The sequence below is a fragment of the Aquarana catesbeiana genome, linkage group LG01 (assembly GCF_042186555.1).
Source record: "Aquarana catesbeiana isolate 2022-GZ linkage group LG01, ASM4218655v1, whole genome shotgun sequence".
NCBI lineage: Eukaryota > Metazoa > Chordata > Amphibia > Anura > Ranidae > Aquarana > Aquarana catesbeiana.
In genome coordinates, this window is record NC_133324.1 from 911,975,024 (window position 1) to 912,119,202 (window position 144,179).

Here is a 144,179-nt window from a genome sequence, read left to right on the forward strand (position 1 = left end):
ATATAGAAAGAAAGATGGAAGGAAAGAAAGAAAGAGAAAGAAAGAAGATGGAAAGAAAGAGAAAGAAAGATGGAAGAAAGAAAGAAAGAGAAAGAAGAAAAGATGGAAAGAATGAGAAAGAAAGATGGAAGGAAAGAAAGAGAAAGAAAGATGGAGAAACGAAAGAAAGAAAGAAAGAAAGAAAGAAGAAAGAAAGAAAGAAAGAAAGAAAGAAAAGAAAGAAAGAAAGAAAGAAAGAAGAAAGATGGAAGAAAGAAGAAAGAAAGAAGATGGAAGAAAGAAATAAAGGAAGAGGAAAGAAATAAAGAGAAAGAAAGAAGATGGAAAGAAAGAGAAAAGAAAGAAGGAAAGAAAGAGAGAAACAAGATGGAAAGAAAGAAAGGAAATAGAAAGAAAGATGGATGGAAGGAAGAAAGAAAGAAGAAAGAAGGAAAGAAAGAGAAAACAAGATGGAAAGAAAGAAAGAAATAGAAAGAAAGATGGATGGAAGGAAAGAAAGAAAGAAAGAAAGAAAGAAAGAAGAAAGAAAGAAAGAAGAAAGAAAGAAGAAAGAAAGAAAGAAAGAAAGAAAGAAAGAAAGAAAGAAAGAGAGAGAAAGATGGAAGGAAAGAAGAAAGAAAGAGAAGAAAGATGGATGGAGAAAAGAAAGAAAGAGAAAGAAAGAAGGAAAGAAAGAGAAAACAGATGGAAAGAAAGAAAGAAATAGAAAGAAAGATGGATGGAAGGAAAGAAGAAAGAAAGAAAGAAGAAAGAAAGAAAGAAAGAAAGAAAGAAAGAAAGAAAGAAAGAAAGAAAGAAAGAAAGAAAGAAAGAAAGAAAGAAAGAAAGAGAGAGAAGATGGAAGGAAAGAAGAAAGAAAGAGAAAGAAAGATGGAAGGAAAGAAAGAAAGAGAAAGAAGATGGACAGAAAGAAAGAAAGATGGAAAGAAAGAGAAAGAAAGATGGAAGGAAAGAAAGAAAGAGAAAGAAAGATGGACGGAAAGAAAGAAAGAGAAAGAAAGATGGACGGAAAGAAAGAAAGAAAGAGAAAGATGGATGGAAGGAAAGAAAGAAAGAGAATAAAGATGGACGGAAGGAAAGAAAGAAGATGGAAGGAAAGAAAGAGAAAGAAAGAAGGAAAGAAAGAGAAAACAAGATGGAAAGAAAGAAAGAAAAAGAAAGAAGAAAGAAAGAAAGAAAGAAAGAAAGAAAGAGAAAGATGGAAGGAAAGAAAGAAAGAAAGAAAGAAAGAGAAAGAAAGATGGATGGAAGAAAAGAAAGAAAGAGAAAGAAAGATGGACGGAAACAAAGAAAGAGAAAGAAAGATGGACGGAAAGAAAGAAAGAGAAAGATGGATGGAAGGAAAGAAAGAAAGAGAAATAAAGATGGACGGAAGGAAAGAAGAAAGATGGAAGGAAAGAAAGAGAAAGAAAGAAGGAAAGAAAGAGAAAACAAGATGGAAAGAAGAAAGAAATAGAAAGAAAGATGGATGGAAGGAAAGAAAGAAAGAAAGAAAGAAAGAAAGAAAGAAAGAAAGAAAGAAGAAAGAAAGAAAGAAAGAAAGAAAGAAAGAAAGAAAGAGAGAGAAAGATGGAAGGAAAGAAAGAAAGAAAGAGAAAGAAAGATGGATGGATGAAAAGAAAGAAAGAGAAAGAAAGATGGATGGAAGAAAAGAAAGAAAGAGAAAGAAAGATGGATGGAAGGAAAGAAAGAAAGAGAAAGAAAGATGGATGGAAGGAAAGAAAGAAAGAAAGAAAGAAAGAAAGAAAGAAAGAAAGAAAGAAAGAAAGAAAGAAAGAAAGAAAGAAAGAAAGAAAGAAAGAAAGAAAGAAAGAAAGAAGAAAGAAAGAAAGAAAGAAAGAAAGAAAGAAAGAAAGAGAGAGACAGATGGAAGGAAGGAAAGAAAGAAAGAGAAAGAAAGAAAGAAAGATGGAAAGAAAGAAAAAGAAAGATGGAAGGAAAGAAAGAAAGAGAAAGAAAGATGGACGGAAAGAAAGAAAGAGAAAGAAAGATGGACGGAAAGAAAGAAAGAGAAATAAAGATGGATGGAAGGAAAGAAAGAAAGATGGATGGAAGAAAGAAAGAAAGAGAAGGAAAGATGGATGGAAGGAAAGAAAGAAAGAAAGAAAGAAAGAAAGAAAGAAAGAAAGAAAGAAAGAGAGATGGAAAAGAAAGAAAGAAGAAGAAAGAAAGAAAGAAGAAAGAAAGAAAGAAAGAAGAAGAAAGAAAGAAAGAGAAAGAAAGAAAGAAAGAAAGAAAGAAAGAAAGAAAGAAAGAAAGAAAGAAAGAGAAAGATGGAAGAAAGAAAGAAGAAAGAAAGAAAGAGGAAAGAAAGATGGATGGAAGAAAAGAAGAAAGAGAAAGAAAGATGGATGGAAGGAAAGAAAGATGGAAGGAAAGAAGAAAGAGAAAGAAAGATGGAAGGAAGAAAGAAGAAGAAAGACGGAAGAAAGAGAAAGATGGACGGAAAGAAAGAAGAGAGAAAGATGAGGAAGAAGAGAAGATGATGGAAGGAAAGAAAGAAAGAGAAATAAAGATGGACGGAAGGAAAGAAAGAAAGATGGAAGGAAAGAAAGAGAAAGAAAGAAGGAAAGAAAGAGAAAACAAGATGGAAAGAAAGAAAGAAATAGAAAGAAAGATGGATGGAAGGAAGAAGAAGAAAGAAAGAAAGAAAGAAAGAAGAAAGAAAGAAAGAAAGAAAGAAGAAAGAAAGAAAGAAGAAAGAGAGAGAAAGATGGAAGGAAAGAAAGAAAGAAAGAGAAAGAAAGATGGATGGATGAAAGAAAGAAAGAGAAAGAAAGATGGATGGAAGAAAAGAAAGAAGAGAAAGAAAGATGGATGGAAGGAAAGAAAGAAAGAGAAAGAAAGATGGATGGAAGGAAGAAAGAAAGAAAGAAAGAAAGAAAGAAAGAAAGAAAGAAAGAAAGAAAAGAAAGAAAGAAAGAAGAAAGAAAGAAAGAAAGAAAGAGAAAGAAAGATGGTGGAAGGAAAGAAAGAAAGAAAGAAAGAAGAAAGAAAGAAAGAAAGAAAGAAAGAAGAAAGAAAGAAAGAAAGAAAGAAAGAAAGAAAGAAAGAAAGAAAGAAGAAAGAAAGAAAGAAAGAAAGAAAGAGACAGATGGAAGGAAGGAAAGAAAGAAAGAGAAAGAAAGAAAGAAAGATGGAAAGAAAGAAAAAGAAAAGATGGAAGGAAAGAAAGAAAGAGAAAGAAAGATGGACGGAAAGAAAGAAAGAGAAAGAAAGATGGATGGAAGGAAAGAAAGAAAGATGGATGGAAGAAAGAAAGAAAGAGAAGGAAAGATGGATGGAAGGAAGAAGAAAGAAAGAAAGAAAGAAAGAAAGAAAAGAAAGAAAGAAAGAAAGAAAGAAAGAGAAGAAAGAAAGAAAGAAAGAAAGAAAGAAAGAAAGAAAGAGAAAGATGGATGGATGGATGGAAAGAATGAGAGATGGAAAGAAAGAAAGAAAGAAAGAAAGAAAGAAAGAAAGAAAGAAAGAAAGAAAGAAAGAAAGAAAGAAAGATGGATGGAAGGAAAGAAAGAGAAAGAAGAAGAGAAAGAAAGAGAAAACAAGATGGAAAGAAGGAAAGAAAGAGAAAACAAGATGGAAAGAAAGAAAGAAATAGAAAGAAAGATGGATGGAAGGAAAGAAAGAAAGAGATAGAAAGATGGATGGAAGGAAAGAAAGAAAGAGAAAGAAAGATGGAAAGAAAGATGGAAAGAAAGAAAGAAAGAAAGAAAGAAAGAAAGAAAGAAAGAAAGAAAGATGGAAGGAAAGAAAAAAAGAGAAAGAAAGATGGATGGAAGGAAAGAAAGAAAGAAAGAAAGAAAGAAAAGAAAGAAAGAAAAGAGAGAGACAGATGGAAGGAAGGAAAGAAGAAAGAGAAAGAAAGATGGAAGGAAAGAAAGAGAAAGAGAGAAAGATGGAAGGAAAGAAAGAGAAAGAAAGAAAGATGGAAGGAAAGAAAGAGAAAGAAAGAAAGATGGAAAGAAAGAAAAAGAAAGATGGAAGGAAAGAAAGAAAGAGAAAGAAAGATGGATGAAGAAAGAAAGAAAGAGAAAGAAAGATGGATGGAAGAAAGAAAGAAAGAGAAAGAAAGATGGATGGAAGGAAGAAGAAAGAAAGAAGAAAGAAAGAAAGAAAGAAAGAAAGAAAGAAAGAAGAAAGAAAGAAAGAAAGAAGAAGAAAGAAAGAAAGAAAGAAAGAAAGAAGAGAAAGAAAGAAAGAAAGAAAGAAAGAAAGAAAAGAAGAGAAAGAAAGAAAGAAAGATGGAAAGAAAGAAAGATATAGAAAGAAAGAGGAAGGAAAGAAAGAAAGAGAAAGAAAGAAAGATGGAAAGAAGAGAAAGAAAGATGAAGGAAAGAAAGAAAGAGAAAGAAAGAAAGATGGAAAGAATGAGAAAGAAAGATGGAAGGAAAGAAACAGAAAGAAAGATGGAAGAAACGAAGAAGAAAGAAAGAAAGAAAGAAAGAAAGAAAGAAAGAAAGAAAGAAAGAAAGAAAGATGAAGGAAAGAAATAAATAGAAAGAAAGATGGAAGGAAAGAAATAAAAGAGAAAGAAAGAAAGATGGAAAGAAAGAGAAAGAAAGATGGAAGGAAAGAAAGAAAGAGAAAGAAAGATGGACGGAAGAAAGAAAGAGAAAGAAAGATGGACGAAAGAAAGAAAGAGAAAGATGGATGGAAGGAAAGAAAGAAAGATGGAAGGAAAGAAAGAGAAAGAAAGAAGGAAAGAAAGAGGAAAACAAGATGGAAAGAAAGAAAGAAATAGAAAGAAAGATGGATGGAAGGAAAGAAAGAAAGAAAGAAAGAAAGAAAGAAAGAAAGAAGAAAGAAAGAAAGAAAGAAAGAAAGAAAGAAAGAAAGAAAGAGAAAGATGGAAGGAAAGAAAGAAAGAAAGAGAAAGAAAGATGGATGGAAGAAAAGAAAGAAAGAGAAAGAAAGATGGATGGAAGGAAAGAAAGAAAGAGAAAGAAAGAAAGAAAGAAAGAAAGAAAGAAAGAAAGAAAGAAAGAAAGAAAGAAAGAAAGAAAGAAAGAAAGAGAGAAAGATGGAAGGAAAGAAAGAAAGAAAGAAAGAGAAAGAAAGATGGATGGAAGAAAAGAAAGAAAGAAAGAAAGAAAGAAAGAAAGAAAGAAAGAAAGAAAGAAAGAAAGAAAGAAAGAAAGAAAGAAAGAGAAAGATGGATGGATGGAAAGAATGAGAGATGGAAAGAAAGAAAGAAAGAAAGAAAGAAAGAAAGAAAGAAAGAAAGAAAGAAAGAAAGAAAGAAAGAAAGAAAGAAAGAAAGAAAGAAAGAAAGAAAGAAAGAAAGAAAGAAAGAAAGAAAGAGAAAGATGGATGGAAGGAAAGAAAGAAAAATGGAAGGAAAGAAAGAGAAGGGGGTGGAGGAAGAAGGGAAGGAAGAGCATCCCCTACATTAGTGTACTCACTAGGAGGCAGGAGGGATGGATGGATGGATGGAGGGACTGGAGGGATGGATGGATGGATGGATGGATCAGACTCCCCTTTTCCTTTTCTGTTTTCTTCTTCAGCTTGAATCTTCCCGCCCACACATCCCCTTCTCTGAGGCAGAGCAGAGAACACTGCCGAGGAGAGTGGGCGGGGCAGACACAGGAGGAGAGGGCGGGAGGAGGAGGAGGAGCAGAAGCTCTCTCTCCTCTTCTGTTTGGCTGTGCGGGCAGCAGGGGGAGGGGGGAGATCTGTCAGAACAGGCTATGCTGAGCGGCTCTCCCTATCTGTGATCCGGAGATGTATGTGAGCTCCGATCACACATCTCACTCGCAGCCTTGTTATCTCTCCCTGTAACAAAACGAGGGGACTCAGGACTGTGTGATGGCAGATACCTCTGCTGCTGGAAGAGGCGGCTCTCTAATTAGGTAAACAATCCAGCTGTGCGAGGCCCCTATGACTGCGAGGCCTGAGGCCACCGCCTATTTCGCCTAATTAGAGAGCCGCCTCTGGTTGTCTCCATAACAGTCCCAAATCGTTGTCCCTTTAGGTGTTTTTTGAGATTGAGGAACAGATGATAGTCAGAAAGAGCCAGGTCGGGTGAATGGGGATGGGGCATGACTTGCAAGCCTAAGGAGGTCAGCTTTGCCATTGTTTCACCTGCAGTGTGTGACGAGGCATTGTCATGCAATAGGATGACACCTTTGGAGAGCTTTCCTCAACGTTTTTCCTTGATATTTTGCCTCAACTTCATCAATAAAGTACGGTAGTATGTTGCATTGCTGGTTCAACCCTTTTGGAGGTAGTCCACCAGCAGAACATCCTGCTTATCCCAAAAAACTGTTGCCATTTTCTTCTGCACTGACCTCTGCACACGGAACTTCTTTGGCTTGGGGGAACCACTGTGCCTCCATTCCTTAGACTGTTCCTTTGTCTCAAGATCATAACAGTAGAGCCATGTCTCATCACCAGTTACCAGTTTGTCCAGGAAATCTGACTAATTTCTTGCAAAATGTTTCAAAACAGCCACCGATGTCTTCACACGTTTCCTCTTTTGTTTGGTTCTCAAAAGTTTTGGGATCCACTTTGCTGCAAGTTTTCTCATTTCCAAGTCATTGTGGATAATGGCACCAACTCTCTCACGTAATATTCCCAGATATGTAGCAATACTTTTGGCTGATATTCCGCAGTCCTCCATGATCATGCTCCTACACTCATTGGGTGGCTTCCGCGGTTTCGCTGTCACCCAGTGGCAGTGCAGTTTGTCATCTTGGATGGACGGGAGTCCACTGCGCATGCGTACTCCCATTGGTAGCTGACTCCCCGGGCGTCGGCGCACCAATCCATCCTCGCATGGTGTTGGGGGCGGACCGGACCGGACCCCTTCGGGTATATAAGTCAGGGGTGAGACATGGCTGAGATCACTTCCTTCACTCACCAATACTATGCACACCACAGAGATTTCCATTGCTGTTCTGCTGTCTGAATATCAAGGTAAATACACTCTCCCCACCCTAGCACTCACCTGGTGATTCATCTGCATTCCCTGCATGTTTTTGTTTCTATTATAACACTGCTTTTCACACATTTCCTTTTTTCTTTCCCAGACAAACAAATTTTTTCAGGATTTACTTTCTTACCCATGGTCTCTATGTCTGCTCCATTATTGGATCAGGTTAGACCACATATGTTTATATACAAATAATTGTACAACTTTTGTCCACCCTGCTTTTTTAGTAAAGCTTGACACATATACTTATGCTAGAGTATACATGCTCTCATACAAAAATATTATTACATTATATAACTTGATGTTCATCTTACTAAATCTGGCAAATCATTGAGAAATATACATCTATGTTTACAGCTGATATCTATCAAGCTACATACTAAGACAATTAGGACCATTCACCTTCACCTATGCCATGTCTGCCGCCTGGCATCCACCCTGTGGGTACCTGTGTCCGTCTTCTCCCCCTCAGCTCCCGTGCCATACTCTGGCTGCTCATGTCCATTTGGGAGTTCAGCCATGGAAATTCTGGTTTTGTTCATTGGTAAGTATTGGGTCATTTTGCTCTGACACATTCTGCCATTGTTCCTACATTTACCACTGTGACACATCTTTTTGTCTATATAGATACATCTCATCCGCATCCACCCCTGATGAGAGAGCAATGATCTCGCGAAACGCACGTCGTGTTTTCTGATGCATGCATTTGTATATACTCGAGTATAAGTCGATTTTTTCAGCACATTTTTTTGTGCTGAAAGTGCCCCCCTCGACTTATACTCGAGTCAAGCACTTTTCTGCAGCAAAAAATTTCATTTTCCAAACCAAATTTGGGGCCCCGTATCTCAGGGCCACTTGGTGCTAGAAACCCCAAATTTGGTGTGCAAACCCAGTGGAACTGGTACCACAACATATCCAAAGCTGAAGTTCCTAGCCCTAAGTGGCCCCGAGATATGGGGCCCCAAATTCGGTTCGGAAAATGTCATTCTCTGCTGCAGAAAAGTGCTTGACATTTTCTGAACCGACTTTGCGGCCCCATATCTCAGGGCTACTTAGTGCTAGGAACCCCAGTGGAATTGGTACCATAATTGATCCAAAGCTGGGGTTCCTAGCACCAAGTGGCCCTGAGATACGGGGCCCCAAACCCGGTTCGGAAAATGTCATTCTCTGCTGCAGAAAAGTGCTTGACATTTTCTGAACTGATTTTTGGGGCCCTGTATCTGGGGCCACTTGGAGCTAGAAACCCCAGCTTTGGAAATTTTATGGTTCCACTGGGTTTGCACACCAAATTTGGGGTTCCTAGCACTAAGTGGCCCCGAGATACGGGGCCCCAAATTCGGTCAACTGTGTCCATCTGCAGCAATGTCATTTCGGGACCCTTTGGGTTCAGAGACCCCAAATTTTGGCTGCAGCTAGGGGGCATCGAGGAACCCTTAACTACCGAGTTTGAAGTTCAGGGGACCTATGGCTGCAAATAGGCACAGTGAGGCATGCAAATGGGCACAGTGATGCTGCAAATGGGCATTGTTGACCCTCTTTTCCACTTACAGTAGCTGTGCATTTCTCACCCTCGTCTTATACTCGGGTCAATACGTTTTCCCATTTTTTTTTTGGTAAATTAGGGCCTCGACTTATACTCGGAACGACTTATACTCGAGTATATACGGTACTGCATTGTATAACATTTGTATCAACTTTATTTATTCTTTTTATTGTGTGCAAATCCATTGGCTGAGCTAATATGCTATATTATCCATGCATGTACTTTAATTTTAATAAACATTTATACTGCTATTACTCTTGTTACTTAGTGGCTAACTGTGACCACCTCATTTAAAGTCCCAGGGCGACTCTCGTTTTTTGCATATGTGTATAGGGATGGAGGTGTATTACTGGTGACTGCAGACCTTTTATTTTATTTTGTTTCCACTGTGCCTTCATTCCTTAGACGTTTCCTTTGTCTCAAGATCATAACAGTAGAGCCATGTCTCATCACCAGTTACCAGTTTGTCCAGAAAATCTGACTAATTTCTTGCAAAATGTTCCAAAACAGCCACCAATGTCTCCACACATTTCCTCTTTTGTTGGTTGTCAAAAGTTTTGGGATCCACTTTGCTGCAAGCTTTCTCATTTCCAAGTCATTGTGGATAATGGCACCAACTCTCTCACGTGATATTCATAGATATGTAGCAATACTTTTGGCTGATATTCCATGGTCCTCCATGATCATGTCATGGATGGCTTTCACATTTGCTGGCACAGAGACAGAAACAGGCCTCCCACTGGGTTTATCACTTTCAACACCGAAATGGTCAGTTTTAAAATTGACAACCCGACGTTTAACTGTTGCATATGAAGAGCTACTATCACCAAAAGTTTATGACATTTCATCTCCATCTTTCCCTTGGAGAAACAGGAACTTAATTATGGTCCTATACTCTTCCACATTGAATTTTTCTGGAGGTGCTGCCATGTTCACTTTGGACCTGAAGAAGAAAGATAAGTTAAAATCATAGGTAGTTGATTTTTGCACCATTCAAAACAGACAAATTGGCCAGTACACCCTGCAATTCACAGCTTCCTATCTCAATTTTTTCTGGGTAAGGCTCAATACTTATCAGCACCCCCTTGTATACACTAAAATGCGTGCAAATATATACAAAAAAAACACCTAAAATCACATCTGAAAAAGTAGATGCTCAAACAGGAGTATCATGTGCAGGAGGCCTATTTTGGAAAAGTGTTTCTTGCTTTTGTACTTTATGCTTGATGTTAAATCATTATTAACCAGTTGAAAACTGGGCACTTAAACCACCTTCCTAACCAGACCAATTTTCAGCTTTCGGTGCTCTCACATTTTGAATGACAATAACTCAGTCATGCAACACTGTACCCATATGAAATTTTTGTCCTTTTTTTCACACAAATAGAGCTTTCTTTTGCTAGTATTTGATCACCTCCGGTTTTTTTTTTTCTGCGCTATAAATGAAAAAAGACCGAAAATTTTGTAAAAAAATGCATTTTTCTTCGTTTCTGTTATAAAATTTTGCAAATTAGTAATTTTTCTTCATACATTTTGGCCAAAATTTATACTGCTACATAGCTTTGGTAAAAATAACCCAAATCAGTGTAAATTATTTTGTCTTTGTGAAAGTTATAGAGTCTCCAAGCTATGGTACAAATCATTGAAAATTGATCACACCTGATCACACCTGATGTACTGAGGCCTATCTCATTTCTTGAGACACTAACAAGCTAGGAAAGTACAAATACCCCCCAAATAACCCCTTTTTGGAAAGTAGACATTCCAAGGTATTTAGTAAGAGGCACGGTTAGTTTTTTGAGGTTGTATTTTTTTCCCACAATTCTTTGCAAAATGAAGATTTAAAAAAATATATATATTTTCACAAAACTGTCACATTACCAGTTTTTTCTCTCACATGGCATGTGCATACCACAAATGACACACCGAAATACATTCTGCTACTCCTCCTGAGTATGGCAAAACCACATGTGTGAGACTTTTACACAGCCTGACCACATACAGAGGCCCAACATTGAAGTAGCACATTCAGGCATTCTAGGAGCATTAATTACACATCTTATTTCTCAACCACCTATTACACTTTTAAAGGCCCTGGAGCACCAGGACAATGGAAACGCCCACAAAAGACCCTGTTTTGGAAAAACAGTTCTGGAGCCCCTCACATATGTGAGACCCCTGTGTTATGAAGTCCACTACTCCAGTAGCAGAGTAAAAGATCAGTCCAAGAGGCAGGCAAAAAACATGGTCAAACAGTCCAGGGTTGGTTCCAGAGCAGGCAGAGGTAGGTACAGTTTAGCAATAGGCAGAAGCGTGGTCGTATAACAGGCCAGGGTCAGTTCCAGAGTAGGCAGAGGTAGGTACAGTTTAGCGTTAGGCAGAAGCATGGTTGTTTAGCAAGCCAGGGTCAGTTCTAGAGAAGGCAGAGGTAGGTACAGTTTAGTATTAGGCAGAAGCGTGGTCGTTTAGCAGGCCAGGGTCTGTTCCGGAGAAGGCACCGGTATGTACAGTGGCATAAGGGATGTGGCGGTAAATGACAATTATGTTTACCATACTTTCCTAATAATGTAGAGAAGTATGGTAAAGGCGGAAACATTCACCAATACAAAGGTCTGGTTGAGAAGGACATTGGGGACAATAATACACGGTGTCTCTTCTAGTTCCTCCTCTGGTGCACACCCAACATATCTTCTGACGTTTCCCGCCTGTTTCATGGTGATGGAGTCTCTCAGGAAAGTGGCGTTCGTGGAGTCTGCTCACTGAATCCGAGTGAATGCTTTCTGGTGGGCCTTCAGGGTACAAAAGGGTGGAGATAATTTCTTCTTGATATTGAAGATAAGATATGGGGCTCTCTGTGGATTTATGGTAAAAAACATAACTATTGTAAATGGCCAAACTGAAAAGATATATGGAGACTTTTTTATACCAATAGCGTCTTTTTCTTGTGGGAAGGTAGATTTCGATCATCTGGTCAATGAAGTCGACTCCCCCCGTGAACAAATTATAGTCATGGACACATTTTGGTATCTGGATTGGGCCATCTCTTCTGGGGATTTCCACGTAGGTGTCGTTGTGGATCGTTGTGAGCATGTGGACGTTTCGTCTGTCCCTCCACCTGAGAGCCAATATCTCTTCATTCCGCAAAGACGCTGTCTCCTTTTGCTGTAGTCTTTCAGTAACGAGCCTTTGCAGGAAGCCCTTCCTATTGGCTCGCACTGTACCACATGCTGGAGTGTCCTTGCGGTAAAGATTGCGGAAGAGAGGCAAGTATGTTATTAAAGTAATTATCCACATAAAGATGGTATCCCTTTCCAAGGAGTGGATATACAAGCTCCCAAACCACTTTTCTGATGGCTCCGATGTACTCTGGACATTCAGGGGGCTGCAGTTGGGTGTCCTTCCCTTCGTACACCCGGAAGGCATAGCTGTACCCCGTAGAGCTTAACCCCATATCGGGCCCTTTTGCTGGGGATAAATTGCTTGAAGCCAAGCCTACCTGTGAAGTGGACCAATGACTCATCCACTGAGATATTTTGGTCAGGGATAAATAACTGGGGGAATTTCTCAGAGAAAAAATTTAGAAGTGGCCAAATTTTAAATAATTTGTCACGTGATGGGTCATTTCGGGGAGGGCACTGTGTATTGTCATTGTAATGGAGGAAACGCATTATCATAAGGTATCTTGATCTTGGCATAATGGCTGAATAGATTGGCATGTGGTGGATGGGGTTGGTGGACCAATAGGAGTATAATTCATTTTTTTTTTAAATCCCATATTAATTCTTAGGCCTAAAATTCCTCCACTGTCAATGCTCTCCACTCATAGGGACGGGCATAACTTGAACCAGGGTTGCTTGTTATGAATTGTTGTGCATAGAGGTTCACTGGGCCAGGATGGAGGATAATAGGTCTTGGGTAAAATTTTAATTAAAAAAATCAATAGGGGCAAAAATCTCTGTGTTCACCTGAACACCTGGCTGGGCGGTGAAAGGGGGGATGTTTGCTGCTCTTGAATTAGGGGGAAGCCACAGAGGGTTTTCAAGGGCATAGGGAAGGCCGGCATGGGTCCTAACGCTTTGGGGCCGAGATGACACCCCGCTAGTTCTTGGCCTTTACTGCAGTAGTACTTCATTTCTTATGGACGGCACTGTGCTACTGGTGGATGGCACTGAGCTGCTAGTTGATGCCACTGCATTTCTGGTGGATGGCACTGAGCTGCTGGTTGATGCCACAGCACTACTTGTGGTAGCCTGCTGCTCCATGCCAGAATGCCTTCGCTTCATGGGCACACTTTGCTCTTCCTCCGATTCTGTAGCAGACCCACTGCTTACAACAGGTTCATATTCTGAACCAGAATCAGACGCAGACTCCGAGAGCTCCCCGCTGCTCTCGTCGGTCAAGGTAAGCAGTTGGTATGCCTCCTCAGTGGACAAAAATCTTTTTGCCATACTGGTGACTGTGGTCTGTGGTGACAAACTGCTGTGGTAGGGACACTTGGACAGATATGGCTGCACTGATGGGTGCTGATGAGGCTGGTCTAATGAGGCTGCACTGCTGGGTGCTGAAAAGGCTGCACTGCTGGGTACGGATGAGGGTGCACTGCTGGGTACGGATGAGGGTGCACTGCTGGGTACGGATGAGGGTGCACTGCTGGGTACTGATGAAGGTGCACTGCTGGGTACTGATGAGGGTGCACTGATGGGAACTGATGAGGGTGAACTGATGGGTACTGATAAGGTTGCACTGATGTACACTAATCCATCACACTAAGGATGCACTGATTATCTGGCACTGATGTGCACTGATAAGGTAGCACTGATGGGCGCTGATGAGGATCCACTGTCATGGTGGCACTGATGAACACTCACTTATGGGCACTGATATGCACTATTGGGTACTTTAGTGGCACTGATGAGCGCTGTAGTGGTGCACATGAACGCTGAAGTGGTGCAGATGAGAACTCTAGTGGCACTGATGTGGTACTGATGGTACTAATGAGCACTGTATTGGCACTAATGTGGCACTGATGAGCACTGTAGTGGCACTGGGCACTGTAGTGGCACTGGTGTGGCACTGATGGAGCACTTACGTGGCACTGATGGAGCACTGATGTGGCACTGGTGGCACTGATGGGCACTGTAGTGGCACCTATGTGGCACTGGTGGCACAGATGAGCACTGTAGAAGCACTGGGCTCTGGTGGAGCACTGACGTGGCACTGGCGACACAGATGGGCATTGAAGTGGCAGAGGTGGCATTGATGGGCATTGGTGGCACCGATGAGCACTGTAGTGGCAATGATGGACACTTTAGTGGCACAGATGAGTACTGTAGTGGCACTGATGGGTACTGTAGTGGCACTGGTGGCACATGCTACACTGTAACCATGTGAAATTTTTATCATTTTCTTTACACAAATAGTGCTTTCTTTTGGTGGTATTTAATCACTGCTGGGATTTTTATTTTTTACAAAAAAAAAAGACCGAAAATTTTGAAAAAAAAGTTTTTCTTAGTTTCTGTCAGTAAATTTTTAAATAAGTAATTTTTCTCCTTCACTGATGTGCGCTGATGAGGCAGCACTTATGGGCACAGATGAGGCGGCACTTATGGGCACTGATTAGGTGGCATTGATGGGGAGGCACTAATATTCTGCACTTATGGGCACTGATAGGTGGCACTTTTGAGCACTGATAGGCAGCACTGATGGGTGGTACTGGTGGGCACTGATAGGTGGCACTGATATGTGGCACTGATGGGCACTGATAGCTGGCACTGGTGGGCACTGATAGGCAGCATGGATAGGCGGCACTGATGGGCGGCTCTAATGGGCATTGATGGGTGGCACTGATGGGCTGCACTGATGGGCATTGATGGGCTGCACTGATGGGCATTGATGGGCAGCACAGATAGGCGGTACTGATGAATACTGACTGGCATCACTAATGGGCACTGATTGCTGGCATTGGTGGGCACTGGTGGGCACCGATTACTGGTATTGGTGGGCACTGATTATTGGTACTTCTGGCGCTCTATTGTAATCAGGGCACTGATGATCAGTGCCCTGATTACATCTCTTACTGTCCCCTGCGAGGAGATGCCGCTGATCGGCTCTCCTCGTCACTCACTCTATCAGTGTAAGGCGAGGAGTGACGATTACCGGCACTTCCTTGTTAACATGTGACCGGCTGTTATTGGACGCAGCCGATCACATGGTTAAAGAGCCGCAATTACGGGAGCGCCCATTTGGGTGCGTCGTCATATGATGTCCACCCAGAACGAGAGCTGCACCGCCCCTCCATGATTTGACGGTGGGCAGGCGGCAAGTGGTTAATCAGAGTTACAGTATGCGCCACTGTTTTGCTATGATCAATGGAGCATTCCATCTAAAAAAATAAAACATTGTTTCCTTTTCTGTACTTTACCAAAATCCTGTGCTATCTATGACTGCTTTATTCATTAGAAACTGTTTTCAACCAGCTTTGCTTTACCCTTTGAAGGAATTGTTTTTAAGATTCTTATAAACATATAAAATATATTTTGGTAAAATTTTACAAATTTTATTGCAAAACTCGAACAGATAAAGAAAATGTCACAGCTGTGACTCATTTATTTGAATATTGTTATAAATATAGAAAAACAAATTATTATAAAATGTCAGATAAGATATGACATTTTTTTTGAAACTCAAACTAATGACATTCTATGAAAATGTTATCCAGAATCGATGGAACTTTCATTAGCTTTTAACATGCCAGTATGTGTCATTTATTACTCACTGCTGTCAAGGTCTCTGCAGCTGACCAGGGCCAAATACCATCTCAGTAGACCACTTTCAGTTTTATAAAATGATTAAAAGTTTACCTAAAAACAAAACTTTTTATGCATAGTGTAAGTGTAGCTTAAGTGCTGTACTACAGCAATATTGAGATGGACACATAGGGGCCAACAGGCTGTGCACTTGCACTGTGCAAGAGCAGTTGCTCCAGAGCTTAGTGAATGAGCAGGAGCTCATCTGACTTCCATCATCCAATCACGTGCAAGCAAAAATGCTGTTTTTTTTTTTTTATTTACCTTGCATGTGATTGGGTATTATTTTACTAAGCTCTGGAGCAACTGCACTTTGAAAAGTTCACAGTCAATTTGCCTTTAGTAAATCAACCCTGTTGCCTTTTATTCTTGTCTCCCTCTACTGATGTTATGCTGCACCATCCTACTCTGTCCAGCGGGGGGGGGGGGCTAAAGCTCTCTGCTCACAGAGCCCTAAGAACTGAGCGATCACCGTTGTTTGATCGCTCTATTCTCAGAATTAGAGCAGACAGGGGGACAGGTGCAGCTTTTGGACCGATGTTGCATCCACCTAGGTAAGTATGATTCTTAAAAAAAAAAAAAAAAAAAGAACGTTACTTTTATTTTTATTATAACACAACTTTAAGGCCTCATGCACACTGGACGTTTTTGGACGTTTTTACAGCTGCTGTTTTTGGTTTCAGATGTTTTTTTTTTCTACAGTCAATAAACTTTCCAGCATGTTATCCTATGTGTCCATGCACACATAGGCTGTTATCAACTGTTTTTGGCTGGGGTGTTTTTTGGCTGTAAAAAAACCCCAAAACTAGTGGGTTCTGAGAGGAGTTTTTCTGCTGTAAAGATGCTTTAACTTCAAAAAACACCTAAAAGCGCAGATAAACGCTCAAAAACGTTTTTGATCCCATTGAAAAAAAAAAAAACGCTTAAAAACGCTAGCGCTGTAAAACGCTGTAAAACGCTAAAACACGCTGAAAAATATTGACGAACTCACTGCAAAGCTACTGGCATTTTAATAACATTATAAGTCCAGTGTGCATGAGGCCTAAGGCTTCATTTATGCTGCTGCTGGTAAACAGACGTTTAGGAGCAGTTGGGCGTTTTTTTTAGCTGCCCCTGAAGAGTTCCCCTCTATGTTATCTTATCTATTCATGTACGCAGGGTCGTTTATAGTCCAGGCAGTTGAGTTTAGAAGCATTTGTTGGAAAGCAAAAAAAAATGCGTTCAGGACGGATGTTCAGAGGCATTTGAAATGCCAAATGCCTGTAACAGCTTGTAAATGCTGCTAAACGCGGTAATTCGTGTTTAGCCACGTTTCGTTTATAGGCGTTTTTAACTGCTTGGCGACCAGCTGCCGCAGTTTTACTGCGGCAGAATAGCACGGCTGGGCGAAACAACATTACATTACGTCGCTTTGCCCTTTGGCCACTAGGGGCCCGCAGCGTGTGCCGAGAGCCGATACGAGTGCCCGGCGGGAGCGATGACCGCCGGGCACCCGTGATCGCTTATGACAGAGTGAGAATCGGGATCTGTGTGTGTAAACACACAAATCCCGGTTCTTTCAGGGGAGAGGAGACAGATTGTGTGTTCATTCTAAGTATGAACACTGATCTCTCTGTTCCCCTAGCCAGTCCCATCCCTCTACAGTTAGAACACACCTAGGGAACACAGTTAATCCCTTGATTGCCCCCTAGTGTTAACCCCTTCCCTGCTAGTGACATTTATACAGTAATCAGTGCATTTTTATAGCACTGAACGCTGTATAATTGTCAGTGGTCCCAAAAATGTGTCAAAAGTGTCCAATTTGTCCGCCGCAATATTGCGATATCCAGATAAAAATCGCAGGGCGCCGCCATTACTGGTAAAAAAAAAATAATAATAAAAATGTCATAAATCTACCCCCTATTTTGTAGATGCTATATTTTTACGGTTATTGCAATTTTCTTTACCAAAAATATGTAGAAGAATACATATCAGCCTAAACTGAGGAAAAATTTGTCTTTTTTAAAAGAAATGTGCGATATTTATTATGGCAAAAAGTAGAAGATATTGTGTTTTTTCTTTTTTTTTCAAAACTGTCGCTTTTTTTTGTTTATAGCACAAAAAATTAAAACCGCAGAGGTGATCAAATACCACCAAAAGAAAGCTCTATTTGTGGGAAAAAAAGGACGTCAACTTTGTTTGGGTACAGCGTCGCACGACCGCACAATTGTCAGTTAAAGCGGCACAGTGCCGCATCGCAAAAAATGGCCTGGACATTGTGAAGCCAAATCTTCCGGGACTAAAGTGGTTAATGGAGATACATTTTTGACTGTTTGAAAAAAAAAAAAACGCGGCTAAACGCGGCATGTAAACATGGTAAAACGGACATTTTTAAACCTCAATTACTACAGTATCTGTCAAGTTAAATCGTTCAGGAGAGGTTTCAAAACGTCTGGTGTACGTTAAGCCTAAAGACTGTTCAGACATGGTATTATCTGAATTTGGGAGTTTCATTTTAGCTTGTAATGTATATTTAAAGAATTTTGTCATCAAAGTGATATGGGTGTCCATTGCTGACCTCTCCTTTTGAAATTACTAGCTGCCTAGCTGTTATGCTAATCTACTGGTTTAAGTAATTTCTGAGTTACAGACTGAGAACACAGATCGGGAAAGTAAGAAAGAAGAGGGAACTCTTTATATGCATAATTATTCTGATCCACTGGATCAAAGTAAGAGGGTTAACATAAAAGCCCAGCAACTAACATTTTTTAGAAGAAGATCTCAGCAATGACATGTATCTATGGCATATGTATGTTTTAAAGATTTTAACAAACTTTGTAGCATATTTCTACCTTTCTCTGTTCTGAAGAAAAATCTTCTTTCCACTATGTCGTTTCACATTGATTCTTGAATGGACAGATCTGGTTCATTATAATCACCTGGTGTACAGAACGCCAACACTTTCAGTGTCCTAATCAGGAAAGTTGCAGTGTCTGCATCCCTTCAGAAGTAATTAAAGGGAGGTTCTGGCCGGGGAAAAAAAATGTAAAAGTCAGCAGCTACAAACACTGTAGCTGCTGACTTTTAATAAGCACACTTACCTGTCCTGGGTGCCCGCGATGTCGGCCACTCGAGGCACTACCATTCAAACTAAGGGAAACAGGCAGTGGAGCCTTGCGGCTTCACTGCCGTTTCCTACTCCGCATGCGCGAGTCGCGCAGCGCTTTGTGAATGGGACGCGATGTGTTGTGGGACACACACAGTTCCCATAACACACCACACCCCATTCCCCAGAAGACAACGCGGGGAGGAGAAGACTGAACATCACCGCGGAGTAGGAAGAGGCAGATTAGGAAGACTGCCTAGCAACAGCCAATTCAGGTGAGTTAAACATTTTTTTTTCCTACAATCTTTTAGGAATTTTTTTATGCAATTTTTTTTTTTAGGGTGGACCTCCCCTTTAACCCTGATGGAGTATCATACAAACAATTACATTCCTATTGCAGAGGATGCCTAAAATTGTATCTTAGTGAAGAGGCCTGAGCCAATCATACACACTGGAAATGGCATTTCTGGGGGAATTCTGTGCACCAATGATATACAGAGTACCTCCACGTTGGCATATTGTATGAATTATTTGAACAATTTCATTGAAATGTAAAGGTAATTTTTAATAACAAGAATTTACCAAATAGTTTGAGTGGCAACACAAAAGACATGTGTATTCTTTTGAATTTTAGTGTCCTTTGTGAATTTCTTCCAGATCTAAGGAATAATCCAGTTTGAAACCACACCTGCTTTTTGCATCTGTGAAAGATTTTCCTATATAAAAGACCGATCACTGCTGCTCTCTCTCCTTGTGCAGGGTGACTAGTCATGGTCCCGCCCCTTCCTGTGGTTTTCTGCAGTCAGCCTGTAGTGGATGGAACCTGCTGGGCCACTCCCACAGCTCTGCTTTCTGATCAGATTGTGCACAGTCACTATTACAAAGTAATGTCATACTTTACATACATACAGGTGCATCTCAAAAAATGTGAATATCATCAAAAAGTTAATTTAGTTCAGTAATTCAATTCAAAAAGTGAAACTCATATATTATATTGATTCATTACACGCAGAGTGATACATTTCAAGTCTTTCTTTCTTTTAATTTTGATGATTATGGCTTACAGCTAGTGAAAACCCAAAATTCAATATCTCATAAAATTAGAATATTACATAAGACCAATAAAAAAAAAGGATTTTTAATACAGAAATGTGGGCTTACTGAAAAGTATGTCCATGTACAGTATAGTAAGCACTCAATACTTGGTCAGGGCTCCTTTTGCATGAATTACTGCATCAATGCGACGTGGCATGGAGGTGGATCAGCCTGTGGCACTGCTGAGGTGTTATGGAAGTCCAGGTTGCTTTGATAGTCGCCTTTAGCTCATCTGCATTTTTGAGTCTGGTGTCTCTCATCTTCCTCTTGACAATACCCCACAGATTCTCTATGGGGTTTAGGTCAAACGAGCTTGCTGGCCAATCAAGCAAAGTAATACCATGATCATTAAACCAGGTATTGGTACTCTTGGTATTGTGGGCAGGTGCCAGGTCCTGCTGGAAAATTAAATCAGCATCTCCATAAAGCTGGTCAGCAGAGGGAAACATGAAATTCTCTAGAATTTCCTGGTAGAGGGCTATGTTGACTTTGGACTTGATAAAACACAGTTGACCAACACCAGCAGATGACATGGCTCCCTAAATCATGCAACTTGGATTCTGTGCCTTTCCACTCTTCCTCCAGACTCTGGTATCTTGATTTACAAATGAAATGCAAAATTGACTTTCATCTGTAAAGAGGACTTTGGACGACTAAGTAACAGTCCAGTCCTTTTTCTCCTTAGCCCAAGTGGTGCATCTGACATTGTCTCTAGTTAGGAAGTGGCTTGACACAAGAAATGCGACAGGTACAGCCCGTGTCCTGGATATGTCTATGCGTGGTGGCTCTTGAAGCACTGACATCATCCGTAGTCCACTCTTTATGAATCTCCCCCAAATTCTTGAATGGCCTTTGCTTCACAATCCTCTCAAGGCTGTGGTTATCCCTGTTGCTTGTGCACCTTTTTCTTCCACTCAACTTTTCATTAAGATGCTTGGATACAGCACTTTGTGAACATCCAGCTTCTTTAGCAATGACCTTTTGTGAATTACCCTCCTTGTGGAGGGTGTCAATGACTATTTTCTGGACAACTGTCAAGTCAGCAGTCTTCCCCATAATTGTGTAACCTAGTGAACCAGACTGAGAGACCATTTAAAGGCTCAGGAAACCTTTACAGGTGTCTTGAGGTAATCAGCTAATTAGAGTGTGACACCATGAGTCTACAATATTGAACTTTTTCACAATATCTAATTTTCTGAGATACTGAATTTTGGGTTTTCACTAGCTGTAAGCCATAATCATCAAAATTAAAAGAAAGTAATGCTTGAAATATTTCACTCCCTGTGTAATTAATCTATATAATCTATGAGTTTCACTTTTTGAATTTAATTACTGAAATAAATTAACTTTTTGATTATATTCAATTTTTTTTTAGATTGGTGAACAAAAAAAGTGGATTTATATCCCTTTAAAAAAAGTGCTCAATTTATATTCTGGAATATTAACTAAACATCTGTTTATGCCACTTGCTAAATATGTAACACAGTCAAAACAAAAATCATCAGTGTGGTTTCATAATGTCAAGTTGCAATATGTGCACTCTGTATTTCTTTGTTTTAAATGTGAGCTGTAGGAGTCCTTATAGTGAAATGTAAAAACTCACCACCAGACTATCTATTCAGCCAGCCTTTTTCAACCAGGGTGCCTTCTGGGTTGCCTTCTGGGTTCTCCATGGGTGCCTTGGCAAATTACATAAAAATAGCACAAAAAATGTCAAAAAGCCAGCAGGTGGATCAAGCCTCCCTTTTTTACTACACAGACAGAGATTTTATAGTGCATCATTAGAAAACCAGGAACGTCATGGGCCATCTGCCAGCTTCACAACAACCAATGACATCAGTCAGAAGTCACAAGCAAAGGTCAGTGCAGGAGAAGAGTTTTGTAGTTGAGAGTCACAAGCCAAGGTCGCTGCAGGAGAAGAGTTTCATAGTCGGGAATCACAAGTCAACGTCGGCACAGGAGAAGAGTTTCGTAGTCGAGAGTCACAAGCAAAGGTCGGTGTAGGAGAAGAGTTTTGTAGTCAGGGGTCACAAGCCAAGGTCGATTCCAAGTAGCAATAGAGGTAGCTCTTTAATGTTGGATAATATGTAGAGCACAATAATCTGGCAAACAGGAAGTGCAGAGACATGGCTTAAATCAGGAAGTTTGTGAGAGGAGCAAAGAGTTCAAGACTCAAGCCAGGGTTGTCCAATGGATCAGGCAGGGTGCTGTCTAGCATCTCAGGTAACTCAGCAAGAAGAGTAATTGCCAGAAAGCGGAGGTCACAGGTTCAAGTCCAGGCCCTGACACTGAGAGAGAGAACCCTGGAATACTATTCAGTACCAGTGTGCAAAAGGGAAATTTAAATCACCTTTATTGTTGGATGGACGCTGATGCGATAAGTTTCTTTTATAGCATTTTAGAATTGGGTGCCTCAATATTGTGCATCATTTTATAGGGTGCCACGACTGAAAAAAGGTCAGGAAACAATGACTAAGCTCATGATCACCTGGAGGTAACTGGGTATTTATAACTGGTTATGTGTTACAGCAACCCCTATGGGAAATCGGTACTAGGTTGTATTACAATTGCAAAATTATGATCTGGCTGCTTGGGAAAACAGTAAGTGAACAAGCCAGTGGTTTATGAAATGGATAAAGAAGATTGGTTCATCTTAACCCCACCTTTGCAGGCTGAAGACTTTCACTGACCAGAGGTACTGGGCAACAGCTCTTCCAAAATCTTTGCTTGGTTAAGACATCCATCACGCATCTCTTCTGAAAAAGAGACTTTGATGACTGATTCTCATGCGTAAACAATTGAATTTATCAAGATGACGTATATAAGACCATAACCTGGTCCTTAAGAAGACTATCGTGATGGGAATGATGGAGAAGGATGGAAAATCTCTGAAGGAAAAAAGGTCAACCACGTAGAGGTGCATATACCTGCAGCAGCCACCTATTCCCAGCCTTACTCTTATGGTCGAATTTCTGTCCGTTTGGCAGTCAAATGGGACAGGAAGGTGTAGGCCAGCTTCAGAACTATCCAGAAATACCAAAGATGAAATGTCCATTCATGCATGATATGCATTCCTTTTGGCCAGTGAGGTTACCCATCATATTGATGGGCAAATAGGAATGTGTGTGGGCCTTAGCAGAACTCTGGTACTACGCAGAAGCATTGAAGCTTGGCCTGTCAGGGTGGCCTGATATTTAGCCATGACAGGTATACTGCAGGTGTGTGCACTTCTAGGTACCTACACCTACATCAGTTTGCTAATAAGCAAGAGAATTTTTTCAGGCATATTTATAAGCGTTTTAAAAATCTTTTGCATGTGTATCAAGTAGGGATGAGCCGAACACCCCCGGTTCGGTTCGCACCAGAACTTGCGAACAGACCAAAACTTCGCACGAACATTAGAACCCCTTTGAAGTCTATGGGAGTCGAACGTTTGAAATCAAAAGTGCTCATTTTACAGGCTAATTTGCATGGTATTGTCCTAAAAAGGGTTTGGGGACCCGGGTCCTGCCCCAGGGCACATGTATCAATGCAAAAAAAAGTTTTAAAAACTGCCGTTTTTTCGGGAGCAGTGATTTTAATAATGCTTAAAGTCAAACAATAAAAGTGTAATATTCCTTTAAATTTCGTACCTGTGGGGTGTCTATAGTATGCCTGTAAAGGGGTGCATGTTTCCCGTGTTTAGAACAGTCTGACAGCAAAATGACATTTCAAAGGAAAAAAAGTCATTTAAAACTACTCGCGGCTATTAATGAATTGCCGGCCCGACAATACACATAAAAGTTCCCACAGGGGAACCCCGATCCAAATTTTAAAAAAAACTGGCGTGGGGTCCCCCTAATTTCCATACCAGGCCCTTCAGGTCTGGTATGGATATTAAGGGGAACCCCGTGCCAAAATTTAAAAAAAAAATGACGTAGGGGTCCCCCTCAAAATTCATACCAGACCCTTCAGGTCTGTTATGGATTTTAAGGGGAACCCCGCGCCAAGATTGAAAAAAGAATGGCGTGGGGTCCCCCCAAAAATCCATACCAGACCCTTATCCGAGCACGCAACCTGGCAGGCCACAGGAAAAGAGGGGGGACGAGAGAGCGCCCCCCTCCTGAACTGTACCAGGCCACATGCCCTCAATATTGGGAGGGTGCTTTGGGGTAGCCCACCAAAGCACCTTGTCCCCATGTTGATGAGGACAAGGGCCTCATCCCCACAACCCTTGACCGGTGGTTGTGGGGGTCTGCTGGCGGGGGGCTTATCGGAATCCGGAAGCCCCCTTTTACAAGGGGACCCCCAGATCCCGGCCCCCCCTGTGTGAAATGGTAAGGGGGTACAAAAGTACCCCTACCATTTCACAAAAAAACTGTCAAAAATGTTAAAAATGACAAGAGACAGTTTTTGACAATTCCTTTATTTAAAGTCTTCTTTTTTCCATCTTCTATCTTCTTTATTCTTTCTTCTATCTTCCTTCGGTTTCTTCCTCCATATTCTTCTTCCTCCGATCCTCTGCTTCTTTCTCCGGTGTTCTCGTCCAGCATCTCCCTCCGCGGCATCTTCTTCTCTTCATCTTCTTATCTTCATCTTCTTTTCGGGCCGCTCCGCATCCTTGATTGGATGGAAGGCTCCCGCTACGTGATGCTTCTCTCTTCATCTTTTTCTCTTCATCTTCTTCTCTTCATCTTCTTGTCTTCTTCTTCTTTTCAGGCCGCTCCGCATCCATGATGGCATGGAGGGAGGCTCCCGCTGTGTGACGCTTCTCCTCTTCTGACGGTTCTTAAATAATGGGAGGGCGGAGCCACCCAGTGACCCAACCCCCTCTGACGCACGGGGACTTGACGGGGACTTCCCTGTGGCATTCCCCGTGACGTCAGAGGGGGGGTGGGGTCACACACTTTTATTGTTTGACTTTAAGCATTATTAAAATCACTGCTCCCGAAAAAACGGCCGTTTTTAAAACTTTTTTTTGTATTGATACATTTTCCCTGGGGCAGGACCCAGGTCCCCAAACACTTTTTATGACAATACCATGCATATAAGCCTTTAAAATTAGTACTTTTGATTTCTCCCATAGACTTTTAAAGGGTGTTCCGCGGCTTTCGAATTTGCCGCGAACACCCCAAATTGTTCGCTGTTCGGCGAACTGGCGAACAGCCGATGTTCGAGTCGAACAAGAGTTCGACTCGAACTCGAAGCTCATCCCTAGTATCAAGCTTCAAGCATTTGTTTTCTGGGCTGGGCAAGGGGAGAACAGCAGTTCTACAGGAGGAGACGAGTTCTTCAGCAATTAAAATGCATGCATGCCGCATTGACGGGTGATCCCATTAAAGTCTATAGTTTCAAAAATGCCTGAATGTGCTAAAAAAAAAATCATGTACTTTTTTTGAGAGTAGGGAAAAAGGCAACTGAACGTGCAAGCATGAGCAAAAATGGGGTTTGTATAAACTAGGTGCTGTAGGACTGTGTTGGGTGGCTATTTCAGCACAGTCCCATCACAGTCCTACTGGAAGACAAAGCAAAATGCCTTGTCTATTATCTGGCCAGTTCAAACAATTGTGTTGCAGTGGTGTGGCTGAAAAAGTAGCCTGTACTTTTCTACAGCACGCCACAATGCGTGGCAATCCATCGCCTCCCACCGCACAATGGCCAAAAGAAATTAATGAAATGCCATTGTAAATAATGTAATGCGCCATGATCGGTACATGATCGGTACATCAGCTCTGAAGTGCTTTCACTGTATCCCAATGCACACCAATGACTGCATTGTAACACAGCAGCTGCTGTGAATAGACCCTTATGCCGCGTACACACGAGTGGACTTTATGACCTGACTGGTCCGACGGTCTATCCGACGGACTTTCCGCGGACTTCTGATGGACTTTCCAAACAAACGGACTTGCCAAGACATGATCACACCAAAGTCAGACAGATTCGTACGTGATGATGTACGACAGGACTAAAATAAGGAAGTTGATAGCCAGTAGCCAATAGCTGCCCTAGCATCGGTTTTCGTCCGTCGGACCAGAATACAGACGAGCGGACTTTTCGAGCTGACTCGAGTCCGTCAGAAAGATTTGAAACATGTTCCAAATCTAAAGTCCGTCCGATTTTCGACCAAAAAAGTCCGCTGCAGGTCCGATGAAGCCCACACACGGCCGAATTGTCCACCGCACTCGGTCCGTCTGACCAGTCCGGTCGAAAAGTCCGCTCATGTGTACGCGGCATTAGGTTTCATTCACACAGAGTATTTCACGGAGTATTTTTTAAGGGCATGTAAAATTTGAGGAAAAACGTGAAAAACCTGTGTCTCGCTTGTGGTGCCATTTTTTGGTAATGGCACACCAAACACAGTAAGTAGATGCACATTTTTCCATATGGAAGAAAACTGGTAAAATGTGCAAATCTCAACATGCAAGAAGCTACATGAGCTAGTTTGATGTGTTTGTTGCACTAGGGCAGCCCACTGAATTCAATGGGCTTCCCTATGTGCATAGCGCAAAAACGTTTATTCTATTCTATTCTTTTCCAGTCTATTATTTTATTTTCTATCCTATTCTATTCTTTTATATTCAAATTCAAATTTATCCTATTCAAAAATTTGAATTTCAGAAAATTGTTACATTCTTTCTATTCTATTCTGTTGTTTTTTTCTATACTATTCTGTTATTTTATATTCTATTCTAATTTATTCTTTTCTATTCTATGCAAATTCAAATTGATTTGATTTGAATTTTGGAAAATGGTTATATTCTTTGTATTCTATTCTATTGTTTTTTTAATTCTATTATTTTTTATTCTATTAATCTATTCTATTCTATTCTTTTTTTCTATTCTTTTATTTTTTATTTTGTTCTGTTTTACTCTATTATATTCTATTCTTTTTTTTCTGTTATATTCTTTTCTATCCTATTCTATTTTTTTCTATTCTATTCCTTTATTTTCTATTCTATTTTATTCTTTTTGGAAATTGGTCAACTATTCAAAATCGAAAACTATTCGAATTCAAAAACTTAAAATAAATTCAAAAGCATTTCGAATTCAAAAACAATTCGAAACGATTCAAATTTGAATTACGTCTGAATTTTTTTTCCGTTATTTCGGATTCATTTAAGTTCAGTATTAAATCGGAAATTCTAATACATCCGAATTTATGAAAAAACAAAAATTAGTCCGAGTTTCAATTCAGAATGAAATGAACTGCACATGTCAAATTGCAGCATACCTGATTGGCCCCTGGTGCTGTCCCTCTTTCTCCTATGCTTTTGCGGCTTTTGAGGGGTTCATCAGAAGCTGTAATTAAGCTAAGGTATTTACATTAACTGAATAGAAAAAAAAATTGTAATGAGCATATAACTGCATTAATTTGTCTATTTTTTTAACATCTGCCGAAAGTTGAATGAAAAGTGAAAGTGATTATATATAATCGCTTTAACTCACTGTATCAATAATCCTTTTTTTTCAGTAAGGCTAAAAATCAGAATTTAAAATAAAAATGCTGACTGGCTGCTCACCTTAACCAGAAGCGTAAAACAGATTTATTCATCATAGACAAATCCCTTTTAGAGGTTTTTCTCTGCTGTCACAGTGTCCAAAAAAACAGAAAATCAAAACATGAATTTTCAAATTCTAAAGGGGAAATACAAATATATATTGTATGTATTGTGTGTGTGATGGGCTTTTATTATTGTAAATTGTTATCTTTTTGTTAAAACAAGCTTGATTCCTAAAATGTTCTAAGCGGTTCCAAGTAAAATGACTGATAGTAAATGCATCAAAGTCTCCTTAGAATAGCCCACATCATGCTGAGAGGTTAAAAATATTCCAACGGGGGGCGTGGCCTGGACGGGACCCGAGATGGCTGCTTGAAAAGACAGCTCCCGCACAGTGAGGACGAAAGAAGCTGAATCGGGGGTATCTACGACTTGTCCCACGATGGGAAAGTCAAACAGGAGCACCTCCACACCCCGCACACAGAAAGAGCCCACACCGCAACTCAGCGGCAGTATCCCAGACATCTTCCGGACCCGCCAGTCCGCACTGCTAGAGGCGTCACAGGCCTCATCGCAGGCCGCGCACGCCGTACAGGCCGCATCCCCGGACTCGATTAGGAGCGCCACAGACCCGCTGATGGACAGCGGCGACCACACCGATCCGCACCCAAGCCTGCTGGACCTCCAAAGAGACCTCCAGAAGGTCGCTCTGGACATCAAACACACCATGATGTCCGCAATCTCTGATCTCAAAGAAGATATTCATGCTATAACCCACCGGATCAATGATGTGGAGGAAAACGCTAGATTGCAAGCCTCAGCTATCAGGCAAGTACAAAAAACGTACGATCTCCACCTGCCCCACATGTTTGAGCTACACAGACAGGTGGAAGATTTAGACAACAGGGGACGCAGGCATAACATTCGGGTGAGGGGGTCCCGGAGGGAATTGACCAGGCTGCACTTCACCACACAGTCAGTACCATCTTTAATGACTTACTTGAACGCCCGGCAGACTCCCCCATAGAAATGGAGCGTCTACACCGAGCCCTGCGTCCTCCCCCCCGGGACAACGAACCACCCAGAGACATTATCTGCTGTATTGTCAATTTCCCCCTCAAAGAGGAAATTCTTAGGAAGGCGAGAGAAAAGGGACGTATAACCTTTAATGGAACTGAGGTGAAACTATTTCAGGACTTATCACAAATCACACTGCAGAATAGACGCACCCTACGCCCCCTACTGGATGTGCTTCGCTCCCGCAACATCCAATATAGATGGAAATTCCCTTTCTGTCTCTCTGCATCAACCAGAGGCCGCACAGCTTTATTAAGAACCCCGGAAGACCTTCCCAATTTCTGCGAGCAGCTGGACATTCCACTGGTGGATATCCCTGATTGGCACTCATTCTATTTCCCCACGGAACCGTGGAAGCCAGTATCTACCAATTCCTCCCCCAAAGCCCAAAGGCACCACTCGAGACGCCGCAGGCTGGATCCTACCTCTCCTGGAGACCGCCTATCACGCCGAGACATGCCTGTACCCAGCCCCGGGCGACATGACACCCCGCGACGAAACCTCCCGCTGGCATGATAGCCGCCTGAACTTTCTATCCACGCTTGCACGGGCAACACTAACTTTTTCCTTTTTTTCCAGCACCAACCTAGCCCTACTCTATGGAAGTTGTCTTTCAGATACCGTACCCCAAAAGCTCCAATGAAGAACGTCGGAGATCAATGGGACTTTACACCTCTTACCTTCTACAGGAAGAAGAAGAAACTTTTCACGGACTTCTGTTTATATAACCTACTTTCCCTATTCCCAGGTATTGTTTACCAGCAAACACACACATGCTGACAGAGATAACCTCTCTACCTCACTTTGGTCACCCTCTTGGAACGTGGGTATCCACTCCCGTGGGGGGCCCACAGGGTCCTGGAGGGTCACCAAATCAGTCCCATCCACCTTATATTTTACCAAACCAGACTAGGTGCATTCTAAGACACTTGTTCACAGATAACCTTAGCCTACTGGGACACTGTACTTACGAGCCCGAAAGGCCTGCTTCCACAACACATTGTCTATTACTCTAGGATTCAATTAATACCCTGTTGCGACAACATGACCTATAACGTGATGTTGTAAAGCTAATGCCCTAGCCAAACCGGAATGCTCTCCTTCACTAAAAATAACAATGATTGATTCCTGGGTTACACTTACAAAATGTCTCATAGAATGTTTCAGTGCGGTATCGACATACGCGATCCCCACTTACACAAAGTAATTTAGCCTTGCTGGAGAAAGAGTCTACACCATGCTGTCCGGAATGTTACTGTTACTGTTACAACTGCTGTTACTAATAGGCTAAAGTCTATGTTTTTGTCTAGGTTTATGTTTTTGTTTCCTCTCAGTTCAATCTGGTATAGATAGCCCTGTTGCTCTTAGTCAACATTGACCCAGATCCTTATTCACTACTATAGTGCCTAAGACCCGTCCACCCTAGATACAGTAACCTACTTATATCCAAAAACCCCCTTCTTAATCGCCATATGGTTCTTCGTATCCCGAAACTTAGTCTACTATAGTCTTTCACTATGTACACCCCACCCAGCCTAGACATTTCTCTACACTCGTCCTCACCAGTGTAACGGATCTCATACCCGCTCAATCCTACGTACCCCACATAGCTGTCCGTACGGACTTGAGCTACCCATCCGGAAATTCTTATTAGGTGGATAGGCACGCCTACGACCACCTCCGGTAACTGACTCGCCCAGTTCATTAACTGGTGTTTACCCCCCCCCCCCTTTTTTTTTTTTTTAAGTGTTTTCTACCTTCTCTCCCCCTCTTCTTGTTTCATACTACCCCCACCCACACACCTCACCCTGCCCCTTTCTTTCTTTTCCTTCTCTCTCCTCTCTCCTCTCTCTCTTCTCTCCTCTCATACTTATCCTCCTTCCATTCTATTTCCTCGAGGGGGCCGCCCCTCCGTCCGGCTCCTGGTCGTCGATCCCTGAGCCCCCTCGTCCAGGCAGACAATACTGGAGGGCAGGCTAACACCTATTTAAACTTCTTTCATTATTCACAACATTAACACAATGCAGAAGACTGCCACCAGCAACCATCAACTCTCACTTAAATGCCTGTCGCTTAATGTAAGAGGCCTAAACCTCCCTGAAAAGAGATCTCAGGTTCTCTCAGAACTCACGAAACACAAAGCTCACTTCCTGTTACTGCAAGAGACACACTTCCGAACCAATGCCATACCTAAACTGACGAACCATGTATACAAACAGGCCTTACACTCCTCAAATCCATCTTCTTCATCTACTTATCTCTAAACATGCAGACTTTCACTTATCAGACACATTGATCGACCAGGAAGGCAGATACATTTTCGTCAAAGGCACGTATGCGTCCAAACCCATCACTATAGCGAATATATACTGCCCAAACGACCATCAAGTCCCTTTCCTCCGGAAAATCTGTGACTTACTCTCATCCTTCCAAACAGGCATTTTGATACTGGGAGGAGACTTTAATGTTCCACTGAACCCTTGCCTAGATTCCTCTACTGGCACTTCCACACTCCCATTCCGGGCCTTAAAACAAATCAAACTCCAACTACAAAACCTCACCCTACACGACGCATGGCGCACTTTATATCCAACAGACAGAGATTACACGTACTTCTCTCCCCCACACCAGAAATATTCTAGAATTGATTATTTATTTTTATCCCAACCAGACCTCTCATACCTCACACAAGCCACAATAGAAAACATGTTTTTATCCGACCACCACCCCATTACGATTACCCTCTCATTCCCGGAATCGCGTAAGACTACCAAAACTTGGAGATTGAACCCATCTCTCCTAAAAGATCCTGAAACAATCCGGCAACTGAACACCCAAACGTAACTGTACTTCCAGGAAAATTCAACCCCTGATATCACTCCGGTGACGCTGTGGGAAGCACATAAGTGCGTTTTAAGAGGTAAACTCATAGCCTTAGCCACGGCGGAAAAAAAGAGACACCAAGAGCAGATCAAAGCCCTTACCGAAACGATCCACAGACTTGAAACATCTCACAAAAAGTCCATCTCCCAATCCACACTACAAGCTCTCTCACAAGCAAGAGCATCTCTGTTGGACGAACTAGGGAAACGCACTAGGCGAAGATATATCCTAGGCCAAAAAGTGTTTTATGAACATGGCAACAAGAGCGGGAGACTTCTCGCTCGCACAATCCAGGCAGCTAAAACATCTACCACTATACACCACCTCCGCACTGCAAAAGGCAAACTTCTCTCCAAAAATGAGGAAATAGCCAAACACTTTGAGGAGTTTTATTCCAAGCTGTACAACCTACCTCAAAACCCACCAGACTCCTCTTCCGCACATGACAGGTCTTTACAAATTCAGGAGTTTCTGTCCCAATATTGCCCCAAGCCAATACCAACACAAAAAGCTAAGGAATTAGAACTCCCCATGAGCATAGAAGAACTCAATCTTGCCATTAAACAAACGAAGGCGGGTAAAAGCCCAGGCCCTGATGGCCTACCTCTCATATACTACAAAACTTTCCTAGAAGCACTAACACCCAAAATGTTGTCGGCCTTTAACTTCCTTTCAAATCCACTCGCCACATCTGGACACATGTTAGAAGCCCAGATAGCAGTGATCCCCAAAACAGACAAAGACCCAATGATAGTTTCTAATTACAGACCCATATCGCTGCTCAATGTAGACATTAAATTGTATGCCAAAATTATAGCAAATAGGTTACTACCCCTGATTCCAGACCTAGTTTTGCCCGATCAAGTAGGGTTTATCCCAGGCAGAGAGGCAAAAGACAATACCATCCGCACCCTGAACCTACACCACTGGCTTAACACATCCAACACCAAGGGATTTCTCTTATCCCTGGATGCTGAGAAGGCGTTCGACAGGGTGGCCTGGGATTACATGCAGGAAGTACTCAAAGGAATTGGCCTTCTTCCACGCATGTTTGCTCACATCTGTGCCCTATATACTACTCCAACAGCAAGAGTTAAAGCAAATGGCCTCCTGTCGAACGCCTTCCACATCAGCAATGGTACCCGTCAAGGATGCCCTCTGTCCCCCCTAATTTTCGTCCTGTCTCTTGAACCCCTTCTTAACAGAATAAGAGCCAACCCAGATATCCAGGGTATACCCATGAACCGCAGGGAATTTAAGGTTGCCGCCTTTGCAGACGACATCCTATTATCATTGCAAACACCGCACACATCTCTTCCTAACCTACTGAAAGATATTACCCACTTTGGAATATTGTCCAACTTTAAAATTAACTATTCTAAATCCCAGGCCCTCAATGTCTCTCTACCACCATTAGAAGTTACTCGCTGCCAAGCTTCGTTCCCTTTTCAGTGGAAAAATGACTATATCACCTACCTAGGCATTAGAATCCCCCGGCATCTATCAGAGCTTTATGATCGCAACTTTCTCAATGCCTTGACGAAGATCCAAACAGACCTTCAAAGCTGGAATACCCTGAATGTCTCCTGGTTTGGTCACTCGGCATTGATAAAGATGATAATCCTTCCCCGTCTTTTATATTTTATGCAAACAATCCCAATCCACTTACCCCCATCTTTCTTCTTGGCCTATAAAAAAGCCTGCTCAAAATTTATCTGGAAAGGTGGTCCCCCCCGCATCAAATATACGAAACTGACATGCTCCAAAACGAAAGGGGGGATTGCCTTGCCAGATCTACATAAATACTACCTGGCTTGCCACCTCACTAGAGTGGTAAACTGGAAAACTCATAAACTAAGCAAACTTTGGACCATTTTGGAAAATGCCTTTAGTACTATACCCTTGCACACCTTAACATGGGTCCCAACGAAACACTACCCTCAGGCTGTAAAATCACATCCGTTTATATACCCGTCACTGCGAGCTTTCTCTACAGCAAAGAACTTATACCACATAGCCTCAACGCCAGGACCGTTGACCCCTCTTCGGGCCAACCCTGAGTTTACTCCTGGAGAATCAAACTCTTTCCTAACACAAGAGTGGCCACATGACGATATCTATGCTCGTCATTTTTTTGTTGACGGGAGGACACGCACATATAACGAATTAAAATCCGTCTCACGCACAAAAGAGTTCCCCTTTTGGTCATACAGACAGCTAAGACACTTCCTTGCATCGACCAACACAAACGACATTTGGACAAGACCACTTACTTCATTCGAAACAATGTATTCTCAGTCCACCCCACAAAGTCACCTAATATCCATGATTTATTCCTTCCTCCAAGATGACACGCTTCGCCCACAGACGGAAACCTCAAGATTATCTTGGGGGAAAGACCTACAAATCAATTTTTCAGACGATGACTGGGAATCTATCCTTACATACGCTCACAAGGGGTCTATGAATGTTGCAATCCAAGAAAATGGGTACAAAATTGCCACGAAATGGTATAGAACTCCCGCTCGATTACACCAATTCTCGCCCTCTATACCCAATATTTGCTGGAGATGCAATAAGGCAATAGGCAACATGCTACATATCTGGTGGGAATGCCCACTACTTCAGCCATTCTGGAAAGAGGTACACTCCATTATTACACATGTAACAACTTATTCCTTAAATTTTAATCCGGCCCAATATCTCCTCCATCATTCGACCCTGCCCAAAAAAGTTTACCATAAATCACTTGCAATGCACATGGTAAATGCCGCCAGAGTGTGCATCCCCGCACACTGGCGCTCAATTACTCCCCCGACCATTACAGAATGGTTAATCAGGGTTGCAAAGTTCGAGGAGATGGAAGAACTGATTCATACTTCCCAAGACCGTATCCAAAAATTTACTGCCATATGGGCCTGCTGGTCCCATTTTAAAACCACTGATTACTATAAATCCTTTTTCCCGTCCTAAACACACTCCCTTCTAAAGTTTCACATTGTATGTCTTGTAACAAGTGATGGAACATGTGGTTCTATTATGTTTCCAGACAGAGAAACTGGCAAATAAACCTAACTTTATACTGTATGTTACAATTCAGGACTCGCGGGGGCGCTCGGGGGGCTTGGGTCGAGGGGCGGTCCCTCCCTCTCTTTCTCTGCTTTTTTCTTCCTCTCTGCCATCTCTTTCTTCCCCCCTCCTTCCCCTATATCTTCCCCCTAACCCCTATCCCTTTGTTTTAACAATCCCTCCCCACCTATCCCCCTATTCTTATTTATTTTGTTTTCTAATATTTGGGGTTATGCTCTACGTAAGACCGTCATAATGTGTCTAATCCCCCACTAACAGACACTCGAACCTATCTCCTTATATGTAATTTACTCAAGGGACAGGACGGGCATTGGACCTCCCTGTACCAGAGACACTGGAATACCTTCACTACTGTATTAATATCACTGATGCATTTCTTGCTATCAAAATTGCCCCCTTTTGGGTGTATATTTTAAATGTTACATATACATTCTGTAAATACAAACGTGTCACAACAATAATCTTTATGACGTACCATTGTCATATGAGTGTACTGTATGATTCTTTTTGATACTCTTTCGATGTATTGTACTTGCTATCTTGTTATTTTTTCAATAAAATCTTTTCTTGTGGAAAAAAAAAAAAAAAAAATATTCCAACGTCTGAGCCAAAATATCTGCCTTTATTATGTTTGATAGCCAGGCTTAAAATACATTCCAGAACACAAAGAGGATACCACAAAAAATAACAAAGTATTGGCTAGTGGTTATCAATTTAGAGCATAATTACACGTATATTTATTATTATTATTATTTTAAAAAAAAAGTTTTTTTAAGCGGCAACAGTTTGCGCAGTGCTTGACAACATGAGGGCAGACAGTACAGTTACAATACAATTCAATACAGGAGACATCAGAGGGTCCTGCTTTACAATCTAAGAAAAAGTGTCAAGTGACACAAAAGGTAATAACTGTGGGGGATAATCTGTTGGAGAAAATAATTGTACACTTGTTAGGTGGGGGCAGAATAGGCTTCTCTGAAGAAGAGGGTTTTCAGGGATCATCTAAACGCAAACATAGTAGGAGATAGTCAGATAGATTGGGATAGGGAGTTCCATAGGTTGGGAGAGGCTCGGGAAAAGTCCTGGAGATGAGCATGGGAGGAGGTGACGAGGGAGCTAGAGAGCAGGAGGTCTTCGGAGGAATGAAAGGAACGAGTAGGTTGGTATTTTGAGACTAAATTAGTGATGTAGCTGGGGGCCGAGTTGTGGTTGGCTTTGTAAGTTGTTAGTATTTGGGTTTTATTCCTTGGGTGAGGGATTGACAGAGAGAAGTAGTAGATACTGAGCGGTTGCTAAGGTGGACGAGTCTGGCAGCAGCATTCATGATGGGCTGAAGGGGAGCCTATGTAGAGGTAAGCCAATGAGAAGGGAGTTTCAGTAGTGGAGGTGAGAGATAACCAGGGAGTGAATTAGGAGCTTTGTGGTGTCGTTGGTTAGGAAGGGGCGTATTTTGGAGATGTTGCGGAGGTGGACCAGGACCATTCAACACCCTAATGCATGTAATGCATGCACTTTTTTTTTTTTTTTTGATCAGTGTATATTTTTTTTTAGAAACATGTAGCTGTTAATAAAACAACTAACCGTAAAACAATTAACCGTAAATTTTATTCTATCATTTGTTCCTTTTAAAATGACACTAAAACTATGTTTTTCAAGGCATTGAAAAGTTTTTTTTTTTTTTTTTTTTACACATTTACAAACAAAGTCTGTTTTTCCCATTTAGCACATTTTTATGGCATGATGCCAAAAAACTTAAATACAAATGTAAATATTAATTATTAGAAAAATATAAATGAAAAAAAAAAAAGCAGGAAAATAAAAGCTAAGAAAGGGGTTTTAGGAGTCAATTTGGGCTGGTTTGGAAAAACTAAGCATTAGTTGTGAGGTTGCTTTAAAGTGGTTGTAAAGCCTTACCTATACCCAGTGAAGTGACCAGCATTATGTGATACAGATGAAACAAATCCCCCTACATAAGTTGTAGCTGTGTATCTGCAGTCATTTCTTCTGTAGATTGTTATAAAAACACAAAGAGGAAAGGGTTTCTTCTTTGATCCAGGAGCAGGAAGGAGGGGCATCTGAAGTCTTCACATAGCCAACAGCTCCGAGTCCTGATTGGAGGGAAGGAACACACCCCCTTCACACATTACAGAGAACAAACACAACTGTGAATATGTGTCACAGGCTGTGTGTTGCAGCTCCTTTCTCTGTCACCTTTTTAACTCTTGATGTTTGGAAAAGCTGCCAGAAGTGATTCATATTGATAACAGAAGAACACAGCAGCAGTGAGAAATGACATTCAGAGCTTTGAAGAGACAAGTACACAGTAAAGAAGGATATGCTTTTTTTTCATATTTCATTGCTGAGGTTTACAAGCACTTTGACATCATATGCAGATCAAAACACGTTCCTTTGATCTACAGATGAATGAAACAGAGTAAGTACAAAAGTAACAGTGTTAATTTGTATCTCTCTTGTTCCTACATGAACAGTGTTTATAAACAATGTTCCGTTTTGTGCAGCAGATATCAGTACTACTATACTTACACAGCAACATCTGGCAATCATTTTGACAGTCTGGAATTATCAGCAAGTGTGGTGTTGGAGTGGAATGGCAGTGGTGCAGAAGGACAGGGTATACTACATACACCCTGTGTACTTTTGAGGGCATTTGTAGTGTGACCATAGTAAAAAAAATTAGGCATACACTAGGCCTATTTTCTCTGATTAAAATATGCCTGCTGATGGCCAGTGATATAATTTTGTATGCTCTGCATCTCAATACTTAACCCTTTATCTATAGTCAATTTTAATCTAGCCAACCTTAATAAAGTAGTCCTGCTACTGGACAATTTTACACCACTGTGTCATCTGGGGCCTCTTAATTCCTGTAGTAAAAGTCCTACATTTAATCTTTGGGATTGATTTACTAAAACTGGAGAGTACAAAATCTGGCACAGCCGTGCATGGTAGCCAATCAACTTCTAACTTCAGCTTGTTTAATTAAGCTTTGAAAAAAAAAAACTGGAAGCTGATTGGTCTCTTTCCAGAGCCGCACCCGACTTTGCACTCAACCCCTTTGTTTCTAATACATTTAGGTAAATTATTCGTAATTAAAACTGGCCAATTTTACACTACTGTATTATTTGTGGTCTCCTATTTCTGTGGGAGAAAACTGCCTTTTCTCTTTGTCTCTAGTACATTTAGGCCTATTATCCCTAATTGAAACTGTCCTGCTACATGCCAGTTTTAGGCTGCTGTATCATTCCTTAGCAGAATCTTATTTCTGGTAGTAAAACCCCAGCCTGTGCTTTTTGGACAAGGGGCCGCAAGGGAAGCTAAGCTTCTGTGAGAATGACTTGGACAACTTCAGCACCTGTGCTGTGATCTTTGAGGATGAATTGCTCCACAGTGCTTGTACTCAAATGTCCTAAGGCTAGCTAGGGACATTCAAGTACAAAGTTCACATTGCCGAAAACCTTTATTCAGACAAAAATGTAGGCTGGCATTGCAGAACTCATTCTGAGGATCTACTGGCTTTCTGATATACTGACCTAATCCAAAAACAGAGATCAGGACTTTTAATGTCTCTCCCACTCACCCTGCAGCAACTTTGTTCTAGGTTAGTGACTCAAAGTACTAAAGCCAAGCAACTTGCATTTTGAGAAGAAGGTCAGCAATGGCAGCTTACATAATGACCTCGGTATGGGTTTTCTTCTGTGATTGCCCTGTTGATAAAACATAATTTACATTTTCATTTCTTTTATATGGCATCATTGCTTGGTAATTGCTTAAAAAAGCATTCTTTAACAATTTAATGAAGGTCCTTTAATTCCATGATTGCAAAGTACAGCCTGTTTGTCCTGCTCATTTTAGCTAACTGAACATCTAAAAATTGATCATGAGTGGATGCAAATTACTGCAACATGTTACTAATCCTGATATTAACGGATCAGTACATGTATTTTTGTGTTTAATCAAAATAAAGCAAATAATAATGACCAACTGCTACATCAGTTTTTGCAAATTAACAATAATTGTCCATAAATTGGTTGGTGCCTTTGGTATTCAAAAATGCCTTTGTTGTCAATGTTCTACAGTCACGCAAAAGCCTTTTTGGATGGTAGTTTAAAAGAAGGTCAGTCTAGGTTCACTCTTTTAATGTCCCACAATGGAAAGATAAGTGCACAGGCCACCTTGGAGGATAAAAGAGAAGTGCCTCTCTAGTCTCTACTTGATCAAAGGGACACTGTAAACCACATTTACATTTATTTTTTTTATTTAAAGGGTAAGGAAATCTTCAAACAAAGTTTTGTTACCCTTTTGCTCCTGGGCTAAACTATAACCTCCCTCAAAGCACCGTGATTACAAGGATCCTGCCATTGTGGCCTGCCATTATGTTAAAGCCAAAGTCCATATTTCCTTTCACTTGAAAAAATTAATTTGGGGACTATTTCAAAAGATCCAATCCCGATGGTACATAACTCCATACTGCATAGCAAAGTTATCTCCTAACAACTCACCGCTATGCTGAAGAGGATATGGACAACCTGTTACCCTTCAGCACATATTCTGGACATGCAAGGGACTAATCAGCTATTGGAACAGAGTCTTCCAGTTAATATCCCAAATCACTGGAATACTTACCAAGCACTAGCTTTACTATACTTAGCTTTTGCAGTGTCACTGTACTTATGCTCATAGCCGCTAAGACACTTTTCATCAGACTCTGGAGGTCCGAAGCACCCAATGTATCTGAGCTTGTTGCTCTTGTAAACCTCACCTATAATTATGAAAAAAGATATAGCCCCTAGAATAGGTTCCCTCTATAAATTCAATCAGATGTGGAGCCCATGGATCCAAATGCCATCTCATACTATTGTTTGAAATATTATATATTGTATGGTATAAGATGTCGTTACCTTGCTTTACCATCATTTTGCCTGATTGTCATTGCCTGTTTGTTGTATACAATGTTTTATATGGCTGGTCTGTTGTAGACCCTTTTGTTCTCTTGTCCCTTGTCTTCTGTGTATTACTTGTACTACTTTTAAAAAATCAATTAAAATTCAATGTTGGAAAAAAAAGCTAATTTGGGCCAAGCTGGCTCAAACATACTACTTCCATAAAGTTAGACCAGTGCTGTAACGTACTGTAGTAGCATCAGGTGGCTTCCTGCCTGCTTCCAGAAGTTGAGCTGAGTGCTTTATAGCTATTCAGCCATTGTATTTTATCAATGCAAAAAAAGGGGGGTAATTTGGTGTGCTATAAGAAAAAGTCCCAAATGTTCATATGGACTTTCAATGTCCAAAGATGTCCAATAGGCAAGGCTCAGTGGCAGCCGCTTCTGGAAAGTTAGAAGGGACTCTGAAATAGGCAAGAGCAAGAAAAAGAGCAGCATCTTCTGAGTGTAGCATTAAAAGCACTTCACTGGGAAAACAACAAATTGGCAACTTACAAGATATAGATGAAAAGAGCGCTCATCGGGGGCGGAGCTTGCTGTGGACAGTGATGGACGCCTGAGAGCGGAGCTCTCTCACTGACGGGGACACAACGGCACAAAGTGAAGCCAGGAAACACAGCCATCCAGACACACCGCTACTGGAGCCTCAGCCCGGAGCACCCACTGATTGCGATGGGGAAGAGAAAGGAGAACCGCAGGCCACACAAACTGACGGTCTATTTCACACAAGGGCATAAGCAAAATGGCGCCGGCTCCTCTGCATCAATGGCAGCTAGTATTCTCACCAGATGCTCCACGATAACCATCCACATAAAATAACCTCACCTCCTAACTACCAACAATCTCCCCTTCATACCCCTACCTCAGGGAGTCCGGAGAAGGTGAGATTCAGGATGGATGGATTGGATCCTGGATGAGAGGTGAGCCCGGACCTAGACTCAGGGGATGACACCAGGGAGCTCCCTCAGCCTATTGATCACTTCCTCACAAGTAATCAGCCAGTATTGGATATAACCCTGAAATACATGCTTATCTCCTTGCAGAGTTCACTACATGCAGATATTCTGTCATGTGTTCATAAATTTAGAATTGAAATACAGGCAGTGACTTCCAGGGTGGATCACATTGAGACAAAGATGGGGGAGTTCGCTACTACTATCAACAATATGATAGATGGCCAGGATGATAAAGAGGATGAGATGAAAGCAGTTAAAGCAAAAATTGCAGATATTGAGGACCGCTCCAGGAGGAACAATTTAAAAATCAGGGGCGTCCCTGAGTCAGTCCAACAACCAAATTTGCGCAATTATACTGATAAATTGTTTACCTCCATACTACCTGACCTCACAGAGTTAGATATCACGGTAGACAGGATCCACCGCTTGCCTAAGCCCTCATACCTTCCTGATAAGGTACCCAGGGACATCATCCTACGCCTACACTTATTTCATGTGAAAGAACGCCTCATGTCCACATCACGCAACAAAGATCTCTTCCCTTCTCAATATAAAGATCTAGAATTCTTTGCTGATCTGTCCCAATTTACCTTGCAAAAACGCAGAAACCTTAACACCATCTCCAAAACCCTGAGGAATCACAAGATCACTTACAAGTGGGGGTTCCCAACCAAACTGATCATTATCAAAGAAGGGAAAGACCACGTGGTGGACTCTCTAGCTAAAGGTCTAACACTACTCAAATCGTGTCATATAGTATCGGACAGCCCTCTAAGACTACCAGATCTCGTAGTCCTGAACAAGTTGAAGACAACTGGAACCTGGTTACATCCAGGAATGCTAGTAGGCACAAATGAGCAGGCTTGAAGTCATGCTATGCACCTCGACATAGGCCCCTGATGTGGGAATTGTCCATTAAGCTGAAGCTTTTCTCCCCTACAATTTCTTGAGTGGCATTGCGCTACACCCAGGTCACAATGACCTACATCTGTTTCCTTTGGAATTTTCTATTTCTTTTTTTTCTCCTGTTTTACTCTTGTTTTGCAGTTTAACCATTGTTCTCACAGTCGAATCCACGTATGCCTTTTCGCCCTAAGAGATCTATCTCTGATGAACTCCACATACACAAGCCATACACACTCCAAAGACATGCTGGTAGGTTAATTGGATCCTGTCTAAATTGTCCCTAGTATGTATGAATGTGAGTTAGGGACCTTAGATTGTAAGCCCCTTGAGGGTAGGGACTGATGTGAATGTACAATGTATATGTAAAGCGCTGCGTAAATTGACAGCGCTATATAAGTACCTGAAATAAATAAATAAATAAATAAATATCCTGAGGATCCTCCTCTTCCGGATCTACATAACCAAATCCACCAACATATGTAAGTGCTATCCACACATGCTACACACAACAACCCTCTCTTACCCTCCTTAATGACAATAACTTTTCTGACTATTAGTGCCAAGGGCCTCAACCAGCCTGTGCAGAACTCTATGGAAAGAGGCAACACAGAACAAGTGTGACATCCTCTGCTTTCAAGAAACGCATTTCCACAACCAAGACATGCCCAAATGCTCAAATCCTGCATTTCTGCACATATTTGTAGCCAACGCTGATACAAAAAAGAGAAGTGTGCTGACGGCTATAAGGGACTCAGTTGCCTTGACAATGCACCAAGAATTGGTCAACCTGTTCAGTCGGTACCACATTCTGATCTGTTATATAAATTCCACCACCTATACAGTGGCCAATGTCTATGCACCTAACAAGCACCAATTTAGTTTCCTACGCCACATCTTTAAAAAAATAAAACAGATCCAACGAGGTTATCTGCTAATTTGTGGTGTCCTCAACCTTTCTCCAGATACCAAGATGGTCTCTAACAAACCTCAACCCTCACTACAACCCCTACTATTTACCCATGATCTCTATGATGTATGGAGATGTCTCCATGTGATGGAAAGAGACTACTCATTCTTTTCTACAAGCCACAAAATATATACAAGACTGGATCTTTTCCTCATGGACAAATGGCTACTACTCAGAATAACAACTTCAAAAATTAATACCATCACTTGGTCGGATCATGCCTCAATGTCGCTGTCAGTTGATGACATACCCAATGCAAATCCCACATATGTCTGGAGATCCAACCTGCGGCTATTCCAGGCAGATACTTCCAAGTTTATACTAAAGAAAGAAATGCTTGAATTCTATAAATATAATGCAAATTCTGTTGCCAATTCGTTTGTAACATGGAATGCTCATAAGGCGTTTATACAAGGGATTCTTATTAAAATGGGTGCGAGGGCAGAGGGGGAGGCAAATCCAGGAATTATCCTCCATGATACAGATCTTGGAGGCCCAAAACAAAACCAACGTATATCCTTCCCTCTTCGACCAATTGACGCAGCTTAGATATGACTTTGCCTACTCTTACTAGATGACTTTGAAAAAGCCTCTAGAAGGCTAAAAATCTCCTTCTATACTAATGGCAATAAAGCAGGGAATTTTTTAGCTAACCGCCGTAGAGAACATAGACACAAGACCAAAATACCTTATATTTTGCACCCAGTGAATCAGACCAAACTGCATCATCCTCGGGCTATCGCCGATGTATTTAGCCAATATTATGGCTCCCTTTATAACTTAGGACTTGAACACCATCCAACCCACGACCACTATGATAGCAAACTTCCTTGATAAAATCAATCTTCCCTAATGGGAGGGCAACTGAGTAATCTAAATTCATCCTTCACAGAAACCGAAGTCATACAAACTATTGAATCCTTACCCAACAAGGGACTGGACGGATACACAGGGGAATACTTCAAATCCCTTAAGGATATTCTTGCTCCACACCTAGTAGAGGTCTATAATCATGCAACCTCTTCCTCTTCTTTCCCCTCGGAAATGCTTAAAGCGCTGACAGTGGCCCTACCAAAGCCGGGGAAGGACCTTAATTCACCACAAAATTTTCCTATATCTTTACTCAATAAGGATTCAAAAATCTATGCCAAAATGCTAGTGAACAGGTTGGTCGATTTACTGCCATCCCTTGTTCATCCAGATCAATCTGGTTTTACAAAAGGATGCCAAACATCAGATGCCACCAGTAAGTCTAATTAATATCATACATATACTGTAGCCAACAAAACAAGAAGGCCTTCTCTGCTCCTAGCTTTGAATGCAGAGAAGGCATTTGACAGAATCCACTGGGAATATTTGGCACAGGTCTTAGCCAGGTTTGGTTTTATAGGCCAAATTTACCAGGCAATTATGGCACTATTCACCACCCCTTCTGCCCAAGTCTATATATACGGTATGCTCTCAACCCCTTTCAATATTAGTAATGGGCTGCCCATTGTCCCCACTCATCTTTAATCTCCTAATGGAACCCATGGCTATGTATATACGCCATCACCCTGATGTTAAAGGTTTTCATATTAGAGGCACTACGCACACCATCATTCTCTTTGCAGACGATATAATCCTGATGCTCAGAGACGTAAAAACTTCCCTGGCTTCGATAAATCAAACCCTACAGCTTTTTAGTACAATATCCTACTATAAGGTCAATGAGTCTAAATTGTACCTTCTAGGGCTGGGAATATCCAATGAAGCTAGACAAGACATCAGCCACACATTTCCATATACATGGAAAGACAAAGGCATCTCATATCTGGGCATTACCCTCACTCCTAAAACATCAGACTTAGTTAGAGAAAACTATATCCCCTTTTTGCAATCATTCCTCTCCCAGTTGCATAGACTAGGAAACTATAAACTATCTTGGTCAGGCAGATTGGCAGCCTTTAAGATGCAAATACTTCCACATGTGCTATATCTGTTTAGGACATTACCCATTCCAGTACCTAAATCTTTCTTCTCGCAGGCGCAATCCATTCTGAATAAATACCTATGGCAGGGAAAGAAAGCGTAATGTGCCTTTTAGTAGACTTGTTAAACTCAAAAAAGCAGGGGGGGTGGGACATACCCATCTACAAGACTACCATACCACCACTATTCTAATACAACTTAAGGAGTGGTTTGCCCCTGAGCCCACAACACTATGGGCTCAACTCGAACACCAGGACATAGGGGGCAACCTTTATAATTATCTCATTACTAGCCCCTTCATCCCACATCCACAAACTGACACTACCCCTACTATACAAGCCTCTATAGAAGCTTGGCACAACCTACATAAAGATTCCCCCTCTAAAGGCACCACAACCCTGTTAAAGTTCCCAATCTCAGCTTTTTCACTTATAATCCCTGAAATATCCCTCACCAACTGAAGTCCAAACAGAGCTCTCATGTTGGAAGATCTATATGTGGGTCCAGCCTTAAAAATGTTCAGGGCACTCCAGCTGGAATATTCTATTCTGCAGGTGGAGTACTATAGATACATATACTGTAGATATCTCATCCGCTAACTCACTACAAAAACTTAAGCACTTATTTACCCTGGAAAATTGCACAGTACTACTTAACAAAACATACAAAGACCAAAGGCACTTCGCTAATTTACAAGCATCTACAGAATAAACAGGAATTTTTTTAATTCCCCCACATAAAGGCTTGGCAGAGGGACTTTGGGAAAGAATACTCAGAGGAACAATGGAAGAAAGCTATGGGCATAACATATGGATCCACTAAATACACTAATCTATGGGAGCTATTCCTAAAGATTATGCTATGCTGGTATCTTACTCCTTACCATATATCAAAATTTGCCCCTGGAATAACCCATGAATGTTGGAGACAATGTGGTTTGGGGACACTAATGCACCTTCTGTGATCATGCCCACATATCACTAGTTACTGGTCCCATATATTTAGATTTACTGGTCCCTAGAGCAGATTCTGGGGATATACATCTCGCCATCCCCTGGTATGGCGTTGCTGTCATTATAAATTGACACTATTCCTCCTGCTGCAAGAACAATGACATCTCACATTTTTCTAGTGGCCAAACTCTGTTTAGTCTGCCACTGGAAAAAAATATTACCCCCTGATATGAAAGAAACCATACAAACAATAAACCTACACTGCACATACAAGATTATTTTCGCATACAGCACAGGCAATCACCCGACTGTAGTCAAGAAATGGCAATTATGGCAGAAGTGGTACTCAAGGTTCTCTGGTGTATCTAACCAAGATATTCGACTGTGATTATAGGTATAAATTAAGATGTCAATGTTTGTTCACTGTTTTCTTGTTTCTCCTTGTTTTAAATATGAGGCTCATGCTGTATATCACCATCTTACAATTGAAACAATGGCATAGTAAATATAAAGATGGGGAGTGGCCACCTGGTCCGAGACACAGCTTGTACCCAAATGGGGTGTCAGGGCAGAGAATATGAATGATAACACAAAAACTTTTCTTTCACTCATGGTTAGTGTTTGGCTGAAACCATTTATTATCAATCAACTGTGTTTACTCTTTTAAAATCATAATGGCAACAAAAACTAGCCAAATGGGGTTTGATTTAAATTTAATTTAAATTTAAATTTAACAAGGGGGACCCAGATCCCACCCCCCCATTTGAATGGGTAGGGGTACATTGTACCCGCCAATTTTTTTAAAAATTTTGATGTGGAGTTCACCTTAAAATCCATATCAGACCCGAAGGGCCTGGTATGGATTTTAGGGGGGACCCCACACTGTTTTTTGAAAAAATTTTGACATGAAGCTACCCCTAATATCCATATCAGACCTAAAGGGCCTGGTATGGACTGGGGGGAACCCACAAAAGTTTTTTTACTTGATTTTTATCTATATTACCGGGAGTCGGCAATACATTACAGCTGCAAGCAAGTTTAATCACTTAAGGACCAAGCCTCTTTCTGAGATTTATTGTTTACAAGTTAAAAACATTATTTTTTGCTAGAAAATTACTTAGAACCCCCAAACATTATACATTTTTTTTCTAATACCCTAGAGAATAAAATGGCGGTCGTTGCAATACTTTCTGTCACACCGTATTTGCGCAGCGGTTTTACAAGCGCACTTTTTTTGGAAAAAATACACTTTTTTGAATTAAAAAATTAAACAACAGTAAATTTAGCCCAATTTTTTTTATATTGTGAAAAGATAATGTTACACCGAGTAAATTGATACCCAACATGTCACGCTTCAAAATTGCGCCCGCTTGTGGAATGGCGACAAACTTTTACCTTTAAAAATCTCCATAGGCGACGTTTAAAAAATGCTACAGGTTGCATATTTTAAGTTACAGAGGAGGTCTAGGGCTAGAATTATTATCGCTCTACCGATCGCGGTGATACCTCACATGTGTGGTTTGAACTATGTTTTTATATGCAGGCGCTACTCACGTATGCGTTCGGTTCTGCATGCAAGCTCATCGGGATGGGGCGCGTTTAACTGTTTTTTTTTTAAATTAATTTTACCTTTTATTTTCTATTTTTACACTGTTTTTTTTTTTTAAAAATGTCACTTTTATTCCTATTACAAGGAATGTAAACATCCCTTGTAATAGACAAAAGCATGACAGGAACTCTTATATATGAGATCTGGGGTCAAAAATACCTCAGATCTCGTATTTAGACTAAAATGTAATAAAAAAAAAAATTGTCATTTAAAAAAATATTTTTAAAAAATGGCCCTTTAAGAGCTGTGGGCGGAAGTGGTTAAATGACATTTTTTCCTTTAGAAATGTCATTTTGTTGCGGAACAGTAAAACAAATCAGACAGATGTGCTACTTTACAGGCAGACAAGGAGCCCACCCCAGTCAGTATTTTTAAAAGAATATTTAATTTTTATTGTTTCACTTTAAGCATTCTTAAAATCACTGCTCCTGAAAAAACTGTTGTTTTTAAAACTTTTTTTTTGCAGTACTCAGGTCCCCAAACACTTTTTATGGCAATAACTTGCATATAAGCCTTTCAAATTAGCACTTTTGATTATTCATGTTCGTGTCCCATAGATTTTAATGGTGTTCGCATGTTCGCACACATTTTTTGCCTCTTCACATGTTCTGGTGCGAACCGAACCGGGGGTGTTCGGCTCATCCCTAACCTGCACCGGCGGTGAAGCGTTCCAGTGTGAGGTGACCATTCGGGTCACCAGGAGAGCCTGCTGTTCCAGGATGTTCGTTTGGGCCTTGACCGCAGGGCTGGGTAAGAGGGCTTTTGCCCATTTGCAGGAAACAGGCACACTGCAACACAGAAGTTAAATGGACACTATATACAGACATCATTGCTGTTAGTCATCTTGCTGACACTTGTAGTGCCACAGAGCTAAGGATAAGGCCATCCATTTCCAGGGACACTGTATACAGACACCATTGTCCTTTCACCTTGCTAAGAGAGATCCTGCCTTCTTCACTTGATAATCAGGGCAAGTTGTGTTGTTTGGCCCTGCTATTCAGGAGTTTTAGTGCAACAATAAAAGTGGCTACCTGAAGACACAACGTTTTATCTTTTCTTCAAAAGGACTGAAGCTACTAGTGCCATACGGACCCGCACACACATATTCAGGGCTCTGTATATGCAATGGGTGTGTGGGACAGTTTATCCAGGAAGTTAAGCTATTATATGTTGATTTGAATAAAGTGTTTAAAGGGACTAGGGATGAGCTCGATGTTCAGGTCGAAAAACGAACATTATGGGGCGTTTGCGGCAAATTCGAGCGCTGTGGAAAGCCCCATAATGCACTGCGAGATTGCAGTGCATTGCTGTATGATGATTGGCCAAAGCATGCACCTGACCTGCATGCTTTGGCCAATCCCAGTGTCCTCTGCTAAGAGAGCCATAATTGGGCAAAGGCAGGGTGCCTAAGTCCATGCCCCACAATATATAAGGCTGCCTACACGGCGACCCTGTGTAGTGTTGTTGGTGTGGATGGAGAGATACTGTAGCTTGATACAGTATATTTGATATATATATATATCAAATATATATATGTAGCAATAACTCACGGTGGAGTTGCAGATTTAAAGGGGGCTGTTTCCGTTACCTTTTTACCTGTAGTTTCATCAATACCGGGTCTAGGGTCCCCGATGAGCTTGTTATCAGACAATATAGGCAACAGTCACTTTAGTACTTTTCCAATGCTTTAATGGGAGATAACTGGAAGAAGTAGCAGGAAAGAGGTAGAAGAAGAGTTGCAGGGAAGTTCAAATACCTTTTCTTGGTGTAGCACTAAGGAATTGAAATCTCAAGGATGAATGTATCTTCGGTTCAGGATTAAATCTTTGCCCGCCCGGATAGGTCTCTCTCACTAACCAACGCAGTACAAACAAAAAGTCTCTGCCACAGCCTTGGGTGAAACAAAACTGTACGATCCTCTGCCACAGGATGTAGTAGTTTTCGGTGAACAGCAAACACAGTACCAGAACCTTTAAGTCGACCCGGCAGTACTTGTGTGGTAAATTAGTTTAAAATGCGTCCTCCAATCGAGTTACCAGGCCCTTCTTAAGACCAGCCTTGCATGGTCCCTTCCAAGATGGGTCCTCCTCTGGATCTTCCCGATTGTCCAGCTTCTTCCCGCAGGACAGATAGCACAGGACCATCCCAGCGATAGCAGGCCCCAGACAGGCTTCTGGGTTACCCGCACGGCTGCAGCAACGCAACCCTCCAGCCTGTAGGGCCGCGAGGTAGAACTCACTAACACATACCTCTAGGCCAGGAGGGCCACGAGGCAAAAAGCTTCTAGAAACATGGCGTCTGTCCCATAAATACTTTCCCCCAGAATGCAACTCGGAGGACCACCTCCGCCGAGTTATCTCCGGGACAGAAGAGCACTCATACGCTTCAGCTTGTTGCCTTCCAACACAGACCTATGGTGACAACGACACCCACAGGCACAATGTGGAACTGCACCCAACACAGCCAAACTGGAACAGAGGCTAATCTAACATTAGATTGAATCTGAACTATGTACAGAACAGATGACCCACTAAATTTACATATAAGCGGTAGATTGGAAAATCTACCAGCGCTACATATACATATATATATATATATATATATATATATATATATATATATACATATATATATATCTTTGATCTAATATTTAACAGCGGGGCCCGTTCCTGTGCCCACCAAGAGTAACTGTGAGGGCTTATTACAGCTTATTACAGTGTTGTGGCACCACCACCACCATCACCAAAGGCCCAATTTTCTGCCCCTGTTTAACAGGGGCATGTAATTACAACTTTGGATATAGTATTTCACAGCAGGGCCCGTTTCTGCGCTCACCAAGAGTAACTGTGAGGGCTTACAGTGTTCTGGTACCACCAACACCTAAAACCCAATTTTCTGCAGAATATATAGGGCAGGCCGTATAGTATATATACTTTACAGGCATACTATAGACACCCTCCAGGCACAATATTTAAAGGAATATTTCATTTTTATTGTTTCACTTTAAGCATTCTTAAAATCACTGCTCCCGAAAAAACGTCAGTTTTTTAAAACTTTTGTTTGCATTGATCCATGTCCCCTTGGGCAGAACTCAGGTCCCCAAACACTTTTTATGGCAATAGCTTGCATATAAGCCTTTAAAATTAGCACTTTTGATTTTTCACGTTCGTGTCACATAGACTTTAATGGTGTTCATGTGTTCGAACAAACTTTTTTCATGTTCGCCTGTTCTGCTTCGAACCGGTGGGTGTTCGGCTCATCCCTACAGGGGACAGAGAGAGGCCTGACACAAAGAGGGTCATTCCTCTGCTCTCCTCCTGCCTGTACTCATAGAGCCAACCTGAGTAAATGTAACCAATCTGACACGGATTGCCATATTGTGATTTATTTGCCATGTAAGTGTGCCTCTGCTCTTGAGGTTATTCTTAGGTTTTGAATCCCCTGAAAGCAGCCTGAATATAGTATTGAGCTATATTGCTCATAACCTCAGTTATTGCTCTCCCATTGCATTCCTTGAACATATATATTGTTACTTTTCCACAGAAGCATTGCAGTAAAGACAATTTATGTGTTTTATCATAACGTGTGTGTTTCTCATTGGTCATTGCACTTACACTATTGCCAGGTGTGCCAGAGGGGGCTAAGACTGTTACTGGAGTCGAGGGGCAGAGTAACAGACTGAACAAACTTAAGCAGCTCTTCCGGGGGGTAGTGCTATACATAATTCAGAGTGTCTTTCCAAAGAATACATAAGCTATATATATATTTATATATACATAAAATACAATCACGGGACCTGGCGTTCCCAACTACACCCCTATGGTATGGTATTTATGGGAACAGGTGCCGCGGATGGGACTACAAAGGTCAGCAGTAACAAACCATAACAAAAGCAGTCCAAGAATACTGATGATAACAGAATGGCCTCCCACACATACATCTTCATTACAGATCATTAAAAAAAAACCAATTAATAACAACACTTATGTAAACTGATCAATGGCTTCATGCCTGTGTGTTCGCGCACAAATGCTCAATTAGCACACGACATCAAGAGACTTCATACAAGCTTTTGACAAATTGGTACAATATGCCATCTATATTGCATAAATGGTCCCCCATGGTATCAAAACTATGTTGGAGATGCAATGGGGCAGAAGGGTCAGCACACCATATATGGCGGGGCTGCGATTAGATACGTCCATTTTGGCAAAAGGTTTGTGACATAATCAAACATATCACTGAGACCTCAATCTCACTAACGGCAGCTTGCTGCCTATTAAACATTTCAAAAGGTACAATGAAAAAATATAAACGATCCTTAACAAGATTCCTCCTTACTGCTACGAGAGCCCTGATTCCCAGATATTGGAAAACCACAAAAACACCTACTATCAAAGAATGGCTCCTTAACATACATGAAATATATGGCATGGAAGAAATGAGAGCCATAGCACAAGAAAATATAGAGAAATTTAACTCTCTATGGAGAGTATGGGTGGTTTATAAATATTCGGAAGATTATAAGACCCTTACCAACACATAATGATGGGTTGCAGCATACTTTTTCGTTCTTTATTGTTTGCTTTCTAAGCAAAGTGCGGAATATGGGAACTCGAATATGATTGAATGTCACAACCAGGTTTTTGTATTACATATGAGATATGTATAATGAATAAACTAAAGTGATGAATGGTAGACTTACAATATGTTATATGACTATGTTCTATTACTATGTATAAAGCTTACTTGGCATTGTATTGCATAGTTGCCAACATTGCAAAAAAATATGTGGGACACTTTTTTGGCTGTAGGCGGAGCTGTACAATAATTAGGGGGCGGGGCATTTGTTTGTAGGCGTGGCTTAGCAAAAAATACAAGTGCGGCGCGCGAAGCAGAGTCTGTCCTTGCATCAGGTGCCCCTGGCAGAGTCTGTCCTTGCATCAGGTGCCTCCGGTAGAGTCTGTCCTCACATCAGGTGCCCCCAGCAGAGTCAGTATAGACCCCCTCAGTGCAGACCCCCCTCCATCAGTGCAGACCCCCTCAGTGCAGACCCCCTCAGTGCAGACCCCCCTCCATCGGTGCAGACCCCCTCAGTGCAGACACCTCCATCAGTGCAGATCCCCTCCATCAGTGCAGACCCCCTACATCAGTGCAGACCCCCTCCATCAGTGCAGACCCCCCTCTATTAGTGCAGACCCCCCTCTATTAGTGCAGACCCCCTTCAATGCAGCCCCTCCTCTATTAGTGCAGACCCCCCTCAGTGCAGCCCCCCCCCTCTATTAGTGCAGCCCCCCTCAGTGCAGCCCCCCTCTATTAGTGCAGACCCCCCTCAGTGCAGCCCCCCCCTCTATTAGTGCAGACCCCCCTCTATTAGTGCAGACCCCCCTCAGTGCAGCCCCCCTATTAGTGCAGCCCCCCCTCAATTAGTGCAGCCCCCCTCTATTAGTGCAGACCCCCCTCAGTGCAGCCCCCCTCTATTAGTGCAGCCCCCCTCAGTGCAGCCCCCCCTCTGTTAGTGCAGCCCCCCTCAGTGCAGCCCCTCTCTATTAGTGCAGCCCCCCCTCAGTGCAGCCCCCCCTCTATTAGTGCAGACCCCCCTCAGTGCAGCCCCCCCTCTATTAGTGCAGACCCCCCTCAATTAGTGCAGCCCCCCTTCAGTGCAGCCCCCTCTATTAGTGCAGACCCCCCTCTATTAGTGCAGGCCCCCCCTCAATTAGTGCAGCCCCCCTCAATGCAGCCCCCCCCTCAGTGCAGACCCTCCCCTCATCCAGGAGCGGCCGGTGTTCTGCCGAGAAAGTTCCCCTCGGCAAGTAAGGATCCCCTGTACTGCACAGGCGCAGCGCTTGCGCAGTATGAGCCGTCGGAAATAGCCGAGCTGGGGAACTTTTCGGCAAGACACGGCGCCGCCGTGTCTTCAGTGGAGAGGGGAGGGGCCGTGCAGCTAAAGAAGCCGATAAATTGGCTGCACGGATCGAGCCCCCTTCCTCTCTCCACTGACTGAACACTAGGGGGAAGATCGAGTGGCGGCGCCGGCTGCCATTTTGCTGGAGCCAGCTGCTCCAAAAATTAAAAAAAACAACATTCCCGATTTTCCTTCTGGAAAATCCCGATTCGGGACGAGGGTCCCAAAATGGGGATTGTCCCGGGAAAATCGGGACTGTTGGCAACTATGGTATTGTTGTAATGTGGTCACTGTTTTTCAATAAAACTTTATTGAGGTAAAAAACACTTATGTAAACTAAAACACATACAGATAGAAAACTTTCATCTGTCTGTAAGTATTTTAGTTCAAGTAAGTGTTGTTATAAATTGGTAGAGTCCTCCTCACTTTTTATTCCATATGACAACTGTAAAATTTAGGATTCTCCATCAGCAGGGCAAGAAGAGAGGGTGAATCTCTCCAGACCAGATGGAAACAGATGGAAACAGCATTAAAAAACATGTTATTTGTTTCAAAAAGTAAGGAAATAAGGGCAAAATTCACAAAGAAAAAAAAAAAGTAACAAGAGGAAAGACATGAGAGCCCTTATGGTGTATTATAAATTTATAACAGAAGACTTAAATCATAAAAGAAATAAAGAAGGAATATGATGGGGTCACTTACCATTGGTGAGGTTGTAAGTGACTAATTGATATATACAATCTTTGATGAGCGCTTCTGGAAAATCTTTTTAAAAAAAAGCCGATCACCGGCTTCTGTGCAAGGGACATTGGTCCCAAAGAGGAAGATGCACAGCCATCTCATCTGTGCCCACTAGTTGCGCCTGCCAGTGCCACCTGCCAGTGCACACAGTGCCATGAATCAGTGCCCACCAGCGCATAACAGTGCCAGCAATCAGTGCCACCTATCAATGCCCACGAGTGCCACCTATCAATGCCCACCAGTGGTGCCAATCAGTGCCTCATCAGTGCCACCTAGCAGAGCTGCCTATCAGTGTCACCTACTAGTGCCAATCAGTGCCCGTCACTGCCACCCATCAGTGCCCATCACTGCCACCCATTAGAGCCCATCACTGCCACCCATCAGTGCCAGCTATCAATGCCACCTATTAGTGCCACCTATTAGTGCCCTTCAGTGCCACCTATCAATGCCCTCCAGTGCCGCCCATCAGTGCCACCCATCAGTGCCCACCAATGCCACCTATCAGTGCCCACCAGTGCCACCTCATCAGTGCCCACCAGTTCAGCCTATCAGTGCCCACCAGTATGGCCTTATCAGCGCCCATCAATGCAGCCTATCGGTGCCCATCAGTACAACCTATCAGTGCCCATCCGTGCAGCCTCATCAGCGTACATCAATGAAGGAGAAAAATTACCAGTTTGCAAAATTCAATAACAAAATATAAAACGGTTTTGTATTTTTTTTTTAATCTGTCTTTTTTATTTTTTTTTTAACAATAAATAAAACCCCCGCCTGTGATCAAATACCACCAAAAGAAAGCTTTATTTGTGGGGAAAAAAATGAAAAAAAAATTCATTTAGGTACAGTGTTGTATGTCCACCCAATTGTTGTTCAAAGAGTGAGAGTGCTAAAAGCTGAAAATTGGTCTGCGCAGGAGGGGCTTTAAGTGCCCAGTAAGCAAGTGGTTAATAAAGGAAAAAAAAATAACAACATAAAACTAATGCAGCCACCACATATAAGGATTTGTAAGCTGCAGTACATTACATGTGTGTGTTTAAAACTACTTTAATCTTTGTCATCACTGTGACACCCAGCAACTGACACTTATGCCGTGTACACACGGTCGGAATTTCCGACAACATTTGCAAGACAAGTTTGAGCCAATATCCGTCGGAAAAAAATCCACGGTTTTGTTGTCAGAATGTCTGATCGTCTGTACGCGGCATTAGAGTGGCTGTTAGCTGTCACTGACAGCCCACTAATGCCCATTGACCAATTAGAATGGTTCCTGGTCATTTGATCAGCATGCTAACTATGACATAGTGATCACATGCAAGTTGAAAGCCTAATGATGGCTCTGCTAATAAAAAGAGTTTAGAATATCTGCTTATGGAAATCATAAAGCACTCTCCCATATGAAACAAAGTTTGTTAATTTAATTTGTTTTACAGTGTCATTAAATCCAGATATATTATATCCAGATATTATAAAAAGTTCTCATTACATGTTATATAACAGAGTGTGCATACTCATAAAGCCACTAAAGCATCCATTTTGTGTAGATTGAAATATGCCGCGGGCGTATACTCAGTGGTAAATGACACTCCCCCTCTCCCTCCTCCATGTGTTCATATTACGAAACACTATGGGGGGAGTGATATAGTATGCTGATTGATTAGATTCACTAAGAAACTCACAAAAAAAATACCGTATATACTGGAGTATAAGCTGAGTTTTTCAGCACATTTTTTGTGCTGAAAATGCCCCCCCCTGGCTTATAATCGAGTCTGTGTCCATCTGCAGCCTCGTGGGCCAGATCTCCCGGCGCTGTGACGTCAGTCTAGTTGACGGCCGTGCAGTGTAACAAAGCCCCGCCTTCTCCTCGTCCTCGTCCGTGATAGGTGGAACACTGACTCACTGCTGGGAAACCGATTCAGTGTTCTGTCACGGACGAGGACGAGGAGGAGGTGGCTCTTTGGTACACTGCATGGCCACCGACTAGACTGACTGCATGCCACAGCGCCGGGAGATCGTAAGGCTGCAGATGGACACAGCGCCGGAGATCAGGCACAGTGAGGCATGGGCACAGTGACAGTGAGGCATGGGCACAGTGAGGCATGGGCACAGTGAGGCATGGGCACAGTTAGGCATGGGCTTAGTGAGGCATGGGCACAGTGAGGCATGGGCACAGTGAGGCATGGGCACAGTTAGGCATGGGCTTAGTGAGGCATGGGCACAGTGAGGCATGGGCACAGTGAGGCATGGGCACAGTTAGGCATGGGCTTAGTGAGGCATGGGCACAGTGAGGCATGGGCACAGTGAGGCATGGGCACAGTTAGGCATTGGCTTAGTGAGGCATGGGCACAGTGAGGCATGGGCACAGTGAGGCATGGGCACAGTGAGGCACAGTGAGGCATGCACATGGACACAGTGAGGTGTTCAGATGGACACCCTAGGCTTATACTTGAGTCAATAAGTTTTCCCAGTTTTTTGTGGTTTTGTGGTATACGGTAGTTTTAATCTAACTCAGTATTAAATATATTACATGTAATTGCTAATATCTGTAAAGTAAAAAAAAAAAAGCCTTGGATGCAAATGCCGTCTAAACAAAGTGAAAGCTAGTGTCAGTCATCTTTGACTCTGCCTACATCATATTCATGTACAAAAAAATACACATTTGATGTTTAATAAAGATTTATAGGGAGCTATAAAACAGTTTTTTGATATTTTTAATTTACTTTGAATTGCTCTTCAAAAACTGATTTTTTTTTTAAGTCATGTGACTTGCACAGCACCAATCCGGGCTGACCAGACACAGACACTGTAGAGAGCATAGAAGTCCCTCCCATATATCTTTCCCTGCAGATGCCAAAGTAATCGTTGTGATGTATAAACGCTGAAGCTTATGCAGATGCGTTTTGCGTTTTTATCATCTGGTTTTTAGCCCTAATGAATGGGGAGTGCTAAATAGATATGTGCAATTTGTTTTGTTACAAATTCGTTTTCGGGTGAAATTTGACATATTCATGCATTCGGAAGAATTGCGGATGAAGGAAAGACTCTTTTGACAAATGCATACAAAATTGATTTATCAGAAAGAATGAAAATCCAAAAGACCAAAAATCCGAAAAAACTAAAATCCGAAAAAACGAAAACCCGAAAGAAGGAAAATCCGAAAGAAGAAAAATATAAAAATCCGCAAGAGCGAAAACTATTCAACCTACGAGTTTAATAAATCGATTACATTCGGATAATTTTGTTTTTCATATTTTCTATTATAATTACATTTATATTTATAATTTATAATTTATTTATAATATAATTAAATTAATAACTATTAACTATTATTATTATTATTATTATTATTATTTATTATGATAAATTATTAAATTATAAATTATCAAATATAAATAGCTGAAGTAAGTAATTCTTCTATTCAGGTCTCTGTGCCATAGCAGCTAATTTGGGATAGATTAGATTTACATTTTTATTGGACCTTCCTTTCAAATTTGGCTAAAGTAACTGTTAGTAAACGTAACGGATACGAATGCATCCGAAGTTACCAATTATCCGAAGTAACGAATGCCGCATCCAAATGAATGGAACAGAGCGAATATGAATGCATGCGAAGTTACAATTGATCCGAAGTAACAAATGCTGATCATAACGAAGGACCTGATAAACGAAAAAAAAAAAATAAAAAACTAATGAAACAAAACTAAACACATTTTTCAGTAGTGCACATGTCTAGTGCTGAGCCCACAAAAATGTATTAGATGTTACAAAATAAAAATCTTTTAAAAAGTCTGTACAAACTGGTGTGGCACTCCCAACCTTTAAAAACTTCTGCAGATACCAAAGGAAAGATTATATGACCACCAGTGGCAGCCCATCCATGCGGGGCGCAGGGGCACCGGCCCCCCTAATCCATGCGCCCGGCCCCTAATCTACATGCAGGGTGCCGGACGCATGGATTCCAGTGTTTTTTTTTTTTTTTTTTTTTTAGAAGCTCATGATTAGAGCCTGAGGCTCTAATCGGCTTCAAAAAAGAGTGGGCTCGGGGAGCAGAGCACTGCAGCCTGAGCCCACCCAGTTGTATGTCTATAGCAAATTATTATTTGCTATTATAATCCTGATTATCCACCCAGTCAATCGGGAAGCGGGTCCTGAGACAGGAGGAGAAGCAATCCTATTGGCCGCCGAGGAGGAGGTGACTCAGGGGAAGCCGTCATGAAGCCAAGGAGGAGGAGACGCAGGGTGATGGGGGGGGTGGTGGTTGTTTTTGCCACCCCCCAAAAAAATAGACCACTAGCCACAACTGGTGACCACACAACAGCGCTGCAGGAATAAGGTACTTATTTAAAATGTTAACATTTTAGAAAATTTTAAGAAACAAAGACAAAATACAGTGACATGATATCTATGATTTATGTCACTGAATTATGGCTGTTTAGTATCACTTTAAATTCTTTTTTGTAACATCTGTTATGGGAGGCAGTTTTTCAAGCCCCTTAGTATATTATTATAGTTCTTTTCCCCTGGGTCTGGTGCATTGTATGACCTTGTGTCCCACACTAACTTCCCGATATCATCATTGCCGGTGTTCCCTGTATTTTACAGTAACATTTTTATTTTACTTGCTCTTCTTCCAACATAAACATATTAGAACATGATGGTCTACTGTGTTTTAAATGGAAGACTTCACACGTACAGTGCAGTAGGAGTTGGCGATAAGTGCTGAATTTTAAGTATCGCACTTGTAAAACTTTTTATGCCGAGGAAAACAGAATACATCTGCTGTGCTTCTTGATGCCGTGAAACTAAATTTGTGCTAGGGGTGGAATTGCTCGGACATGACTTCTGCTCATAGCAAGATCTTTTTTTAAAGGACTCCATACAAAAGTAATACTTGAGCTTTGAGTGGGGTACCAGTCTTTTGTATTATCTAAAAGTGTATTTGTCTCCTAGAAACACCCATTGGCATGATAATCCTACAGTGGACTGTGCAATTGCCGTTCTCATGAGGCCTTAAAGTTAGATATGTGCAATTCCTTTTGCAAATTCTGACAAATTTTGAGTTAATTCGGATGTATCTGAAACTCTGAATGAAATAGTAACAAATTTACCGTATATACTCGAGTATAAGTCATTCCGAGTATAAGTCGAGGCCCCTAATTTACCACACAAAACTGGGAAAAACTTATTGACCCGAGTATAAGACGAGGGGGAGAAATGCAGAGGGTCAACAATGCCCATCTGCAGCTGCATGCCTCCCTGTGTCCTGTGCAGCCTACCTGTATCCTGTGCATGTGTCTTGTGTCCTGTACATGTGCATGTGCATGTGTCCTGTACATGTGCATGTGTCCCTGTGTCCTGTACATGTGTTTGTGTCCCTGTGTCCTGTACATGTGTATGTGTCCCTGTGTCCTGTACATGTGTATGTGTCCTGTACATGTGTTCAGTACATGTGTCCTGTGTCCCTGTGTCCCTGTGTGCATGTGCAGTCTACCTATGTCCTGTGCAGCCTCCCCGTGGCGATCTCCAGCCTCCCTGTGGCGATCTCCATCCTCAGACGGCGGCCGGCGTGTGATGATACTGTTCGGCGGCCATTCCACTGTTCAAAAGCCGCGCCTCCTCCTCGTCTGTGATAGGCAGTTAGCGGTCAGCCTATCACGGACATTCTCTCATTCTCATACCACGGACAAGGATGAGAGAATGTCCATGATAGGTTGTACACTGACAGCTATTCAGCCTATCACAGACGAGCAGGAGGTGCAGCTTTTGAAAGCTGGAATAGCCTCCGAAGAGTATCATCACACGCCGGCCGCCGTCTGCCTGCATGACACGCTGATCATGCAGATAGACGGCGGGGACTCGAGTATAAGTCGAAGGGGGCACTTTCAGCCCAAAAAAAAGGGCTGAAAAATTCAACTTATACTCGAGTATATACAGTAGTTGAAATTAGTTTAATTTTGTTTTGTTTATTCATTTTCTAATAAATTCCAAATTTTCAAATTTGGATCTGTCAAAAAATGATCGGCCAATTGAAATTCTGTGTGAAGATGAAGAATAGCTGGTTGTTAAGGAGCAAGCTGGGAAGCCAGCCGCCGCATCCTTAACAGCCGATGACTTATCTGCTGTCAGCGGGCTTTCCCGCTGAGAGCTAAAATGTAAACAAAAGAATGCTGGCAATAGAAAATTCTGAAGAAAAAAAAACTGCATGGGGTCCCCCCAATCCAAAAGGCCTGGCATGGATTTTAAGGACAACCCCATGCCATAAAAAAATTAAAAAATGGCGTGCCCCCCCCCAATCCATACCAGACTCTTATCCAAGCATGTAGCCCGGCAGGCCAGGAAAGAGTCGGATGAGAGCCCCCCACTCCTGAACCATACCAGGTCACATGCCCTCAACATGGGGGGTGCTTTGGGGCCACCCCACTCTAAAGCACCTTGATGGGGACAAGGGCCTCTTCCCCACAACCCTGGGCACTGGTACCTCTACCTCTACCTATTCTCCCAAAAAGTGTAAAAAGTGAATAAACACAGCACAAACTTTTGACAATTCCTTTATTAAAAAATAGAAAACAATGTACCCCGGTGTAGATCCATCATCAATCACGGCACCTGTTGCACTGCCGGACCCGAAAAATAAACACCTCTGGTTTCATCAAACAGCGGTTGGCGGGAACCTTCAACAAGACCAGAGGGTTTTTTTTTTTCTTTTTTTTCGGGTCTGGCAGTGCAGCAGGCGTCGTGATTGACGATGGATCTACAGCGGGGGACATTTTTTTCATTTTTTAATAAAGGAATTGTCAAAAACTTGTGTTATGTCTTTATTCACTTTTTACACTTTTTTGGTGAATGAGTAGGACTACTATGTACCCCATACTCATTCACATGGGGGGGCAGGGATCTGGTTTAGCAAGGGGGCTTCTAGATTCGGATAAGCCCCCCACCCGCAGACCGCAGAGGAAGAGGCCCTTGTCCCCATCAGCATGGGGACAAGGTGCTTTAGGATGGGGGGCAGAGCCCCCCTGCCCCAAAGCGCTCCCCATGTTGAGGGCAAGTAATCTGGTATGGTTCAGGATGGGCGGAGGCACTCGCTTTTCCCCCCCTTTCCGGGGCTGCCTGCTCGGATAAGGGTCTGAAATTGATTTTGGGGGGACCCCATGCCATTTTGGCGTGGGGTTCCCCTTAAAATCCATACCAGACCCGAAGGACCTATGGATTGGAATTCTGAAACAAATCAAGGAAATGAGTAACACAACAAATCTATCCTAAACGAAAAAAAAATCTGGTTCTAAACAAGTCTATTTAAAGTGATTGTAAATGATCTCCTTGTAAAACAACCCATTCAGTTTAAAATAGAAATGAGAGGCAAAACATTTGTGTATAGATATAAAAAATCATAAATACCTTTTTCCCCTTTTTTTATAAGTGGTCACATTCTCTCTGCCCCCTCTGCATAAGAGCTGGGGGGAGGAGAAGCAACAGTACACTGATCTTCCTAGTGAATGTGCGTGGGCGTGGGGCTTTCAGGACAAGTCTAATCATTGGAGGAGAGCAGGCTGAGTTGAGTTCTCAGCACAGCTAGAGAACTGACCATGGCGTGTTCTCTTGATTAGTGTGGTCAGTTTCTAATAGGAAAGCAGAGGGAGTGGCAGGAACACCAGGGATTTCACACAAAGGAAGCGATACAAAGAGAACAGGATACTTTTTCATGCAGGTACACTTAATTTACTATGAATGGAAACCATCACAGCATAAAACAAGATTGCTATTCCCTACAAAAATACCCCACCCACACACATCCCAACCCATGTACCTACACCCTCCCCCTAAAGGTTATCCATCCCCAGTAATAAATGCCCTAAGTAAAAAAGCTCAAAGCAGCCCTCCCCAAGAGCTAGGACAATGTGACAAATCCCCCCCTACAAGATGGATCCCCTATATGCGGCACCTGCATGCTGTGTGGACCGCAGTGTCACACATATACTGACAACTCAGGGTCCTGGATGAGGTGATACTGCACCTTATAGCCACAATTGGCGAATGCAGTAGAACCAAAATACAGGAATTCCTGAGAGCCAGTAAGTCAGGGCACTGCTGAAAAGCTGAGTCCATGTAGACAAGCTGACGATTGATGTTTGACAGAATGAATTCCAGATAAGGCTCTCTGCAAAGCAGGAACAGCGATGGGAGCTCGTGAGGCTGCTGTTCCACTGCTAAGTAAAAGTTGGTAGACTGCACCATAGGCTGTTTGTATAAACACTCCACACCCAAATATACAGCAAAGATGAGGTGGAGACTGTCTGGCAGGGTTCATGCAAGCTGATAGAGATAATAACAGAGAGTTTTTAACTCTCATGCTGCTTCTGGTCCGGCCAGTGCTGTCACTGGGTCCCGACTATCTGGGTACCCACGTGGTAATGCCGATATGACCAGTGTTCAGACTGTCATTTACACACTGTCCCATAGCTGCCATCTAACGATTCCTCTGTGTACGCTGTAGTGGTCTGACATGGCATGTCCTGTTGAATTCTCAGATGGTGCAGACAGAATGGTAGCAGTGATTCACACAACGTGCTGATGCAAGCAGGTGTATTATATCCACATCAACCTGCAGATGATGTAATCATACTGGAGTCCCATAGTCGGTGTCAGCAAGGTCAGCTCAAAAGTGTCCTAGACGCCAACCGGTCCCCCAATAGGGAAGTGAAAGCAGATGCCATATAAGACAGCATGCGATGCATCAGGGGGTCTGTCCCTTGTCTAAATGTTTCGTTCCTCCCCGGAACTTCGTCAGAACACCAAATCAGATTTCAGGCATCCCCCGCAACAAAAATTGCATTTTTGGTGAGATACTCCCAATAGGAACATGTCTAAAGTGATGCAGGCCCAGCAGATTTCTTCAATAGTGCCCAACAGCTGCTGCAGCTAATTGATAATTATGAAACCGCTCCCATTAGACTCACTTTCCCACATGGACACAGACAAACACACAGGGATTACTTCAGAATAACAAAAGGTAGGAATCTTCAAAAAAGTTTGTCAAATCCTTGCACTATACTGTGCCTTGAAAAAGTATTCATACCCCTTAACATTTTCCACATTTTGTCACGTTACAACCAAAAACGTAAATGTATTTTATTGGAATTTTTTGCTACAGACCAACAAAAAGTGGCACATAATTGTGAAGTGGAAGGAAAATGATAAATGGTTTTCAATTTGTTTTACTTTGTAGAACCACCTTTGACTGCAATTACAGCTACAAGTCTTTTTGGGGATGTCTCTACCTCCTTTGCACATCTAGAAAGTGAGATTTTTGCTTATTCTTCTTTGCAAAATAGCTCAAGCTCTGTCAGATTGGATGGAGAGCGTCTGTGAACAGCAATTTTCAAGTCTTGCCACAGATTCTCAATTGGATTTAGGTCTGGACTTTGATTGGGGCATTCTAACACATGACTATGCTTTGATCTAAACCATTCCATTGTAGCTCCATTTATAGTTGTTGTCCTGCTGAAAGGTGAACCTCTGCCCCAGTCTCAAGTCTTTTGCAGACTAACAGGTTCTTCTATGATTGCCCTGTATTTGGCTCCATCCATTTTTCCATCAACTCTGACCAGCTTCCCTGTCCCTGCTGAAGAAAAGCATCCTCACAACATGATGCTGCCACCTATCAGTGAAATTAGGCTGTACGCAGAGCACACAGCCAAATCTCCTGTCTCTAATAATAACATTTCGTCTAATGATATAATGCATCTTACCTAAAAATCCACTCATCTAAGTAAACAGACATCAGCACCATTCCTTACGTTCCCAGCTCGGTCAGCATCTCTGAATCACACTAGCCAGCATGCCCTTTTATTAACACAAAAGCTTTCACAAACAGGAAGTGATGGTTCCAGCAGACAATCACTTCTTACATGGGAAGTGACATCACAGGATATGACCATATAAGGATTTAACAACACAGCATGTAGACAACACAGGACATTACCAAATAAGAACATGACCATATAAGGATCTAACACAGGATATGACAATACAGAAACCCTTCCAACAGGGTTGAATACAGAACTAATCAAAGACATGTACACATTCAAATAGATTAGCAGTGACGTGTGCAAACGATCAGGCGCAGAGCCATGCTTTCTGTGAGGCAAAGGAAAACTAGAAAGATGGCTCTGCACAAGACCGTATGTAAACCAACTAAATGCTTTCAATGGCGCGAACCATATAAAACCATGGCTCAGTGAGCCATAATTTTCATATAGTTATGCTATAGTTCCCATGTACGCAGACATGTTTGCTCGGAGTCATTAATGCAGTCGCCAAGAAGTGGCCGGTCTCTTGGTGAGGCATAAACAAACATCCCTAAAAGAGCAACAGATCTGCCATGTCCACAGGAAGGTTTTCGCGGACAATGGTTTTCCGCCAACGTCTGTATGTGCGGATACGCTCACATGAGCGCATTACAGCAAAACAGACACTGGGGGACATTTGACTACATACATTTATAAAAATTTCCACAACACACCACCATATTTCACTGTGGCGATGGTGTGTTCAGGGTGATGTGCGGTGTTAGTTCAATTTTGATCTCATCTGACCAGAGCACATTCTAATTACAAGCAAACAGATCACAGGTGAGGATGGTTACTTTTAATAGCCATTTAACCACTAGGCGTCCGCGCTATAGCTGAAAGACGGCTACAGCGCGGACTCCAATTGCCGGGACTCCTGTTTACTTCCGCGTTGCGCGCTTCCGCGGGTGCGCATCGGGGAAGTTTTGTGCTGGCCGTGTCCCTCAGACACAGCCAGTCACAGATCGCCGTAAACGGCCAATGACAGCGGCCGTTTACAGTGCGATCGCTCTGCCAATGAGAGAGGATCTCATATGTAAACATATGAGATCCTCTCTCATTGTCGGCTCTCCCTCCTCACACAGAGACAGCGTGTGAGGAGGGAGAGCGAACCGCTGCAGCGGTAAGTAAACAGAAAAAAAAAAAAGTGTCAGCACTGTTATCTGTCCCTGCCATCTGTCCTGCCATCTGTCCTGCCATCTGCCCCTGCTATCTGTCCTGCCATCTGTCCTGCCATCTGCCCCTGCCATCTGTCCTGCCATCTGTCCCTGCTGTCATATCCCTGCCATCTGTCCCCAGTGCCATCTGTCCTGCCATCTGTCCCTGCTGTCATGTCCCTTCCATCTGTCCCCAGTGCCATCTGTCCCCACTGCCATCTGTCCCCAGTGCCACGTATAAGTGCCTTCTGTCATCAGTGCCACATAGTGCCATCTGTCATCAGTGTCACGTGTCATCAGTGCCACGTTACAGTGCCATATGTCATCAGTGTCATCAGTGCCACGTATCATTGCCATCTGTCATCAGTGTCATCAGTGCCACGTATTAGTGCCATCTGTCATCAGTGCCATGTATTAGTGCCATCTGTCATCAGTGCCACGTATTAGTGCCATCTTTCATCAGTGCCACGTGTCATCAGTGCCACATATTAGTGCCATCTGTCATCAGTGCCATTTGTCATCAGTGCCACATGTCATCAGTGCCACATATTAGTGCCATCTGTCATCAGTGTCATGTGTCATCAGTGCCACGTATTAGTGCCATCTGTTAGTGCCATGTATTAGTGCCATCTGTCATCAGTGCCAGGTATTAGTGCCATCTGTCATCAGTGCCATGTATTAGTGCCATCTGTCATCAGTGCCACATCAGTGTCAGTGCCACGTATCAGTGCCATCTGTCATAAGTGCCACGTATCAGTGCCATTTGTCATCAGTGCCACGTCAGTGTCACATGTCATTGTCCTGGTTCTCCAGGACCTTCAAAAGTGTAATAGGTAGTCAACAAATTAGATGTGTAATTTATGCTCCTAGAACACCTGATGGTGCCCCCTGTGTGTTGGGCCTCTGTATGTGGCCAGGCTGTGAAAAAGTCCCACACATGTGGTATCGTAATACTCAGGAGGAGTAGCAGAATGTATTTTGGGGTGTCATTTGTGGTATATACATGCAATGTGAGAGAAATAACCTATTACAATGACAATTTTGTGGGGAAAAAAAAAAAATCTTCATTTTGCAAAGAATTTTGGGAAAAAATGACATCAAAATCCTCACCATGCATCTTACTGAATACCTTGGAATCTCTACTTTCAAAAAAGGGGTCATTTGGGGGGTATTTGTACTTTCCTGACTTGTTCGGGTCGCAGGTGTACTTCAGGTGTGATCATTTTTTTATGATTTGCACCACAGCTTGTAGACTCTCTAACTTTCACAAAGACCAAATAATATCCACTAATTTGGGTTATTTTTACCAAAGATATGTAGCATTATAAATTGTGGCCAAAATTTATGAAGAAAAATTACTAATTTGCAAAATTTTATCACAGAAACAAAGAAAAATGCGTTTTTTTTCAAAATTTTCGGTCTTTTTTCATTTATAGCGCAAAAAATGAAAAACCCAGAGGTGATCAAATACCACCAAAATAAAGCTCTATTTGTATGAAAAAAAGGACAAAAAATTCATTTGGGTACAGTATTGTATTCAAAGTGTGAGAGCGCTGAAAGCTGAAAATTGGTCTGGTCACGAGGGGGGTTTAAGTGCCTAGTTGTCAAGTGGTTAAACCCCTTTGTGTGCATGTTATCAGGCCAAAATCATCAGGGTATGTAAACCTTTGATCAGGGTCATTTGGGTAATTTCTGTTGCCATTATGATAAAAAGAGTAAACACAGTTGATTGATAATAAATGACTTTAGCCAAACATTAACCATGAGTGAAAGAAAAGTTTTTGTGTTATCATTCATATTCTCTGAAAAATGGCCAAGAAATCATAATTTCTGCCAGGGTATGTTAACTTATGAGCACATTTGTATATATATATATATATATATATATATATGTAGCACCCTCTACCTAAAGGTAGGTGCTAGAATAGGCTTTTTCTAGCTCAGGGCCCAAGTGCAGGTAAATTTAGCCAAGCCTGTGATTAGGCCTGGTTGTTTTGATTTGGGACTGGGAGTGTTCAGTGTAGTGGTGGGTGTGGTCACTTGTGCTCTGAGGCAGGCCTCCCATATGAGCTGGGGTCACATGCTGCCAGGGAGGAGTCTGAAGTGCCAGAAAGGACAGCATGGAGTATTGAGGTGCTGTTCTGGGTGTCCCCACGCGGGGATGTGCCGAGCATGGAGTAGGGATGGAGGAACTGCAGAGAGGGAGTCTTAGATAAAGATCTTCGTCTTTAAAAGTGTATCAGGCTGCTGTGACTGGGGAACACAGGACTTGAATGCTGGACAAGATCAGAACAGAAGACGTAGAAGTAAAGCAGTAGAGAGAAGAGCAGCGTTCTGTGACCGGGGACACAGGTCAGTGTACAGACCAAGAGAATTTATCAAGAACAGTATAAAGAGATAAATGTTGTTGGATCATTTCCAGATACAGATAAATGTCTCCAATCCCTGGTAGTATATGGAAAAAAAAAATAATATTTTAGGAGACAGACTAAGCTGCCCCTTTAGAAATGGGATTTTTAGGGGAGTCAGTAGCATCTGTATAATGAGGTAAGCACACAATCATGAAGGTTCGTTAAAAATTAAATTTATTAATACAACACTAATATATAATAATATAAAATCACAAGATTTCCATAATACATAATGAATGAATGATGCTAGGATGTATTATTGCACAAGATGCTTGATTATGCAGAAGGCCAACATGTTTCGCAGTTTCCTGCTTCTTCAGGGTGTCGCATGTTATTTGGGGTATCTACCTGCCTGGTTAGGCAGGCTAAAGAATGCCATTATAGACTGTTTGGTGTATAATAGTAAATGACTCTAACCCAGCATTATGGATTTGTTCCTAAACTACAGTTGTATACTACAACACAGTTCCTGTACCCTTATACCACATAGGCTACAATGCAATATCTTCGGTGCCTTTTCCTTCCTGTCACATAGATGGCCCATTATCAGTATTACATTTATAGTTTTTGTGGACACAAATTTATTATTTAATGAATTTACTAAATGCCAAACGTTATTATTATGATAGTTTCTACATATATAGATATAATTAACTAATCTGTGTGAAGTAACCATGTTTTTACTGAGTGCCACCGGTGGCCTGTGTTGGGTCACTTTTGATCCACATTATGGACCATTTGTGATGACTGTGTAAATAAGGCCATAGCTGTACAAGTGGTCAGTCATATTAGTACCTTATTACTGACCCATTTATATTAAACAGATGGTTATTTTTCAAAAATCTTTTTATCTCTAGATTAATGGCACTGGCAATAAATCTTCTGATATTTTTGGCCACTGCCGGTTGGCTGATATTGTTAACTGGGTCCTGACTTCCGCTGTACATGTCCTTTTTAAAGTAATTGCAATCTTTGATTGGGTAAGCATTTATACGTTCCCATGGAAACACATATTGGTTATGTATTAAATAAATTATGGTTCTAATTAGGGATGAGCCGAACACCCCCCGGTTCGGTTCGCACCAGAACCCGCGAACGGACCGAAAGTTCGCACGAACGTTAGAACCCCATTGACGTCTATGGGACTCGAACGTTCGAAATCAAAAGTGCTCATTTTAAAGGCTAATTTGCATGGTATTGTCCTAAAAAGGGTTTGGGGACCCGGGTCCTACCCCAGGGGACATGTATCAATGCAAAAAAAACTTTTAAAAACGGCCGTTTTTTCGGGAGCAGTGATTTTAATGATGCTTAAAGTAAAAAAAAAAAAAGTGAAATATTCCTTTAAATATCGTACCTGGGGGGTGTCTATAGTATGACTGTAAAGTGACGCGTGTTTCCCATGTTTAGAACAGTCCCTGCACCAAATGTCATTTTTAAAGGAAAAAATCTCATTTAAAACTGCTTGCGGGTTTAATGTCATGTCGGGTCATGGCAATATGGATGAAAATCAGTGAGACAAACGGCATGGGTACCCCCCAGTCCATTACCAGGCCCTTTGGGTCTTGTATGGATATTAAGGGGAACCCCGCACCCAAATTAAAATAAGGAAAGGTGTGGGGCCACCAGGCCCTATATACTCTGAACAGCAGTATACAGGCGGTGCAAACAAGACAGGGACTGTAGGTTTGTTGTTAAGTAGAATCTGTTTGTAATTTTGAACATTTTTAACGTGTTTAGCTCCAGCCAAAAAATCTTTTCTAAGCTTTTTGGAAAACATAGGGAAGGGTTATCACCCCTGTGACATTTGTTTTGCTGTCTTTCCTCCTCTTCAGAAGATTTCACCTCACTTTTTTGTCCCAATGAAAAATGTTTTTTGAAAATTTGGGTTTTTTTGTGGAACAAGGATTGGAAAGCATCAGTGGAAAGGAGAAATTGTTTTCCCATATTAACTCTTACAGGAAAGAATTTCCCTTCCTAGGGGTAGATTTCATCTCACTTCCTGTTGTCTCCTTCCGTTTGCAAGTAGGAGTCGTTTGTAAGTTAGATGTTTGAAAGTAGGGTCCTGCCCTATATACTCAGCAGAAATTTGGGCCTTAGGTGTTGCTGTGGCCACAACACTGTAAGCCCTCACAGGGCCCTGCTGTGAAATATTAGATCAAGAATTGTAATTACATGCCCCTGTTGAACAGGAGCTGAAAAATTAGGCCTTAGGCACTGGTGCTGGTGCCACAACACTGCAACCCCTCACAGACACTCTAGTTGGAACGCAGGAACGAGCCCTGCTGCAAAGTATTGCTTCAAAAATTGTAATTACACGCCCCTGTTAGACAGGGGCAGAAAAATTGGGCCTTAGGCACTGGTGCTGGTGCCACAACACTGCAACCCCTCACAGACACTCTAGTTGGAACGCAGGAACGAGCCCTGCTGCAAAGTATTGCATCAAAAATTGTAATTACACGCCCCTGTTAGACAGGGGCAGAAAAATTGGGCCTTAGGCACTGGTGCTGGTGCCACAACACTGCAACCCCTCACAGACACTCTAGTTGGAACGCAGGAACGAGCCCTGCTGCAAAGTATTGCATCAAAAATTGTAATTACACGCCCCTGTTAGACAGGGGCAGAAAAATTGGGCCTTAGGCACTGGTGCTGGTGCCACAACACTGCAACCCCTCACAGACACTCTAGTTGGAACGCAGGAACGAGCCCTGCTGCAAAGTATTGCATCAAAAATTGTAATTACACACCCCTGTTAGACAGGGGCAGAAAAATTGGGCCTTAGGCACTGGTGCTGGTGCCACAACACTGCAACCCCTCACAGACACTCTAGTTGGAATGCAGGAACGAGCCCTGCTGCAAAGTATTACATCAAAAATTGTAATTACACGCCCCTGTTAAACAGGGGCTGAAAAATTGTGCCTTAGGCACTGGTGGTGTCGCCCAGAACCAAAAATGTTCTTACAAGCTATCAGCGTGATGATTGAGGAGGAAGAGGATAATTACTCAGGGATAGTCACTCAGCATCAGCATAGGCAGTCTTTGAAGGGATCTGAGATTTCAAAAAAAATTATTCGGTTACATCAGCATCAGGTGCTTGGTAGCTGGTGGTGATCCAAGACTCATTCATTTTTATGAAGGTCAGCCGATCGACCGAGTCGGTGGACAGACGCACCCTGTGATCGGTTACCACGCCTCCAGCAGCACTGAATGTGCGTTCCGAAAGAACGCTGGATGCAGGACAGGCCAGTAGCTCAATTGCATACTGTGCAAGCTCTGGCCAGTGATCCATCCTCAAGACCCAGTAACCCAGAGGATTTTCGGTGGGAAAGGTGTCCAAGTCTGATCTTGCCCCTAGGTATTCCTGCACCATGTAAAACAGACGCTGGCGATGGTTGCTGGAACCGATCATACCTTGGGGCTGCGGACCAAAAAATTGTCTGAACGCATCGGTCAGACGGCCACCTTCTCCACCGCTCCTTCTTTGACTGACCGAAGCCTCAGCAACACGTTGTCCAGAAACAGGAGTTTGTAACCTCCCAGTCTCTGGGAACGCATTGCACAGACCTTTCTGCAAGGCCTCCCGAAGATGTTTCATCCTCTGCTCCCTCTGCGATGGCAAGATAAGGTCCGCAACCTTACCCTTGTAACGTGGATCAAGGAGGGTTGCCAGCCAGTATTGGTCCTTCTCCTTGATACCACGAATACGAGGATCCTTACGCAGGCTTTGCAGGATCAGGGAGGCCATGCAGCGTAGGTTTGCTGAGGCATTCGGTCCGGAGTCCTCTGGGTCACTAAGAACGACATGGTCCGCAGCCACCTCCTCCCAGCCACGTACAAGTCCATGTGTTTCTTGGGACTGATCCCTTAAAGACTGCTGCTGATGCTGAGTGCCAGGCTCCACCTCCATACTGACACAATCTTCCTCCTCCTCCTCTTCCTCCTCGTCCTCTTCCTGTGTGATCGGCGGGCACGCAGGAACACTGTCTGGATAAAGGGGGCCTTGAGAGCTAAGGAAGTCCTCCTCTTCCTGCCTCTGTTCTGCCTCAAGTGCCCTGTCCATTATTCCACGCAGCGTGTGCTCCAACAGGTGGACAAGGGGGACAGTGTCACTGATGCATGCACTGTCACTGCTCACCATCCTCGTGGCCTCCTCGAATGGTGACAGGACAGTGCATGCATCCCTGATCATGGCCCACTGGCGTGGGGAAAAAAAAACAAGCTCCCCTGACCCTGTCCTGGTGCCATAGTCGCACAGGTACTCATTGATGGCCCTCTGCTGCGTGTGCAGCCGCTGCAGCATGGCCAACGTTGAGTTCCACCTGGTGGGCATGTCACAGATTAGGCGGTTCTTGGGCAGGTTAAACTCCTTTTGGAGGTCCGTCAGCCGAGCACTGGCATTATATGACCGGCGGAAATGCACACAGACTTTCCTGGCCTGCCTCAGGACATCCTGTAAGCCCGGGTACCTGCCCAAGAACCGCTGCACCACCAAGTTAAGGACGTGAGCCAAACAGGGCACATGGGTCATTTGTCCCTGTCGGAGGGCAGAGAGGAGGTTGGTGCCATTGTCGCAAACCACCATTCCTGCCTTAAGTTGGCGTGGCGTCAACCACCTCTGAACCTGCCCCTGCAGAGCTGACAAAACCTCTGCCCCAGTGTGGCTCCTGTCCCCCAAGCACACCAGCTCAAGCACCGCATGGCATCTTTTGGCCTGCGTACTTGCGTAGCCCCTTGAACGCCTACGGAGCACCGCTGGTTCCGAGGAAGAGGCCATGGAGGAAGAAGAAGAGGAGGGGGTGGAGGAGAGAGGTGTGTCACAATCAGCATTTTGGAGGCGTGGTGGCGGAACAACCTCCAACACTACTGCACCTTGTCCTGCATCCTTCCCAGCTGCCAGCAGAGTCACCCAATGCACCGTGAAACTTAGGTAACGTCCCTGTCCATGCCTGCTGGACCATGAGTCAGCGGTAATATGCACCTTACCGCTGACCGCCCTGTCCAGCGAGGCATGGACATTGCCTTCCACATGCCGGTAGAGAGCCGGAATCGCCTTCCGTGAGAAAAAGTGGCGTTTGGGTACCTGCCACTGAGGAACCGCACATTCCACAAACTCACGGAAGGGGGCAGAGTCTACCAACTGAAAAGGCAGCAGTTGAAGTGCTAGCAATTTTGCCAAGCTAGCATTCAACCGCTGGGCATGTGGATGGCTGGGAGCAAACTTCTTTCGGCGGTGCAGCAGCTGGGGCAGGGAAATTTGCCTGGTACAATCTGACGTCGGTGTACCAAAAGCAGATTGCCCACAAGTACTTGGCTGTGACACACCTAATTCTACACCTTCATTCCTCTCACTGCAGGTCTCAGAGAGGACTGAAGGTCTAGTGGGGTTGGAAATCTCAGCTGATGAGGAGCAAGGAGAGATCCTCTTTGTTCTTTGGTGTGGGTCTTTTAGATACGCTTGCCAACGAACTGCATGGCAGGTCAACATATGTCTGGTCAAGCATGTGGTACCCAAGCGGGAGATGTTTTGGCCACGCGAGATACGCTTGAGACATATGTTGCAAATAGCAGCGGTGCGATCTGATGCACTCGTCTCAAAAAAGGCCCACACCAAAGAACTTTTTGAATAACGCGCAGAGACTGCAGCGCCCTGCACATGTGGAGCTTTGGGGTGTGATGCAGTCAATGTGCTGCCCTTAGGCTGGCCCCTGGAGGGCATCCTGCCTCGTTGGTGATGTGCCGCCGCCTCCTCCTCCTCCTCCTCCTCCTCCTCCTCCTCTCTCCTATCAGGCACCCACGTTGAGTCAGTGACCTCATCATCCCCTCCCTCCTCATCACTGGAGCAAACCTGGCAGTATGCTGCAGCAGGGGGAGCATGACTGCCAGATTGCTGTCCTTCTTGGGCACCCCCTCTGTCCGTGCTCATGTTACTGCCTTCATCGAGCTCAGTATCGTCATTAGAGCCTTCCAAACGCTGGGCATCCTCCTGGAGCATGTACCCAACACTGTGGTCAAACAGTTCGAGGGAATCCTCATGAGGACATGGTGGAGCTAGGGAAGGAGTCACTGATGACATTGAGCTGAGGGAAGAGGCCGCTGCTTTGCCAGACAAAGCACCCTGGGCATGGGTGAGAGAGGATGAGGAGGATGAGGACGGCTTGGTCATCCACTCGACCAAGTCTTCCGCATGTTGCGGCTCAACACGGCCAGCTGCCGAAAAAAAGGCCAAGCGTGTCCCATGGCCACGTGCTGATGAGGATGCACCGTCTCCACGACCAGCACTAGACACAGAGCCTGCTTGCCCTCTCTTATTGGCTTGTGACTGTCTGCCTCTCCTTCTTGGCCTTCCAGACATACTAATGGCCTGTAGCTGCACTAAGCTGGGATAGAACACCTGTAATTTTCTTCAAGTAGCTTTATATACTGTAACCAGACAAGCCTGCCTGTCAGTAGGAAGATAACAGGAACGGATCTAGCTGAACACTGTGAGCAGGACGCACTGTACTAAATGTAAATAGTCTAGCTGCCTGACCGTGGTACTAATAGGATCAAATAGAACACCTGTAATTTTCTTCAGGTAGCTTTATATACTGTAACCAGACAAGCCTGCCTGTCAGTAGGAAGATAACAGGAACGGATCTAGCTGAACACTGTGAGCAGGACGCACTGTACTAAATGTAAATAGTCTAGCTGCCTGACCGTGGTACTAATAGGATCAAATAGAACACCTGTAATTTTCTTCAGGTAGCTTTATATACTGTAACCAGACAAGCCTGCCTGTCAGTAGGAAGATAACAGGAACGGATCTAGCTGAACACTGTGAGCAGGACGCACTGTACTAAATGTAAATAGTCTAGCTGCCTGACCGTGGTACTAATAGGATCAAATAGAACACCTGTAATTTTCTTCAGGTAGCTTTATATACTGTAACCAGACAAGCCTGCCTGTCAGTAGGAAGATAACAGGAACGGATCTAGCTGTACACTGTGAGCAGGACGCACTGTACTAAATGTAAATAGTCTAGCTGCCTGACCGTGGTACTAATAGGATCAAATAGAACACCTGTAATTTTCTTCAGGTAGCTTTATATACTGTAACCAGACAAGCCTGCCTGTCAGTAGGAAGATAACAGGAACGGATCTAGCTGAACACTGTGAGCAGGACGCACTGTACTAAATGTAAATAGTCTAGCTGCCTGACCGTGGTACTAATAGGATCAAATAGAACACCTGTAATTTTCTTCAGGTAGCTTTATATACTGTAACCAGACAAGCCTGCCTGTCAGTAGGAAGATAACAGGAACGGATCTAGCTGAACACTGTGAGCAGGACGCACTGTACTAAATGTAAATAGTCTAGCTGCCTGACCGTGGTACTAATAGGATCAAATAGAACACCTGTAATTTTCTTCAAGTAGCTTTATATACTGTAACCAGACAAGCCTGCCTGTCAGTAGGAAGATAACAGGAACGGATCTAGCTGAACACTGTGAGCAGGACGCACTGTACTAAATGTAAATAGTCTAGCTGCCTGACCGTGGTACTAATAGGATCAAATAGAACACCTGTAATTTTCTTCAGGTAGCTTTATATACTGTAACCAGACAAGCCTGCCTGTCAGTAGGAAGATAACAGGAACGGATCTAGCTGTACACTGTGAGCAGGACGCACTGTACTAAATGTAAATAGTCTAGCTGCCTGACCGTGGTACTAATAGGATCAAATAGAACACCTGTAATTTTCTTCAGGTAGCTTTATATACTGTAACCAGACAAGCCTGCCTGTCAGTAGGAAGATAACAGGAACGGATCTAGCTGAACACTGTGAGCAGGACGCACTGTACTAAATGTAAATAGTCTAGCTGCCTGACCGTGGTACTAATAGGATCAAATAGAACACCTGTAATTTTCTTCAGGTAGCTTTATATACTGTAACCAGACAAGCCTGCCTGTCAGTAGGAATTTAACAGGAACGGATCTAGCTGAACACTGTGAGCAGGACGCACTGCACTAAATGTAAATAGTCTAGAAGATAACAGGAACGGATCTAGCTGAACACTGTGAGCAGGACGCACTGCATTAAATGTAAATAGTCTAGATAGAAGATAACAGGAACGGATCTAGCTAAACTGAATACAGTGTATATATATATATGCAACACCTGGGATGCATATATATACACAATACACTGTAAGTGCAGCTAACTGACTGACTGTTCTGCCTAATCTATCTAACTCAAATCAAATGACACTGTCTCTCTCTCTCTCTATCTCTCAGCACACCGGAACACACACTACACAGGGCCGCCGTGCAGGCGGCCTTATATAGTGTGGGGTGTGTACTAAATCCCCTGAGCCATAATTGGCCAAAGCCACCCTGGCTTTGGCCAATTACAGCTCTCTCTACTGACGGCGCTGTGATTGGCCAAGCATGCGGGTCATAGTGCATGCTTGGCCAATCATCAGCCAGCAATGCACTGCGATGCCGCAGTGAATTATGGGCCTTGACGCGCCACACGAATTTAGCGCGAACGGCCCATAACGTTCGCAATTCGGCGAACGATCGAACAGCCAATGTTCGAGTCGAACATGGGTTCGACTCGAACACGAAGCTCATCCCTAGTTCTAATGTTGTTCTAGGCAATTTAGATGAATCTACAGATGCATGCGACGCCCTGAAGAAGCAGGAAACTGTGAAACATGTTGGCCTTTTGCATAATCAAGCATCTTGTGCAATAATACATCCTAGTATCATTTATTCATTATGTATTATGCAAATCTTGTGATTTTATATTATTATATATTAGTGTTGTATTAATAAATTTAATTTTTAACGAACCTTCATGATTGCGTGCTTACCTCGTTATACAGATGCTACTGTCTCCCCTAAAAATCCCATTTCTATAGGGGCAGCTTAGGCTGTCTCTTAAAATATTATTTTTATTACATAATATCACAATATCTATACAGAAAATATGTGTGCATTCCCTTTAAGAAGGCATACTAATATTTTTAGGAAAGATTTAAACAAATTACTGCTGCTGTTATGACACCAAAGCATCTCTGAAATAAAACAATGGTTTGCATTTAGTTAACAAATAAAAGGTCTGAAAAAAAGGAAGGAAAATCGTTTTACAGCTTAATGTGCTACTTCAACATAAAAGGCTATTCAAAGTCATCTAGAACTTCTGCAGATACAATAGTTGCCTTTGGTCTGTTTTTTTATTTAATTTTCAATATTATAGATTCTCATAAACACACTTAGAACACACTGTTCGTAAATCACTTCATTTACACCCAGATTAATAACGAATGGTCCGAATCCTCTGAACAAACTGCATTTGACAGTTTAACATTCTGTGAATAATATTTTGACGTAACAAAACATTGCTGAAGCTCTTTATGTCAATTAAAATGAAAAAGAGGATTAAGGGAACATAAAAAAGGCTGCAATGCCCTAATTCATTGTAATTTCATAATCTCGTATGTTTTTTATGGAATGAACACAACACGTATACCGTAAATAGGCAACCAGTAGGCTTCAAGATACAGTAAGGCAAATGATTATTTGCTAATCAGGGAGACCCATAGCAACTAGAGCTGCACGATTAATCGTTAAGAATCGAGATCGCTATTTTTCCCCCCTTGCGATCTTAACAAAGCATTTTCCCGATTCTTTGCAGAGAGTTCTCTGCTCAAACCGACAGCTGTCAAAAACCCCCCAAAACAAACAGACAGTCTGAAAACTTCCACAACATTCCATGGAGCTAACTACTGTATAAACATTGTAATGTTTTGTACTTTAGAATCAAAGGAACGAACTTCGGTCTGTAAATGAGGGAAGTTTAACCACTTAAAGACTAAACCTTTTTCTTACACTTGTTGGTTTCAAGTTAAACCTCATTATTTTTTTCTAGAAAATTACTTAGAACTCCCATACATTATATATTTTTTTTAGCAGAGACCCTAGAGAATAAAATAATGGTTGTTGCAATATTTTATGTCACACTGTATTTGCGCAGCGGTCTTTCAAATGCATTTTATGGGGGGAAAATACACTTTAATGAATGAAAAAAAAAAAGGAAACAGTAAAGTTAGCCCAATTTTTTTGTATAATATGAAAGATGATGTTACGTCACGATAATCGTGAGAGAATCGTGATCTTTATTCTAAGCAAAAAAATTGGGATTCTCATTTTGGCCAGAATTGTGCAGTTCTAATAGCAACCAATCAAAACCTTCTTTCACCTGGGTAACAACGAACTGGGTGCTACTAAAACAGCAATGGCATTTCTCAGAACACAGGGCCAATTTACATTTCTGTGCATAAAGGAAAGATTTTCTTTAATTGACAAATAGTTAACTTGACACTTATGTGCTTAACCACCTAAACCTTCAGAAGATGTACCCCCCCATCATAACCAGGCCATTTTTGGCGATACGCCACTGCGTTATTTTAACTGATAATTGCGCGGTCGTGAGACACTGTACGCAAATACAATTTTTGTCCTTTTTTCCCACACAGAGCTTTTTGTTGGTGGTATGTGATCACCTCAGTTGCGATTTTTATTTTTTGCGCTATAAACATCTTTTTGCTATAAAACACATCCAATTAAAAAATTTTAAAAATCTAATTTCCTTATCAATTTAGGCCAATATGTATTCTGCTACATATTTTTGGTAAAATAAAATCCCAATAAGCGTATATTGATTGGTTTGCGCAAAAGTTATAGTGTCTACAAACTATGGGATATTTTTATTTATTTTTATGTATTTATTTATTTTTACTAGTAATCACGGAAATTAACGACTTACTGTATAGTGGGACTGGGGTATTGTGGCAGAGAAATCAGACACCTAATTAACAGTTTTGACACTTTTCGGGGACCAGTGACACTAATTCAGTGATCAGTGCTAAAAATATGCACTGTCACTGTACTAACAACACTGCCTGGGAAGGTGTTAACATCCAGGGCGATCAAAGGGTTAACTGTGTGCCTAGCCTGTGCTTCCTCACGGTGGTGGTGGTGCTTTGACTAGGGCAAGACATTGATCCATGTTCCTGCTTTGCAGAGACACAGGATCAATACATTCCCTTCTAACAGAACAGCAATCTGCCTTGTTTACATAAGCAGATTGCCATTCTACATTCTACTGTCTAATCAGCGGGTGCTAGCAGTCATTGGGTCCGCGGTACCTGCCTCTGAGCTCCCGCTGTGTGTGATCACAGCAGGAGTGGGGCGGCGGCGGCACGCGCCCACGACCCAGACCCGGAAGTGTCAGATCATGTACAGTACGTGATCTGGCACAGAGCGGCCCCCCTGCCACAGTATATGTACGGTGGGTGGTCTGCAAGTGGTTAAAGTAGAACTATAGGTAAAACTTCATTTTTTCATTTTGGATAGAGTAAGGGAGGGTTATAGCCCCTGTAAGGTTTATTTTTGCCATCTTTGTCCCATTGGGGAGATCTACTTTCACTTCCTGTCCCATAGCCAAACAGGATATGAGCGTAAATCCCTGAAAATTAAGGGAATCTCTTGGGGACACCCAGGTCACCTATTGGAATATTTCCCCTCTAATACTTTTCTATTACTTTTCTAGGGACCTCACTTTCAATTATCATGGTAAACAGGAGAAACAGAGATGGTGACTCTCCCTAACAGGGGCACAGACAGCAATAAAACCTGACAGGTGTTCTAATCAATCTCCCCTCTATCCAAAACAAAAAAAAAAAGTTTGGCTTCACGTCGGGAACCATACTGCGCATGCGTGAGGCCCGCTACTCTCTCCTAATGGCCCGGCTATAGCCCCAGAAGCCACCCCCTAGCGACGCCACTGCTGGGTCCCATGCCGAGGGTATAAACAAAGGAGGTTGCTCACTGTACACTGGCACTTTGTATTTTCTCTATAAATGTAAAGTGTTCTCTGATTGGATGAGATGGAGATTGTGTTGCCTTGCCTCCCCTACTGGCCCGGCGACAGGGAAAGGAAGAGGAGGGAGCCCCAGCCGTGTTGTCAATAGCCGCGGCTGAGGCTTCTAGAAGTGGGAATGGATACCTGTCAAAGACAGGTATCCTGTCCCCACTCCCCCCCCCCCCCCCCCGAAAGGTGCCAATTGTAGCACTGGAGGGGAGGAAGAATCAGATGAGCGGAAGTTCCACTTTTGAGTGGAACTGCGCTTTAAGAAATACATGAAGGTATTTACATATTCTGACCAAGCTGTTCAAAAACAACATTTACTGTACCTCTCTAGCTATAGTCATTGCGGAGAAACTAATCTTCAGGTTCTATACATAGGTTGGTTCTGAAATCACAGCTCCTCTCCAGTTAAGCTGGCCATAGACGGTTCAGCAGGGACCAGATGAATTTCAATCCATGTGTGGCTGTGCATTTTCAACAAAAGTTGATCATTAGATTGACTTCTGTGGAATGCGCTTGTTGGATTTTTTTTCCTTTTTTTAGCTACCTGCTGCTGAGGATCACTGAGGCTGCTATTGCTAATGGAGATGCTTCTTCTGGAAAAGGTACACATTGCTGGTTTCAGTTTAAAGGCCCCTTTTGCCTGTACTGAAGTTTATGGATGGAGCCTGTACGTCTGCAAGTCAGTAAGAGTGTTCTGATTTCCCTAACCCTCTCTCCCATGTGTTTCACTCTTTATAGTGACTGGTGCCCAATTGTCACACATCCCCTGCCTTTCAGCCATGGGCTCAGCCCTGGGAAAATGCTAGACCACCCTGTCTCTGGGGCTACCTCACATCTCAATTCTGGGGGTCAGGGGGGTGCTACACAAGGCCAGTACATAATTAAATTACGAATGAGGGTTGATTGTGTACCTGCCTTGCATTGTTTTTACCTAGATTGAATAAAATATTGTGTTTTATATTTTGTGGTTGTGTTGATTATGCTACGGTTTGCAGACTGTGACATAATAGACCATGCCGATTGTGCACCAGATTATTCTCCAATGAGAGTGTATGGAGGGTAAGCTGGTGTTGTTATATATTCTTTAGGTTCAGAAAGCTTTAACACATAGATAAGGCTCTTTAATTTAGCCATGTGACTGTAATTCTCAAATCTCATTAAACTCAGCTATAAAGACTCACTTTGTGAAAACAAATATACGTATTCTGGTGTTTTAGCTTTTTGAAGTGAGCCTATTATATAACCTGTGTGAAAAAAAAAAAATGACCCAGGAGTGAAATAATAATAATATAACAAAAAATATGAAAGAGAAAGTGTGTAAAAATGTGAAAGTTATACCAAAAATAAATTTTATGCTGAATTACAACTTTTAATTGTTATACTGATCCAGCGTGAACCAGTGCAAGTATGTATTTGCCAAACCTGTGTGGGCCCCATGGAAGCTGGTAATCACTGTAGTAGACACCGCTACTGCAGCAGTTGCCACTAGGGTCTGGATACTGTACATGTGTGTTTATATATATATATATATATATATATATATATATATATATATATATATATATATATATATACACACAGTATCTCACAAAAGTTAGTACACCCCTCATATTTATGTAAATATTTTATTATACCTTTTTATGTGACAACACTGAAGAAACTACACTTTGCTACAATGTAAAGTAGTGAGTGTGCAGCTTCAGGGGCGGCTCTAGGCTTTGTGAGGCCTTACGCAAATCTTAGACATGAGGCCCCACTCATGCCCAAAATGGGAAAAATAATTCAAGCGACAGAAATTAATTGTATGAATTACATATAGTAAGAGCCTTAAAGCGGTGGTTCACCCACACCGCCAAAAAAAAAAAATATTAAAAGCCAGCAGCTACAAATACTGCAGCTGCTGACTTTTAATACATGGCCACTTACCTGTCCCGGGGTCCAGCGATGTCGGCAGGGGACGCCGAGAACCCGCTCGGTTCTCGGCAGCTGCCGCCGCCATCCTAGGTGAGGGAATCAGGAAGTGAAGCGTTGCGGCTTCACTTCCCGGTTCCCTACTGTGCATGCGCGAGTCGCGCTGCGCGTCCCAAGTGGTCCCTGCTCTCTCCTGGGAGCTGTGTGTTCCCAGCAGACAGCGCGGTGGGGACGGGAAGAGGCTCCCATGGGAGTTTATGCCGGAAGTGGGTGCAAATACCTGTCTTAGACAGGTATCTGCACCCCCCCTCCCCCCTGAAAGGTGCCAAATGTGACACCGGAGGGGGGGAGGGTTCCGAAAAGCGGAAGTTCCATTTTTGTGTGGAACTCCGCTTTAAATCCTATGAACTATGAATTCACAGTGTCTTTTCTCTAACCAATTACTCTTTAATCAAATATCATTAAACATATATATATATTACCCGCTCACTGATTGGTTGCTAGAGGTTACTGCACAAAATTACCACTCGTTGATTGGTTGCTAGAGGTTACTGCACCTCATTACCGCTCACTCATTGGTTGCTAGAGGTTACTGCAGATTATTACCACTTACTGATTGGTTGCTAGAGGTTACTGCACATTATTACTGCTTACGGATTGGCTGCTAGAGGTTACAGCACATCATTACCTCTCACTGGGTTGCAGGGCAGTATAGTGGTGTGTGATAGAAGGGTACAGTTGGTTGGATGCAGTTTGGGGTGATGGTGGCAGCATTGGTGTGAGAGGCAGAGATCATATCTCCCCTATAATAATTGGGGGTAAGGTGATAAGATGCCAGAGGTGGGGTACAGGAGGGGTGAGGATGATAATGACTGGAGGCAGGGTGGTAAGATGCCAGAGGTGGGGTAGAGAGAGATGATGGGGATGTTAATGACAATGAGTGGGGTGGTAGGATGTCAGCAGAGGGGGATGATGACAGTGAGTGGAGTTGTAGGAAGCTGGCAGTGGAGTACAGAGGGGATGAATATAAGGATGATGATGGGGGTAGGGTGGAAGGATGCTAGAGGTGGGGTACAGAGGGATGATGGGAATGTTAATTACAGGGGGTGGTAGGATGCCAGGCACAGGAGGATTATGATGAGGATGGAGATGATGGTGACAGGCGGGATGCCAGGCACAGGGAGATGATGGTGACAGGCGGTGGGGTGGTGGGATGCCAGGCACAGGGGGGATGATGAGGATGGAGATGATGGTGACAGGCAGTGGGATGCGAGGCACAGGGGGATGATGAGGATGAAGATGATGGTGACAGGCGGTGGGATGCCAGGCACAGGGGGATGATGAGGATGGAGATTATGGTGACAGGCAGTGGGATGCCAGGCACAGGGGGATGATGAGGATGGAGATTATGGTGACAGGCGGTGGGATGCCAGGCATAGGGGGATGATGGAGATGATGGTGACAGGCAGTGAGATGCCGGGCACAGGGAGATGATGATGACAGATGGTGGGATCCCAGGCACAGGGAGATGATGAGGATGGAGATAATGGTGACAGGTGGTGGGATGCCAGGCACAGGGGGATGATGAGGATGGAGAAGATGGTGACAGGTGGTGGGATGCCAGGCACAGTGGGAAGATGAGGATGGAGAAGATGGTGACAGGTGGTGGGATGCCAGGCACAGGGGGAAGATGAGGATGGAGAAGATGGTGACAGGCGGTGGGATGGCAGACACAGGGGGATGATGAGGATGGAGAAGATGGTGACAGGTGGTGGAATGATGATGATGTTGACAGGTGGTGAAATTCCAGGCACAAGGGGATTATGAGGATGGAGATGATGGTGACAGGCGGTGGGGATGTGGGATGCCAGGCACAGGGGGATGATGAGGATGGAGATGATGGTGACAGGCTGTGGGGATGTGGGATGCCAGGCACAGGGGGATAATGAGGATGGAAATGATGTTGACAGGTGGTGGGATTCCAGGCACAGGGGGAAGATGAGGATGGAGATGATGGTGACAGGCGGTGGGGATGTGGGATTCCAGGCACAGGGGGATGATGAGGATGGAGATGATGGGGATGTGGGATGCCAGGCACAGGGGGAAGATGAGGATGGAGATGATGGTGACAGGCGGTGGGGATGTGGGATGCCAGGCACAGGGGGATGATGAGGATGGAGATGATGGTGACAGGCGGTGGGGATGTGGGATGCCAGACACAGGGAGATGATGAGGATGGAGAAGATGGTGACAGGTGGTGGGATGCCAGGCACAGGGGGATGATGAGGATGGAGATGATGGTGACAGGCGGTAGGGATGTGGGATGCCAGGCACAGGGGGATGATGAGGATGGAGATGGTGGGGATGTGGAATGCCAGGCACAGGGGGATGATGAGGATGGAGATGATGGTGACAGGCGGTGGGGATGTGGGATGCCAGGCACAGGGGGATGATGAGGATGGAGATGGTGGGGACAGGCGGTGGGGATGTGGGATGCCAGGCACAGGGAGATGATGAGGATGGAGAAGATGGTGACAGGTGGTGGGATGCCAGGCACAGGGGGATGATGAGGATGGAGATGATGGTGACAGGCGTTAGGGATGTGGGATGCCAGCCACAGGGGGATGATGAGGATGGAGATGGTGGGGATGTGGGATGCCAGGCACAGGGGGATGATGAGGATGGAGATGATGGTGACAGGCGGTGGGGATGTGGGATGCCAGGCACAGGGAGATTATGAGGATGGAGAAGATAGTGACAGGTGGTGGGATGCCAGGCACAGGGGGATGATGAGGATGGAGATGACATCATATGCCAGATAGCATAAATATCATCAGTGCTCTGTGTGTGTGAGGTCACAGGCAGCTGGCAGCGGTAATTTTCGGGGCAGTGGCACCTTTGCTTGGGATGCTGTGTCACTGTCATTGTTGGGGAGCAGGACTGAGTGTCATGCAATACCTTGACGCTCTTGCGGACTCACTGACTCCTCGATGACTGTACCAGGCGGCGGCGCCAGCTCTGGCAGGTCACGTCCATCCGGGAGAGGAGATCAGGGAGTTCCTCATCGGCCACTGCAGCTGCGGCCATTATCCATGCTCTGCACATGGCAGAGATCCGTGGAGCGCGGCAGAAGAGGAGGAGCTGGGGGAGGGCAGTACAAGAGCCATCCACTGATCCTGGGACTCCGGGCCTTGTTCAGGTGGTCAGTCCACCCCCAGCCAGGGAAAGCTAGTTGCAGGCACTACGAGTACCCCTTTAAGAACGGCCATGGGGAGACCAACCGGGGGACATTCCCTCCTCTGCTACACACACGTTAGGCAGGTTAGGCGGCCGTGAGGCCCCTTGGAGCGCGAGGCCTTAGGCAAGTGCCTAATCTGCCTAATTAGAGAGCCGCCTCTGTGCAGCCTGTATAACAGTGTAAATTTGCCGTCCCCTCAAAATAACTCAACACACAGGAATTAATGTCTAAACCACTGCCAACAAAAGTGAGTACACCCCTAAGTGAAAATATCCAAATTGGGCCCAAAGTGTCAAAGTGTCAATGTGGAGGTGTGTTTGGGGTCGTTATCATGTTGGAATACTGCCCTGCGGCGCAGTCTCCGAAGGGAGGGGATCATGCTCTGCTTCAGTATGTCACAGTACATGGTGGCATTCATGGTTCCCAGACCATGACACTCCCACCACCATGCTTGACTGTAGGCAAGACACACTTGTCTTTGTACTCCTCACCTGGTTGTCGCATTACACGCTTGACACCATCTGAACCAAATACATTTATCTTGGTCTCATCAGACCACAGGACATGGTTCCAGTAATCCATATCCTTAGTCTGCTTGTCTTCAGCAAACTGTTTGTGGGCTTTCTTGTGCATCATCTTTAGAAGAGGCTTCCTTCTGGGACGACAGCTATGCAGACCAATTTGGTGCAGTGTGCGGCTTATGGTCTGAGTACTGACAGGCTGACCCCCCCACCCCTTCAAACTCTGCAGCAATGCTGGCAGCACTCATACGTCTATTTCCCAAAGCCAACCTCTGCATATGACGCTGAGCACGTGCACTCAACTTCTTTGGTCGACCATGGCAAGGCCTGTTTTGAGTGGAACCTGTCCTGCCTTGGCCACCGTGCTGCAGCTCAGTTTCACGGTCTTGGCAGTCTTCTTATAGCCTAGGCCATCTTTATGTAGAGGAACAATTCTTTTTTTCAGATCCTCAGAGAGTTCTTTCCCATGAGTTGCCATGCTGAACTTCCAGTGACCAGTATGTGAGAGCAATAACACCAAATCTAACACACCTGCTCCCCATTCATACCTGAGACCTTGTAACACTAATGAGTCACATGACACCAGGGAGGGAAAATGGCTAATTGGGCCCAATTTGGACATTTTCACTTAGGGGTGTACTCACTTTTGTTGCCAGCGGTTTAGACATTAATGGCTGTGTGTTGAGTTATTTTGAGGGAACGGCAAATTTACACTGTTATACAAGCTGTACACTTACTACTTTACATTGTAGCAAAGTGACATTTCTTCAGTGTTGTCACATGAAAAGATATAATAAAACATTAACAAAAATGTGAGGGGTGTACTCACTTTTGTGAGATACTGTATATACAAAAGTGAGTACACCCCTCACATTTTTGTTTATATATATGTCAGCGCCGGTCCTGGTGAAAAAAAAAAATCTGAAAAAATCGATTTGCTGAAATTTTGAATTGATTTGACCTCTCAACTCGATTCAAGATTTAAATCGAGCGGAGCCCGAAATGATGAGGGTGGCCCCTTGCACGGTTCTGGTCCAAGCACCCCTGGTGGTGGGTACAGGGAGTGCGAGGACAACAAAAGAGTGCAGGTGCCTGCAGGCAGGAGGCTGGAACTTGGAGATACAGGAACCTCTGCTGAGGAGATGTGGAAACTGATTACCAGACTTGTTCAGCCAGATCAGGATCAACTGCAGAGTCAGGAACAGGCAGGAGTCGACAACAGGCTGGCAGCGGGGTACCGAATCAGAAGACAAAACCGTAGTCAGGAACAGGCAGAGGTTGGCAACAGACTGGCAGCGGGGCACAGAATTAGAAGGCAGAGCCGTAATCAAAAGTCCAAGCCAAGGTCAGTATTGCATCTAGAGGCAGGTTCAGCAGGCAGGGGAGATCCAAGAGAATGGTCAGAAGATAGCCGGGTTTTCAGGAACAAGGTCAATCAGGCAGAGTAACAACAGGAACACAGGGACAAGCTGAAGACGATCCAGCACTGATGCTGGGCAGACTCTCTGTTTATATAGGGTGCCATGTGCCAGGATTCGCGGCAGCGTACGCGCATACACGCATGCGCATTAGCCCCTTAGCGTATTATCGAATGCATGTTAGCGCAATGGCACTCCTGGGTGGGCGTTTGCATGAAGGTGCCATTGTGCATGCCCACTCTGGATCTCATTTGTCTCTGGCTACGGTTCCGTGCATGCACATTGGCATTAGCGGAACAAGGGTTGGCAGCTGCTGCACGGAGACGGGTGCTTGCTGTGTGAGTTCTCTGACATCCTCAGAGAGTTTCCCCTTACATCAGGGTCCCCAGAGAGCCTCCCCTTACATCAGGGTCCCCAGAGAGCCCCCCCTTACTTCAGGGACCGAAGAGAGCCCCCATTACATCAGGGTCTCCAGAGCTGCTCCTCCTCTAGCATTAAACCTAAGCCTCCTAAAGTTTCTTACCTTCTTTAAATTCACAACGTGTGAAGGGGGAGGAGAGGCAATGGCAGCAGCCTATTCTAAACGAGAAGGTTCCACACTGGGAGGGAGCGGAGTTGATAGCAACCAACCACTGAGGAGACAGTGAGCTCGGAGGTGTGGCAGCAGCCAACCCAGGACAGGACTGCAAGCCAGGAAAGTTCCACTCTCTGCTGAATGCCGGGGGGCGGAGCCACATGGTTGGTTGCTAGATGCTTGGCAGACCTAGCAACCAACCACCGCTGGAATGTCAGTCAGTGGCAAGCAGGAACAGGGACTGCCATGAAGGGAGTATGGCACCGCTGCACCCGGTAAGAGACTCTGGGCTATGGGCCCCAGATTTGGGGCTATGGTCCCAGAGACCACCCCCTAGCGACGCCACTGCTGGGTCCCTTGCCGAGGGTATAAACAAAGAAGGTTGCTCACTTTGCACTGGCACCATTCAGAGAACATTTTGTATTTTTTCTATAATTGTAAAGTGTTCTCTGATTGGATGAGATGGAGATTGTGATGCCTTGCCTCTCCTACTGGCCCGGCGACAGGGGAAGGAGGAGGAGGGAGCCCTAGCCATGTTGTCAATAGCCACGGCTGAGGCTCCCAGAAGTGGGAAAGGATACCTGTCAAAGACAGGTATCCTGTCCCCCCCTCCCCCCGAAAGGTGGCAATTGTGACACCGGAGGGGAGAAAAAATCAGATGAGCGGAAGTTCCACTTTTGGGTGGAATTCCACTTTAAAAAATACATTAAGGTATTTACATATTCTGACCAAGCTGTTTAAAAACAACATTTACCTCTCTAGCCAGGGGCGTAACTAGAAATAGCAGGGCCCCATAGCAAAATGTTGTATGGGGCCCCCCTGCAAACAGCCCCCCCCACAGCTGCCCTAGTGTCATTGCAGCGTGACCTGTGCCACATATAGCGTGACCTGTGCACAATGCAGCGTGACCTGTGCCCAATGCAGTGTGACCTGTGCACAATGCAGCGTGACCTGTGCCCAATGCAGCGTGACCTGTGCCCCATACAGTGTGACCTGTGCGCAATGCAGCGTGACCTGTGCCCAATGCAGCGTGACCTGTGCCCAATGCAGCGTGACCTGTGCCCCATACAGCGTGACCTGTGCCCCATACAGCGTGACCTGTGCCCCATACAGCATGACCTGTGCCCAATGCAGCGTGAACCTTTGCCCAATGCAGCGTGACCTGTGCCCAATGCAGCGTGACCTGTGCCCCATACAACGTGACCTGTGCCCCATACAACGTGACCTGTGCCCAATGCAGCATGACCTGTGCCCAATACAGCGTTGCCTGTGCCCAATACAGCCTGGTCTGCCTGTGCCCCATACAGCCTCATATGTGCAGAGGAAGAGGCAAGCCACCCGGATCAGCAGAGAGCGGGATTGCCCGCTGTAATAGCTTTCATTTGAATTTCCCGTCTTCCCAGGGCTCATCGTCACATAGCCCCACCTCTTGGCCTGATGCCTCACACGTCCCGCATTGGATTGGCGTTCTGTCTATCAAAGGCGCCGGGCCAAGAGGTGGAGCTATGTGACGTGAGCCCCGGGAACAATGGAAGTTCTAATGAAAGCTATTACATCGGGCAATTCAGCTCTCTGCTGATATGGTGGCTTGCCTTTTCCTCTGCACAGGTGAGGCTGTATGGGGCACAGGCAGAACAGGCTGTATTGGGCACAGGCAACGCTGTATTGGGCACAGGTCACACTGCATTGGGCACAGGTCACAGCTTGCCTCTTCCTCTCCTCTCTCTTCCCCTGGTTGGGAGACTGTGCCGGCGGTGCTCTCATCCTCACTGGGCCCCATAGCGCCCGCATGGGTCGCTATGGTGGTAGTTACGCTCCTGTCTCTAGCTATAGTCATTGTGGAGAAACTAATCTTCAGGTTCTCTACATAGATTGGTTCTGAAATCACAGCTCCTCTCCAGTTAAGCTGGCCATAGATGGTACAGCAGGGACCAGTTGAGTTTCAATCCATGTGTGGCTGTGCATTTTCAACAAAAGTTGATCATTAGATTGACTTCTGTCGAATGGGCTTGTTGGAATTTTTTTCTTTTTTTATCACCCTGCTGCAGAGGATCCCTGAGGCTGCTATTGCTAATGGAGATGCTTCTTCTGGAAAAGGTACACATTGCTGGTTTCAGTTTAAAGGCCCCTTTTGCCTGTACTGAAGTTTATGGATGGAACTTGTAAGTCTGCAAGTCAGTAAGAGTGTTCTGATTTCCCTAACCCTCTCTCCCATGTGTTTCACTCTTTATAGTGACTGGTGCCCAATTGTCACACATCCCCTGCCTTTCAGCCATGGGCTCAGCCCTGGGAAAATGCTAGACCACCCTGTCTCTGGGGCTACCTCACATCTCACTTCTGGGGGTCAGGGGGGTGCTACACAAGGCCACTACATAATTACATTCCTAATGAGGGTTGATTGTGTACCTGCCTTGCATTGTTTTTACGTAGATTTAATAAAATATTGTGTTTTATATTTTGTGGTTGTGTTGATTATGCTACGGTTTTGCAGACTGTGACATAATAGACCATGCCGATTGTGCACCAGATTATTCTCCAATAAGAGTGTATGGAGGGTAAGCTGGTGTTGTTATATATTATTTAGGTTCAGAAAGCTTTAACACATAGATAAGGCTCTTTATTTAGCCATGTGACTGTAATTCTCAAATCTCATTAAACTCAGTTATAAGGACTCACTTTGTGAAAACAAATATACGTATTCTGGTGTTTTAGCTTTTTGAAGTGAGCCTATTATATAACCTGTGGGAAAAAAAATTAAAAAATTGGCACAGGAGTGAAATAATAATAATATAACAAAAAATATGAAAGAAAAAATGAGTAAAAATGTGAAAGTTATACCAAAAATACATTTTATGCTGAATTACAACTTTTAATTGTTATACTGATCCAGCGTGAACCAGTGCAAGTATGTATTTGCCAAACCTGTGTGGGCCCCATGGAAGCTGGTAATCACTGTAGTAGACACCGCTACTGCAGCAGTTGCCACTAGGGTCTGGGTCCCAAGGGTGTTGCTAGGTCCACAAAAGATCTGGGGCAGCGAAGTTAAGAAAGCCATACGCTTGGGCGGGCATACACATGTATATAATACACATATGTGTGTGTGTGTGTGTGTGTGTGTATATATATATATATATATATATATATATATATATATATATATATATATTATATATAGTTACATATCTGAGTGTGGATCCCCCCTTACATCAGGGTCCCCAGACAGCCCCCCACATACAGAAGGGTCCTGAGAGCCCCCCTCATTACATCAGGGTCCTCAGAGAGCCCCCACTTACATCAGGGTCCCCAGAGAGCTCCTTCCTTACATCAGCATCCCCAGAGTGCCCCTTCCTTACATCAGGGTCTCTAGAGAGCCTCCCCCTTACATCAAGGTCCCCAGAGAGCTCCTCCTTACATCAGGGTCCCCAAAGAACCCCCCCTTATATCAGGGTCCCCAAAGAACCCCCCCTTATATCAGGGTCCCCAGAGAGTCTCCCCTTACATCAGGGTCCCCAGGGAGCCCCCCATTACATCAGGGTCCCCAGAGCTGCTCCTCCTCTAGCATTAAATATAAGCCTCCTAGACTTTCTTACCTTCTTTAAATTCACAATGTGTAAAGGGGGAGGAGGGGCACTGGCAGCAGCCAATTCTAAATGAGAGGGAGGCAGCGGAGTTAGACAAACTGTGGTTGGTTGATAGCAGCCAACTACTAAGGAGACAGTGAACCGGGAGGTGTGGCAGCAGCCAACCCAGGACAGGACTGCAAGCCAGGAAAGTTCCGCTCCCCGCTGAATGCCGGGGGGGTGGAGTCACGTGGTTGGTTGCTAGATGCTGGACGGTCCTAGCAACCAGCCACCACTGGTATGTCAGTCAGTGGCAAGCAGGAACCGGGACTGCCACGGAGGGAGTACGGCACCGCTGCTCCCTGTAAGAGACTCGGGGCTATGGGACCCAGATTTGAGGCTATAGCCCCAGAAGCCACCCCCTAGTGACGCCACTGCTGGATCCCATGTCGAGGGTATAAACAAAGGAGGCTGCACTGGCACCATTCAGAGAACAGTTTGTATTTTCTCTATAAATGTAAAGTGTTCTCTGATTGGATGAGATGGAGATTGCGAAGCCTCGCCTCTCCACCTAAACCAATCAGAAAATGTGTAAAAAAAGGACTCTGCACACCAGCTGTAAGTTAAACTAAAACATGAAATGTAAAAAACAAACAAACAAATAAAACACTCTAACTTAAAGCGGAGTTCCACCCAAAAGTGGAATCTCCACTTATCTGCTTCTGTTTTTAACAGGTACCCTTTTCCCACTTCCGGTAGACCTGGCTGCGGCGAGATGCGGTGAGGTCTCCTGGAAGTTCGGCCCCCCTCCTCTTTCCACCGCCGCTGGGCCATTCACAAAGCACAGTGTGTCTCAGGCATACACAGGCAATGGCAGCGGCAGCACCCGAGAGCCAATGTAAACGTCGGCTGGGGTGCCGACATCGCTGGATTCCAGGACTGGTGAGTGTCCTAATATTAAAAGTCAGCAGCTACAATAATTGTAACTGCTGACTTTTATTTTTTTTGTTGGTGGGGGGGCTGGACCTCCTCTTTAAGTGTATACAATTATGCTGCACTAATGAATTGCCCAAATTCACAAATTTGGGCAATTTATTAGACCAATCAGAGAATGCTTTGCAATCAGTGAGTAAATGAAAAGTGTTCTCTGAATGGCACCTGTGACAGGTGACGGAAATTCGGAAGATAATGGAGATCATTGTAGTAGTGGTGCCTACGTCAGTGATTTCCAGCTTTCATGGGGATCCCTTAGGTATGGCACATACATACTTACAAGAAGAAAGGAAGGGGGGAAGCACCACCTAAGTGCAGTTTCACAGGGGATTTCATTAATACCACGGTTAAAAACACTTACAACAGGTAAGGTAAAATGAGCTTATCGTGTACTGGCTCATCCGCCAGGAAGTCTTGCGTCCTTACTCTTGCATGGTCCACCGGGTTTAGGTTCCCTGGGAAGCAGTGTATGTGGAAAAAAGTTCCTAAGGTGAGGAGGAACTCCACGCCAAACCAGCCTGGAACGCTAGGGCGGACGTGACATCACCAGAAGGGGAACAGGTTGCTGGAGAGCTTGGATAGAACCAGGCTACGCCCTTAGGAGCTTTCTGCTTCTTCTGAAGGCCTGGGATGGTACTGCAGGCTCATGTTTATATAGAGAAGCGTGCAGTAAGATTCGTGGGACTAGAAGGACCAACAGTGTCGGTACACAGACACAACGCACCACTCCAAGAATCAAAAACAAGTTATTTATTATTATTATTTTATTTTTTAAGGGTTAGGGGTTAGGTTTGGGGGTTAAGTATTTATTTACTATTACTTAGTATTTATTTATTTAATTTATTCATTATTTATTTATGATTTTTTTTATTTGTGTATTTATTTTACATGTATTTATTTATTAATGAATTATTATTATTATTATTATTTTTAGTAGAAGTAGTTGTAGTAGTAGTAATAGTATTAACACCTTAACATTAACATAAAATAAATACATATATAACTCTATGTCAGGAAGCTACTCCAGCTAATACTAATTCTCATACAGCTAATACAAATTCTTCTGCAGTTAATGCTAATTACTGAATGAGCAGTAGCTGCCGAAAAATTAGCAATAGCTGCAGAAGAATTTGCATTAGCTGTATGGGAATTAGTATTAGCTGAACTAGCTTCCTGACATAAGGCTATTTATTTTTGTTAGGGTTGTTACTACTACTACCAAGGTGTTACTACTACTACTAATACTACTAGTATTAATAATACTAAATAATAATTAATGCATAAATAGATGTAACATAAATACACAAATAAATAAAAATAATCATAAATAAATAATAAATAAATTCAATAAATGAATACTAAGTAATAGTAAATAAATAATTAAACCCAATCCTAACCTTAACCCCAACCTCTAATCCTAACCTTAACCCCAACTCCTAATCCTAACCCTAACCTAACCTTAACTCTAACTCCTTACCCTAACGATAAAAAATAATAATAAATTAATAATAATAATTACAAAATAAACAAAAGCTAATGGAAAAGCTAAAAAAGCTGAAAAAAACTAGCAACATATGATGCAACAGATGATAGTTTTCTCCATTGGCTAATAACAAAATGGCAAAGCTGAAAAAACGTGCGCAAATTGCGCATAAAAACACGCCAATATTGCACATAAAAACATGCAAAAACGCGCAAAGACGCTACGCTCAGGTGTGAATGCAGCCTCAAGGAAGAGAGCTCTGTGTGGTAAACCACACAGAGCTCTGTACACTGATAGGCGATCTTTCTGTTTTTTTTTTTATTCTCTGCAAAGCAGGGGAAAAAAAACTAGCAGGATGGTTTAGTAAAAGCACCACATATTACACACATTACATATTGTTAGGCACACAGTTAACTCCTTGATCGCCCCTAGACCAGGGGCGGCCCATCCATTAGGAGCACATGGGGGCCGCCTCCCCTATCCATGCATCCGGCCCCTTTCAGAACGCCGGGTGCATGAATTCCAATGGGGGGGGTTGAAGCACCTGATTAGAGCCAGAGGCTCTAGTAGGCTTCAATTAGGGTGGGCACGGGGCGCAGAGCATTGCGCCCGAAGCCCACCCAGGTGTGTTACAATAGCAAATGAATTTTGCTATTGAAACACTGATCCTCCTCCCAGCCAATCAGGAAGTTTCCTGATTGGCCGAAAAGAGAACTGTTCCAATTTGTCACCGAGGAGGAGGGAGAAAATGAAAGCCGCTGAGAGCAGGGGAAGGGGAAGCAGCCACGATACCCGCGGAGAACAGGGGAAGGGGAAGCCGCCACCGTGATTCGGATGGACAGCAGGGCAGGGTGCCGGTGAAGCTCAGGAGAAGTGCCGCCTGCCAATAGATGGGCTAAGTGCTCCAGACTCGACCAACCAAATGGGGGGGTGTCTTTTTTTGCTGTTTGCCACCCCCCCAAAAAAATGACCACTGGTCGCCACTGCCCTGGACGTTAACCTCTTCCCAGCCAGTCCCATTAGTACAGTGACAGTGTATAGTATGAGCACTGATTACTGTATTAGTGTCGCTATTGATATCAGTGTCAATTAGTCAGTTAGTATATCCCGCAGCCAGTGTCAGATTTCCCGCCACACTATCACAGTCCCACTGCCTTGCTTTCTTGTCAGACTTTAGGTCATGCACAGGAGTTCACCAGCTGAGGGTAGATGATGCAGGGTGTGTGCTAATGAGGTCAGCTGGTCAACTCCTTCCCGTGTCATGACCTAAAGTCTGACCAGGAAGTAAGGCAGAACTAACTGAGCAGTGTGTTTAAACAGCTATGAAGAGAGTGAGGTTATCAGGTTAATTAATAGAAAGCTGTTTTATTTTTGCAAAATAAGCACATTAATGCTAAATTGGTACACAGGGGAGCTGGAAAAAAGAAAAAAGGTGAGCCTAGCCTTTAAAGTGACTGTAAAGTATTGTTTTTTTTTTTTTTGGTAAAAATTACAAACATGTTATACTTACCTGCTCTGTGTAGTTGGTTTTGCACAGAGCAGCCTGGATCCTCCTCTTCTCGGGTCCCTCTTTGGTGCTTCTGGCCCCTCCCTCCTATTGAGTGCCCCCACTGCTATGGGGGTACCTGAGCCGAGTCACAGCTGCCTGTGTCCATTCAGACACTGATCCATGGGACGGCCCCACTCCCTCTGTCTTCTCATTGGCTCACTGAATTTGATTGACAGCAGCGGGAGCTAATGGCGCCGTGCCATATCAGCCAATGATGAGGGAGAGTCTCAGGCAGCCAAGACACTCCTGCAACATCGCTGGCTAGAGATGGGGCTCAGGTAAGTATTACAGAGTCTGCTGCACACAGGAGTCTTTTTATCTTAATGCATAGAATGCATTAAAGCTTTTGTTAACCCAAAAAAAAAAAAAAAGTATCCTGCTCCTTTAAAGCATGTTATATGACACAGTGCTTGTCCTGTGTCATTTGGCCCCCTGTAACACCTAAAAAACCTGGAAGATCCTGCCAGTTTCTCCTCACCCCTCTGTAAACTGACCACGGTGTATCATGGCTGCTGAGACCAGACCCCGTGGTCAGTTTATGTGCCTCTATCATCAGCAGCCTGCTATCTGCTCTCCTCTCTGCTCCTGTGTCCTTCTCGCCTCTCCCCTCTCTGTCTGTGTGTGAGCCACCCCTCCTGCTGCTCTCATAACACTAACCTGTATACACCATCAGCACTGTCTCCTATTGCAGTGTCCCCCTCTGTGAATGATTTATAAATATAAATGCTGTAAATACCTAATTTAAGAGCTGAGATTGCGATCACATGACCAGCCAGCTCTCTCCTCCTCCCCTGCTCCTCCCCTCCAGACTGATGTCACCAGGGAAATCTCAGCCCTGCTTGCTGCATCTCTCAGAGGTGGAAAGGAGAAAGCTGGCCAGTCATGTGATTGCAATCGCGGCAGTGAAATTAGGTATTTGCAGCATTTATTTTTATAAATCACATACAGATGGGGATACTACAATAGGAGGCAGTGCTGATGGTGTATACAGGTTAGAGTGGCTTAACAACCACTTTAAGATAAAAAACCTTCTGCCTTTACAACCACTTTAATGTTTATGTGTCCATTATGCACAACATTGTCAAGAAGTTTACAGTCCATGGCACTGTAGCTACTCCACATGGATGTGGACTAAAGGGAAAAACTGATCAAAGAGTTTGTCAAAACTTACCTAAGGAAACCAAAATCCTTTTGGGAGAATGTGCTGTGGACAGACAAAACAAAATTACAGCTTTTTGGTAAGGGTAAGTGGTTAATTATCAAGAATGTCAGGATGGAGTGAGCTACATACAAAGCAAAAAAAGTTAAACAGACTGAATTTATTTTTTAATGTATTACTTTACATTTACTTCCAAACATCTACATTTACATCATGGTGGCTGTTTGACATGGATTTCAGGTGCGATTTACAGAAAATACATTTAGCAAGTCAATTAGCAGGACAAATTGACTGAGCATGTAAAGAAAAAAAGAAACAAAGACATACAGATGAAGTTAGTGAGGCGTGTTTCTGATGTTTATTTAATATGAAGACATGGATGGTTTGGTTTTAGTCCCTTATGCCATCTTTGACATATGTATTACACACACAAACTACATGAGGCATAATGAACTATATAAATATGAAGTCTAATTTAAACACTTTCCATCAGGCTATTAACTTGTTGGAGTTTGATTCTATGAGAATTATATGTGAGGCTCCAGAAATAGAACTTCTGAATGAAATGCGCTAATAGCCCATCACTCAAGTCTAGTGATTGGAAGAGAATTGTTTAAAAAAAAAAGTGTATCCACACAAGTTTTGGTTAGGAGAACTAAAAGTTGAATTCCAAGTTTGGACCAGTTTGGACCAATGTATCTATGTTTATACCACACAGTATCTGGCCGATGCCCCTGGAAGCTAGGAATCACTGAAGTAGACAACGCTACTCCAGTGGTATCCACTTGCTTCTTGCTTAGTGGCCGGCCTGATACATTCTGAATATAGGAGGTTGGCACTTGGCACGGACACCATTCAGAGAATGGTTTGTATTTTCTGAATGATTACAAAGTGGTCTCTAATTGGATGACATGGAGAGGTGAGGCAACCAAACCCCTGTGTTCACAATGCAGCAGGCCAGCCAGTCAGCATGGGACCCGGAAGTTAGTGGACATCACTGGAGTGTTGATGTCTATTTCAGTGAGTTCCAGCTTCCAGGCACATTATCCAGGTATGGTATATACAGTACATAGTTACTATGGTACAAGCTGGGGCAATGTAACTATATATATAAATCATCCATACCTGGAATTCTTCTTTAATTTTTTCAACCCCAGAAGGTTCTACCCCTGTCAAGACCAGGCAATACGGCACTGCGTTACTTTAACTGACAATTGCACCGTCGTGCGAGGATGTACCCAAATAAAATGTATGTCCTTCTTTTCCCACAAATAGAGTTGAAATGTGTCCTGGGGGGGTGCTTTCTAATGCCGCATACACACGAGCGGACTTGCGAACGGGCTAAACTCTGTCGGCATTTCTATATCTGAGTCCGTTGGAAATGCTGACAGAAAAAGTCAGATAGGGCATACACACGGTCGGAATGTCTGACCGAAAGCTCCCATCGGCCTTTTTCTGTCGGAAAGTGTGTGTACGTGGCATAACTGTGTGGGGGGTGATTTGATTGGGGGAAAACAACTTAGCAGAAACACAAGATCTGTCTTCTCCTGTCACAGAATTGCGATCTGCCTTGTTTACATAGGCAGACTGACATTCTGTCTGCCTCAAGAAAGATCGGCAGGTCCAGGGGGACATCGTGTCCACAGGACCCACTGATTGGCTCCTGCTGTGTATAAACACAGCAGAAGCAGGTCACCTATGGCACACGTGTGTGCGCCCCAGACCCGGAAGAAAAAGTCAAGTATGTGATTTTGCTCTAAAGGGCAGCCATGCCGAAATATATGTACTTTGGGCTGTCCTTAAGCAGTTAAAATATACAGTATGTGAACACTGCTTGCAACAAGCAAGCGGGGTATCGGGCAGTAAATTGATAAAAACCACACTGTAAACCTGTGGCTATTTAAGAAATCAATTAATTAATTAAACTGTCGTTATGTTTATACAGCCAACAGCAATTCTGCATCATCCCTGAAAATAGAGGTGCTAACATCAATGCCATTCCTGAATTTGGCCCTTGTTCCCACCCCTCCCAATTGCCTTTAAGGGTAAAAGGGGAAGCCTGGAATATGGAAGGGTATTGGGCTTGATTCTGACTTCAAGAATGAAGTCATCCCTTACATAATAGGTCATCCTGGGTTTTGGGCCTTCAGGAGCATTCTGTAAACTTGATAAAGTCACGCTCATCTACAGTATAGTATTTATCAACCATTCAATGTCAGGACAGGTTTTTCTAAAAACACATGCATTTTTAAATTGCAATTTTAAAGCTGAACTCCGGGATACACTAATATCATCTAAATACAAGAGTCATGCCTATTCTTCATTGAATCATGATGTGCTTTGTGTATTTCTTCCAGATCTGTGCAGTAATCCAGTGTTACGCTTTGCCTCTGTGCAAGAGCTTCCTGTAATAAAGACCAGTCACTGCTGCTCTCCCTCCTTGTGCAGGGTGACTGGTCTTGTCTCCGCCCCCTCCTGTAGTTTTCTACAGGCAGCCTTTAGTGGGTGGAGCCTGCTGAGTTCCTCCCACAACTCTGCTCTCTGCCAAGGCTATGTACAGCACAGTGATGATTCCAGGCAATATATGGATTAGTAAAGGCATTTGGTGCACATTAAGTGGATTTACATCCTTTATGGCTATTGAGGAATACGTTTAAATGAAAGTTGTTATGCCTGGAGTTCAGTTTTAAGCTTGGTTTTGTACATTGTCATGTGTTTAATATATTAAGTGTGCATATTTGCATGCATTGTGTGCATTTTCCAAAGGGCAGGTTACTCACTTATGGTTATGTAGGGCAGTGGGAAACTGAAGTTTCTAAAAACCACACACAGTCAGGTCCATAAATATTGAGACATCGACACAATATAATAATATATAATATAATAATAATATAATAATATCTAATATTTTTGGCTCTATACACCACCACAATGGATTTGAAGTGAAACGAACAAGATGTGCTTTAACTGCATACCACCTCATCAGTGAGGCATGGTGGTGGTAGTGTCATGGCGTGGGCATGTATGGCTGCCAATGGAACTGGTTCTCTTTTATTTATTGATGATGTGACTGCTGACAAGAGCAGCAGGATGAATTCTGAAGTGTTTCGGGCAATATTATCTGCTCATATTCAGCAAAATGCTTCAGAACTCATTGGACGGCGCTTCACAGAGCAGATGGACAATGACCCGAAGCATACTGCGAAAGCAACCAAAGAGTTTTTTAAGGTAAAGAAGTGGAATGTTATGCAATGGCCAAGTCAATCACCTGACCTGAATCCGATTGATCATGCATTTCACTTGCTGAAGACAAAACTGAAGGGAAAATGCCCAAAGAACAAGGAAGAACTGAAGACAATTGCAGTAGAGGCCTTGCAGAGCATCACCAGGGATGAAACCCAGCGTCTGATGATGTCTGTGCGTTCCAGACTTCAGGCTGTAATTGACTGCAAAGGATTTGCAACCAAGTATTAAAAAGTGAAAGTTTGATGGATGATTGTTAATCTGTCCCATTACTTTTGGTCTCTTAAAAAGTGGGAGGCACATATACAAACTGTTGTAATTCCTACACCGTTCACCTGATTTGAATGTAAATACCCTCAAATTAAAGCTGAAAGTCTGCAGTTAAAGCACATCTTGTTTGTTTCATTTCAAATCCACTGTGGTGGTGTATAGAGCCAAAAAGATTAGAATTGTGTCGATGTCCCAATATTTATGGACCTGACTGTATACTGCAAAATGATGGCTATGCTTAATCTGCAGCCCACTCAAATGCAGGAAAGATGCCAAGCTATAAACATTTGAGATGCAATGAAAGCAGCATATTATGTAACCTTTAAGATTAAATACAGTAATGGTTAATTATCAAGAATGTCAGGATGGAAATGGACTGAGTTAGAGATAAAAATTTTTTGAACTTACCAAACCAAATTTGGTTTATTACCTTATATTTAATTACAAAGACCTGAATGTTTTGAGTAATAAAAATATGTTTCTTACTTAAATCTCTTAAATCCCTGATGGCATTTACTATGGTTCTCAAATGTAATGTATAGATAATGCATTCTATAATTAGTAAGTCGCTATAAATGGACTGCGAATGTATAGAGAAAAAAGAAACAAAATATACAGATGAAGTCAGTGAGGCACGTTTCTGATGTTTATTTAATATGAAGATATAGATTTCATAGATTTTGTTCCAAGTTTATTGCCATATGCTGTATTTGACTTACGTATTGCACACGAGGCGTGATGTACTGAATAAATGTGATGCCTAATTTAGACATGTTATGCCAATCAGTTAGGCTTGCTGCAGTTTGATTCTATGAGAATAATGTTAGGCTCCATGCACACTGAAGCTCATAAAGGGCAGTTTTTGGGAGTTTGGGCGTTTTTTTTAACAGCCCATAAACTCCCTTCTGTGTTGTCCTATGTGTCCATGCACACATGGACATTTTTGGATGTTTATCAGCAGTGGCTGTTTTCTGAACGCCATAAAATCACGTTCAGGAGTCGTTTTTCTGACCACAAAAAATGCCAAACGCTCATAAACGCTCATAAACGCTGATAAACGTCGATAAATGCTCAAAATCGTGGCTCACTAGCTTTTTTGAACATTTTTGATCCATTGAAAAAATTTTTTAAAAAGTTAGAAATAAAAAAAAAAAGCTAACGGGGAAAAAAGCTAAAAAACGCTAATAAACGCTATTGCAAAAACGTAAAAAAACATTGAAAAACTCACTGCAAAGCTACTCCTGTTTCTATAACATTATTTTAACGTCCAGTGTACATGGAGCCTTAGTTTCCGGAATTTTTTTCAGTAAAACATGTCTATGATCCATGACGCAAGCCAATCAATTGGAAGAGAATTATTAAAAAAGTATAACCAATATTGGTTTTTGTTACGTCAACTCAAAGTGTACAGTATAACAACCTGCTCACAACAAGCAAGCAGGGTACATTGCAGTGAAGCTGAAACTACCTTTTGTTCAGGATTTAGCTTGGGGTCCTGTGACCACTATTCTGTTCTATTGCTCTAAAACAGCCAGAGCTATGGGTGGGCAGAAAATTCTGTAGGTTGACAAAACCGATTACATCACTGCTGATTTACACAATAAAATTCCCAGACTGCTATGTCATCTTTCCTCTATCCACTATCTATTCGGCCCAGCCAGCTGCTGTCACTCAACCACTGCTCACCGCTGCTGACCATGGATTGCAAGACTGGGGTGAGGACATGGACAGGAGGTCACTGCAAAGTGTTCCTTGACTCAGTGGCGGAATTACCGGGGTCGCAACAGTCACACATGCGACGGGGCCTGGCATTCCGCCACTGTGGGGGGGCCCAGTGGGGTTGCTCTTCACAGGGCTCTGAGCGTGCCTCTCATCTAACAGCAGCAGAGACACCGGCATCATTTGTTTTATTTCCCTGCTCTTCGTGTGTCCTCTCTCGCACGTGATGACAGAGGACACACAGCTGATCTTCTCTCCCCTCTCCTGTGTGCTCCGTGGGAAATGTGAGCTGCTTAGCTTCACACTTGACTGCCCGCGGAGCACACAGGAGAGGGGAGGGGGGAGAAGATCAGCTGTGTGTCCTCTGTCATCCCGTGCGAGAGAGGACACACGGAGAGGGAAATAAAACAAACGATGCCGGTGTCTCTGCTGCTGTTAGATAAGAAACACACAGGCGTTGCGGGGGGGGGGCGCACCGGGTGACAACCGCCAGAGGGGTGACACCTGTTGGCAGTGACACTGCACGCTGCACAGTCCTCACCCCTACACAGCGCTGTGCACAGCGGAGTGGACCAAAGCTGCCTCCCCCTCCTCTCTGTTTACGGAGGAGGAGGAGTCCGAGGGACACATGCAGCTGTGCCTAGTCCGAGGTCTGTAACGTTTTTATCCAAATAGACATGTGTGCTGGGGGAACGCTATGGGAGGGGGGTCTGCACTGATGGAGGGACAGTGGTCTGCACTTAGGGGGGTCTGCATTGATGGAGGGAGGGGGGTCTGCACTGAGTGGGGTCTGCATTGATGGGGGGGTCTGCACCATGGGGGGTCTGCACTGAGGGGGGGTGGTCAGCAATGAGGGGAGTCTGCATTGATGGGGGGGTCTGCACTGATGGAGGGGGGTTGGTCTGCATTGTGGGGGGGCCTGCACTGATGGAGGGGGGTCTGTACTGAGGGGGGGTGTGAACTGATGGAGGGGGGTCTGCAATGAGGGAGGGGAGGTCTGCACTGATGGAGGGGGGGTCTGTGCTGAGGGGGGTGTGAACTGAAGAGGGGGGTCTGCAATGAGGGGAGTCTGCATTGATGGGGGGTCTGCATTGATGGAGGGGGGGTGGTCTGCATTGTGGGGGGCCTGAACTGATGGAGGGGGGTGAGAGCTGATGGAGAGGGGGTCTGCAATGAGGGAGGGGAGGTCTGCACTGATGGAGGGGGGGTCTGTACTGAGGGGGGTTTGAACTGAAGGAGGGGGGTGGTCTGCAATAAGGGGGGTCTGCATTGATAGGGGGTCTGCGCTGATGGAGGTGGGGTGGTCTGCATTGTGGGGGGGCCTGCACTGATGGAGGGGGGTCTGTACTGAGGGGGGTGTGCACTGATGGAGGGGGGGTCTGCAATGAGGGAGGGGAGGTCTGCACTGATGGAGGGGGGTCTGTACTGAGGGGGGTGTGAACTGATGGAGGGGGGTGGTCTGCAATGAGGGGTTTGCATTGATGGGGGGGTCTGCACTGATGGAGGGGGGGTGGTCTGCATTGTGGGGGGGCCTGCACTGATGGAGGGGGGTCTGTACTGAGGGGGGTGTGAACTGATGGAGGAGGGTCTGCAATGAGGGAGGGGAGGTCTGCACTGATGGAGGGGGGTCTACACTGGGGCCTGCACTGATGGAGGGGGGTCTGTACTGAGGGGGGTGTGAACTGATGGAGGAGGGTCTGCAATGAGGGAGGGGAGGTCTGCACTGATAGAGGGGGGTCTATACTAATAGATGAGGGTCTGCACTGAGGGGGGTCTATACTGATAGATGGGGGTCTGCACTAAGGGGGGCTATACTGATAGATGGGGGTCTGCAATGAGGGGGGCTATACTGATGGATGGGGTCTGTACTTAGTGAGGAGGATCTATACTGCAAGAGGGGGTCTGTACTTAGTGGGGGGTCTATACTGAGAGGGGGGCCTGCAGTTAGTGGAGGGGGGTCTGTACTGAGGGGGGCTAAAGTTGGTGGAGGGGGGCGACACCAATTTTTTCCTCACTGGGTGACACCAACCCTAGTGATGCCACTGGAGAGACACGCTCTCCGCTCAGAGCCATGCTGTCCTGAGAAGACAGAGGACTCTGATGGGCACTGATAAAGGACACTGATGGGCACTGATAGAGGACACTGATGGGCACTGATAGAGGGCACTGATGGACACTGATAGAGGGCACTGATGGACACTGATAGAGGGCACTGATGGACACTGATAGAGGACTCTGATGGGCACTGATGGACACTGATAGAGGACTCTGATTGGCACTGATAAAGGACTCTGATGGACACTGATAGAGGACTCTGATGGCACTGAAGATTTACTGATGAGCACTGAAGGGGAGGCACTGATAGGGGACACTGATGGGAGGCGCTGATAGGATTTAGTGATGGGCACTGAAGGGAGGGATTGCGCTGGATGAACATCCCAGGGGGCATGCGGGAAGCACGGTTTTGGGAGGATATCCATGGAAACCCTCTCAAAATTGGAAGCATGGAGCTCGGATGGAAGGGGGGGCCCAACATTGTTTCTTGCACCGGGGCCCTGAAGGTTCTAGTTACGCCTCTGCCTTGACTGGACATGATGGATGAGCGGGACAGTGGCATCATAATCTCCACCTTGTCCAGTCAAAGAACATTTTGCATTTATTGCGATCCACCGAATGGCATCTTTCCCAAGCAGGAGACCTACTGTGTTCAGCCAATTGCCTTAATATCTAAATACAAGAGTCATGTGTATCCTTCCTTGAATCTTGGTGTGCATTGTGTATTTCTTCCAGTTCTGTGCAGTAATCCATTCACAATGTTCTGTGAATTGGAAAACTACAAGTCCCAACAGCCTTTATGGTTCTCAGCTTGTAGTTCCCATTTATCTACCATGGCGCTGTTTAGTGGTGTGGTAGTTCATTTTCTCTTCCTGTCAGTGTGTTTCTGCCTGTTTGTATGAGGTACAAGCAGACAGATAAGCCTTGTACACATGATCAGATTGTTGGCCAACAAAACCGTGGACTTTTGTCCGAAGGGCGTTGGCCCAAACTTGTCTTGCATACACACAGCACACAATTGTTGGCCAACAATCACAAACGTAGTGACGTACTATGTGGTTTTTCTGCTCTTTAGCACCACCCTTTGGGCTCCTTCTGCTAATTTCGTGTTAGAAGTTTTCTTCTCTTTTCACGCTTTTCATTTTGTGCTTTTCAGTTCATTTCTGAACGGCCGTTCGTCAACCAGACATGTTGCGGAATCAGAAGAGATAACTTGTTATTTATTATTGGCCTTGAAGTTATTGCTTTGACATTATTTTTTTGGTTGAACAATGATTTGATTTGGTATATTTTCGGTATTTTTTATGCATAGAATGCACGTTTTGGTTAAGTTCTATTGGCAGATAGCCTGTCTAATTTTATTTGTTTTCTTTTTTTAATGCACAATAAAAAAAATGTGTAGAATAATACTTGGCTATGTGTTTTACTTCAAATGACAGTTTGGGAGTAGGCAGTTACATTTTAAAAAATACAATGTAAAACTGACAAGGGACACCAACATAGTTGTTTCTTTGATCTTAAAAACTACAGGATAATGGTGTTGTGGTAACTTGCCCAAATAAAAAAAAAAAAATAAAAAAAGCATAATAATATTATTCTTGATATCACTAGAAAAAAAGCCTTTAAAAATTTGTTTGCAATAAATCATCACCAGCAAAGCAGCTTTATTATTATCACATTAAAGAAGAAGAGAATTGTGCGCTGCATTCGGAGATGTCATAATTTGCCGCGTCACAAATGATAATTCTTCATTATGAACGCTAGTTTACAAGACCGATGCTTTCGGCTCCTCCTTGCTTCCGAGCATGCATGATTGTACTTTGGAATTTTGTCAGACGGACTTGTGTACACACGCTTAGAAAATCCGACAACACACATTTGTCTGCGGAAAAATTTTAAAACCTGCTAGCCAACATTTGTCCGTGGAAGATCCGACAACAATTGTCCGATGGAACGTACAAATGGTCGGATTTTCCACCAACAGCCTGTCATCACACAATTCCTGTCAGAAAGTCCGATTGTATTTAGGAGGCTTTACACTGACAAGTCTGCAGGAGTCCTTTTACCGGCAAAAAAATGTGCATTTGTTATTTTTTTTAAAACGATGAACGTATCCTTTAACAACTTCATAGTGGATATTTATTTTCGGTAGGCAGTAGACAGCCGAAACCGAAATTGACGGTGTTTAACCATTGGCCGACCAGCCGCTGTCATCATCTGCGGCAGCTCAGCACGATTCTGCAAACCGTCGTAGCTGTATGTCGGCCCTTTAAATGCCTATAGCAGCGCCCACTGCACTGCGGGGGAACCGATGCGCGTGGCTAGCGGTCGCGATGACCGCTGGCCACGCACGAGAGCCAGAACAGTGGCGTGTGTGTGTCTAAACACACAAATCCCTGTTCTGTGAGGAGAGGAGGGACAGATCGTCTGCTCCTACTAGCTAGGACCAACGATATGTCTCCTCCTCTAGTGAGTTCCATCCCCCCACAGTTAGAAACACAAATGAGGGAACACATTTAAGCCCTTGATTGCCCCCTAGTGTTAACCCCTTACCTGCCAGTGACATTTTTACATTAATCAGTTGCTATTTTTAGCACTGATCGCTGTATAATTGTCAATGGTCCCAAAAAAGTGTCAAAAGTGTCCGATCTGTCCGCCACAATATCGTAGTACTGCTAAAAATCACTGATCATCGCCATTACTAGTAAAAACAATAATAAAATGCCATAAATCTATCCCATAGTTTGTAGACGTTATAACTTTTGCACAAACCAATCAATATATGCTTATTGCGATTTTTTTTTTAACAAGAATATGCAGAAGAATATATATTGGTCAAAACTGATGAAGACGTTTGATTTTTAAAAACATTTTTGGGGATATTTATTACAGCAAAAAAGTAAAAAATATTGTTTTTTTTTTCTAAATTGTCGCTTTTTGTTTGTTTATAGCACAAAAAATAAAAACCGCAGAGCTGATCAAATACCACCAAAAGAAAGCTCTATTTGTGGGAAAAAAAGGACGCCAATTTTGTTTGGGTACAGTGTCGCATGACTGCGCAATTGTCAGTTAAATCGATGCAGTGCCGTATCGCAAAAAATGGCATGGTCATAAAGCAGGCAAATCTTCCGGTCTGTATGTGGTTAAAAAATATATATATTTATAAATAATTGTATTGTATTTGACTTTTAAATGAATATCATGAATTTAAATGAATATGAAGTTACTGTTAGCCATTATCGGCAACTTTTGAGGTGGTGTTAAAAATCCTGCTTGCTGCATTTTTGGTGCATATTTGGTCAGTTAAAAAAACGCACCAAAAATGCACCTTCCCATTGAAATGCATCAAAAATGCAACCGTGTTGCATTTTTGATGCATAAGCAAGGTAAAATTGTGGCAAAATCGCAGGCGTTTTCGCCAAGCCATTATCGGACCTTTTTTTCCTTCTTATGCTGAAAACCCTATTTTCGGCCGATAATTAGAAATTTCGGTGCATCACTATAAATATTAGTAGATTTCTTAATTTTCAAAAAAAAATTGTGGCAAAAAAATAGAATAATCTTGGGGTGTTTACTTTCCAAAATTTTGGGAGTGTATGACCTGGCATTTTTTAAATATTTTTAAATATGTTTTCGTGTTTTATAGCAGAAATTAAGGTAAGCAGTTTTCTTTTAAATTTTTGGGCTTTTTTTCCTTATATAACAGGAGAGGGGGGACAATTAGTTACTCATCAAATGGGAATGAGACAGAATGAGGGATAAGGATTAAAGTTTAAAAAAAAAATAGGACTATGTTTAAAATTGCCAGGATCCAACTGCCCTCTGACAGTTGGATCCTGGAGTACCTATAAATAAGAGTAGACGAGTCAGTTATGCAGCAGAGTGGCGGTGACGATTAAGAAGACACTCCCATAAAAAATATTAATAAATAGTAAATAAATACTGTCAAAAAACTTTATCTGTCTCAAATGATGATATATAATTTACATGGGTACAGTGATGTGTGATGGAGTAATTTTCAGTCAAACTATTAAAACACTGAAAACTGAAAAATGACCTGGTAATTGACAACTCTTGATTCCTAGGAACATAAACACAGCTCCTACAACTTGCTGCTGCAAAATTGCTGATTTGAGCTGGCTCTTAGATTTTCAGCTGTCACATCTTTTTAACAGTGCTCAATAGCTCAATTATTTATAGCAATGGATCACCCCTCCCCCCTTCAGATTGGGCCATATAGATATATCCAGTATGAAAGAGAGAGTCTGAAAGCAAGCAACTATTGCTCTGTTCTTTTTTTTTGTTTTTTTTTTAGGGAACCTAGTTCCCTGAAGATCCTGTGTCATGAGTGGACTCTAAATTACATGTTCAATTGTAATAAAACAATACAAGAAGTCAAAGACTAAAATATTTAGTTTTATTTTAATACCAACTTAGTAGTAAATGTTATTCTACATCTAATTAGACTTTCTAATCTTTATCATACCTGTTTAAGTACAGCCTGTTAAAGTAGGTCTTGGCTCCATTTCTAACAAAAATAACATGTCATAAAAAAGTGTAAAAAGATACTTTGATATATTAAAGTCCTTTTTAGGGACATCAGCATATAGTATAACAAGATCTGAATTACATTTGGCTATTTAAACATCTCAGGGGTGAAATCAGCCTAATGTTTACAGTAATTCAGAAATACTTTGTACTCCTAAAGCCTAAATTAACTTTTAAACATCTGTAGGTCAGGCCTCCGTGACAGCGATGTTTTTTCCACTCTCACGAAAATAGCCTGTAATAATTATAAGCGCACAGCAGAAAAGTACATTCGGGGTTATGCTGTTTGATTTGGAAGCTTCAAGGAAACTTTGCAAAGGAAGTCTGAGCACATGTGGATGTAAAAACAAAGAGGAGGTTATGGAATAAATATACAAGATAACATTCACCACTATTCATTTATGGCATAATGCAAGTAAAAATAAGAAATAATTATTTTTTGACTTTCAACTTTGACTGTAAACAAAAAAGATAATATTTTGTATTCATTTTTAGTGTTTTTTTTGGTTTTCACAATATACTATATATACTCTGTGTATTTTTATCCTTTGGGTCTGGTATGGAACCGAGAGTGGAACCTGCACAAAAAAACAAGCAAAAAACAAAGCAAAAGGTTCAACCCCCACCAAAACATTTTTTTTTTTACCAAACCCTTATCTGAGCATGCAGCCTGGCTAGCTAGGAAAGGGGGCAACTAGTGTGTGAACATGGGGGGAGGTTACCTTGCCTGTGAGCCCTCTTCCAAACCTGCCCTGGTGGAGGGTCTGCGAAGAAAGACTTATTTGGAATTTGGAAGCCACCATTAACATAAGAGGGCCACAGATAACCACCCCCCACCACGTGAATAACTCAAAGATACATAGTACCCCTTTTTACTCATTCACAAAAAAATGTATGTAGGAAATAACCATAGCTACACCGTGATACAATTCTTTACTTAAAAAAAAAAGAAAAAAAAATTACGCCTGGTTAATACATCATCAATCATGTCTTCAGCAATAAAGACCCATCATCAATCATGATGACAAGCTTGATAAAACACGATGGCCTAGGGATCCCTCGTTTACATCATTGACCAAATATGGTAACATTTTTAAAACTTTTAGTGCATTTGCTGCCCCTTCTTCTTGTCTATTCAGGCTGCCTGTCTGGATAAGGGTCTGGTATGGATTTTTTTGCGGGAGAACCAAAAATGGTGCTGGACCTCCCAAAATCCATAGCAGATCCTCACCCTTGATGATGGCCTGGGAGGGATTTTGAGAGGGAACCCTGCACAAAAAAAAATGGGGATGTCCCCTAAATCCTTACTAGACCCTTATCTGAGCTTGCAGATCCATAGCAGGCCCTTACCCTTGATGCTGGCCTCAGATGGATTTTGAGAGGGAACCCTACACAAAAAAGAAAAAAAAGAACAGGCATGTCCCCCAAATCCTTACCAGACCCTTATCTGAGCTTGCAGAGGATGTACCCTTCCTCCTTAGCTATACCAGGCCATATGCCCCCTCTCCTTCCCTGGCATTGCATTATATCCCCATGTTGATGGAGAAAAGGGCCACTTGCCAACATCCCTGGCCTGGTGGATGTGGGGCATGGAGGTCCTCAGGGAAGACATATCGGGAAGCTCCATTTATAATAGGTAGACTCCCAGACATCTTACATCTTCCGGATTTGAATGAGTAAGGGGTATACACCAATCAGCCATAATTTTATGAGCACCGACAGGATAAGTGAATAACATGTTTGCTGTGCATGGTGCTACGTAGCCACAAATCAGTAAAGGTGCTCATGCTTACCCGTATCCATAGCCAAAACTACCTACAATGGGTATTTGAGTATCAGAACTTGACTATAGCGCAAAGGAAGAAGATGGTCTGGTCTGATGAATCATGCTGTGGATGGCCTGTGTTAGTTGCTTACCTGGGGAAATTATGGTACCGGGATGCAGTATGGGAAGAAGGCAAGCCAAGGGAGGCAGTGTGAAGCTTTATGTGATGTTCTGCTGGGAAACCTTGGGTCCTGCTTTTCATGTGAATGTTACTTGACAGGTACCAACTACCTAAACATTGTTGTTGACAAAGTACATCTCTTCATTGAAATTATGTTCCCTGATGGCAGTGGCCTCTTTCAGCAGTATAATGTGCCCTGCCACAATGCAAAATGTTTCAAAAATGCTTTGACACAACAACGAGTCTGATGTGATGACATGGCCTTCAAATTCTCCAAATCTCATTCCAGCCAAGCATCTGTGTAATGTGCTGGAAAAACAAGTCCAATCCATGGAGGCCCCACCTTGCAACTTACAGGACTTAAATAATCTACTACTGACTGCTTGGTACCAGATACCACAGCATACCTTTAGAGGTCTAGTGATGTCCATACCTCAAAGGATCAGGGCTGATACATGTATCTCTTATTACTCATTCACAAAAAATGCATTGCAAATAAACACACAGACACCATTGATAAAGTATTTTATTATATAAAAAAATACATCCCACAGTGTAAATCCATCAAAGGTAAACGCCGCCCGAAGACCCTCAAAAGCAAAAATTATGGACAGTAATCCCCTGCCAATGAATGACTTTTCTTGCTTTTCTAAGCTTAATTCTAGCCCTGATTGTAGAAATAGAATTCACTATGTTAGAATTCACTATGTCTGTTTACAAAAAAAAAATAGGTTGCAGTTGGCATTAGAATGGAAGAGAACAAAAGTAACAGAAGCACAACCCCATAGTGTAGCATGAAAAATAAAATAAATGACAATTTATTGAAAAATAGAAATGCACTCACAAAAGTAAGCATGTGTAGGGCATGGCATAAAGGTGGCTTGGGAGATCCTCTGGGGATAGCCCAGCATAGACAGAAGCCAACTGTCTTCAAAACGTGTCTACAACTCGTGTCTACAGTGACGTTGGGGATTCCAGTCCTGGGTTGAACACCGGTTGCACTTCCTCCATCTTCAGCAAGCTTCTATTTTTCAATAAATTGTCACTTATTTTATTTTTCATGCTATATTATGGGGTTGCACTGTTGTTTATTTTGTTTTCTTCCAGTGGTTGGAAAGTGATTGTTCTCTCTGACCTTCTAGCTGCAGCTCCTAGTTTTAGCTATGTTTAGCCCTCTGGACTATCCAATGCAAACCTATTAACTGTACATATCATTAATATTGTCATTTACCAATTATTTTCCACAATTTTCATGCCTTATTTCAGTACTTTTATTTTTTTTTACCCATTTTGTATGATCCATCCATTTTGTAGATTCATTACAATTACCATCCTCGTAATGCCTGGTTTATCAGATCATTCCTGAGCGCTGTAGTTTGTCTGAGCTTGACAAGTTAATTTTTTTTCACATATTTAATAGGTCGAGAATACACAGGCAACAATCAAAATCCTTTTCAGGAGGTTAAACCTTTACTAAAGACCAGTGGCGGCTGGTGCTCAAAATTTTTTTGGGGGGCGCAAATAAACTGAAAAATTCTGAAAAATACTTAAAAAAAACATCAATTGCAGCCTCACTGTGCCCATCAAATGCAGCCACTGTGCCATCAATTGCAGCCACTGTGCCCATCATATTCAGCCATTGTGCCCATCATATGCAGCCACTGTGCCCATCAAATACAGCCATGGTGCCCATCATATGCAGCCACAGTGCTCATCATATTCAGTCACTGTGCCCATCAAATGCAGCCACTGTGCCATCAATTGCAGCCACTGTGCCATCAATTACAGCCACTGTGCCCAGCAAATGCAGCCACTGTGCCATCAAATACAGTCTCTGTGCCCATCATATGCAGCCACTGTGCCCATCATATGCAGCCACTGTGCCCATCAAATGCAGCCACTGTGCCCATCAAATGCAGCCACTGTGCCCAGCAAATGCAGCCACTGTGCCCATCATATGCAGCCACTGTGCCCATCATATGCAGCTGCTGTGTCCATCATATGCAGCCGCTGTGCCCATCATATGCAGCCACTGTGCCCATCAAATGCAGTCACTGTGCCCATCAAATGCAGCCACTGTGCCATCAATTGCAGCCACTGTGACTGGCAAATGCAGCCACTGTGCCATTAAATGCAGCCACTGTGCCCATCATATGCAGCCAGTGTGCTCATTAAATACAGCCACTGTGCCCATCAAATGCAGCCACTGTGCCCATCATATGCAGCCACTGTGCCCATCATTTGCAGCCACTGTACCTATCAAATGCAGCCACTGTGCCATCAATCACAGCCAATGTGCCATCAATTGCAGCCACTGTGCCCATCATATGCAGCCACTGTGCCATTAAATGCAGCCACTGTGCCCATCATATGCAGCCAGTGTGCTCATCAAATGCAGCCAATGTGCCCATCATATGCAGCCACTGTGCCCATCATATGCAGCCACTGTGCCCATCAAATGCAGACACTGTGCCATCAATTGCAGCCACTGTGCCATCTATTGCAGCCACTGTGCCCAGCAAATGCAGCCACTGTGCCCTTTATATGCAGCCACTGTGCCCATCATATGCAGCCACTGTGCCCATCAAATGCAGCCACTGTGCCAATCATATGCAGCCACTGTGCCCATCAAATGCAGCCACTGTGCCCATCATATACAGTCACTGTGCCCATCAAATGCAGCCACTGTGCTCATCATATGCAGCCACTGTGCCCATCATATGCAGCCACTGTGCCTATCAAATGCAGCCACTGTGCCATCAATCACAGCCAATGTGCCATCAATTGCAGCCACTGTGCCCAGCAAATGCAGCCACTGTGCCCATCATATGCAGCCACTGTGCCCATCATATGCAGCCACTGTGCCCATCTAATGCAGCCACTGTGCCCATCATATGCAGCCACTGTGCCCATCAAATGCAGCCACTGTGCCATCAAATGCAGCCACTGTGCCCATCATATGCAGCCACTGTGCCCATCATATGCAGCCACTATGCCCATCAAATACAGCCACTGTGCCCATCAAATGCAGCCACTGTGCCCATCATATGCAGCCACTGTGCCCATCATATGCAGCCACTGTGCCCATCAAATGCAGCCACTGTGCCATCAATTGCAGCCACTGAGCCATCCATTGCAGCCACTGTGCTCAGCAAATGCAGCCACTGTGCCCATCAAATGAAGCCACTGTGCCCATCATATGCAGTCACTATGCCCATCAAATACAAACACTGTGCCATCAAATGCAACAGTGTGTTGTGCAGTGAAGTGGAGGTGTGCTGTGCTTTGCTGTGTGGTGTAGTGGAGGTGTGCTGTGCTGTGCTGTGCAGTGCAGTGGAGGTGTGCTGTGCAGTGTAATGGAGGTGTGCTGTGCTTTGCTGTGTGGTGTAGTGGAGGTGTGCTGTGCTGTGCAGTGCAGTGCAGTGGAGGTGTGCTGTGCTGTGCAGTGCAGTGCAGTGGAGGTGTGCTGTGCAGTGCAGTGTAGTGAAGGTGTGCTGTGCAGTGCAGTGGAGGTGTGCTGTGCAGTGCAGTGTAGTGAAGGTGTGCTGTGCAGTGCAGTGGAGGTGTGCTGTGCAGTGTAATGGAGGTGTGCTGTGCTGTGTCATGCAGTGGAAGTGTGCTGTGCCATGATGCATCTGCCATGTGCACTTACCTTGCGTCGCTCTGCTTGTCTAAATCCACCCCCACTGTGGCCGGGAAACCGGAAGTGACGAATGTCCCAGTCGACTCCACCCCCACATGTCACTCACTGTGTCAGTGATGAAATAAACACACGCCCACTGTCCTCTCCTCCAGTCCCTGCTGTGCCAATCATAGCCAGTTAATATGGCATATTAACAAATAAGAGAATAGTGGGGGTGTTTGCAGGCACATTGCGTGCGCCCTGACCACACCCTAAACACGGGCAAATTGGCTTCCCACCCTGCAATCAGCTGGGAAACTTCCCATAGACTGCCGCATGTCCAGTGCCTGTTCACTCTAAAATGGACAAAAAAATTTGGACGGGCCGCCACTGCTAAAGACATGTTTATGTTTTTGGTGTCATTTACTTTTTTGACTGAAAGTGAGGAGAAATCTACCTAACAGGGATACAGATGGCAATAAAAAAATTAATTAAAAGCTCAAACCCTTACCAACTGTATCCAAATCTAATTAAAAATATTTGACTGGACTTGGCCATTAACACTTTTTGAAAGGTCACCGATTAACAATTAGTACTGCTTATTGTGATTACTTCATTAAATCCTTTGCCTGACATGTTAATGGTTTGTCAGCAGCTCACAAATAAACACAAGTCCCAAGATGCCTATCAAATAAACTGAGGTCTGGATGATGCTAATACGTAAATGGACTGTGCCAAAAGAAAACACATCTAATGGAAGTCATTCAACTTGATCAAAGTGCTTTGCATTGTGTAATATAAATCTTCAGGTCTTATTTATATTAGGTTCCAAAAAAACATTTTCTGATTATAATAATACTTCTGGCCAAAGTCGTGATTGCGCTGCACTTTAGATCTGCCAGAACATGCAGTTCCATTGAAGGTTGGATTTTTTTTTACTGCTGTGGGGATAAAGTTCAAGTAAGACAAATGAGAAATATGAAAAGACAGAAAAATGTGCATAATCATCATCTGGCTATTTTTCTCTGTTGTTTTCAAAAAAAAAATTCTACCCCTTAACCCCCAAAAAAGAGAACATGAGTTCACTGATTAGATAACATGTTCCTGGCAGGTCCATCAGGATCCCGATTGAATTTATATTGTTGTGGTGGATAAGGCATTAGCTTGGCTATTCTGAATAATTATCCTATTCAAATCAAAATGCTGATTTCATGCAGCTTTCTGCCATAAGGTTTAAAAGTCTAATGAACCGTACCATACAGACTTGATATTTCAGTTTGGTGGGGGGCTAGGATGCTAAATCACATGGTGACCTTCACTGCCTCCCCCCCCCCCCCCCGGAGTTGCCCCATCAAGGCCCAGCTCATCCTCATGAATTCACCCTCCCGACCTATATGGAAATGCAATCAACATATTGAGGGGTGCCCGAAAAGGTCATCCATGGCCGCCAGGTATCCCTACACTCCTCCTCTCTGCCATAGAGAGACGCTGTCAAAAATTCCATTGTCCTAATTTTGTCTATCCTAGAAAACCAGTGTTTCAGAGAAGGTGTAGTCGTGGACTTCCACATGTCTGGAATACAAGCCCGAGCAGCATTCAGCATTTGCGCTAACAACGTCTTTCTATAGTGGTGAAGGGGTTGTTCATTTAAATGCAAAAGATAGCCCAAATGAATAAAATTAAACACTTTATATACAATTGGTATAGCAGCACATATATAGTTGGGGATAATGATTTCATATATATATATATATATATATATATATATATATATATACACACACACACAGGACATAGATATATACAAAGGATAATTCAATTACAAAACATATTTTATACAGAAATGGTATGACAGCACATTCTAACTACCCAACTACCCATGTGTAAGGAGATTTGAGACTCTGTATGCTGAGATTAACAAGGAATCTATGATATAAATGTTGCTCAATGTGTTGCGTGGTTAAAAATCCACTTCCTCAGGAGTGGATGTAACAGCATGTCTGAAAAAGACATAAAGACCAATGTAATCTAACATTAAGCTCAAAAAACAACAAAAGGGAATGACATAAGGAAAGGTAAAAGGGGATATCCAATCATGATTACTTACATGGGGCTAGGGTCAAGAGAATGCAGTGCTGCAAGGCGAGGGCCGCTGGGGTTTGAGATAATAGGAACCCACATATGGAAAGGATACCAACAAAAATGTCCCCAATGTCTCCATTGTGAACTGGTGATAAGGAGTGATGGCACCAAAAATATCTGTAAAAATAAAACATTGTATGACTTGCATACAAGAGTGTACTAGTGTAAAAAGGTATAAGCATAATGCCATTAAAGAATGTAAGAAAAATAAATGTTATATTTGTACTGCACATTGAGGATTTTCACTTGCCACATCACCTGCCACAAGTGTAGGATTGTCACTTGCCACGTCACCTGCCACACGTTGCGGATTGTCACTTGCCACATCGCCTGTCACCACATGCAGATTGTCACTTGCCACGTCACCTGCCACAAGTTGCAGATTGTCACTTGCCATGTCACCTGCCACAAGTTGCGGATTGTCACTTGCCACGTCACCTGCCATACGTTGCGGATTGTCACTTGCCACATCACCTGCCACAAGTTGAGGATTGTCACTTGCCACGTCACCTGCCACACATTGCGGACTGTCACTTGCCACATCAGCTGCCATGCGTTGCAGATTGTCACTTGCCACGTCACCTGCCACACATTGCGGATTGTCACAAGTTGAGGATTGTCACTTGCCACATCACCTGCCACACATTGCGGATTGTCACTTGCCATGTCACCTGCCACACATTGCAGATCGTCACTTGCCTGCTACAATTGTCACGTTCCTGCTAAGGTGGGGATTGTTACTTTCTGTGTCCAAAAGTGAAGTCAGGCAGCAGAGAGATGATGTAATCTCTCTGCTGTCCCGGCTGCCTTTACAGTGAGGGCAGAACTGCAGGGATGCATGGCGGGCGCCGGGCAGTGAGAGATGATGTCATCTCTCTGCTCCCCCGCCTGTCGTCCTGCTGATGGGCCAGCCGCCTGCTCACCTGCCGACTAGCCCGCCCACTCGCCCATTGAGCCGCCCACTCACCCATCGAGCCACCCGCACGCTCACCCACCGAGCCGCCGCCTGTTCACTCACCCGCCCAACGTGCTGCCCGCTCACTTACCCACCCACTGAGCTGTCCGCTCACTCACCCGCTTACTGGCCGCCGCTCACCCGCAACTCGGGGGGGGGGGCAATTACCCCATTGCCCCCTCCTGGATTTGCCCCTGTATCATAGTGTCGCTGATCACCGCTATTACTAATAAAATAAATAAAAATGCTCTATAATTTGTAAACGCTGTAACTTTTGCCCAAAATAGTCAATATACGCGTATTGGGATTTTTTATAACCAAAAATATGTAGCAGAATAAAAATTTTCAAAATTGTCAGTCTTGTTTGTTTATAGCGCAAAAAAAATAAAAAACCCCAGAGGTGATCAAATACCACCAAAAAGAAAGTTCTATTTGTGGGAAAAAAGAACATCAATTTTATTTGGGTACAGCGTGGCATGACCACGCAATTGTCAGTTAAAATGACGCAGTGCCGTATCACAGAAAATGGCCTGGTTATGAAGGAGTTTTTTTTCTTTTTTACGGAGGTCAAGTTGTTAAGGACAACTTCGCCAAAGGTTGACCTTCAATTTTATTTTGAAATAACGGTACCATGCTTGGTATTAGAAACATAAATGTTGGTGTCGTGATAAATATGACAAATCACAGAATGAGAAGTATTTTTTGATTTCATTACTTATTTCTTGCCTTTAAAATACCTAACAAAGAAATACCTCTAATGCCGTGTACACAGGGGCGGACTTTTCGACCGGACTGGTCCGACGGAATGAATCCATCGGACAATCCGACCGTGTGTGGGCTTCATCGGACCTCCAGCTGACTTTTTCTGTCGAAAATCAGATGGACTTTAGATTTAGAATATGTTTCAACTCTTTCAGACGGACTCGAGTCCGGTTGAAAAATCCGTTCGTCTGTATGCTAGTCCGACGGACAAAAAAGGATGCTAGGGCAGCTATTGGCTACTGGCTATGAACTTCCTTATTTTAGTCGTACGTCATCACGTTCAAACGACCGGACTTTCGAACGGACTTTAGGACTTTCGAACGGACTTTAGTCCGTCCGTGTGTGCGCAAGTCCGGTCATTCGCAAGTCCTTCGTAACTCCGTTGAAAGTCCGTCAGAAAGATTTCTATTTATAATACTTTGTCTAAAAAGAGGGCTATATATAGAGGCATAAATAGATATATAGCATTTTTTTTAGCATCTTCCCTTTTGACCTGCTCTTTTTTTTTCCTCATTGGGTTAATGTACGTTTTTCATTGCAGATATTTCTATCTATATAAAATCTTCTATAATGCCGTCAGATTGAATCATCCGCAATTATCACTTTCTGTGTGGGGTCTTCCCAGGCGCTGGTCCCAGGAGGGGATTTGCCCCTTGATTTTGTTTCAAAGCTTTTATTGATTTTCAATAAAGTAACAGAAAAAAAAAATTAAATTCTGAGTACAAAACATTGGTCACATTATTGACAAAGGTTTGAGTTATCCAGGTTTGTGTGGCAGAGATTAATGCCGTCATGTGGTTCTATTAACATCTATATAAAGGCAAGTACTTCAAACACATTAGGTGGGCAGAGGGAGTCCCCTTCGCCCCAGACATCCCCTATGGGAGTAAGCTGTGTCTGGGGCAAGACGGAGGCTCCACCGACCCATATCATTCTGTAACTTGCATCTTGTGGTAACCACCGGCACACCAGATGTAAAAGTTCTATGGGTTCTCTAAGGGACCAGTCTAGATAGGAACATCGGCATTAGGAAAGACTCTGAGCCTGGTTACTCAGGATAGACCTTAAATCAGATTAACCCTGTCGTGTGACCCCCTAACAGATAGTATGGAGTGAAGGGAAGGCTAGAAGAAAAGGGAAAAGAGAAGGTAGACTATAGAGGAGAAAGGAAAGGATCGCCAGCCTCTAAGATGCTCTCCTCAATATTCAGGATCCGTTGTTTCCAGGCAGTAAAGTGATGCCTATATATTGGGCACAGGGTTCCCAAATCGCTTCATATTTTTTGGATGTGTCTAGGATAGTGCTTACTATCTTTTCTTGAGCCATTATCCAAGAGATTTTCCTTTTAGTGGATATTATTGAAACCTTGGGTTGTTTCCAGGCCTTGGCAATGGAGATTTTAGCCCTTGTTATGATAAAAAAGATCAATTTTTGGGTGAGTTTGGGAATACTCAGGGTGGAACCAATAAGCAGAACTATGAATGGGGTCTGTGGGATCAAGCAACCCGTGACCTTGCGGATGAGGTGGAATATTTTATTCCAGAACCCTCTGATTCTTGGGCACTCCCACCAAACATGTACCACTGTGCCTAGGCTCTGGCAGTCCCTGAAACATAATGAGGATGAAGATGTAAATATTGAAGCTAATCTAGTGGTGACCAGGTACTGTACCATCTCATGAAGATTTTAATGTTGGCTTCTATGAGAGAGGTATTGAAAATACCTTTAAGTAATCTGGAGAATGACTTATGCCAATCATCCAAATCCCATGTTTCCTGTATATCTTTTTCCCATGCCAACATATATGATAGTTTGATAGTGTTACTCGCAAGTGACGCATAGATCATAGATATACCTCCCCTCTGCTCCATGGTCTGGCCGCACCAATTCTCATATTCCGTAAACATTGGAGGGGTTTGGTTTGTTTTTCTAAAGGTAATGTGAAATTTGGTGGAACCTAAATCTTTCCGAGGTGGGGAGCTCTAGTTTGTTTTTGTAATGCTTGAGAGGTAGTGGTCCAAAAACTTCCCTCCTTGGTCTCTGAAATTCAACCACTAGCCCACATTTTCAACAATCCCCAATCTAAACCGGGCATGGATATCAAAATCTTCAAATGGTAGTTAGACAAGGGTCTGTACTGCATTGGACATTTGCAGGAGGAAAAATGTCCAATGCAGTACAGACCCTTGTCAAATTATCATTTGAAGATTTTGATATCCATGCCCAGTTTAAATTGGGGATTGTTGAAAATGTGGGCTAGTGGTTGAATTTCAGAGACCAAGGAGGGAAGTTTTCGCAAAGAATCCCACATGAAAAAAGGAGTGGGAAAGACTAGGAGATAGAATGGAGGGTCTACTCTTAGGGGGACACAATAGGAGAAGTCCAGTGTAAATGCTGGCATTGACTGCCTCTCTATGCTCACCCAGTCAGGTTTTTCCACTCTAAGGTAGATGGTAGGCAGTTGTGCCAACCTGGCAGCTTGAAGTTTGGAAGACCTAGCCCGCCTTGAGATTGAAAAGGTTGCATTGTGAAAATCGGGATCCTTTCTTGTCCCAAATGAAACTAATGATTTTTCCCTGGAAGGACTTGAGGTGGTTTCTTTGAATAGGGATTGAAAGGGAGAGAAATAGGTATAATAACCTGGGAAGGAGGGTCATCTTTACCAAATTAATTCTACCCATCCATGCCATTTTATATGAGGCCCAGTTCCTAAGATTGGACTCTAGTTTTCAGTATAAGGGGGGATAGTTTGCCTGATATAATTGTGGGTGAGATTGAGCCCCAAATATGGAATAGACGGAGTACTCCATTCGAATTTGAAGGAGTTTCTCAGTTGCGATATTAGCGCGTGTTGTAGGGAAGCATTTAGTGCTTGAGATTTAGCCATTTTAATCTGAAGGCCTGATATTTTGGCGAATTTGTTCAGTAGTTGACATAAGTTGGGGATAGAAGTAAGTGGGTAAGTTATAAAAAGAAGTAGATCATCGGCAAAGATAGTGGACTTATGGGATGTTTGGCCACATTAAACACCCCTAATATCTGGGTGGGCTCGGATAGCTATCGCTAATGATTCAATCGCCATGGCAAATATCAAGGGTGAAAGTGGACAACCCTGATGTTTGCCTCTAGCTATCCTAATTGGGTCCGAGTGATAGCCTTGTAACCAGACTTTATTGCGGAATACAGGGCCTCTAAGATCCCGATAAAGTTTGGGCCGAATCCCCAGCATCGGAGCACAGCAAAGAGATACTTCCAGGAGACCGAATCGAAGGCCTTCTGAAGGTCTAGAAATAGGAGCATACCCTCTTTTCGGGACCCACCTCCCATCTGGAATGTAATATTGAGACTATGTGTACGGCTCTTCTCACCTGGTCAGGGCCCTGTCTTCCCGGTATAAATCCTACCTGGTCCTTGTGTATGTACTGACTGATAAAAGAAGCCAGACGGTTTGCAAGATTTTTGGTTAAGATCTTCAAGTCGTTGTTAATTAGCGAAATGGGTCTGTAGTTTCCTACGATCCCTGCATGTTTATCAGGTTTGGGAATGACTGAGATGAATGCCGAATTTAGCTGGTTATCTAATGGGGTGTCATTCTTTTTAGAATTAAATAATCTGGTTAGGTGTGGGGCTAGAATGTCTGTGAATGTTTTATAATAGAGACAAGGAATCTGTCTGGCCCTGGGGCTGTGCCCCCTTTTAGGTTTTTGATGACCTCCAAAACTTCCTCTGTAGTGATGGGTGCCTTTAGTTCTGTGTTCTTCCCCAAGGGATGGGAGTGGGAGACCCTCCACAAATTCATCTATCTGTGTCAGGTTAGTATTCGAGTCTGCCCTGTATAGATCAGAGCAATATGCCTGGAAAGATTGCATTATACGCTGTGGGTTTAGAGTTGAGGTGCCATCGTTCATCTTGATTTTCGGGAGTATGTACTATTTCATTTTCGGGGAGAGTTTTGAAGCTAGCATGGGTCCTATTCACTCCCGTTGTTGTTAAAACTTAGCCCCAGTTCATCTCATGTTCTTGTCTGCTTTAGCCATTAGCGCTAAGTTTAGGGCTAATCATGCTGTGTCTAGTTTAGATATAGGGACCATTGAGGGATTTTTTTTGCGCTGCAAGCGTAATTTAACAAATTCCTTCTCAAGTCTTTCTATTTTCCCTAATCTCTCCCTTTTTATTTGGGATGCTATTTGCATACTTTTGCCTCAAATCATCACCTCCATATGTTAGCTAATCCTTGTTGAAAAATCAGTTCACTACCTTGACGCTACCCTTAATGGGCTAGATTAGTTGTGCCGTAAGGTGTTTGGTTTTATCTAGGACTCTAAGGCCATGTTGGAGTCACCGCCAAAAATCATGATGCTTTCCACCAGAGGCCCCAGGGTTTGGAGCATCTTTTGGAAAAATTTAGTCTGTCCCCTGTTAGGAGCATAACAAGATATGAAGGAATATAGGTGGTCGTCTATAACCCCTTTGACTAGGAGAATTCTTTCCTCCGGGTCTCTATGCTCAAGTTGTGGTGTGAATTTGCAATTTTTGGAGATTAAGATCACAACCCCCCTCATTTTATCTTCAGCGTTTGCTAAAAAGAACTGGGGGAAATTAGCATGGAGGAATGAGGGGGTGTACTGTCTTGGAAAGTGGGTCTCCTGCAATCAGGCCACATCAATATGTTGAGAACGATATGCCTGAAAGGCTTTCCTTCCTTTCAGTGGGGAATTTAATCCCTGTGCATTATGGGAGACTATATGGAGGGGAGTGGTGGTTATCGTGTCACAGGCCATGGAGCAAACAGGGAAGACAGGTATTCGATCTATCGTCACTTACCTTAGCCTGAAGAGGAGTGGAAAGATAGCGGTTCTGTCGCGTGCGTGCTAGGAAATCTGGAGTAGCTTCGCGATGGGGTAGCATCCATAGACTGGCTGAAAAAGATAAGAGGTTAGAAAGAAGAAAGTATGAGCTTGGAGAAATAAGCACAATTAGGCCTAATACTGTCCACGATTGAAAGGAGGAAAAGGGCTCCCTCCTGTCATTCAAGTCAAACAACAGTTCATAGTCCCCAACTGGGGCCAGTATCCCACCATTCAGGTTCGGGGGAACCATATCCGGATGGTAGGTGAAGGCGCATAGCAGCTGCCCCGGCCACGGGCGACTCTTCAATTACAAAAAGTATTGCTTTAGGCAGGATAAAAACCAACAGGACCCCATCAAATTTCCCAAATGTAGAGGGCTAGGGTAGTTGTGATGTGGGTGTGGGATCATAGAGTTGGGAAGGGGAGGCCTGGGATAGTTCCATGTAGACCAGGATTAAAGAAGAACGAACTCCCGTAAACATGTTTAACTGGGTAAAAGATCAGTGGGCTGAATTCAATCTTGTAAACTGAAGTCCTCAGGATTGGAGCCTGGCTGGACCAGGAGTAATGAGACAGTCCGAGACCTCCCTAATCAGGGGGATAAGTTGTCCTTGGCTCGCTTGGTCTTGGCTTTGTTCCACGTTGGTGAAGTGGAGCTCGTTGGCGTGGGGCATTTGGCAGACCCCTGTTGCAGAGTTTAGGTGTCCATTGCAGGATCCTGGAAAATGAGTTTGAGGTCCAGTAGTAGTCACTCTCTTTCCCGGAGACTGGAGAAGGTATACAGTTTGCCCTTATAAGTAAATTTTAATGCGAAGGGGAAAGTCCACCTGTATTTAATGTCCTTCTTGGTAAGAACAGGTTTTAGAGACCTCCGTTTATGGATAGTGAAGGGGGATATGTCTGCAACAATTTGGATCGTGTGTCCCTAAAATATTAATTGGGATTGCTGGCGAGATCTTTTCATAATTTATTCTTTGATTGAATAGAAGTGGGGTTTCACAACTAAATCCCTTGGGGATCCATCTTTTCTGGGTGGTCCTAGGGATCTGTGAACCCTGTCCAGTTCCAGTTTGTGTGCTGGTATGGATGGAATGAGGTTTTTGATAAGATCTTGTACTGTTAAAGGGATATCCGTGATGGATTCAGGGAGGCCCCTGATTCTTAAATTGTCCCTCCTTGATCGATTTTCAAGGTCATCGATCCTAGCATGAGCCATGTCCGGTAGTCTTTGGAGCAAGTGGACGTGATCCGTATTCTGATTAGCTCTGGAGATTGTGATGTCCAGTTTGTGTTCAATGATTTCTATTTTCAAGCCTAGGTTTTGAAAGTCTGACCGAATGTCTCCAGTAATTCTGTCAGCCGTTTGTGTCAGCCCTCTGTCTAGCAGCTCAGAGAATTTAGCGAATAAATCAGTGACACTGATAGGGATGTCAGGGCTCGAGTCACCTGGAGCTGAGCTGGGGTTAGTGCGTGCAGGGGTTAATCCCAGAGGGGATAGTCCATAGGATCCTGTGGAGCGCTCTATGAGCGAGACTGTGGATGCTGGAGACGGAGTTTGGCTGTGAGGATTGGAGCTGGCATCTGGGGAGTAAAGGGCAGGGTTGCTAGGGTCAGCACTTGCCTCTGTTCAGTGTGTCCCTCTTTGGCCTGGTCTTGTTTCTGGGCCACGGTAGCCATCTTGGATTCTCCCCGTTTGTCCACAGATGAGAACTGGGGTCCAAGGTCACGTCTGACGGTCCCCCCTGGCATGTGCTGGTGCTGGGAGCTCTACCCTATTAGATGTTGCGGGCGTTCAGTCAATCCCGATCCGCTGTAGTGGGGGCCGTATGACCAGGGCAGTGTGGAGCTCTGGGTTTACGCCTCCTGCCCCTTGATTTTATCTCCCTGTTGGAGCCTTGGTTTATTTCTCCCCCTGTTTATATACACTCAGGTAATTACAGGAACTCATTCTCACAGATACATATGAATATGCACTGTGACTGTTATAAATATGGTGTAATTCCATGTTTTTTGACATGTAGAAAATATTTATGTATCTCACTATTAAGCTCCTGATAGAGTGAAGTAATTTCAAGAAACGCGTCCAGTTTGTGGAAAGGAATACCTGAATATGCTAATTTGATTATACGTAATGTTGGATTGCAAGTAATCTAACTGGGATTCTTTCAAGAAAAGAGTTCTATTTTTTAACTTAAAACTAGTTTTTATTCAATATGGAAGTGTTTTTAATGAATAATTTTGTTGATGTTAAATAAACTTTATCATTTTAACTGTAATGCCGTGTACACACGATTGCACATTTCGACAACAAAATCCATGCTTTTTTTCCGACGGATGTTGGCTCAAACTTGTCTTGCATACACACGGTCACACAAATCTTGTCGGAAATTCCGAGAACACGGTGATGTACAACACGTACGACGAGCCGAGAAAAATGAAGTTCAATAGCCAGTGCGGCTCTTCTGCTTGATTCCGAGCATGTGTGGAATTTTGTGCGTCGGAATTGTGTACACACGATTGGAATTTCCAACAACGGATTTTGTTGTCGGAAAATTTGAGATCCAGATCTCAAATTTTGTTTGTCGGAAATTCTGACAGAATATGTCCGATGGAGCCTACACATGGTCGGAATTTCCGACAACAAGCTCCCATCGAACATTTCCCGTTGGAAAATCTGACCGTGTGTACGCGGCATAAGTCTGTGTTGTGCCTTCAAAGTCCCACCATGTCAAATCAATTTTTCTGTTTGCCATTTAAAGCCCAACTCAGGGCAGAAATAAAATAATCCATTGCAGTGGGGCTTTCTCTGCTCTTCATGGGTTAATTGCTTACTTTGTCTAGGGGAGAGGAAAAACAGTTTTACTGATCCTCCATCCATCCATCCATGAGATGGCGCTCCCCCAAGATCTGACAGTGAACTGTAGACCCTGCTCTGGTCTTGATGACATCAGAACCCTAGACCAGGGATCTCCAACCTATGGCCCTCCAGCTGTTGTGGAACTACACGCCTTACAAGGCATTGTAAAACTCTGACATTCACAGACATGACACGGCACAATGAGAATTGCAGTTCCTGTACAACTGGAGGACCATAGTTTGGAGACCCCTGCCCTAGACAGCTAGAGCATAGGGGTGCAGAAGCTGCGTGGACTGCTCTATCTGCAAGAAGGAGTGGACGATTGGATAGGTATATTTCCTTAATTGTTCCCTAGACATATATGAGCAATTAACCCTTTCAGTACAGGCACAGTCCAAGGGATTTATATTTCACGGAGTTGGGCTTTAAGAATAGCAGATGAGCTCTGAATTACCAGTGGGTGAATATAGTGCATTGAAGCAAACTCCTTTCCTCAAAGGTTTGGATTCAGCAAGTAAAAAGTTTTGCACTATAAAATACTGTACTTCTTCTTACGATTTTGTTTGACTTTAAAAAAGAATGGCCTCTTGAAGAATTTGTTGCTGCAGCTAATTGGTGTTATTTTATGTATTATAGATGGTTGAAGTATAGGATGCAAAGATATATTATTTTTGTGTAAATTAACTGCCTTTTCTGCTACATTTCTCCTGCATATGATTTGCTTATTTTACCAGATAAATTACCCAATTATCTGGGTAGATGGTTATTATGGTTTGCAAAATACTTATTAAGAAATATCTGTCCAAACACTAATGGTCTAACAAGGGACCTCTACTTACTACACGCTTCTCTTCCAACTTTTCATCAAAGAAACTTTTTAGGTCACGGACTCCTGTTGCAGTATCTTTTAAAGCAGTTATGTAATAATACATGTAGTGAGTCATCTGAAAGGCTTTATTGTCAGAAACCATGAATCAGACTGAGACAGAAGTACAGTTAAATCTCACTTGTTTAATAATAATAAAAAAGGGTAAACCTAGTCAAAACATAGCCAGAGTTCAGGAACCAGAACGGATAGTCAGACAAGCCAAAACGGCAAGGAGCCAGAGATGAGCACAGTAGAACAGCAAGCAGAATCTGGAGCCAGAAGGAATGTCAGCCAAGCAAGTCTTTAACAGGAACACAGAAGAGCGTCTCTAGAGATGTGACCAAGGAGAAGGCAGAGATCATCTGGGCTGGACGGCTTAAGTAGGCAGGATTGACGAGCAGGATATCATGAACAGGTGAGTCACCATGGAGAAATAGGAGCTGGCAATTAGCCAACAGCTGAGAGGCCAGCTCAGAGAAGGAAGGGCTGAGCCCAGCCCTGACATTTATACACTGCAGTACTATGAGAAACTGGAAAAAAAAAATTGTTTCCATGTTTACTCTGTATTTGTTTGCAGTCTTTTATTTTTAATTAAAAGAGAAGTATGTTTTTTTTTATTCATACTTACCTCCATGGATGGAGCATCAGACCGAAGCTGCAGCTGTCCCCCGCCGTCTCTGCAATGAGAACCGAGCCACCAAACATTGCCGATGGCTCGATTCTCACAGATCCCCGAGAGGAAAGCTTCTGACTATCAGTCAGCGTCTCTCCTCTCTGCTTCTCCATGCTCACTGGAGCACTGAGCTGTGGAGGGGCAGGGAAAGGCTGTCTCAGCATCTCAGCGGCTCGCTGAGACCCTGAGACTGCCATCAATCAAGGCAGCTGGCAGATCCAGACTTGGGAAGTCGTGATAACGCGCTGCCTCGACTGATGGCAGTGACGTCAGCGGAAAGCGGACTTTCAGTGGACCGCTGTCCACTGAAAACAGGTCACAGGAGTGCAGAAATAATTGCACTCCTGTGATCCTTAGGAGAAGCCCAGCCTAAAAAGCTCAGGCTGGACTTCTCCTTTAAGGTTCTATGCAAAAGAAACATTTTACACCTAGTTGGTCTGCAGTAGGCTTGAGGTTCTGGTGGGTACTACTATGGGTTTGGGGTAAATCCTGAAAATTCAAGATTAAAGATCTTGGTGCATTTTTGTCCAGATGCACTTGGGAGAATTTTTGGGGAAGAATTTTTTTTTTTTATGGTTTTTATTGCAGTTTTTCAGGGTGAAGTGAAATATAGAGCCTATTGGGCATATCCAGGCTCCGACACTAAAAACAAACTAAAACATAGCCATTTTTAGATGGGCTGGTGTCTTTATTTAACCTTACCAACTATGAAACTATAAACCATAATGTATCATCTGTCAGGAGCATGTAAACGCTCCTGATCTTTGATAGCTTAGCCACTGGCCTCATCTTGGTTTTGGCTATGATGCATTCCTGTGTATCTGTCCACCTGCAAGATGATTAATGTGGCCAATCTCTGGGTGGAGTCCAAACCTGATTTAAGCCAGCAAAGCCAGCAGTCTCATGCTTGTAATAGTGTATTTAATACATGCTCAAGTTCTCTGTCTGTCCTGTTCTGCTTTTTGGATTCCTCTGCTTGTGACCAGATATCGACTATTCCCCCATTTCTGCATGCCTTTTGACTACGGATTGAACCCTGACTACTCTAAACCTATAGATGAAGAACACAGAAAGTAGCTATAGTGTCTGATCACCTGCGACAGCATCACCTTTGAACTATGGTTAGAGGGCTTAAAAGGGCAAACAAAGGGGTTTTTAAGACACCCCCTCACTTTAAAAGGAGGGGAGCAGAGCAGCATAGTGTCAGTAAATTGGAAGCTGTTATAGGAAAGCACAAGGAAACCTGGCAAACTGCATGTTTAGGATCAGATTGGAAACTACCGTATTTATCGGCCTATAACACGCACAGGCGTATAACACGCACATTCATTTTAAGAGGGAAATTTCAGGAAAAAAACTTACATTTTAAATAAGGAGAAGCGAGCCGCCCGAGTGGGGTTGGGATCTCCTCACAGTGGCGCGGCGGCCGCATTGTAATTCCCGCCTTCTGGAGCCTGCAGCACCTATAATGAACGTCATACGTCCCGCGGTCCTGGCATTGGACCAGTGGGACGTCCATCAGCGCTGCAGGCTCCAGAAGGCGGGACCTGCTATTACACTCAGCCATGCTCGGGTCAGATCGGTCCCCGCTTGGCGGCGCCACTTGGGGCTAATAATGGAACCGTGCCCACCCGAGACCCGGGGCTTTTTGGGGACCCACTCGGGGCTTCAGCCACCATCAGCCCCCCGCCAATGCCACTGGTTCTGTCCCACCCAATACACTTTGTGACCTTCAAGCTCCAGGCCTCAACCCAGAACTACAGAATCTGGATAAACCCAAAAACATAGCTTTAACCGCTCAGAAATGATAGTCTGGAACTTCGCATTAAATACGAATCCTGTGCCATTATCTTCTTTTTTCCTACATTTTCACACTTAAAAATACATTAAAAAATTAGCCATAAATCATTATAAATTAGGAACTTCCATGCTCCGCTTGCAAGCTTAATTGGAGTATACCTTTAACTTAAGTTTATACCTTAAAAACTTTTAGGCTTCTTAAAATACAACATCTTTTAGAGACTATACAGAGGTTATACAGCCAATACAAACACTTGATTAATTTTATGTATATTGTTCAGCCAAGTAAACCGCTACTTTTGATATGTATAAATATGAAACATTCAATTGCACTGTGAACATTATTTCTTCTGCTATTATATTACAGATTTTCTTCCAGTCTCATTATTGTTGTTCATTATTGTCACTTCTAGGTCTTTATTACCCACAGTACTCAGAGTCTGACTCATCCAGGCTCAGGAGATCCAAGGCAATAAAGAGAAATACGGTAAAAGTTCTCTAAATACATTAGCTAACTTTGTGAGGGTGAGAACATGGTGTAGTCATAGTATAGAGATGTGTGGTTAGCGCTTATTGTAAAAGAAATGTATTATCCTAATTGCAGGATTCTTATAGATCCTCCTACTATATCAACACTTTTTTTAAGTTTCAAAAATTTTTATTAAAGTTTTGCAAAATCTATAATACAGACTTTTACATTGTACATTAAGAAGGTTTAAATCTAAACAATGCATAAGAGAACGAGTTACAGATGGAAAGATTTAGAAACAACTGCATTCAGTGGGTATAGGTATATCCGCTAAGCCCCCGTGGGGAAAGCGCCGTCCCCCTCCAGACACCACTGGGTTCTAGCTGTGTCGTATCGAGAGGAGCTGCACTTCCAACCCACAGATTCACCTCTATATAGGTCATCGGGGCTGTTTACCATCTAAAGCCCGTTACCCACAAGGCAATAACATATTCATAGAAAGTAAAAACAGCAACATAAACATTGTAGTCATTGTCCTACTTAAGGAATGATGGTATAGGAATCCTACATGTGTAGCAGTCATAATTAAATTCATTCATCAAAGCCGTACTGTTATGAGAACAGGGTTCCTAAAAGAGGGACTACCCGGTCCGGGCCGCCCAGGGGATTCCTGGGATCCCGCCGGCAGACCGGATAGCAGTCTCTCCAGAATACCCCTCAATGGAGGTAGCATGTTACTATGTAATATGTGAGTACAAGGGACTAGCCCGTCCCTGAGAGAAGAGAAAGGAAACGTGTTAGAAGAAGAAGAAAAGGAAGTGGAGAGATATAGTATCATGGTCACAGAGGAGCTCTATCCAGACCAGGTTCCATTCCTGTAGGAGCGGGATGTTACAATATTTTGCCCACGGTTCCCAGGTAGCATGGAATCTATCAAACTTGTCAAGCAGTTTCGCCACTATTTTCTCCTGGGACATTATCCATGAAACTTTTCTCTTACAACAATGGAAGGACACTGTGGGCCTTTTCCATGCTTTAGCTATGGTAATTTTGGCCCCCCAAAAAATGAAAAATGCGAGAGTTTGAGAGCGTTTAGATATATTAGGTATAGTGTGGTTAAGTAAAGCTATGTGGGGGTTAGGAGCTACAGAAATATTCATTATGGTGCCGATAGTTTAATTATATATTAATTATATTAATTATATAATTTCTGCCAAAAGGGTCTAATGCGGGGACAGGACCACCATATATGGAGCATTGTGCCCTCCAAAGCACACCCTCTAAAGCACAGTGGAGATGTCCCAGGATAAATCACAGCCAATCTGGCGGGTACATAATACCACCTTGACAGTACCTTAAGGCTAGCCTCTATCAGAGAGATGTTACAGATACCTGTGTATCAGCAGGTCCATACTCTGAACCATTCCGTTGGTGTCCACGATCCACCGGTGTCCTCCTCCCAGGTCTTTGCATATATCGGCTTGTCTAATTTCGACATTAGTGCTGAATATATCACAGATATCCCTCCTTTCTGGTTGTAAATGTTAGCGCACCAATGTTCATACGGAGTAATTGAAGGAGGTTCGGGCTTATTAGTCCAAATAGAGTTTAGAAAGTGGGAAATTTTGGTGAAACGAAATCTTTCAGAGGCAGTCATTTCCAGTTTGCGTTTACAGTAGGATAGAGTAAGGGGACCTGCAGGTGTGAGGAAATGTCCTATTCTATAGAGGCCTCTATCTGTCCACCATCTAAAGGCCCGTATGTCCATTCCAGGTGGAAAGTTAGGGTTATGAAAGATGTGGGAGAGGGGTTTTAGAGGGGAGATCAAGGCCGGTTGTGTAAAAAGTTTTGTGCATAATGCAATGGAATGTGACAAAGTGGGGGCCATTATAGCCGGCATATTCTTTGGGTTGCACCACATAAGGAAGTCAATAGTGTTGAGGGGCATAGCCCACCTTTCCATAGAAAGCCAATCAGGCTTTGGGCCTCTTCCAAAGATCATTGAGATTTGTGACAGTTGGGCATCCTGATAATATCCCCATAGATCAGGCAGACCCAATCCACCCTGTGAACGTAAGCAGAGGAGTATACTAGACGGACATCTGTAACCCTTATTTCCCCAGACAAAACGGATTATCTCAGATTGTAACTTATGGAGGAAACTTTTCGTGAGGGGGATAGGTAGAGATCTAAATAAGTATATGTAATAATAATGTCATCTTGATAGCGTGTACTCTTCCCAGCCAGGACAGACCAAATCTAGCCCACCTCTCGAGCTCTCCTCTACAATTGAGAGCCAAGGGGGGGATAATTGGCTTTGAAAAGACTACCGATATCAGGAGTTAGGTGAATTCCTAGATAGGGGATAGCCGTGACAGACCAGGAAAAGTCAAAGTTTTTAGTGAGTTGTGAAAGAAGATCCAGCGGTACCGTAATATTTAACGCAGTTGACTTATTCATGTTTGCTGTCAGACCTGAAATTGCGCTGAATGACCTCAGGACCTTACAAAGAACTGGAGTGAAGATTAAGGGAGATGTAAGGTACAGTAAGAGGTCGTCCGCATAAAGAGCGCATTTATGTTCCCGGTCTCCACAGGTTACCCCCTTAATATCAGGATTAGTTCTGATTGCTATTGCTAGAGTTTCTATTGCTATAGCAAATAAAAGGGGGGATAGAGGGCATCCTGTCTGGTACCTCTTATTATTGGGAACGAGGCTGAGTATCTACCCATCAGATGAACTTGGGCCGATGGGTTTGAGTACACTGAATTTATAAGTCCTTTATAAGTCCTTAAGGAAGTACTGGCCAAAACCCCATCGTCTCAGGATATCAGACAGGTATGCCCAATCTATTGAGTCGAATGCCTTGTGTAAATCAATCGACAATATAAAGCCTTTTTGGGGAGGACCTCCGTCCCATTGGGATTTCAGAAGAGAAATAATGTTTATGGTCCTTCTAATTTGGTCTGGACCCTGTCTGCCAGGGATAAAACCCACCTGATCTTTGTGAATGTACTTTGGAATGAAACTAGCCATCCTATTAGCTAGAATCTTAGTTAGAATTTTTATATCATTGTTAATCAGGGAAATTGGGTGGTAATTCCCAATCTCGCTAGGATCCTTCCCTGGTTTGGGGATTACCGATATGTATGCAGCATTTCATTCTGTCCCCAGCGGCGAGCCTTTCCTAAGGAAATTCAGAAATTTAGTTAGATGTGGGGCTAGGGTGGTACTACATTTTTTGTAATACCCTGTCGAGAACCCATCCGAGCCAGGGGAGGATCCGAGTTTTAATGCTTTTATTGTGTCCAGAACCTCCTCCTGGGTAAATGGACTCTCAAGTAAATTCCTATGATCATCAGCCAGAGATGGCAGCGAGAGGGAGTCAAGAAACTCCTCCCGGGATTTGCACACTGATGGTGATTTAGGATCGTATAAATCCGCATAGAATTGAAGGAATGCTTCCATGATCTTACTTGGATTTTGGGTTAGATCCCCCGAGTTCAGCTTTATTTTGGGAAATGCTAAGGAGCGATGTTTGGGGCTATCTTGACCACTAATTTAGAGCCGATCCTGTCCCTTTGGGAGTAGTACTTTGCTCCTGTCCACCGGAGGTGTTATTCAGCAGCGGTTGTCAGTTTCAGGTTGAGGAGAGCCCGGGCCCTATCCAGATTGGCTAGAGATTCTATGGTAGGTTTTAGTGTATGCGCCCCGGCTAGAGCTCTGAATTCCTCAGTTTGTTTAAGTGTGTCTGCTTTGTGTTCCGCCTTGAGTTTGGCCGCCATCTGTATTAGTTTCCCCCTTGTGTGCCGCCAAGACTGATTCTGGTGAGATATCAGCGGTAGTGTTGAAACTAAAGTACTCTTTAATGGAATCCTCTATAATGGCGCACTGAGTTGGGTCACTGAGAATGGATTCCTGTAATCTCCACCGGGGGGGGTTATTGCATCCCAAGGGTTTTTTCATAATCAAAGTGACCATCGAGTGGTCCGAAAGGGGCAAATCTACAATCTTGGATTTTACTATCAAAAGAATCGTATAGGGGCGAGCAAAAATGTGGTCTATCCTGGCATAGGAGCCATGGGGTGCTGAGTACTGCATGTAGTCCTTGAAGTGAGGGTTAGTCTCCCTCCAGATATCGATTAATCCTTCTTCATTCAGAATTTTTGCTATTTGGACACTCTGTCTGGAGAGACGTTTGGATTTTGTTTTCCCCAAACTAGTTGAGTGCAGGGAGAAATCGAATGCCGTGTTAGTATCTCCCCCGAAGAAAATTGTGCCTTTGAGTTGTGGGCGGAGTTTGTGCATCAGAGAGTCAAAAAACGCTTTCTGACCTTTGTTGGGGGCATAACAGGAGACAAACGTGTATAGTTCCCCGTCAATATTCCCTGAGACCAGAATGTAATGTCCCATTGGATCTGATACTGTCTCTGGCTGGGAGAGATTAACATGTCTGGCAAAGCAAATGGCAACGCCCTTTGTTTTGTTGGAGGCTGAGGAAAGAAAAAATTGAGGGAAATGATGATGCAGGAATTTGGTTTGATAAGTTATGGGGAAATGGGTCTCTTGTAGAAAGAGAATGTCAGCATGCATGGACTTATAGAGTTGGAAAATCTTTCTATGTTTGATGGGAGAGTTCAAACCCTGAGTATTATGCCAGACAATATTCAGGGTGGGAGTCATGTTGGACCGATCAGTCATGTTGTTGTCTTAGTGGTGCGAGACTTATAAAAGGCTTCTTACCTTGCTGATGCGGGAGGACTACTCCAATCGGAGGAGAGGAAGTGTTAATTGTGGATGATAGACCTGGGAGGAGAGGCCGGAGGCGGACATGGAACCTGGCAGCGCACATAAGCACCATGTAGAAGAAGAAAAGTAAAGGGGTGAAGGAGCGAGAGAGAGAAAACATAGTTATTACATTGACCAATATTACTAAACTTTCCCGTAAAGTAGTATAACATAAAATCAAAATAAAAACAAAAACTCGGGGGTCCCCAGACCCCCCCATAACCCAGGGAAGGATGGACTAGCCATGCCTAACCCTTAAACCTGAAAGGACTGGCACCCAGCTATTAGGGCAGCCAGCCAGGGGACCAAGGGCAAGATTGGTGCTCCAGCAACCTACTGAGGGTGCAATGAGGCCACCACGGCCCCGCCACCTTTAAAGCAATGCAACTGTAAACAGGACTCATATTCTATATCATAAAATAATAAATAAAACAGAGCGTCCCAGCTGTGAGGGTATTAACCTTAATAACAAACCGAGTGATCTTCATACTGTGCCCTCTCCACCCTGGGTCCCACTCACTCTTCGATGGGCCCAGGGTGGAGAAAGGGGGCTCTTCACTTGGGGACAACCAAAGCCTGGGGCTCCGTACAGGCTGTGAACCTAGGAATCCTAAAGAGAGTATTAGCCATATAAGAGGATCAGTGAACTTGATCTCCAAACCTGTGTAACTTAATTAAAGAGAACCTGTCAATACTTCAGACAAAATATTTGGGTCTTTGCTGGCGCCCCCACTGCCTATTTCAATACAATTGAAGGGAGAAGAGTGTCCAAGGAATACCTTCCGAAATGGTTGAAGCAGGTAGTAAAGGGGCCCAGAACATCAGTAGGACAGATCCCCACTTTCCCTCCACCCACCACCCCCGCCCTTCAATGGAGTATAGATGGCTGCCTCTCGTTCAGTTTGTTCAGGGAGCCTACTAAAGATTAAGAACGCTACAAAAGAGTATCAGTGTCATCTTGGTGACTCCATCGCGAAGGCAGGTTGTGGAGCCTGAAAGATCCGTCCGGACCGAAGGAAGGCACAAAGGGAAACATAAAGTCCTGGAATCAAGATAAGATTCCAAAAGGAACTCAGACTTCAAGGCGGGATGTTTTCTTTAGAGCGTTTAGAACTCTGCTTGAGCCAGGTAGGTTGGAGAGGACTTGCCGGAGGTGGACGCTTAGTTGAAGATGGGGTACTTCTTCCTGTCTGGGAGTGTGCTGGTTCTTGTGGCATCAGACCCAATTGAAGTAACAAATGTTCTCCTTCTGCGAACGATGAAAAGCCAAAACTTTTATTTCTGTATGAGAAGTTCAGTCTCACTGGGAATGACCATCTGTATGTTATAGCTTTCTCGGTCAGAAGTTGGAGCAACGGTTTGAGAGAGCGTCTTTTCTGAACCATGTATGGTGACAAGTCCGCGAAGATTTGGATTTTGTGGCCCAATAATTTTAGATTATCAGAACTTCTGGCTCTCTTCATTATCTCTTCCTTAACGGAAAAATAGTGGGGTTTCACAATGATGTCTCTTGGAAGACCATCCGTGCGGGTGGGGTTGCAGTGCCCTGTGGGCTCTATCCAGCTCTGTTCGATTTTCAGCTATATCTGGTATGAGGTCTTTCAGCAGGGTTTTTACCGCAGTATTTACATCCTTCTCTGTTTCGGGGAGACCGCAAATTCGAAAATTGTAACGTCTTGAACGATTTTCGAGATCGTCGATTTTGGCAAAAGCTTTCAAGTTGTTCTTGCATTTCTTGTATTCTGTCAGAATTTTGATTAATACGTGCCACAGCTTGATTAGATCTTTTTTCAATCATGTCTATTCGCTGCCCCAGTTGCTGCAGGTCCGCATGGATGGAGGAGGTGGATGGATGTGGTCAGCATTCAGGGCCAAGCTCTTGGAAAGCAGTTGGGAAAATGCTTCCATCATGGAAGGAAAGTCTGTGGGAATAGGGGCGGCCATGGTAGTTTCCGTCGCTGATAATAGCAGGCCTGTGCGCAGATCTAACATTGGGGTAGAGGGGGGGACGTTCTCCATTCTGCTCAGCAGGGATTCGGTGGATGCCGGTGAAACGCCCAGAGGTAAAGGGGGAAAGTCGGTACCTGGTGACATTGGTGACCGTGCATCTTGATCTGCAATGGACTCGTTATCCTCCCCTATGCTGCATGTGCCTTGCGAAGCCATCGCCATCTTAGCGTAACTGACCGGGCCGGGCGCCGCGGTCATCTGGCTCGTAAGACTCCTCCTGGCTTGTGCCGCTATCTTTGGCGTGTTCCCGGGGTCTTCCTCCGCTCGTATATCCCAGTGTGAAGCTCGGGGAATCGCTCTGTGTGCTCTGGTGGCTAAAGCAGGGCCGTGGTGGAGTGGAGCTTTAGTGACCTGCGACCAACTTAGGAGCTGCCGCGCATGCGTATCAACACTTTTTTTAATCTTTCTACATAAATGTTTTTAGTGATCTTTTTACAGCAATCAGCTGTAAAATAAATTACTGGAATGGATTATTTTGTTACTTTTTTCCAAGTATTTTTATAGAACAGATGTTCACAGAACGTTACAGAGCATGCTGGGCCATTCATATTAGTCCCAGCCTCAGAGGAGCTTAACAACTTAAAGTGTATATAAAACCCTACCAATGAACTTCTATCATTTGCTCCCTTTTGGTCTGTTAAATGTAACATTGGAAGCAGTATGATTTATATGTTTGATAAGCACAAAAAGTACCCATTGAGCTTGTCAAAAATCTAGAGTTGTCCAGTGTCCTCAGCTCACCTCATGTGTTATCTCAAATATTTTGTTTAGTCCTCCAAGTTCTTATCACAGACTACAAAACAATTCGCTTTTAGAAAGAGAGCTTCATACAGTATATATACTTTTTTATTTTATTTTTTTTCTCTGTTTTCATCTGCATGAGGTTCTTGGAGAGATGGGGGTGTAGAAACAGCAAAACACTGATCTCCCCAGAGAATGGCTGTGCCGGGGAGGAGGTTACATAGCTCCCAACTGTCAAACTTTGTTTGATTTGGAACAAAGTCCCTCTGTCCCTCCTTAGTCCTCATGTGTCCCTCATTTTGATTTGATCTATATAGTTGTGTAAAAAAAGCACTATTTATCTTAAATAGTGTTTCACAGTGCTAAACCTTTCATCTAAATTCTAAATTGCTACATTTGTAAATTTCAAAAGCCAGTATAAGGAATATTAGTGGTACAAAAAGCACATGTGGGTTTAACTGATCATTTATTTTATTTATTTTGCAGATCAGTGAAAGAGAAAAATGATCTGTTTGCAAAACTTTTTAACAAAACTATGAAAAAGTTTTTTTTTTTTAAATTTAGAATCATTATTCATTTATTTAGAAAAAAACAGCCGTAATTAACCACTTCAGCCCGGAAGATTTTATCCCCTTCAAGGGGTTAAATGTGTGTTCCCTCAGCGTGTTCTAACTGTGAGGGGATTGGACTTACTGGGGGAGGAGACATATCTTTGTTCCTACTTAGTAGGAACAAACGATAGGTCACCTCTCCCCTGACAGAACAGGGATTTGTGTGTTTACACATACAAATCCCCATGCTGGCTCTTGTGCACGCGATCACACCCACCGGCCATGCGCACCAGGTCCGCCCTCTGGTGGCTCTTAAAGGGGACCCTGTACGGGTAGCGGTACCATTGTGCGCAGCGGTGCCATTGTGCCTCTGTAAATATGCGCGAGCCGGTCAGGAACCAGGTAAATACCACCAAAAGAAAGCTCTATTTGTGTGAAAAGATTATAAAATTTTAGTTTGGTTACAGTGTTGCATGACCGCACAATTGGCATTTAAAGTGTGACTGTGCTGAAAGCTGAAAATTGGCCTGGGCAGGATGGGGGTATAAGTACCCAGTAAGCAAGTGGTAAAACCTAAAGTGATGCTAAACACACACTGTTTAATTTACATTGTCCCTTTTATTTCTGTATATGGATAATGGCACTGTAATTATTTTAATAAAAAAAGCATCAACAATAAAAGTACCCTTTTCCTAATCAATATACAGCTGTCACATGACCTGGATCTTTCCCAACCTGTCTGCAGGGAAACATAAGCAGGAGGAGCTTCTAGTCAACTGTTGCTGGTCACATGTTCAACAAAAAAAAAAAAAAAAAAACAGCCTTTGGGATACAGAGTAAAAATATATAAATAATACCAAACTAAAAATCAAACTAAAATAATAATAAACTATTTTAAAATGGCTTACAAATATATATTTGAAATTCAAATCTTTCTTATTTTGTGGAAATAACATGGTGTGGGCGGAATTTCTGCCAGTCACGGGCTGTGTCATGCCCCTCCAGCCCGTGTCTTAGAATAAGAGGGAGGTGAAACCTCCATCAATCTACATGTACTATCCCACCCCAATTGCGTTTAACTGGTGTCTTAGAATAAGAGGGAAGAGAAACCTCCATCAATCTACATGTACTATTCCGCCCCAATTGCGTTTAACTGGTTAGTGGGCATGGAGGAGGAGGGAGGGAGTGGGCTATCACCTACCACTGTATATACACCCACATGTGTGACTCTATAGTCACATGGGCTGTTCAGCTGTGATAGGGAGGAAATGCTCAGCATAGAAACTCACTGAAAACTGAGCATGTGCAGAGTTGCCACCACAGCTGCAAAATCCCTATCTGAATTGGGGACATGGACAGAAGGTGGAGATAGAGAGCCTGCAGATTAGCAGAATACAGAAAACAAATCCCATAGTGACTGATTATGAACTGCATGTAAGACGCCATTTATTGAGAGTTTTCGATGATGTGGGTTTAGTGACATTTTAACCCTTAAGCCAAGCCTAAAACCTAACCTAGTTTAAACATCCCTCAACTTTAATCCTAAATCTAACCCCCAATTCTTGACATCAAATACTTGATATCTTATTGGCCCTAAATGTATCACAATCTGTATTCTTACAGTCTTTTCACCACAGTCTTTTATGCTAACATTTTGGCTCGGAGAGAAAATATCTCTAAAAAGCAATTGCCATCACAATGCTGTCAGTACAAGAATGCAATTTCATGTTACAGAATTTCCGATAATAAAGAAGCTTAGCCACGAGCAAGTACAGACCTTTTCCTTTCGAAATACTGACCACATCACACTTCCAAATAGCTGCTTTTAGCGCGTTCTCTTTGATTGAAATGTTGTTTATGTATATTTAGATATATATGAAAAAGGGTTAAATTAAAAACCCAAAAGAATAAAAATGACAGGTAGTTGGCTACAAAAGGAAGTAACCGAATAGACGTTTCAGCAGATGACTTGCTTTGACATTCGACTAAGCCATAATCATGGACCTGGAAGACTTTTAAGGTATCGGATAGAAAAGAATGGAACAGCAATCAGAATGACTTTTGATACATGGTACAGCTTGTACTGTTGGTAGATTGCTAGACTAACGGGCCCATTGCCAGATTGAAGGGAATGTAGACTGTTTCATGTGTTTGGCTATACTAAGAATCTAAAGCCTAATGTTTCTTAAAGTGTTTCTAAAGGCAGAGTTTTTTTTTTTTTTTCCTTCCTGCATTCTATGTGTGCAGCAGCCCCCCAGCCCCCCTTATACTTAACTGAGGCCCATCACGATCCAACGATATGCATGAGAGCCTCAGCTCTTCTGGGGCTTTCCCTCCTTGGCTCCCACTGCTGTCAATCACAGCTAGGAAGCCAATGAGGAGAGTGAGAGGGGCCAAGCCAGGGCTCTATATGTGAATGGACACACAGAGCAGTGGCTCGGGAGCGAGCCTACTTGGGTGCCCCCCAGGAGGGAGAGGCCAGGCGCACTTGCAGGGGGCTAAAAAAGAGGAGGATTTGGACTGCTCTGCAAAATCATTACACAGGACAGGTAAGTATGACATGTTTGTTATTTAAAAAAAGAAATTGCCTTTAACCACCTGCTGACTGCATAGCGCCATTATACGGCTTTCCTGTGCCGAATCACGTACCTAGTACCTGATAGACAACGGTTCGTTTAGTTATGAATTAATATTCGGACAAATTTTTCGTTATTCGGAGATTCGGATATGTCAAATTACAATTTAACCAATTTTTACTGAATGCTCTGAATAACGTAAATGAAATTCATCCGAATTTTGGAAATTCGGATTGAAATTTGAATCAAATTTTACATTGAACTCCAGTCAAATTCTAACTACACATATTGCTGAAATCAAAGACTGTGTGGGTTATTAGAATACCATTTGGAAATAATGCTGTTTTTGTTAAGCCAAAGGTGATTTAAAGAGTCATTGTAATCATTTGATGAAGATTTTTCTTTTGTTTGTTCACTTTGCTGCATTCAAATCGAAAACAATGTAACATTTTCGTTTTGTCCGATTTGAAAATTTATCGATTTGAACGTTTCGAATCGAAAAAAAAATCAGTGAATGCAAAAAGAAAAATCGAACATTCTGAATACGAATTCCAAATATGAATTGAACGAATCAACCAAATTAAACGAAAACAAAATAACTAGATTAACGAATCAAAACGAAACAAAACTAATTTTTTCATCATGCACATGTCTAGTACATGACCTGACACTTGCGGGTAGGGTGCGCGTGCCGTGCTATGCTGTGCTATGATTAGACACAGCACAAGCCGATTGGCGGGTGTCGACCAATGGATGTCCGCCGACACCCGCTGATCAGTGAGGAGGAAAACAGGACAGAGCTGTGCAAATGTAAACAATGCAGAGCTCTGTCCTGTCAGTGAGGATGTGGAGGTTTTTGTTTCCCTGCAAAGGAATAAAAACCAGCACATCCCTTAGTCAAAGCACCTTACAGTAAACACATAACCACTGGTTAGGCACACATTTAGCCCCTTGATCATTCTAGATACTAACTCCTTCCCTGCCAGTGTCATTAGTATAGGGACAGTGTATCTTTTTAGCAATGATCACTGTATTAGTTTCACTAGTTCCCACAAAGAGTCAGTTAGTGTCAGATTGTCCACTGCAATATTGCAGTCCCGCTATAAGTTGTTGATCGCCGCCATTACTAGTATAGAAAAAAAATCCAGTATACATACACCATTTGTACACACTATAACATTTGTGTAAACCAATTAATATACCGTATTTTACGGCATATAAAACAACCTTTTACACTTAAAAAAAATTGTCCAAAAAACGTAGGTTGTCTTATACGCTGGGTATAAAATGCCGCCCGCTGAATGTCAGCCCACCGGATGCATGCTGGATGTGCGGTAAATCTGTATGTAGCTTCGGCTCTATACAGTATACACCGCTGAGCCAATCCCGGCGAGCCATGTATTCTATTAACCTCCCTGGCGGTATGATCATTTCAGATTTTTGATGCTGAAAGCGGTACAATTATTTTGCATGGAAATTTGGTGTTTTATATTGTAGGCCTGTAATTCTTATGCCGCGTACACACGGTCGGACTTTTCATCTACAAAAGTCCGACAGCCTGTCCGACAGACTTCCGGCGGACTTTCGGCGGACTTGCAGCAGACTTTCTAACGAACGGACTTGCCTACACACGACCACACAAAAGTCCGACGGATTCGTACGTGATGACGTACACCGGACTAAAATAAGGAAGTTCATAGCCAGTAGCCAATAGCTGCCCTAGCATGGGTTTTTGTCCGTCGGACTAGCACACAGACGAGCGGATTTCGGGGTCCGTCGTAGTTACGACGTAAAGATTTGAAGCATGTTTCAAATCTAAAGTCCGTCGGATTTGAGGCTGAAAAAGTCTGCTGAAAGTCCGGAGAAGCCCACACACGATCGGATTACCAGCCAGCTTTAGTCCGTCGGCGTCCGTTGGACTTTTGTAGACGAAAAGTCCGACCGTGTGTACGCGGCATAAGGAATAACACAATTAAATCTGTTCAAACAAGAGTCTAATAGACATCCCGGGTATGATAAAGTTTGAAAAACAAAATAATAAATTATAATATAATAAATAACTATAAATAATATTAACAAATAATAATAATATAATAATAATACAAATTATTCAATAATGTAATCAAATCAAAAACACAGAAATTTGCTCAGTTGCAGAATTGTCGCTGTCATTACTTTCAGTGTTTGATGACGGATTTCCCACAAATCACTATCGCTCAATTCTGCAAGTGATTCTAATTTATTATCGCTTTTTTCTAGCTGCTCTAAAGCCACTTTTGATGTAAAAGGATGGTTTTGGTTGCTATGGACAATCTCCAGTTTCCAGGCAGAAAGAACAGTATTTAAAATATAAAACTGCATGCAGGACACTGGACAGACCACTGGGGACAAAAGGGATGTGAAATACATTGATACAGTAATGTAATCTGTAAGATTACAGTGTACTGTACATGTATTGTGTGTTTTACTTTTTGAATTTGGCGCCGTTCTCCGTCCCCGTGCGTCACAACGCTCGCATGGAACGGAGCTCGGCTCCATGATAGATCGAGCGGAGGACGGCTCGCACACACTGCGGGGAGACAGTGCAGGATCCTGGGGACAAGGTAAGTAAGCTGTACCTGGATCCTGCGATGCAATCCTGAGTGTGGCTCGGGGTTACCGCTTTTGGTGCTGAAAATCCACCCCGAGCCCCACAATACCGCCAGGGAGGTTAATGAATACAGAGCCTGCTCGGATTGGAGTAACAACCTCTGCCAATCCGAGCAGGCTACATACTGTAGCCTGCTCGGATTGGCTTTGAGAGTCAGAGAGGCACGGGCTGATGATGTTATAGCCTCTGCCAATCCGAGCAGGCTTTGTATTTATTAATAGAATACATTGCTCGCCATGAATGGCTCAGTGCGGTATGGCTCCAGCTCCAGCAAGAAGAAGGAAATATGAAGTCGCGGAAGGGGGGGGGGGGTCGTCTTATACAGTGAGTATAGGCAAAAACTGGAAAAAAATGGAAAATTAGGGGGGTCGTCTTATACGCCTGCAAATACGGTACACTTATTGGGATTTTTTTAACCAAAACTATGTAGCATAATATATATTGGCCCAATTTTTTGAAGAAATTTTATTTTTTTTAAATGTTATTGAATATATTTTATAGGAGAAAGTAAAAAAATATATATTTTTTTTTTTTTCAAAATCTTTGTATATAGAGAAAAAAAATAAAAAACCCTGGGTGGTCAAATACCACCAAAAGAAAGCTATATTTGTAGAAAAAAATACAGTGTTGCATGACCGGGTAATTATCAGTTAATTATCAAAGTAACACAGTGTTGAATAACAAAAAAATGGCCTGGTCATGCAAGTTTTTTTTTATTGTGTGAAAATCAGTTTGCGCTACAATACAGGGATACCCCACTTTTAAGTACACAATGGGGTTTATTTACTAAAGCTGGAAAGTGCAAAATCAGGCTCACTTCTGCGTAGAAACCAATGAGCTTCCAGGTTTTATTACCAAAGCCTAATTGAACAAGCTGGGGTTAGAAGCTCATTGGTTTCTAAGCAGAAATAAGCCTGATTTTGCACTTTCCAGCTTTAGTAAATAAACCCCATTGTGTACTTAAAAGTGGGGTATGCCTGTAATTGCTCAAGCCACAAGCACACTCTGGAGTTGATTTACTAAAGACAAATAGACTGTGCAGTTCTCCAAAAACTTAGGCCCCTTTCACACTTGGGCGGTGGGGGCGTCGGCGGTAAAACAGCGCTATTTTTAGCGCTGTTTTACCGTCGTTTTTGCGGCGGTATTCGGCCGCTAGCGGTGTGGTTTTAACCCCCGCTGGCGGCCGAAAAAGGGTTAAAACCGCTCGTACAGCGCGGCTATAGCCGCGGTATTGCCGCGGTATAGCCGCACTGTCCCATTGATTTCAATGGGCAGGAGCGGTTTAGGAGCGGTGAACACACCGCTCCTTCACCGCTCCAAAGATGCGGCTGACAGGACTTTTTTTTCCGTCCTGCTAGCGCACCGCTTCAGTGTGAAAGCCCTCGGGCTTTCACACTGAACAAACAGCGGAGGCTGTTTAGGGGCGGTTTGCAGACGGTATTTTTAGCGCAATAACGCCTGCAAACCGCCCCAGTGTGAAAGGGGCCTTAGTAAATGAGGGAGAGCTCTGCTGACTTACATCATCCAATCATGTGCAAGCAAAAAAATGCATTTTTTTTTCCTTGCATGTGATTGGGCATTCTTTGTAAAGTAAAACTTCACTTTGTTTACTAAGCATTTAAGTGCAAAATCAGGCTCACTTCTGCATAAAAACCAACGAGTTTCCAGGTTTTATTAACAAAGCTTAATTGAACAAGCTGGGGTTAGAAACTCATTGGTTTCTATACAGAAGTGAGCCTGATTTTGCACTTTCTAGCTTTAGTAAATAAACCCCATTGTGTACTTAAAAGTGAGGTATGCCTGTATATCTGTTTTTTCGTTTAAAGCGGTGTTCCACGCACAATTTTTTTTTTTTTAAGTCAGCAGCTACAAACACTGTAGCTGCGGACTATTAATAAGGTCACTTACCTGTCCAGGGAGCCCGCGATGTCGGCCCCCTGAGGCTGAATCATCCATTGGATCGGGTGCAGGCTCCACCATTCTAATTAAGGGAAAACGGCAGTGTAGCCTTGCGGCTTCACTGACCGTTTCCTACTGCGAATGCATGAATCGCGCAGCGCTTTGTGAATGGCCGGCTTGTCTTCTGGGACACACGCAGGTCCCAGAACACAGTGGGGGAGGGGTGGGGCTCGCCGAAAGAAGAGGATATGGTGTCCTGGGCCGCAGACTGGATGGATCATAGTTACAGGCTGTACTTCATAAAAAAATTTTTACTAGCCAAAAACGAGGGGTGGAGCGGTGGTCTTTTGTTTAAGTCCACCTTTCAAAAGTGGGTGGAACTTCACTTTAAGTCAACTCCGCAGTGTTTGTGATCATCAATATATAAAATAGTGATGTGCTGTGATTATAAATCTGATAACCATATGCATATAGATAATGCAAATCAATATATATGATCCTAAAATAACACAAACCTGCATGTAAATTCGAATGCAATGTGCGGGGCATTTTTTCAGTGGGAACGTGGGGGCACGCAGTTCTGGCTCCTCCAGCACTGAATATATGTAATGGCAAGGGGTGCTGGGGTGTGCTGGATGGTCTAATAATGCTGACAGATGGGGGATCTATTGTTGGGGATGGGATCTATTTTTGTGTGGCTGTCTATTGCTGCTGGGGAGATCTATTGTGGCTGGTGGTGGATCTATTGTTGGGGGGGGGGTCAATTGTTGCTGGAAGATATCTACTGTTTAGGGAGGGGTCTATTGTTGCTGGCTGCTGGAGAGTCGATTGATTCTGGCTGCTGGGAGATCTTTTGCTGCTGCTGGGGTGGTATTTTGTTGTGGGGGTCCATTGTTGCTCGGGGGGTCTAGTGTTTCTAGGCAAATCTATTGCTGCTGGCAGTGGGGATGTATTTTACTACTTTTCTTGTTATTAGCAAATTCCATAAAAATTACTTAGCACCACAAAATGATACTTGACTCTGTATTCTCTAAAAGGGGAACTACTGGGAGGTGGGTAGGTGGCGGAACCAAGGAACAGTGCTCGGAGGTGGGTAGGGGGCGGAGACAAAAAGTGACGCCAGAAGGGGGAGTTCCTGTACCCATTCTCTGAGAAAAAAAGCCCTGGCGATGTGAACAAACAGATCAGCAAATCACAAATAAAGTCTGTGAGTAAATATCCCAGTGTATAGAGCAGGGTTTCTCAACCAGGCTTCTTTGGAAGCCTAGAGTTTCTCTAGAGGTTCCTTTAGCAATTTCTGCCCCTCAGATAAGTTCCCACTGACACCATTGATGTTTATAGCTATCTGTAAGGAGGTAATTCTTCCCAATGACCACAAGTGCAAGGAGCATTCCTCCCACTCACCATCACACTAATGTATCATGAGTTATAGATATAGTAATTTTTATCAGGGGTTCCTTGATACTGGTGTAGCAGTTCCCCCGTGGGGTCGCTGC